The following is a 101717-nucleotide window of genomic DNA, read 5'->3' as shown; positions in this document are numbered from 1 at the left end:
TGTTTAGCCACAGGTGCAAAGATATGGGAGCAAAAATGTGTCTTTCATAGTAGACCCACAGACTATTTACTGTATATATATGCTTTTCCATATAAGCACATTCTTGTGTAAGACTGACGTCATCAGGAGCAGTTAAGTTATTATAAGAACGAAGGCAGTTTGAAAGCATAGAGGGGACAATTTTGGCTGCTTGGTCAGTTTAGAGAAGCAAGATAAACAGATATAGCGTGATCTAAACATCAGCTAGAGATGAGGGGCAAAGTCACAAGTCTTGCCTATGAAGTCCTGAGTCAAGCTCCAAGTTGAGAACAACATTTCCTACATCAAGTCCTAAACTTTGTGTTCAGAGTCCTGAACAAGTCATTATGCACCCAGAGTTACAGATAGTAGGGGAGACTGGGGATGGTTGTAACATGGGTTAGTTGTAACACTTTCAATTTCAATCCAATCAGGAACAAGTTACAAATCACCTGATTCACTCTGCACATGTTCAATTTAGTTCTTGTTCCAAATGTGAGGAAGTAGCATCCTGTGGCAGACACCACCCATTTTAGAAAGAAAAAACTAATTTTGAGGTAAGTAAGTATTTTTTTTACTTCATTTATTTTTGTGATAGCATTTCCTGCTTTGTAGATAAACTCATTAAACTTAAATTATGTTTATTATGTGTCTGTGTAGATATCTTTCATGCAAGTTGTTAGTGCTAATGTTTTATTTGTTAGCTGACCAGAGTCTGGTTTAGTTGTAACAACATGTGATAAAATGTTGCAACCTACCCCAAGCAAAACATTTCACTATATTTATATGTTTACTTTGAATTGCCTAGGTCCTGAAAGAGAAAAACTAACAGGGGGATGCCTCTCAACATTTAGAAAAGAGCATCAAATGACGTAAAAGAGCGGGGAAAGCCAAGATTGGGTTTGGTGTATGACATGTAGTCTGTGGGCCCACAAAGCCTGCACTCCAGGAGTGCCATACATTTGTCACCACTGTGACTCCGACGGTGACTAACGTACTTGACCCGCACAGACATAGTCATACAGAAACACACTAATTGTTCAATTGATGTAGCTGGTGCACATTTTTCAGTTTTATTATAATGTTCAAATGTTAGTGTGACACACAAACACTCACACACACACACACACGTAAACACATCTCAATTATGTTAAAAAGTCATTTAAGTGTTGAATAAAAAGTTGTCAATATCTTAAGTTTTTGTCATAATCCTTATTTCATAACATTACATCTCACCCCAGGGTATGTTACAACTAAACCAGACTATGGGGTCAATTGTAACATTTCACTCCTTGTATTTGAGATTAAACCATGCATTTTCTGTTTGTGTTGCAGAGATAAAAGCTACACCATTTAATAGCAGACACGTGTCACTAGTTTGCATCACATTTTGAATGCAGTGGTTTAAAAGAGCTCCAAGCTACAGACAGAAATGTCAAAAATGTTACAACCATCCCCGGTCTCCCCTATATTACATTTAAAGAAGTGCCCATGCTCTACCAAAATCCTGCAAACAGTTAAAGTAATAGTGGCAATACCTCCAAAAACTCCAGGCTAAAGTCCTGTATTATATATGTTTTATTAGTGGATTGTTACTACTGTTGACATGTAGGCAGAATTTTAATATTTTAGTAATATTGCATTTAAATTTAACATAACAACATATGTGTAGATTTGGGTATGGATGGTAGAGACATGTCCCTCAAATAATCTCTTCATTTTAACTCCTCTTAATGTTATCAATAAAGTCTATGCAGAGGTGCCAGATGTGTTTTCTAAAAAGAAAAGGAGGCTACTTTGATGGGGAGTGAAAGAGTGACATATGGGGGATACTGCAGAATGATGTGGTATTGACGGCTAACTGCAGCGCTACAACACCTGTAAGACGACATCATTGAATTTGAGGAGATGTATCTTTGGAAACAGAATGTGAATACTTGGGCAAACCAATATTTTAGCATTTTTTCACACATCCCCTTTTTGCTCACATGACAGGCCATGTATGGTCATGTGTACAGACATATGGGAGCCGCAATGCAGCTTTTATTGTGGGCCCGCAGACCATGTACGCATTTTGATCTGTGAGAAACTTGTACTTTTCCACATAAGCACACTCTTGTATTAGATCTGTGTCATTGGGAGAAGTGAGGTTGTTTGCAGGGAAAACATGACTGTACAGAAGGCCATCTTCGGCTGCTTGGTCAGTTTGGGTAAAAAAAACAGCACTGGATGAGGGGCGAAGTGGGACAAAGTCATTATATGTTTTACAGGTCACATCTCACATCTTGGCTATGAAGTTCTGTGTCAAGACCGACAAGTCCAACATCCAGACCAAGTCCTAAACTCTGTGTTTCAAGTCCTAAACAAATCATTATCACCCAGAGTAACAGTTCTGAAAATGAATTCTTTTTAGAATTGTGTTTAATGCTCTCAAACTTTATAAGAAAGCAACATATACATATACAATCATTTGTGATCTTTGAGCCAAATGACTATTGGACTTTCAATTGTAGGATGGCCAGAGACATAACTCTAAAAATTGTTACAGTAGGTGTTGATCAATCAGAATAGGATATCAGGATCTCCTTGATGACACCAGCCTCTTCACTACCTTGTATAATACTGGGTAGTTTAAGCTGATCATATGTTTTGTATGTAAAATTTTAAAGCACAAATATTAAGCACCTTCCTATATAACTGATTGCACAGATATTTATGTGTCAAATGTTTTTGTAAAATAAATTATTTTCATTTTAGACCACAACAACATGTGTGACCTTCCTTCTTTTGTCTGAAACTTGAATCAATTCATGCCACAATGAAATGAATGTAGTGGTGTAAAAACTACAATATGTCCCCCTGAAATGTAGTTTTGGAAATGTATTATATATCAGGATAAACCCCTTGAGATGTATCATCTTGTTTTCAAGGGAGTCCCAAACAACACTCACAAGACAAATGGAAAAGGTACAAGACACGGTGATATGTAACACAACAATGACACAACAAACAACATACAACAAACAAACAAACACATTGGATGACAAAGAGAATAATAAAATAAAATTAAAACACACACAAAAAGCAGAAAAAAACCCCACAAAAAACAAAACAAGAAAGAGGAAAAGAGAAGTGTTACAGCCTTATAGAAGCAAAAAAAAAAAAAAAAAAATCAGTCTAAAAATACTGGAAATAAAGGAAATAAAGGATCAGTGATGACATTGCTGAAAACACAGGCAATCTGTTTTAAGATGAGAAAACAAAACACTCTTAAATAAACAAAATGATGACAGAGAGCGGATAGTTGCAGGTAATTTATTTCAATCAGAAGGAGCCTGAAAGAAAAGATTTTTACCAACTTCCTTAGATACAAAGAGGATGTGATCAGAGCATCTTAGTGAATAATTTGACATATAAGGAACAAAAAATTGTCTTACATGTGCAATGGTGTTTAAAAAAAGAACAACCTAGTACAAATCTCAGAGTAGGTGTGTGCCTGAACACAAATACATTATTTGGCAAAGCACAAATAGTGGGTTTTATATGAATATTTGTTTCATACAAATATTTTAAAAATGATTTGTTGGGGGTGTTTCCCAGAGATAAAGCTGAGCTACTGACACAAGCAAAGTGCTCCCAACGGACTCTCCATAACCTGTTGTTCCTCTTCTCCTTTCCACAAAGTTAGGTTGTAAGAAATAGGCAAGAACTGAAAAGTGCAAAGCAAGAATTGCCTTTGAAGTTCCTCCATATGGTGTTCTGTCTCTGTGTTACGGGTGATTAAACGGGTAGAGGTCTGTCTGCAGTGAGGCGATGAATAAAGTTTTAGCTCAGTAATCAGCGCAGTCGTCTATGATCCGGGAGACTCCAGTTCAAGACCAGGTGTGGGAACCTCCTTCGTAAGGTAGTTTATTCATGAACACTTATTGTAACACTTGCAGACAGACCTCTTCCTGTTTAATCACCCATAACACAGAGACAGCACAGCATGTGACGTGTAGAGAAAAACCTCAGAGATGATTATTGCTTTGCACTTTGCACATTTATTGCCTATTTTTTACAACCTAACTTTGTGGAAAGGAGAAGGAGAACAACAGGTTATGGAGAGTCCGTTGGGAGCACTTTGCTTGTGTCAGTAGCTCAGCTTTATCTCTGGGAAACACCCACTATTTGTGCTTTGCCGAATAATGTATTTGTATTCGGGCACACCTCTAGTACCTTGTGGAGTAGAAGTATACGATAGCATCAACATACTCAAGTGGTATACCGTTAAAATTGTATTTACAGTAATTGAGTAAATATCCTTTCTTCCATTGTAGATGTGATCACAATGACAAAAACACAGCATCACTGTTTTTTGTTGAGTCACTGCTTTAAGGTTGTATTGATGATGATTCATTTCCTAGCATGACTTTCATCTTAAATACTGAAACTATGCCTGAGCTGTTTGAAGTCTGTGATGAAGCAGTTGAGTATTTCCTTGGAGAGGGAATAAATCTTATCTCTCTCTCTTTAAACAGAGTGATTTACTGGTAGCATGTGGCTCGAAAGGGGGATTTTCCAGCGATGCACGACAAGATAGTTAGCAGAAGGTGAGCTGGTGTTTTCATAGACTAATATTATGTCATCAGGAACTTGTGAGGGGGGTTTAAAAGAGTTTTCCAAGCCAAGACCAAGAGCCAAGGGCCAAGAAAGCAGCATAAACATTGTTACAAAAATAAACACAAACAATACAAACAGACAAATACAACACACACTACAAGAGAAATGGTAATGTTTATTTATGAATTTTTCAAAACCCCCAAGATTTGAAAGTTTTGTTTTTTTTTGGGGGGGGGGGGGGGGGGGGGGGGGGGGGGGTTAAAACTTTTTTGGAGAAGCTAAGCAAATTTGAACACTGATATTCACTCTCGTTGTAGCTCAGTTTTACACTCCACCAACTCCTGAGAGAAATCTGGCTCTTAAGCTGCAACATTTTCTACTTTCCTCACCAGCTTTGACTGCAGTTTAGTTTAGTTTAGTTTGGTTTCAAGCTCACTGGAAACAGCTGCTTGGAAACAAGGTTGATGAGAGCGGTGAGAGTGAACCAAAACATTAAAGTTGCAGGCCTGAAAACCAAAACAATGACCTGAAAATGCTAAAATGCTCCATAGAGCAGAGGGGAGCTGCAGAGTCATCAACACCTTTTGCAATACACATAGTCATTTAATACACTGTTAAAGGGCTTCATGTTTTTTGTGATTTTCTGTTATTTTTATACTGTTATAATATCGGATGGCTATGTAAAACACGGTCAAAGGTCCAAAACTTATGTAAAAAAATGTTGCCTTCAGTTCAAAAGCCAGGGCTTCAGCCTGCTCTGAACTCTTCATTTTCAAAATTACCTCTACTTCAGCCTTGTGATGGCATCAGAGTTTTCATGGTTGCCCACAAACTGGTGTTACATAAGTACTGCAAAAGGGGGGCCTTTATCTGGGCCATCTGACTAACTGGCAGGGACCGTGACAACTCGGTGATTAATGAGAGAGTGTAGAGATAATGCTGGCATAAATTCCTCTACATGCCAATCTAATTACTGTAGCAACTGGTGTTCTTCGGAGGTTTGAACAACAGAACTGTATGAGACAACGTTATGTCTTAAAAAAAAAATCAATGGAATGAAAAAAATGAAACCATTGTCCTATAATAATGGGAAATATCGCCGCCTTGTGGGGAAAACTGGGAGTTCTTTCTAGCAATTTCGGTTAACTTCCCAGTTTTAACAACACCAGCCTCACAATCTGTGCGTGGAATCTAGCATCCTTTTTTTTCCTTTGGTAGAGTAAATAGCTCAGCTTGATTACTAAGTTTTTTCTGAGAAGTTCATGCCCCAAATTTGACAAAAAAAACTTGATTTATTGCCTCCTTGAAAACTAGGAAACAGAGAACAGTCTCGAGGGACATGAAGTTGTTGTATGACCTTTGTAATGCTACAGGAAACAGCTGTTTGTGGCTTTTTAGATGCATTGTTACCCTATGAAGGAGTTCAACTGAACGGAAGGATACGTCTTCTTTATAAGGCCTGAAATAGATGTGTGTCTTCAGTGTATTTCACAGTTTGTGTTTATTCTTGAATCTGTGAAGTATTGAGATCTTCTGTCTTCTGTGACAGTAAACTGAATATCTCGACTGCTGGCCAGGACGAAAAAAAGATATTTTAGGTTGCATCTTGGGCTTTGTGACGCAGTGATAGACATGTTTCACCATTTTCTGATGTTTTATAGATCAAATGACTGATCAATAAATTGAGAAAATAATCCACAGATTAATTAATTATGAAATTAATGTTAGTTGCAGCCCTAAAAAGTACTCATATTGCAAAATGGCCCCAAAGTTTTCATGTTGTAATGTCTAACAACACTGAATCAAAGGCGATTTGATGTGGCTTTAATGTGATCAGCAGAAAATCATTTTGGCATTAAAGTCAAAGTGAAAACAGATCTCTACAAAGTAATATGAATGAATTACAAATATGTAAAAATATATAAATACATCATATTTTATATGTAAAATCTAGATCTGAAAAGTAACTAGTAAATATAGCTGTGAAATAAATGTAGTGGAGGAGTAAAAAGTAGAATGTTTCCCCCTGAAATGGAATAAACTAGTAGTGTAAAGTAGCATACAATGGAAATACTTAAAGTACAAGTACCTCAAAATTTTATAGTACTTGAGAAAATGTCCTCAGTAATTTTCCAACATTGCCTGCATGTTTGACTGATGAAGGAATGCTGCCCTGTAATAAATGTTTCTCAGTGAGTTTATGTTTTATGGGTGTGTATGTCAAAAATAAAACACAACATGAAACATTTCATAACAATCATAACAAACTTTCTCGTAGGCGTGTGGACCAGGACGACTGTTCGACCATTTTTGAGTGTTACAGTAAACACAACCTCAATGGTTTGTCGCTGCCTCTCTCTTCTCTGCCTCTCTTCCACCAAGTATGGAAACAACATGTTTATATTTTGGTTTTGGTATGCTCTATACTGAAGTGCAGAGCAGATGCGTTTCAGATTTGAGTCATCTGTAATATTTTTAGTTGCACATCCATGGTGACGTCACAGGTGGGGAGCGGGCATCCACAAGGGTGGAAACATCACTTCCCACGTACAGCATCTGACCAACAAGACACAGGTTACAGCTGTGCTCAGCTGGATGTTAGTGCTCAGATAAAGATCAAATAACAAAATATCAAGTGGAATGTGCAAATAAAACTCTTCAGACTGTAAGTGTCCTGAGAGTTATATGACTGAGATTAAATTGTAATAAAAGTGCATGAAAAGAAAAGAAGAAAACCTGAATTGAAGTTATTATAAAAGACATCTACCACTGCAGCTGCAGAGAAATTAGAACATGATAAATATGTCTGCAAGTGACACATCCTAACCAGGTTCCCACGTGATAACACAACATTTACACATAACGCTATGCTAGGCTTTTATCTCACATCTTTCCAAAGGGATGATGATCCAAAACATGACATGAAATACAGTATCTTCATGGAAAATACAACGTAAAGCGGAAATGAAGACTAAACAAAACTGCTCATGTTCAAGCACGCTTATCATCTCCAGACAGGCATTTCCCCACTTAACCAGTACTTTTTTAGCATGAATGACCTCACTATATCCCTCCTGGCATCACACTTCTGGGGGAAAAAAAAATCCAAAAGTTTCCAAAGGTGTCAAAATGTCAGGCTGTTTTACATCTTGGAGGTTGAATATTTCACACCATTTTCGCACCATAAAGTTCCAATGAAGTGTCTGAACAGAAGAGCTATTATAAAACAGTGTGAGAAAGGGAACTTTAAGTCTATTTTAGGATGAATTTAAGGGGAAATGTCTGAACAGTTTTTTTAAATTAAGTAGAAAGCAAACTATAGCTTATGGCAAATATAAATAGTTGTTCACAGAGACAGTGTAGTAAAGTGATAAAGATCATATGTGAAACTGTTGGTTCACAAGTACACACTCTGCATGTTAAAACACAAACCAAAGACAACCCACATTCCTGTTAAGCGAAAACGTCAAGATTTTTTTTTTTACTTGGTAGGTGGTGACTGAGCAGCTGCAGACCGAGGTGACGTTGAACAGCAATGAAATGTGGAGCTGAGTGTAGAGACGTGAGATGTGACTCTTGTGCTTGAGTTGAGTGCTGTTCAAAGAAGAAGAAATTATGGAGAAACTTTTGTTTTGTCTGGTTTTTGTTCTCTGTCTAAGCGGTACACTCCAAAAGAAAGGTAAGAAATGCTTATAAAAGTTTAGTTTAAGAATGTACATCTGTGTTAAATGATTACATTTCTTTTATCTGTTTTTTCATGTTGCTTAACAATGAACCTTTCATAAACTCATCTGGTGATTTTATTAAGTGTAGAATATAATGTAAAAGCTTTTTGCTGATACACTTTTCTGACATCTATCAGTAACAAAAGTCAAGAGTTAATTATAAAACCAGGTTGAGAAAAACAACTTGGACAGTGGAGACCGTCACAGATTCACTATAACACCAAAAAACACATTATTGTAACTGGGACAAGGTGGTTTATAATCAGTATTAGAACTGAAACAATAGGTTGATTAATCGATTAGGCGATTAGTATTTTGTTTCGTTTAATTGTTTAAATCCTTTTTCAGGCAAAAGTTCCAATCTTTTTCCTGTTCCAGCTTCTCAATTGTGAGGATTTCTCTGTAATATGTAATAATGAACTGAAAATCTTTAGGTTTTGAAGCGATTTCAGCGATCAATCAAACAATCAAATTTTATTTGTATAGCAGCTATTGTACAGGTTAATGCAATTCAAAGTGCTTTACAGATGACTGACAGGCCGATAATAAGACAAAACAAGGCACACGAGAAAATATAGAAATAGAAAATGTAATAAAACCAATAAAATAGATTTAAAATAAAACAAAATAAGAACTAGATAAAACAAATAAAAGACGAATGACATAGTTAAGAGGAAATATAACATTTTAAAACCTGAACACAATAAAATAGATTATTAAATAAAATAAATAATTACCATAAAATATTCTAATTAAAAAGCTAGTCTAAAGAGGTAGGTTTTAAAAAGGTGTCGCCTTGGCCTTTAAGAACTTACATGTTTAAAAAAGTACATTGTGAATACTGAAGCCTCGGTGTGCGAGCAGCATTTTACTGTTGTAGCTGCTGGAGTTGGAGTTCATTATAACTGCTTTATAAACAGATTGGTAGTTTAGTCCAGTGTCTCCCAACCTAGGGGTCTGGCCCCTCCAAAGGGTCACCATAAATCCAAGCGACAACTACCACGGCTTGAGGCTGAAGTACCTTAAAGTGCAATTCCACTGACGGCCACTAGATGCTCCAGTTGACTCCCATTCAAAAAGCCTAAACTTCTCTCTAGAAATACGAAGTCAATCATTTTTTTCAATGAATCATTATGGTCTCAATCACTAAATTCAGGACCTCTAATAAGTGTGCTGGTGGTCATTTTGGAAATTGTTGCTCCGTTAATAAAATTGGTAGACTTATAGTAGCTTTGATGGCAGCCGTGTGGGTGTTGATTGACAGCTGTGATTGACAGTTGGCTCACCTGCTGCTCTCCCCCGGCTCCGGGACTCACGCTGAGTCTCATTGTTGTCGCAATATTTCACTAAGTTTAATGTTACTTAATTGAGATACCTGCCGTGTTAGTGCATTTTAGCTAAAGTATAACTAACGTTGGCCTAAGTGAGCTAATATTCACTTCGGTCCAAGGTAGCAGAGCATGTTTCCAGAGCGTAAAGAAAACATCCTTTTACACCATCGAGATGGCGCTGCAATTTGTGAAATGAATGTAGTACAGTACAAAGTACAATATTTCCCTCTGAAGTATCAAGTAGCATAAAATGATAATACTACTAATGATTCTTTGCACCACTGAATATAATCGATGTAATTGTTAGAATTCTTGTTAAGTTTTGTATTTTGTTGTTTTTATTGCAGGGAAACGTAAGAACGACTCTGAGCCTTTACTGCCTGTGCCCAGAACATTTCTCGGAGACATTGAGACTCAGCCCCCTCTTGTCCTAAACGGGACACAAGCTCCCATTTCAACTCTGCTGTTACTAAGCAACAGCACAGCAGGCTACCTCAAAGGCACTCTGAGCACGAGGGTCATCCCCATTATTTATATGTTTGTCGTGGCTTTCGGGGTCCCAGCCAATGTCGCCATTCTGTGCACTTTGGCCACTAAAATTAGGAAGGTGTCCTCGGCCATCCTCTACTGCAGCCTGGCTGTCTCCGACCTCTTCCTCCTCCTCTCCCTCTTCTTCAAGGCTCACTACCATCTCCATGGAAACCACTGGGAGCTCGGAGAGGCTGCCTGTCGAGTGGTCACGGCTTGTTTCTATGGCAACCTCTACTGCTCAGCCCAGACGCTGGCCTGTATCAGCATCAAGCGCTACCTGGCTGTAGTGCACCCGTTCATGTACAAAAGTCTTCCCAAGAGGATGTGCACTGCCTGGGTCAGCTTGGCCATATGGGGGGTGTTTGGTGCCGCTGTCGTCCCTGAGCTCCTCGTCCAGCAGACCTATTTGCTCTCTAAACTGGGCCAAATCACCTGCCATGACGTATTGCCTCTGCACTACAGCTCCCATAACTTCCTGCTCTACTACAACCTCTTACTAACCATCTTAGGCCTCCTGGTGCCGCTGGTGGTCACGGTTGTGTGCTACGCCCGGATCATCTGTGAGCTCAACCAGTCACACCTCGACTGGACGATGTACATCAAGGCCAGCTCACTGGTGTTTGTCATCTTCCTGGTGTGTTTTACCCCTGCTGGACTCCTGCACTTCCTCCATTACATGCAACTGTCATTGAACGGAACAGAGAGTTTGTACGTGTACTTTAATGTGGCAGTGTGTTTGTGCTGCCTCCATGCCTGTCTGGACCCCTTCCTCTTCATCTTCATGTCAAAGTCTGCAGGCTCCACGCTTTACTTCAGGCCCTTTAAGAGCAAGACTGTAAGCATATCGATCTGAGACAGATCTCCATGTTACCAAAACTGGTTCTGATTTTGTCTCTGATGAGGAGGAAATGGTCTCTTTGGCTGGAATCCAAAGAGAAAGTGGAGTATATGTTCTCCACAGGTTGAATAAATATTTTTATGTAGCAATACAGTTCTTCTTATGTGCAAGAGAAGGAATGATGTAAACATATGTGTTAATGTATATAAAAGATGAAAGGAAAGTATATTCATTTTGAAATAGTTTATGATTATTGTTTATATTTTTACAACAGTCTGTGTTGTTATAGTTGTTATATATATTTGAATTATGTGCAGTTTGGAGGAAAAACTAACACAAAAATGACATTATTCTGAGTTTTAAGTCTTCCTTTAGAGGCAAATTGTCCTTGAAATCAGTATAGCTGACAAGGAATGATGTGAAACAAACTGACTTTGGAGAATTAGTCACCCAGGCTTTTTGTGTATTAATAATAGTCATATATGGAGCTATAATATATGTTGATTAAAGCATAAACTTAACCATGTCTAAGCTATTTTATTATTTTGTATTGTAGATGAAGTGGCTTGTTTCTTTAAATCCCTTTTTCCAACAACCAAACTATAAGCACATTTTCAAACATATAGAACAATTTGGGGCTTTGTTTATGTTATCATTTAACCGCTCAGGAAGACTGCACTCTTCTCTCACTGAGTCGGCATTTCCTGCCCTGCCTGTGACAGGATGCATGGTGACACATAACACACCAGTTCACCGGCAAAACTTACACACAGATGCATGCTGTATAACTGGAAAAAAACATATAATAAGTTCCTGGAATGATTTGTACTGTCTGGAAACAAATACAAAGTCTATTTATGGTTGAAATCTGTTGACTTATACTGTATATTAGTGTGGTACGATTTTGTTAACATTGTGCTAAAATTTAGATAGATAAGAAAATATTGTGGATTGTCTTTATCCAAATCAGTTACCTTTTAATGGGACACTCCAGTAATTTCACACATGAAGTTCTGTTTACTCATCAAGAGGAGTTCCCCAAAGTTTCTTCATGGTTTGAAGATCTGGGAAAGATTTCCCAAAAACTAGAGATCTTTCAGAACATGTTAGTCAGGGTTGTTCTGGGCCTGAAACCAAGACCAAATTCTAACAGCTCCAGATGTTACCCTGATGTCAAATAAACTACACTAAAAGCTAAGAATCTCTGTGACCTTTGACCTCAAAACAAACATGAAGACTCACTAGAGAGCAGTCATAAAGTGATTCAGAAGTTAGTGATAAAATGAGTCTCTATAACAGTCTTTGATTAACTCATAAACCCTGACAGACGTTGGGTCCTGCTTTGGTTAGGCTTGTGTAAATAGTGCCATCTGCTGGTGTGAGTGGTTATATTTGGACTGAATAAACTGAACAAAACTCCCACAGCTGTTCAAATGAAACTCTTTATTCAGTATGTGTAGACACCAGAGGAATCCACCTTTACACTGCATTCACTTGAGCCTTTTCTTATTAAAATAAATCATATCAAGGACAGGTAATTGTTTTTTACACACACTTCCACGTATTGTTTGAGAGCAGAGGTTTTCAAATCTGAAAGTCACAACGTTCAGGCAAATTTCATCCCAGTTTCGGAGTGACTTTATGATAATGACTCATCTAAATGGAAACCTTCCCAAAAAGCAGATTTGACCACCCCTGCTGGATACAGTCATCTCACCACTAGCATGCCCTTTCACAATGACCTACAGTAGAAGTCAACTCAGTATAATGAACACCTGTCCACAACAAATCTGACAACACACGAGAATGATACATTCACCTTTGACCCGGAATCACATGTCTGTTTCCCCCCCGCAGAGGAACAGCGAAGACACCAAAACGGAAAAAGCGCACACAACAGAGGGACTTCAGTAACAAACATGCAGGATTTCTTTGTGGAAACAGTGGTGAGCACAAGAGTTTGGAGAAGGGGATGAAAGCAGACAGAGAAGTAAAGCATCAAACATCTGGAAACCAGACTCATAACTTCAGTCGCATTTCAGTCGTAACAAATCATCTTAAAAGGAAATAGCTGCATGTGTAGGAGGTTATGTACTGCATAAATTTATACATGAGCAGCAGAACATCTGATTGACACTAATTGGAAAATAACCAAATGAAACTGTTCTGTACTTTTGCATTAATTGACTTGTATTTGAGCAAACCCAGAAAAGAACACGTTACAGGTTTTTATTTTACAAATTACTTATGGTAATACATTTTAACATCAAAGCACTGACATTGTAGCAGCAAGAGTTCTCGTCATTGGAAGTTTTAAAGGGTCTGTTCACACATAAATCATAAAAAAACATCTCTTATTTTAGGGTTATCTAGCCATGCAGATCGTTTTGCAGAGGTTTTGCAATATCCTTCTCTGAGATTTCGGCATCTGACCAAAAAGGGGGGGGGGGTGAATGGAATTGGAAAATTACGAATGAAAATCTCAAGGGGAATCTGTCTTTCTAGAAACAACGGGCCTCAAGGGGAGAAACATTTGTTTTTTATTCAGAATTTTAATGTTTTAATCTGAATGAATTTGGAGTTTAAATATGATACTGAAATAAGACATATGTTTGGTAAATGTTTCAACTCTGCAACTGTATCACCATATTATTATCATCATCATGGCTGCCAATTTACTGACAGGTTTTTTAGAATTTATGATTTTTATTTTGGCGCAGCAGCTTCTACATTTCAGCAGTTGTTGTGAACAGCTGCTTCAGTGTCTTTCTGCAGCTCTCTGTCCAGTATCATCTTCTGTTGCAGCTGACAGTGTAACATCACCTACTGAAGGCTTATTCTCTCCTCTAATATCTCTGTGACTGTCACATGACCACCTATCATATAAATCATGAAACGCTTTGCTTTAGAAAGACATTTTTTAGCATCTAACTTCATGTAAAAACATTCCCTCTTTGTCACATTAAAGCGCTGCTCTGATGACACTACTGACACTCCAACATTTGTTATGTTGCGGTGTGTTTTTAGTCATTGGGAACATTTTTATGAATGAAACTAGCCCACAAACGGGTCAGAACATGTAGCCTCATATGGTAATTTTAGGGGCATTAATTATGCTAATGATAAAATCTCACAAACATTCACCTCCTCATGAACAGGTGACGTTCATAAAGCTGAATTACTCGTACAAAGAAACCTCACATTTTTGAGCAGCACAATCAAATCTTCATTGACCTCCATTATATTGAGGTGGAAGGGAGAGGGAGGGGTATCTCAAAACCCGCACACATGGGTAAAACTATCAGACCTTGGGAATTACTGACCTTGGGAACACATACTGCGATAAAAAGATATTTAAATTGAAGCTTTTGACTGTATCCCACAGCCTTTGTTAACGAGATGTCATCACGTGACTGAAGTACAGGACGTCAGTCACCTGAAAACAGTTGGTATTTTCACAGAAAAACAATCTACATGGTTAGATACCTCTAGAGGTAAGTAAGGAAATATGTTTTTTTGTGATTTGGCTGCACTGACCCTTTAAACATGGCTTTTAATTTCACTTTATCATGTGGTTCAAATCCTCCAAAAACCTCAGTTCTGTTGTATAAAAAGACATTAAAACAAAAAAACATGGTAATTTTATCTCATAAGGGTTTTTTTTCTGGACACACACACTCACACATACATGCATACACACTGCAGTATCAAGAGATGAGAGACCAAAAAACGCAGGACAGAGCAGCAAAGCTTCCAGCAAGGTTTGGAAGGAGAGACAGGCTCAATGGAGAGAGAGGCACGACATTTGAGAAAGGCCTTTGAGTTTTGGAGGGAGCAGCAGCAAGGCAAGAGGAGATAAACGAGCGAGAGGACAAGACACTGGTGAGACAGATAGAGGAAACAAACAAACAAAGGAAAAAAAAACAAAACAAGGAGAAGAGCGTATTTTTTTATAACAGCACAGGTTTCCTCTATTATAAATTCTTCTTGACAGATTGGATTGCAACGGAGAGCAAAGCCCTTCATGGTGAGCTCAGCGCCACGAGACGAACACAACACAGACACGAGAGAGGGAGAGAGGAAGCATTCAGACAAAAGGTTTCCAATCTCAAAAGTCTCTGACTGTAAAAAGCAGAAAATGTAAACTTCTTTTCACTTTAGAAATGTAGCTGCTGAAGTTTTAACTAAACTACTATATTGTTATTGATTTTTTATTTATTTATTTATTTATTTATTTATTTTTTACTATGGACTTCTCATTCTTGCAAATCGCAGCAAAAAGCTTGAACGTCATCAACCATTCCTGGAGTATTGATCGCAGGTTTAGAAACAGAGATTCTTACATGAGACACAATTTCTGGCCTTGAAACAGAAAAACACACCGGTGAAGCCATAAATAATGCATCTAAACAACTAAATAAATCAATACAAATACAAATAAATAAATATAATCGTAAATACTCAACTGTTACAAAATGATTACAGCAGGATTCAGAAGGGGAAGGTTACTGAAAGTTCAAGCCTTTTGCAGCCTTGACACATGCGTTTGTGGTTTGCATGTATGAATCAGCCCATGTTAGATAACGAGCTGTTGATACACAGAGTTTTATCTATGTTCGAGCTTTTTTCTTAAGAGTAGCCTGTTCAGCTTGAATTCCTGTAAGATTGTGCAGGGCTTTGGCAAGTAGCCATTGATACTGTGAAGATTTGTAACCGCTGATATTTCAAATTTATATCCTTCAATCTCTGTACATCCACAGCTCTCTGTGAAGTTAAAAATCATTTCGTAATCCTGCTGTACCAGGTATGTACTCAGAAATAACAGAATAACAATTACTTGTATATTTGAGTTTTTCAACTTACAGTATTTATCAAATAATCATGACTGCAATGTTCGTTTCAGTGGTATTTACTGTAATTAAATCATAGTCCGTTGAATGTGTCATTATGCAGTAAACTGAGTAAATACCTGGTAATCAATATATGGTTCTGTGTTGAGGTTTACATGAGGACATTGGCACGCGTGTCTGGCAGTCGGAGCCCCACCAGCCCGCCGCCAACCAACACGGCCGATGCCAGCAGGATGGGGATAGCCTTGGTGATGCCAACCAACGAGCCAAAGATCAGGTTGCCCAGCACCGCTGCCAGCTTACACATGGCATTACAGAAGCCGAAGCCTGTGCCCCTGAAGACAAGGAGACAAGGAAGAAAGAGCAGAGAGAGTCAGATATGTCTGATGTTTTACTGCATACCTTGATATAGTTACTGCATTGCAATATTTTCTTTGAAAAAGGCGATAAGTTGCTGACTGAAGTGTTGAAATTGAAAGTTCATTCTTGACTTTAGAAGTTACTTAGCAAAGCAATCTCACTGCAACGTCTCAGTAGCTTAATTAATATTTTTAGCCAAGTCAAGCGGAAGTACAACTTTAGCAAAGGGAAAGTTATGTTTCTTTAATTGTGCTGGATTAAGAGAGTGAACATTGTATGCACACATGGTCAGGGATAGAGCACAGATGCACTCTTGTTATCTCCTATAAAGGAAATGTAATACAGATCTTCTATCTACCTTTAAATGCTTCATATATATACTTTATACAGAAGCATACACTAAAGGTAATGGTCTAAGTGATATACAGTGAGTTCAGTACTCACCTCCTGTCTGTTGGGTACAGCTCAGTGGTGACCACATCCAGGGAGTTCCAGGCAGAGATACTGAGGCCGTTGTACAGGCAGAGCATGAAGATCATCATCGACTCACTGGTGCCGAACCACAGGAAGAAGCAGCTGATGCCTGACAGCACCATGGAGCCTCCTGCAGGACACGACACGACACATCTTTTACATCTCAGACACAAAATAGCCTCATTTACGTCACCAGAGGTCACGCAGATACAAAGGCCAACATCAGAGGACATCAAGACATTTTGCGAGAGGAAAGGCTGCTATTTATAGCCAAAACAAAAAGTCAGAGCAAAGACCAGAGTATGTCATAACATACCTAACATGCTAAGGCGGCCTATTTTATCCATTAGGAGGGCAGAGACGATGTTTCCAGGCAGCACAGCCAATGTTCCCAAGAAGTTGACGAAATAGACCCAGTAGGCGCTGTAGTCATCATCAAATGTCATCTGACAACCTGTCTTGTTGTGGTGGAAGGAGCTGTTGATCACCATCGAATTTGTTAGCTTAGCGTCATCAATATCTGTGAATGTGAGAGACAAGAGAGGAAGTTTTTATGTTGTGTTTAAATAATGAATGAGGATGAGCTTTTATCACCTTCTACAGTTGTAAAACTGGTCTCTTTCTGTGAATTTAAATCACTGCTGCAAAAACTTTAATGCTCTGTCTTCTGCTGATGTTTTGGGGTTTATTAAAATCGGGTTGTGTTTATCTCATTAATTTATTTTTTGGCGGTTTAATTTGGTTTATTAATTTTATTAATTTTTTAAATTATTTTTTTTATTTTTATTAATGGTTTTAGACTCCTCTTAGGTTGTCTTACCAACCAGGCAAAGCAGGCAGCTGCCACAGGGCCTGCAAACGTCATACATTCACTGCATGTAATTATTAGGTGATCTGGAGGTCCTGTCTTTTATCCTGTCTTTTTGTCCATCCATCCATCCATCCATCTATCCATCTATCCATCCATCCATCCATCCATCCATCCATCTATTCATCCATACATCCATCTATTCAACATCCATCCATCCATCCATCCATCCATCCATCCATCCATCCATCTATCCATCCATCCATCCATCCATCCATCCATCTATTCATCCATACATCCATCCATCCATCTATTCATCCATCCATCCATCCATCCATCCATCCATCCATCCATCCATCTATTCATCCATCCATCTATTCATCCATCCATCCATCCATCCATCCATCCATCCATCCATCCATCCACCCATCCACCCATCCATCCATCCATCCATCTATCCATCCAACCATCCACCCATCCATCCATCCATCTATCCATCCATCCATCCATCCATCCATCCATCCATCCATCCATCCATCTATTCAACATCCATCCATCCATCCATCCATCCATCCATCTATTCATCCATCTATTCATCCATCCATCCATCCATCCATCCATCCTCCGCCACCTATCCGGGACAGTGGCATCAGACTGAGTAAGGAAACCCAGACATCCTTCACCTCAGCAACACCCTCCAGCTCCTCCTGGGGGACCCCAAGGCGTTCCCAGGCCAGGAGAGATAAGAAGTCCCTCCAGCGCGTTCCGGGTCTGCCTCGGGGTCTCCTACCAGTTGGACGTGCCTGGAACATCTCCAGAAGGAGGTGTCTAGGAGGCATCCTGACCAAGTGCCCAAACCACCTCAGCTGGCTCCTGTCAAAGCGAAGGAGCGGCAGCTCTACTCTGAGCTCCCCCCTGATGCTAAGTCTTTTATTGTGCTCAAATAAAATTGTGTTTAATCAAATTACCACAAACTAATTTGCACACAAAAAATCTGGGACCAAGTAGTATCACTCCAGTAGTACTGTATGGTCTCTGAGCATATAGTGAAGTTGTCATTCATATACTGTATAATCTGCTATGTGAACTGTACTTAATGGGAATTAATGTGAGGCGACATGGTTACACACACAATGCATGAGGTGTCAGTGGAGGCCCAACAACAAATTTTAGTGCTCTGGTCCCCTAACAGGTTAATGCAGCCAAGTTGAGGTGCCATGTTAGGTTGTTTTGAGGATGTGAGCTTGTTTATGACTCTTATTTTATTTAATCTGTGACATATTTTAAGTTATATGTTTTATGTTGTTAATCTGTGAGTCTGAGTTACTGCTGCCTGTCAGGAATATCTTAAAAGATTAGTTTGACATTTTGGGAAATTTGAATATCCACTTTCTTGCAGAGAGTTAGATGAGATGATTGATACCACTATCACGTTTGTACACTAATTATGGAGCTGGAGCCAGTAGACTGTTAGCTTAGCTTAGCATAAAGACTGGAAGTAGGGGGAAACAGCTAGCTTGGCTCTGTCCTAGCCAAGAAATTGTCCAGCACATAGTTACACGTAAAACCACAGCTTTTCATTTTTTTACACTTCAGCTTTTGTACAGATTAAAACATTGAGATATGGCATGCTAATTAGTGAGCTTTAGAAGTGTTGGTAGGCTGATATTGTTACCTTTGGATAGAGCCAGGCCAGCTGTTATCCCTGTTTCCAGTCTCTATGCTAAGCTAAGCTAACCAGCTGCTGGCTGTAGCTTTATATCTAATGGACAAATATAAGCATGGTATCAATCTTCTCGTACAACTCTGGGCAACAAAGTGGATAATCATATTTCCCAAAATGTTGAACTTGATTCCTTTAATCTTAAAGACACTTTGGGACAAATAAAGGCTAAATAAAAAGCCTTGCACTTGCATATTTTCATTTTTAAAGATAACCCTTCTCAACTATGTGTACGGGATATTCATATCTAGACACTGCAAGTGTTCTGTGTAGTTTAAACATCTTTGTGCTCTCTCTCTAAATAGAAACTGAGTAATAATAAACTTCAGCAGATGCAGGAATAAGAAAACATTCCCTGCTCTCACTCCTCCCTCCCTTTCTAATTCTGTCTCTCCTTGTTTCTCTTTATGCTCTGCTCCCTAGAGACACATTGCTGGGGGCAAAGAGACTTCATTTCCCATGGGGCATTACAAGCAACCTGACATGCCCTTACTGTTTCCATGTTCAGCGATTTCCAGAGAGCTGGAGGGAACTATTTTTCAACCCTGTGCTCCCACAAGGTCTGAATCAGCGCCAGTTCCCTCAGAACATTTAAAATGCCTCTCTGCCTTTCTTTTGCTTCCTGCTTGTGTTTTTGTCAGCCCTGGAATGATTGTCTTGCACTTTTATACTACAGTCTGGATTTATTAAGATGTTTTGGATGCTTGTGCAGCTGTCTCGGTCCCACGGTCTTGAGTTTATATCGTTCTCTGCCCAGAGAATCATGTCTATCACCTACAACAAAAGCATCACTTCAGGAGTCTTTGTATGGTTAAAAATGGCCATTTTCTGTTCTCTTCAACCCAGTCTGGTTCGGTTTCTTTGTTAACTACAGTCACCTGAGTTCAGAGAGGCAATCTGTGCAGGGGGCAGAGAGGTTAAGCAGTAATTTAGTTGCATAAAGCAAAGCCATAAATGCTCAAACCCATTCTTTCTTCTCTAAGCCTGGACATTAGATCCAAAATGAACTGTCAGAGGGAGACAGAGAGACTGAGAGAGACTTATGTGTAAGGCACCTACAGTATAATAGGATTTTCTGGGGTGGAAGGAAATACCTCAGTGCAGGGAACTCACAGGAGAGGAACGCTGTGAACAACGAGTGAATCTTGCAGGTGTAAACTCACCCGTGTTGTAAAAGAAGGCGTCTACAAAGGTACAGTTTTTGAAGAAGGATCCTACTGAGGAGATATCCTCGAAATAGCAGTTGATGAAAGAGGAATCGATGAATGTGACCGCCTTGAACCTCATACTGATAAACCTGGGAAGAGGAAGGAGAAGAGAAATGGATTAAAGTTAATAAAGAATCAACCAGTAAAGTGGGAGTAACAGGGATTGGTGAAATATTTCTGACAACAAAGGTGTCGAATTGAACTGGATTGTTTTCCTTTGAAAAGATTTAAGTGCTGAATTAATCACTATTTTCACTGAATGAAAAGGATAGTAAAAGCTTTCACACTATACAAAATACATTTATATCTCCTTTTCTGGAGAGATTCTGATAGGTTGTAGCAATAATTTACTTTACAAGTACTGTACTTAAGTACCAATTTGAGATACCTGAGTATTTCCATTGTAAGTTATTTAATATTTATACTTCACTACATTTCAGAGGAACATATTTTACATTTTAATCAACAACATTTATCTGACAGCCATATTTACTAGTTATTTAACAGATAAAGATTTTACATACAAAACATATTGTCTTCTTACAAAATATGATGCATCATTATAGATTAGCGAACAGCAAATAGTGAACATTATATAAAGAAAAAATCAGAAAGTGAATTAATTAGTTCCGACTCGACCAGCTGGGACTTTAAAATTCATGTTTTATACATTTTAAATGCATAAAACACGCATCTTCTGGTAATACATATACAAAAGCATGTGGAAAAAGAAAATAAGACAAAAAAAGCCCAAAAGATTAACAGAAAATAACACGTTACATATCTACAATTTATCCCGATAAAGGGCTTTTTTCTCCTCTCCCAGGCTTTCTCCAGGTAACCGGTTAATTTATATATTTCATATGTGAACAGCCAACTCAGTAAACTTGTATATCACCCATGCATCCATAAGTATTCCACAGTTCCCAGTAAAAAGGACAGTAAAATAACAAAATGGAACAGCACATTCTTCTAGATTAACACATTGTCTAGTTTCAACAGTGAATAGTAAAACAGCAGATCTCATAGAGATTTTTGCTTTTTAGACATAATTCTCAGTACCATATTAATTTTTTATCCTCCTAAATATACACAGTTTTGGTTTCGTCCATTTATAGTCAGCACGCTGCCCCTTTGCTCTGAGCAAACAAATGTTGAGCTTTTTGTTTTAAAAAAAAAAAAAAGCCTCACCAAACCCGGAGTTGCAGAACAACGTGCACACGTCTTTAGACCGAGTTGTTTATCCCAAATAAATATCTCTCTCGTCAGCCCGTTTTCTTCCAAATCAAGTAACCGATTCCATAACTGAGCTACACATATAGTATCTTCCAGTGAGCCTCACATGGTTCCCATCCCATGATTATAGCCAACTTTAGTGCATATTTGTACACAGTTAAAGATATTCACAGCAAAACTTTTAATACTTTTACTTTTACAGGAGTATTTTGACAGAATAGTATTGCTACTTTTACCTAAGTAAAAGATATGAGTACTTCTTCCACTACTGCTTCAGGAAAGACCAGCATGTCCTTTCTTCAGCATATCTAATATGACATAGCTTACCAGTCTGTTATTGATCTGTTGCATGCTGCTGAACACAGAGGCAGGGTATTTGGTCTTGATTCAATCTCTTAATAAACTTACATGCTGGTCTGCAGCGGGGGTGGAAAAAAAAACAACAAAAACAGCATATCGATGCGTCTTTTCTCTGGCCTTTGTGTAAGTGAGAATCATAATCAGCAGGAGAAGGAAAAGATGTGAGTGTGTGTGAGAGAGAGAGAGAGAGAGAGAGAGAGAGAAAGAGGAGAAGAGAGAGTGATAAGCCTTTTAATTTCCTGGTGGCAGTGGAGATAAAGGAGGCAGGATTAATATTACCAGCAGCAGTGTGTTGTTAGCGGGAATGACGAATAGTGCTGCTATCCCACAACGGGACAAGCAGCTTTGACCACAAACACTCTGCCTGGGGAGGCTCACACAGGTCTGAATCTCAGTGTGTTACATCACAGCTGGTTTTTAAATCATCTCTCACGTCTGCACACATTTCTTATTCATTAATCCCTGAGAAAAACTGGAGGCTGGATAGAAAACACGCTGAGTTTGTGCACACATCCAGTTTTACCTGTCATTTATAAATACTCCATTTCTGTGGATCTGGTTCTCCAGGGTGAAGTTGAAGGTGAAGTCTTCGATGCGTTCGTTGTTGTGAATCTTCACTCTGGAGGCGTACTCATCGGCCTGAAGGTGCTTGATGACGTCAGGAAACCACACAGAAAGCCCGTAGTACCTGCACACAGCATCAGCTTCTGTAGTAAAGTGTGTTAAACATTATCACAGACCACACAGACCGGCACCGGTCACTTTGAATTCATGCAGATGATAGTAGACAGAAGACTGAGATGGATTTTTCTATTTCATGTGAAGTTTTATATTTGTTGTTATACTGTTTGTTTTGTTATTGCATTTGTTTGCTTTTTAATAACTATAATGACATGATTTCATCTCAGTACTCTAACAAATGAAGCTATCAGATGCAAAAAGTTAATATGCTCAATATGTGCATGAATACAGGCAATGGCATGAAGGATCAGCAGCTACTCTGGACTGCAGGTGAAGGTGTTTCAAGCTTGACGGTCGTCTTCATCCTATTTGTGCACATATTAAGCATATTAAATTAACAGTTTCCTTCCTTTTTTCTAAGTTTTTTTTTTTGCTTTTTTTCCACTGTTTTCTCATGGAAACTGGTAGCTCACCCTATAACTGAACTTTTAATGTATGATCCTGAGGTTTATTTTGTTTAAATTGTTTACATAGATGAATATATTAATAACATAAATAACATGCAGCCAAAACAATCACGTACATGTAAAAGCATTAGAGCATAGGCCATACATGTGGTGACTCAATCAGCAAAGGGTTTGTGTAACCCTTTAGGTATGGTCACCAAACAGATGCAGAATAAATATTTATCAGAGCGGTCGCAAACTGTAAACAGTGTGTGAGAGCGATGCTAGAGTTTATAGTCTGATACTGTGAGAACATACTAAACATGTTGATAAAACATGCTAGAAAAATAACTAACGTCTTCATTCCCAAACACAGTATATCAGTGTTTCTGTTGGCAAACCGAACACATCTGTTGCACCTGTGAGTCTGTTGGGACTGAGCGGAGATCACAGTGAAACAGGAAGGAAACAGGGCTTCAATAGAAGTGAATAGACGTGAATATTCATAGGTCAGAAGTGTAAGGTGACCGAACCTTAATTTAAGGTGTAAAATGTAAATGTCTCAGGTGTGAAAGTGTTTCCTGACAGGGTTGTCCCCTGTGCTCTTTGCTCTGTTTTCCACACACACTCTCCAAAAAGCTGCATATTCCCAAAAATGCATCCAAATTAGCAAAATGTAAAGTCTTCTGTGTTTGCTGTTGTTTCTCTCTTATGTGTCTTATATTAGTGTCTTATATGCCTGAGGTGGATCTGAGCATCATAAAATAGTTATCATTCTCTGAGCTTTAAAAAGATGCCACTGCATTTCACATCATCTTAATTAACTCTAGTAATGAAGCAGCTACGTGTGTGTGTGTGTGTGTGTGTGTGTGTGTGTGTGTGTGTGTGTGTGTGTGTGTGTGTGTGTGTGTGTGTATTTGTGCCTGTAAATGTCTAAAAAAAGGAACAGAGGGTCAGAGAAACGACACATCTTCTCATGCTGTAATTGGCTGTGCTGTACGTCTCCGGAGGGGAACAGGGTAAGGTGGTGTCAGAGGTGCAGCTGGTTTATTCTTATTGCTGAGCCGAGAAGCCAAATTAAAAAGAAAAAGCAAACAATCCTGGACTTGTTTCAGGATGGGGGAAAAAGAAGATGTGACACGCAGACAAGACAAAAAAAAAGTGACCTGACAAGCTCATAAAACAAGAGACAAGATAAAAAAAAAAACAGGAGCCAAAAAACTGAGATAAAACAAAAAGATTGAGACAAAAAGATTTGACACAAAATGAAACCAGAATAGAATAAATTATTTTCCCTCGTAGTACACCGCAGCCTACTTTTGTCTCTTGTAATTTTAAATGACTGTCCTTAGGGCTCAAAATTCCCGACATGTACGTACTGTAATTCATTAAAGCAGCCAGCAGAAAAAGTGACACCCTTTTTCAAATAGGCTCTCTCTTTCCAATCTAACCTGTCAGCATTCATCAAGAGGGTATAAATGAGAGTACATCTGCCTCAGTGCTAAGTATTTCATTAAAACTCTGTTATTAAGCTGGAAAGTAGTGGTGACTCAGCTAAGTATCACCGTGGGGCGATATATAGCGTCATTTAACACGACGGAAGCATATAATAATATCATAGAGAAGTGTAGAAGAAGAGCTGGAGGGGACGTCAGACACTGTGTGCAGAAAATCACCCAAAATCTTACCCAAAAGACAAAGTAAACCAGACTGCAGCCAGCTTCACAGTGTTGTCTTTCACTGGGTAGTTGAAGCATCGCATAAAAGTCAACCAGATCTGTTGGAAAAAAAAAAAGGGGGGAAAAGATTTTAACAACCACGAAAAAAAAATCAGAGTAAAACAATACCAAAAAAAAAAAAAAAAAGCATCGTACCCCTCTGAGCTCAGCCTTGATCTTGAAGAGGACCTTGAGCACGGGGTTGGCTGACTCATTCTGCATCTCCACCAGCTCGTCCAGCTGTTTGGGGATCTTTATCCTGTTCACCTGCAGGGGGAGACACTGATCTGTCACCTGCTTGGTGGCACTGCAGCAACAAGAAGGATGCAAAGTGTAGAGGCAGTGCGTACTCACAGTGAACACTCTCTCAGGCTCTCCACGGGCGCGCATGTTGGTGTCATGGATGTGTTTGAGCACCATCCAGGCTTCGTCATGTTTACCCATCTAGGGGGCAGTTAAGTGAAACGTAATATGTACGCGTGAGTATGAGCTTCTTTTTATACCTCCATTATGTCATTACACAGGTTCAGATTCTATATTTCTGACCATATTTGACTTTCCACAAAGGTTTTAGTATTCCCTGATATCATTAAGAGACATGATAGTGCCACCAGTAAGATGGTAATTTACAGTCTCTCTTCACTCTTACCTCCAGGAAGAAACGGGGGCTCTCAGGCATAAAAGTGAGAGCTACCACTGCAGAGACACACGGCAGCGCACACACCACCACAAACACTCTCCAGCTGTGGAACTGGTAGGCTGAACCCATGCTGAAACTCCAGCCTGCATAAAGGAGGAGGCACAGAAGGACACGCATACTGTACAGTCAGAAATAATGTGGTGCGGCATCAGGCCAGAGTTCAAGACGCACAAAACCAACACAGAAGAACTGAAAGCTCCTGTGGTTTTAATCTGTTTTCATTCATTTCTTTTCTTTCCCTCAAGGTTTTATCTTTCAGTCTCTTACACTTGTGTCACAAGTAAATGAAATTAAATAACCGACAGGTCAACAACTCCCAGAGTGTCACTGTACACTCTTTGGCATCTGTTGATACATAATGTAATCATTTCTGTCTTCTATTGTGTCTTTCTCTCACCTGAATAATTTATTGATTGTAATAGAAATTAGAAAAGGCTGCATTTTCTTAAGTAAGAGGTGTGCTTCCTCCTGGAGAAAAACATGCTTGGACGGCAGCGCTGTTTGGTTGCTGGGGTGTTGCTGCTGTAGGTGGAGGCTACGTGGCTGCTAGGTTATTGGTAGATACTTTCTCTGTGTTCAGGTAGATGTCACCAGGTTGCTTCTAAGTGGTTGCTAGATGTGGTAGACGGTTGCTAAGGTGTTTGGCATGATTGTTAGGGCATCTTCAACTGGTTGCTAGGGTGTTCTGCGGGGTGTAGTGTTCTGAATGGGGTAAAGCAGTTTGAAAGAGGACTGAAAGGTTCTATTTCATGTCAAAGGCTCCTCAAAAAGCAGCCACGAAATGCAGTTTTTCTTTGCAAGAATTTAAAGGATGCAACTCCCTCACAATCCCACAATCCATTGTGCTAACTTGTTTAATTCAGTGTTGACTATAGTGTTTATGCGGTCTTTTGTTGCTGGTAAATTTCACTTGAAATACAGCAATGAAAAACCTTTGCAGGATGTAAATAATAAAAGCCAGACATTAAAGTTGTGTGGAAATATTAAACATAACCCATGTACACTACAGGTCAGTCCATCATGTGCAGACGTTAAACATCAAACCTGAAGGACATGACCCACATTTGCTTTTTTATGAATTTGGATAAAAATGTATTTGTGCTCTCTGATAAGCACATACAGTAGATGAAGCACAATGTGGCAAAGAAGCAATAGAAAACTCAGTGAGTGGTAGTAGCAGTGCTCACTGCCATTGATAGAAGCAGAGAACTGTCTATTAAAAAGTGCTCAGTCAAGTAGCTTGTAGTTATGAATGTAGAGATGACATTGGAAGCATTCAAATAACTCAAAAAGACCCATTTTCACACTCTGAATGGTAGCAGACATGTACTACTTACTTTCTGCCATTTTATTTAAATTTCCAAATTCTCAGTGTAGAATGTACATACTATATTGTACAATAGTGCTCACACAAGTTCCCATGAATGAGTGAAATGAAATGAAATTTAGACTTTTTCAGTCTACTCTAGATATTGAATGTGTGATGTCTCTGAAAGTACAAAATGTATTAAAAAGCACAATTAAGTTTTAAGTTTTGGCAACAATATTCTTCATTCTGACTCCACTGCATCCGGTTATAAAGAGCATTAAAAAGCATAAAACTTGAGAAGTGATTTCTCAGAAAGTTGTACAAGTGGCTTTTAGCAAATCTCATAAACCTTCCTATTATTCTGCTCTTTATCGTAAAGTCTGCGGACATGATGAAGTGGATTGTTGGCAGAAATCACTGCACAGCCATCGTCAGCGAGTCTTGAATAACAACACTTTGAAAGTGTTTGTGAAAGTGTTTGAATTTCATTCATACAGCCGAGTCTGTGTCAGAGAATCAGCATCAAGGAAGTATGTTAGTGTGAACACACACAAAAATCGTGTGTGTGTGTGTGTGTGCGTGTGTGTGTGTGTGTGTGTGTGTGTGTGTGTGTGTGTGTGTGTGTGTGTGTGTGTCATTAGGGGGATTATAGCTATAATGGACTGGAGGGGATGGCTGACTGATTCAGATACTCAACAAGATTTATGTCCCTACTCTACAGTAAGTGAGCACAGCTAAGACACACGCATACACACACACTCTCTCACACACACACACACACACACACACACAAACACACACAGTCCTTGGCCATCGCTCAGTGCTGTGACACAAATTTTAAAGCACTGGTGTGTGCACTCACTCACAGACAGGCATAAAGACAAAACCACCTCACATTTACACTGCGACATACACACACCACACGTAAAGCTGCTCAAAAACAGGTTGTGTGATTGTAATTTACCAATTCTCTTACTGTTATCACACTCTTAAGACCTTGAAATAGACAAAATGACACACACACACACACACACACAGACACACACACACACACACAGACACACACACACACACACACACACACACACACACACACAGACACACACACACACAGTTGTCTGGCCTTTGTTCACCAGTCAATGCAAAGAGCACTGCGGCGGAACCTATTACCCACACACCACTGCATCTTGGAGAAAAAATGTGTTAAAATACTGGCATCTAATCAATTGACCTCAATTATGAGCCTCAGCCGGCGCTCTCACTCTCACTCTCACAAACGAAGTTTCTGAGGACAGACAGAGATCTTTAAGATAGAAACTTGGTACTACTGTACAGAGCCAGTTATTGCACATGAGACACAGATACTGCACACAAACATATTCTCTTTCCTCATGAAATAATACATCTTTATTTTGGTGTTTATCTACTATTTATTGAAGGCAAATAACCCAGTTTGGTGTCACAGTTTCTGTAAAGAGTAGAGATCATTTTCACTGGAAATACTTTCTACCAAAGAAATAGTCCCTAAGAAATCTGTTGAGGTCTTTGGATTATCCAAGAAGACAAAGATCCTGCAGTTGAACATATTTTAAATGTAATTTTGTGTCAATACTGTGAGCACAAAGTTCCATATACTTCCATTGTTTTGGGAGTTTTCGTGATACATGTACTGTATGTTTTTAGTGTGTTTTAATTGCTGTACGGTTTGAAATGTGCTCTATGTCTTGGTCGTACTTTAAAGTTATAATCCTTAGGATTTCCATGAAATAAAACTATAGTTTATAGTAATGTCTGGCTTTTGTTCAGCAGCAGTCATTCAATGTATTTAAATTCTGTAATTACCTCTCTATAATGTAGTTTTCATTGTTGGTGGCGGAGTCCGCCCTTCCCGTGCGGATTGAATCACAGGAGATGATGCAGCATGTTTGTAGTTTAATTTCATCAGCTTCACTGTTTACTATTCACTCTCCAAATTGTATCAGAGCTGTAAGTTAAGTTACTGCCAATACAAATCCAACATTTACAACTGCTGCTGCTTCACATTAAAAGCATCCAGCTGGTGAAACACGAGCTGGCTTTTGTTGTGAAGCAGCAACAGGAAACGTAGTTTATTCATCACAGAAGTTGACAGCAACTGTTCATCAGAAATGTGCCTTTAAGACAAGTCATTTTCTTCATTTTTTTAAACAGTGGATCCAATTAACCCAACTCTTTTTACTTTGTAAAAGCTGCTGTTTTGTGGTGCGAAGCATGAAATCAGGTTGCAGTTGCTGCTGGCATGACAACAAAGGCAAATGGTTGACTGACTTCTTCATTTTAAAAAAACACATGAGTTTGTTTGGCTGCACTGTAAACAAATCCACCAGCTGCTTCTGTGTTGCATTTCCCACAGGTGTCACGAAATCCACCAGGACTGAAATCATAAGGTTTATAACTTTAAATGATGGACTAAATGGAACGTGAACATCATCAAACTTTCTTATTTTTCAGGTTTTTATGTATTTGTTCTTAAAACCTTCAGAGGAGTCCACTGCACCAGAGTCTGTCTTTGTCCAGATGATTTTTTTCTGCACAGTATGTGTGTCGGAAGATTGACAGTTCGATTCCCGGCTCCTCCAGTCCACATGTCGATGTGTCCTTGGGCAAGATACTTAACCCCAAATTGCTCCTGACGGCTCTGCCATCACTGTGTCAATGTGTGTGAATGATTAGATTTCCTTGGTTGGGAGGGTTGGGACCTTGCATGGTAGCCCCTGTTCCCATTCAGCGTATGAATGTGTGTGAATGGGTGAATGTGATTCATAGTGTAAAAAGCGCTTTGAAAGGTGCTATGCGAGTACAGTCCATTTACCATATGTGATGTCTTCTTTATGAACTTTGACTCAGACCGAAAATGTGAGTAAATGTAAATCAGTAACAACAGTAGCTGGGTTTCCATCCAAATGGATCACAGAATTTAACCAAATTTTCAGAAAATCAGCGAAAGAAAGTGCAAATTTATGCGCGTTTTCATCCACTACTGTTATGCTGGTTCATCATGATAAGCAGCAGGTGGCGCTAATTCTCCAGTCAGGTGCCATTATACACTGCAGAAGAAGAGGGCTCAACAAGATCACATCAGACAGTGAATAATAACGTAGTAAATATGATGGAAATATGATATTTCTGTTTGTTTCAGGTAGTAATTTGGGGAGTGTTAGTCTCCTCATCACTTCTCACTGATCTACTGTTTTCATCTGCCGTTATTTTTCATCTCAGTTTCTTTTTTAATCTTTATTTCAAACTGTCACCACACAGGATCAAGAGAAAACATCAGAATCACGCTCATACAGACGAAACATCAGTCATGTGAGCTGAATGTTTGCTACATCAGAGAGGTGTTTCAAATTTTGCTGTTTCCATCAAACCTTTTCTAATGCGATACTTCAAAATACACATAAAAATATGTTGATAGAAACAGTTGATGAGTCTGTTTAGCTTGTACACATTTTCTTTATAGTCTGTTCAGTATAAAAAAAGTTTACACTTGTTTTGTTCCCCATCTAGTTTTCTTTACATGTTGTAGTGATGTTTGTATTGGTCTTTTGACTTTGTCCTAGATAAGTACGCCACTTGGTCGAAGTACTTCATCAAACTGGTGTTCACACATTATAGAGTCACACACTCAGAGCATTGTCCCCGGCAGAGATTAGTGTCCTGATGGCCAGCATCCAAGAGTAAACTTCATTATATCTGATCAACATGTCCCTGAAAAATGGCAAACAAAGAAACCCTTCCTCTTCACTCATCCTTCCTCTCTTCCTTTCCTTTAACACTGTTTCTCTCCGTCCCTTTCTCTTTGTTTTCTCTCTCCACCTCCCTTTAGCCCTCCGCTGTATTCCTTCACCTTTCGATTATCCCTGACACAGGCCACATAAATCAAGTGCACTCTCCACCTCTGCGTCCCTCTTGTCCTCCTAATCTCTTTCTCTGCTCCTCTTTCTTTGTCCACACCCCTCCGAACCCAGATTGATTTCATTTCTCCCATTTTGTTCTTATCCTCTGACATCCCCTCTTTGTTATCCTCCAGCTCACGCTCACTACACGTTATGCGATATCAGCCAACCTTTTACTTTTTTTCATCATCTATTTTTTCATCGCTTCCAACACCGTTGGTCCACAAAATGAGAACAAATATTGATTATGCAGAAGATGGCCTGTAGACACAAATTATAAAAGATTACAGTAGATTGGTCCTGTAAGAGTTTTGGAGTCAAAAAAGCTAAACATTAAAAACAACATCGTTCTAGATGGACTCTTTCATCCTGCTTTACTGTGTCTTGCCTGCCACACCCCCTGTGTATCTCAGTGTACACATTTTGTGAGTTTTTTAAATATGTATTTTACTGAAAGAGAGTTAAATACATAAAGAGCAAGCACACAAACAATTGCCTCTTTTGTCTAATTGTCTTCCTTTAAAATAATTTTCTTCCCATCTAGAATGCTTTCATATAAAACATAAAACCAACACATATTCACATTTAACCTCCCTAATATTCACCTCCCTTATAGAGAGAGGGGAAAAAAACAAAGCAAAGATCACTGTAATAACATCAGTGGCCTCTTATTGTTGCCTTTTAGTTACATCCCTGAAACTCCTCCCGGAGAAAATCCACAGAAAGACAACAGAGACAGAACTTGTAACTTTACAGCTGAGACAATTAGTCGACCTGTCAATAAGTCAATCGATAGAAGATCAATCAGCTACTAGTCTGCTGATCAATCAGTCGCTCAAGTCCTTCCTCTGGAAAAAATGTCAGATATCCCCTCCAGTCTAAGGATGCGTCACCCGTCGCTGTACTGTAGGTTGAAGACGTCACACCGAGCTCCAGCAAACTGCGACGAGCACCTCCCACCATGAAGCTAAAATCCAGCTGAAATGTACTCTTGATTAATCTTGAAAATATCATATCTCTCATAATTACCAGATTAAGATCGTGTAATTATGAGAATACTATCTTGTATTATGAGAAAAGGTTAAGGTGGTTATAAATCATCACTATTTGAGAAGGCAGAGGCATGATGGTGCTACATGATTTAACTCATATTTATTTCCTCCTTGGTTTGAAACAGTAATATATATTAATGTTTCTGAGTAATGTGAATGAAAGTATTATTATGTTAACATTGCACAGGCATCTATAATCCTTGGGATTTTTCAGATGGAAAGTCCTGACCTGCTCGAAAAGTTGCTTTTCCTTCTGGAGCAGCTAAAGCAGAACAGTTTAGCAGCATGTAGTCACAATTATGTGATAAGGTCTCCAGTTGTTGTTTTGTTTTTTTGGTGAGTGGAATTTGCTCTCATGGTACAGTAAGGTTTATAAATTGTTAAAGGTTGCCATTTAGAAAAAAACCCCTTTACATTTCTCTCCAATAATAAAAATGTATCAGGCCACTGAGTGATGAGTGCTGTGCTGTGAGTCATATAAAAACCATCTAGTCTCTTTACTTTGTAGTGAAATACAACTGATTTTGTGGAACACTAAAAATTGCATTTAGTGGATACAGCTTTAGAAAAATCCTGAGTATGTTAGACAAACCTGTGGACGAGATAATGAGGCAGAACAAGTTGTGACATCTGCCACATTTATCATCAATATATGAGTACAGAGATGTTGTCTTTATGTGATCTTGAACTGAAAAGATTTAAACGAGCACAGGAAGTTGTACAGCCAAGTTTTTTAATTGCCTCTTTCCACCACTCTGTGGACAGTTCAACACCTAATTCTTACTTCTAAATATCAAAATATTTATTGCAGAAGACATTTTTGTGAGACATCATAACATTGAGGAGGAGATTCAACAGGAAAATTATGAAATAAGGCAGCTGATAATTTGAAGATACCAATGAAATTAGCTTTAGAAATACACTGTCATATCGAGTCAAATTCATTAAAAAGTAGTGGTAAAATGAATAAAGACAAGCTTATGCTCATATTCACTCATATTCTCTGTGTAGGCTGACATATGTTGTGTTTTTCTGTTGTTGCTATTGTCAGAGCCTCCACCTACGCTGCCACCTGCTCTGTGTTGTCTGCACCCCAGAGGGTCCTGATTTCTAAATTAAGCCCCATGAGGCGGGGGGGTGGGGAGGGTGGGGATTATTTGCAATGCTCCCTGCACGTTATCTATCATGTTACTTTGTATTTGCATCACTACAGCAGGGAGCACCATCAAGAGCAGAACCATACTGCCGAGTCAACCTTTATCACCATTTCTGTTTGCGGTAATGTTTGAGCTGGTGATGCAGGTGATTTCGGACAGAAGTTCAGTCACAGTGGGAAACTTACCGAGTTTGGAATTTCGCTTTGCCTTTACTTTCCACTATGCAAGTTAAGCTTCTGTTTACTGTCTGTGTCTGTTTCTGTGTTCATTTAAAAGAAGTACTGTATATCTCCTGCATAATTTCTTGTGTCTCGACCATATTTCTGCATACTGATGGTTGGAAAAGTATGTCCCAATAAAGTCTGGTACTACTAACATGTCTTCTATTATCTCTTGCCTTGCTTTTATCACTGGTGCTGAATGTCCCACATGTCCAAATCAGTGATCCTCATAAGGAGCAGATCACTATAATGCTGATCAGGAAAAAGTCACAAATGACTGAAAAGCGCTGTGTGGCACTAACATCGGTGTGGCATTGTTTTGACTTCATCAGGTCAGAACTGTCACTCACCATAATGTGGGATGATGGCCCAAGCCATGGCTGAGGCGTAAATTCCTCCGATCATCCAGAACATGCAGAGCCAGCTCAGATGCTCTCCTCTCTTCTCACGAGCCAACACCTCCGCAAACCACGAGAATACTATTGGTACCGCTCCACCGATCCTGCAATTATAGTTTGCTGTAATTAGCTATGTATGCCTCAGAAGCCAACCTTCATTTGTCTTACATTAATGTGCACAATGACAAATATTAATGAACGTGCATTTATGCAGAAAATCATTTGGGAAAAAGTAAAGGAGTTTGTGGTTGCATATTTCTATTTGTCACTGTTAAAGAGATATTATGCATACATATTATGCAGGTTTCCAGGTCTCTATTTTTATTCTGGGGCTCCACTGGAATATCTTTGCATGATTTACAGTTCAAAAAAACTCTTTATTTATCTTATTTTGGCCTTTTATGCAGCCCCTCAGTTCAGCCTCTGTCTGAAACAGGCCATTTTAACTGATGAGTCCACTCTGTTCTGATTGGTCAGTTTCCAGAAGCTTCCGCCAGCTCCCAATGCTACATAATAAAAACAATAGTAGTCAGATTTCGCTTCTTTTTCTTGTTCTTTACTTGGAATAAACTTCTCATTTACATCAGTTTGAGCCCGAATCCGATCTGAAATATGAGAGTGGATAACATGAACAGCCTGTGAAACAAACTTAGCAACAAAGACTACAGATAACAACAGATATCCAATTGCGCAAACAATCTGATGGCATCACGAAGTAGAGGTAACTTTGCAAACGAAGGGTTCAGAGCAGGCTGAAGCCCTGGCTTTTGACTTGAAGCGAGCATTTTTACGTATATTCACCAAGTTGTGGAACATCCAACATCATTACAGGATATAAACGACAGAAAATCATAAAAAGCATGTTGTGTCCCCTTTAAATTATATTAAATTAGCATATGAATTGTGAATGTGAATCAACTTCAAACAACTCATCATCCCATGTAACAAAATACTGTACATACTTCCAACAGACATCTTATAATTATCCAGTTAGCCATTGGGGATGTTAGATTTCAGCTAATTTTGACAATCAAGAAGAAAAAAAATATGATGTGACCAGTGTGTCCTGTTCCCTAATGCTTGGAAATTAATTTAATTTCTTTTGCTTACTGAATGTTTTGTCTTGGAAAATGAATTTGTGTAAAATCACATAATCTGAAGATATTCAATCATGTCACAAGAAAGATTCCTACATGAAACAACATTGTTTCGTCCTATTTTTAAACAGATATCTTCAGGGAGCAGCAACACCCTCCGCCGCCATGCAACTTAAAATTTGTTTGAGGTAAACATGTTGTCGTCTACTGACCTCAGAAAATGAAAAAGCACCATACTGTAGCATACAGGATATTGCAAGTGCGTAATTTAATCTTTGATGTATCTTCACTGCTCCCTTCCCTTAAAGGTCCTTGTTACATTATTGCACAGAATCAAAGGTATCCTTTAGGCTTTTGAATAAATGTTTTCATTATAGCGAAATGTCTACAATTGACCCATACTAATACAATTACATAATGTCATGTCATTCTGTTTATCTGATGTGTAGCTGCACGGAACTGGACCACGAGTGAGGTGTCAAGCGGAGTCAGCGGGATCCCATCTGTGTTTGCAGTGACACTCTCGCTGGTTTGTTTCACAACTCTAAATAAATTATAGGAGAAAAACCAAATGGCAAACTATTAGACAAGTAAGTGAAACACAGCACAGACTGTCATAAAGTGCTGATGTTATTGAATTCACTTTGGAAATATGGAATGAGTCACATAGCTTGAGTTTAGTCATCATGACCATTCCTCTCATATCAGCAAAAAAGATCAGCATTGTGTTGGACCACAGAGGCTAATAAAAGAAGTGTGAGCAGACCGAGACTCTCTAACTTACATCTGCTCTGTGTTAAAGGATTTATGTTCTTATGTCATTTTACATTTATTTCTATTTAGCTAATGGGGCTCTGGAGCCCATTTTCAGCATGCATTACCATACAAAACAATATATCATAATGAAATGAAACGTTGAGTTGGGTTTTTGATTGAGTATTCGGCTTTAGTGAAAAACACAGCTTCTTTATTTCTTGAGTCAACATTATTTTTGTGAGGGATTGCCTCTAGGCATATTTTTCTGTCTGAAAAACAGTGTGTTTAACATAAAATAAAATTAGTTTCTGCTTGCTGTGTGGTTTCAGCTGCTTTTTTTCTTGTATCACAGATCATGTAGGACATAATGTGACATTGTGTAGGACTCGTTTGACAGTATTTGAATATGCTAATGACAAAAACACGAAATGTTTTTCCTTAAAGAAATAGTTCAGCATGTTGAGAAATATGTTTATTTGTTTATTTTTATGTTTATTTGCTTTTTTGTGGAGAATTAGATGAGAGGATTGATACCCACACTCATATCTGTCCATTAAATATGAAGCTGGTGGCCAGTTAGCTTAGCTTAGCATAAAGACTGGAAACAGCTAGCCTGGCTCTGTCCAGAGGGAACAAAATACAACTACCAGCACATTACATCAATCTCATGGTGAATCCAGGAGGTGACTGAACCCCCTATAAAACCATAACTTGTTATTTTTAGACTTCAGTTTGGTTTTTTTTTGTACTTTCTTTGGATGTAGCCGAGCTAGCCCTTTTCCCCTATTTTCAGTATTTATGCTAAGCTAACCTCGTTTGGCAAGGGCTTGGATGTAACAGACGTTCATTTATATGTAAAAGTCCCGCATTGCAGGTTTAAGTTGGTAACTTACACCCAAAATATCCATAAGTCAACATAATGTTACATCTCAGCGGACTCACTTGAGCGGCCAACTGTGATATTTAAATTTCTAATTGCATCTTCACACTAAGAGCTAATTCAAATTACACAACACCAAAAACTAATTCAATGCATGAGGCACAAGGAGAGAGTGAGATCACATTCTTTCTATTTTTAATAGAAATAAAAAATATTCATCAATATACTTGAATATAGTAGGCCTAAACTAATCAATGCTCAACCATGGATTTGAATATGGGATTTTCCTTGTTAGAATATCTGCTTGCACCATATTTCAGAATTGTTTGACTTTAGGAAAGAAGAATAGTTCAGGTAAAATATATAAATATATGCTCAGAATTCATATTTTTTAGCATATATTTACAATGACTTGTCCAGTTTTTTGATTAACATCTTTTTAGCACATACCAAAAAATAAAAAAGTATAACATGTACTTTTAATTTAGACACTTAATCTGTGTGATATAACTATCACTCTGAATCTCCTTTTTCTTGTTTCCTATTTGTTGCTCATGGTGGCAAAGTTAATGAGGTGAGAACAATCTTAATGAAACAAGCAGAATCTAGTCAAAGTGGCAGGATCATATCTCTCCCAGACTAAGTTTGTAAAAAAAATGGAAACCCCAACATTCCCTTAGATATCTGTTACACTGTTATATACACCACCACAGCTACAGACTTTATAGATTTGTTTGTTCAGGAAGTTTTCCACAATGCTACATTTTCTAGACGGAGTATGTGCAATCATAAATCTCTTTTACTCCCAACATAAATTTGCATCTGCATAATTGTATGACAATTAAGTGATGAAATAAAAGCTAAACCTACTTATTATAATTTTAAAACAAATGTCTTACAGTAGAGGCAGTTTTTTTTTTCATTTTTTTAACTCAGATACAATGAGAAGCTTACTGGTTGCTTACTCGACGGTAATTAAAAACAAGTGAGCTGAATGCAAATCAAGTAACATTACAGCCAGAACAGGGTGATTACACTGAGTTTAATAGCTGGACCACTACTATAATGGTTGTGACTCAGGAGATACTGTATGTGCACACATACACATACGTTTTATGATTCTCCAGTACAGCAGCCTGAAAATAACATTTTCTTGCTTTTCCTCTTGGTTTTGACATCTCTCGCCAGTTGAAGCAACGTTTTTTTTGGACCATTCACATTAATGACCCCATCTGTCTTGACCTTTTGGTCATATTACTGTAATCTGAGGCTCATCATAGACCTGCGTCATCTTTAATCATCACCACTGGTCCAATTAAAAATGTCAGGAATAAACCCATAATTAATCATAATAATAAACTTTATTCATAGAGCTCCTAATTTCTTGTCAGGCAAGAAATCATTTCCACATCAGACTGGTAAAAGAATAAAAGAATAAGAGAATAAAAAAACAACTTCAGAACAAAATAAAGACACAATTAAATATTACAATAGAACAAAAACAAAAGTTTAACAGGATGTGGTAAAAGAACAGAGGGAGGCCAGTCTGTTAAATGTGTTTTAAGAAGTGTTTTAAAAGATGAGACAGAATTAGCCAACTGGATCTCTTCAGGAAAGCTGTTCCAAAGTCCAGGGGCTCAGACTGCAAAGGCTCTGTCTCCCTTCGTTTTTCAGTGTGGAACAGCCAGAAGAGCTGCATTTGTGGACCTCAGGGAACGGGCCAGCACATATGTTAAAAGTTAAAAAGTTTGAGATGTAGCTGGGGGCCGGCCCCATCTGGGCTTTAAAAGTAAATTTTAAAATCAGTCTTAAAACTAACTGACAACCAACAAAGATGCTAAAATGGCTGTGGTGTGCTCCTGTGTTAAAATCCTATCGGCGGCTGTATTTTGAAGTATAAAAAGTTGTTTTTGCTACAAACAGAGAAAAGCGAGTTACAATAATCAAAGCACGCTGAGATGAAGGTATGAATAACAGTTTCCAGAGACTAATGACACTGAGGTTGCACTGAGATTTCTACACTGCTGAGTGATATGGTGGGAGTAAGAAGGAAGTTTGTCTGGAATTTTTAGGGTTAGCAACATCAGCACCATTTAAAAGGATCTCAGTTTATTGAGGGTTTAATTGTAAAAATTAACAGCCATACATTTTTGGCTGTCCTCAAGGAAGTTTAAAAGGGAGACAGTCTCATTACAATTGTTGGCATCGCAGCTAAAATAAATTTGGGTATCGTCAGCATAAAGGTGGAAACTGATGTTGTGCACTCTTAAAAGATGTCCTTTAAAAGAGAAGAGGGCCAAGCACAGAACCCTGAGGAACGCCACAATGCAGCTTTGAACTAGAGGACCAGTACTCACCATAATCAACATATAATAATAATAATAATAAAGTTAATTTATTTAGCACTTATCAAAACCAGAGATTACAAAGTGCTATTCAAGGACAATTTAAAAAAAATAAATGGAAAACAGCATAACATAAAACCATAAAAAGCCTTTGAGGTAGGACGTAAATTATGCGTGTTCCATATAATTTACTATATATTTGCCTCAGAAGCTTGACATTTGAACTCAGTGTGCCCTTTGTATGAGCAGGGATGTCAGATCACTGAGATGGGAGGGCATGTCATTTCCCAAGGATGTGGGCAGTCAAGCAGACCACACCAGCACTAAAATGCACAGATGTTCATTTACTGTGCTCAGCTCATTTCTGCAAACGTTTCTGTTTTCCTTTGTCCCCCCCATCCCCACCCCCAACTCAGGGGATGAGGATGGGCTGGTGCCAGGCAGTTAGAATAACCTCTTGTCATGTCTTTGACTTTGGAGGAGGGGAGATGGCAGAGGAACCGGTGGGAGGACAGATCAGGCCGGAGAGGGAAAAGTCCTCAGAGGGGCTTCAGTCTCTCAACAACATGGAAGAGGACAGGATATAAAGTAGGAGAATATTCAACAGAAGAGGACAAGAAGGGGAAGATTTAAGTAAACTCACCCAAAGCCAGACACCATGCGGCAGAGGAGGAACATGCTGTAGCCTTGGACAAATGAGGAGAGGAAGGCGAAGAAGCCGTTGACAGACATGGATATCAGCAGGCACTGTTTACGGCCCACCTTGTCTGACAGGCCGCCCCAAAAAAACGCTCCGAACATCATCCCCAGATACACGATGCTACCTGGAGAAAAGAGAGGCAGGCATGGTGATAAAGGGAGGCAGTAAAAGATGTAAATGATCACGACCATCTGGACTCAAATGTTTATACATGAAACTGCTGAGTAAATAAAAAACATGTATTATTCTTTTAAAAGAGAGACAGTTTAATGTGCACCAACAGTTATTCACAGGTGTATACCCCCATAAACACAGCGTTCAAATTCCAGCAAAAATCAAGAGATCCAGACAGCTGGACTGCACCAAACCTGACTCACTTACATTTACACGTACATTTAAAGGCCAGGTTTTTGAGCCAATACTGATATCAATTTATGAGAGTTTGAAACAATCAGACGGCATATTGGCTGAAAATGATTTTGTAATATACACGCATTCATAACCTTTTTTTTTTTTACAAATATCCCTTAAGTTTGGTTGTTATATTAAAAGAAATGTGATTTTACAGTTGAAGAATAAATGCTCTCTCATGGACAAAGTTTCGAAATTACCACAAACAAATCTATTGTGTTTCTATACTGCAATTTATTGTTATTTATTAGATCACCTAAACAATATGCTGATACTGATGTACTGTATCTGTGATAAACTTATTTTGGGCTCTGCTTAGATTCAAGAGTTTATGTGTTGAAGTTTTCCCATTTTGACAAGGATGAACCACTGAAACATGTCTGCACAAATGCCTGTTTAAAACAACCCTTAGTTCAAAAAACAGATATACAATAGACGGATAAAATACTGGTTTATTTAGACACGTAAGGAGCAATTCTTAACTTTTATATTTACATTCTTAACATTTGTAAGTCCACATATCTTGGATGAAGTAAAAGCATTGCTGTACCTGGTCTTTTGTACTTGAGTCGACACCCACTGCTGCACAATATCGCCAACTATTTTCGATGGAAAGTAGCTAACGCCTGCTGGAAATGTCGCTGGATGTTGGTAGATGACGTCAGAAGCTAATTTGCATCTGTGTGATGTTTTACTGTACGAAAATGAAGTCAAACTAAACTTGATTGGCTTTAATTAGCTTCATGATTAGCTATTATTATTATAGCTGCTATCATCTCATCAATATGTAGCAATCTACTGTGAATCTACATAGTTTCAAAAACTTTTTATGAAAGCTGTCATATAGACTGGAACATTTTGAATAGACACTAATAAACTCTAGTAAGAAATTCCTTATTGTGTGAAAAACAATGTTCTACTGTCAAGTTAAATTGACTATCGGAGATTAGAAACTGATCGTTAACGCTGCTAAACATATTCACAGCTCATTTTTGTTTCTGTCTGGCTGATGATTGGTCATCTCAACTTGCTGCTGCTCTCGCCCACTCACTCAACACAGTCAATCCAGATAATAAGCGAGGATGAGAGCACACTAACTAGGGAATATTATCAACTGCCTTCAAAGAGGACGAGCTAAGGTCAGTGCAAAAAGTTAGATGAAAAATAAATGACTAAAGGGGTCTTAAACGTTGCTAAATTGGCAACGCTGTAGTTCACCATTAGCTGGCAGCACAAGCAAGAGTATTTGCCCGGGTGCAGTTACTCTTTAAATCTTAAAAACTGTATTGTCCTATTAGATTTAAAAGTTGTGTTGGAGATTTCAAAGTGAATTTAAAAGTGGTGGTATCCTCCAAACGTCTACATTTCTACACAATTAAGCTGGTGCAGCATATAGTAGCAAAGACATTGCTACATGCTGAGTCAATGTTACTGTAGAGAGGCATCAACTATATTAATGAAATACATTACACCATATTATCTGTTACACTGTTAGACTGGTGATAGCTGTGGCATTGCAGGTGTCAGTGGTGTAGTATTGCATTGGTCTTGGACACATACACGTATAGATTTGTGCACACAGCTGCTAAACATCATCTAAAGCATTAAGTGCATCAGTGGAGTAACAGAACTCAGACTGAAACTGGTTGTGTTATTTCCCAGCTATCAACAGAACACTGAGAGGTCACATAAAATGTGGGTCTATATAAATAGCAGAGCTGCGGCCAGCTGCATAAAAATAGACCATTTTGAGTCTTTGACTTAAATATAACATTAAATTAGACTTGCTATAGACACTTAAATGTACCTGTTGCATAAAGCTTTTCTATGAGTGACTAATTGTAAGACTGACTTAAATAGCCTGTTGTGCAAAAATGGCGGATGCAACAACAACACTTTGCAGCGGAAGATCGATACACCTGCTGAAAAGCTGTGTCTGCTGGAGGAATACAATGCTGAAAAAAAGTGTTATTTTGTAGTTTTAATAAACTTAATGGACACCGGGTATGGGAGAAAATAACTGAAAAGGTAAACAGCATAAATCCAATGGTCATTAGAAAGATGTTCAGAAACGTTTTAAGAATATGGTACAAGAATCCAAAGAAGAAATCTGGAAACAAAAAAAAAGTGAATGGAGGGGGAACCCCCCTCACCCCCCCTCCTCTTTTTTTTACTGCAAAAACAATCAATATACATGAGTCTTTGTGTCCTCTGACTGATGTTCTCACAGATTGTTGTTGCCATAGCAAAGCTCTCGCCTCGAGGTGGTTAACTTTCCTACCTCAAGTTAAGTCAGTCTTAATATTTATGCAACAGACAGGCTTAATTAGCCAAGTCTAACCTGACAATCGAAAGCCAAAATTAGTCTTAAAGTAAGTTAAGCTTGGCTTGAAGCACTACAACACTCAAGACGGCGAGGCCACAACACTGTAGATCAACTCGATTGAGTATAGATTTCAATTTCCCGACTCTAATTATGATAGTAAATATGTCTGGGTTTAAATGAGCTCCGCAGTTCACACGGCAGGCTGATAACAAACATTTTGGTGCCACGTTACATGATAAAACTTTATATATAGAAGGATTAACAGCTGCTGTTAGATTACTCACTGTGTTCAAGCTATAATGTGCTTCAATTTTACATAAAAGATGTGTTTGTATTTAATTTATCTTTTATGTCTATGAACCAAATATCTCTTGCAGAATACGAATGATCTGACTTCAGTTTATTTCTGTCTTACTGAAATGAGTCTGTCTGGTGACAGATATTTCTGGAAGTGACTTTGGGGAAACAGAGCAGTATTTGACCTCGGAGCCCTGCTTTTACAGTCCAGGCATTTGTCTCATACTGCGGTTTGTCCGCAGGAAGTCGGGGTCATTTCTCTTCCTGTCCCCACCAACATGCAGCATAAAGAAAAGATGGTGGTGGTGGTGGAGATGGGTGGGGTAGGGGGTTGTCAGGCCAGTAAATAATCCACTTTACACTCTATGTGCTAATGAAAATGCTAATGTGCTTAGAGGGGGAGTTGCGAATGTTTGACGAGTCAGCGGCAAAAAGAACGCCGACAGAGGAAAGGAAGCTTTCTCTTTTTTTTCTTTCTCTTTCTTTTTTTTCCCTCTCCCTCGCTGTGTTTGAGGTGACGGGACAGATACGCTGAAAGTAGAGGGTCTTATCAAGCTGCGCAGACATGATGCTGAGAGCTAGTGATTCATTACAGGTGACAGCCACTGGATCTATCTATGCACTGCTGCTGCGGAGAAGGCTCTCCTATAGGCAGCAGGATATAGAGAGCAAGCTACACTACGACTGGCTCACCAATATCAAACTGAATATCAAAAACGTAGCATTCTGCACAAACTGGTGACATCTTTTGATCAGTGTAGCTACTCATAAACAATGCATCTGAATGCATAAACCCGCGAAGATGCTATATCTAGTAACACCAGCTCATTTGTTTTATGGCTCCCCTTCACACTGGGTTTGTATGTGTAATAAAGGGGAGGGTGGTTGTGGTGATAGGGCATCCGAGACGCACTATGATTCTCTCTAAGATTGGGTTCGTGATTTCCTGCAGGGTTCAAACTCAGGTCAGACCTTAAAACCTCCACTTACCTCGAGATTGCAGCACTTTTATGTAAATTAGAGGGGGTCAGTTAAAAGCAGTGGAACACAGGGACAATAGATGTGTTTAAGTATTTGGCCTCATACAGGGAACCACACTATCAACTGAATATCTAATGTCCACCACTAAAATTTAAAAGAATACTTTGACACACAGGTTTTAAACCTGCTATCAACCTCAAACTGATTAGTCATTTAATAGCTTGAGTAATATCAGACAATGACTAAATCTAAGTTAAATGTTGTAAGATGTACGTCGTATGATTCTAATAAAACATAAAAAGTATAAAAGTAAAGATTTTCTTCTTCTCTACAAGGCTTTGGACTTTGCACACAAGTCTTTTAACAGTGCCGTACAGTATGAGGATATGATTCATCTGAAAAAACAAAACGTTTGTCTCTTTCAGCTCTAACTGATGGACATCCGTGACATCGTGTTCACTCAGGCTGTGTAATGAAAGCAGCACGTCAGCAGCAGCTTCGGTCCTCCATCAGTGTCTACACGGGTTGCATTTTGCCACAGTACAGCTTTGTGGTCACGCACATTAAGGAAGCCCTTAGAGCCCCAAAATAATTACTGCATGCTGTTAAACAGCGGACGAGAGGACTTTGACCGTAAAAAGACACTTTGTGTCAGGTTACATGCGTAAAGCAGCTTTGTTGATTGATAAAATAGAAGTGTATCTGTTGAGTCAGATGTGTATGAAGCAACTGAAAAGTTATGAAAAACATACATAGCCCTATCGGTATCTAATCATACAGAACACTTTTGTTTTATTTGGTTGGGTATTTAGATATACTGTACATCTCTGCTGCCAACTATTCAGATGAAAGAAAGCAAAGAAAGAAAACTTTTGACAATGAAGTTTGGATTATCAGGACACTGTTTCTAAAACAGCCACTAAATCCTACAGACTGCACCTTCAAATGTCTCAACAACTTATTTGCATTATCATCAAGAGCATGTTAGCATGTTAGCAAAGCTGCTAGCAAGGCTGTAGAGTCTTAGGGCATTTGCAAACCTATAGTTTGTTTGCTCTGGTCCGAATCAGTGGATGAGTTGGTAAACTTGGTTCGGTTTCTTCTCATACAGGGAAAAATCCAAGCAAACCAAAGTGCTTCACTACAAGCCACGTGAGAAGGTTTCTCTGCTCATTGGTCATGTTTCTGGGACTAGAGCACAAATATTAACACACGAAGAAGGTCCTGAAGAAGACTCGATCTGCCAGATATCAACAATGCAACACACTTTGCTGCACTAGTCCAGTACGGACCTGGTAGGATCATGATTCATCCCACCATGCAAAGCAAACCTGGCTATGGGAGCCGTTTGTGCTCAGACTTGCCCAAACAAACTGCACCGAGAGGGAAAAGATCATACCTGTGGATTAACAAGCACAGGTATGAAAACACCCTTAGACTTGTTTAAATGCTGTGAGCACCAAAAATGAAATTCCTCTCACTGCCATTATACTGCTGTGGCTGCAGAAATGGCTACTTCAAAATCAGGGAAAATGAAATTGTGGCTAAATCCCACTAGAGGTAAGAAAATGTGTTATTCACAATTCAAAAGACATAAGCCTTAAAACACACCAAAATCTGTCCAGCAGAAACAATGTGGTTATAAACTATGACATAGCCAATGTCAGTAAAGTTGCACTGGGCACACCAGACTTAAACTGCTAATCTTTTTCTTAAGCAACAGCTCCCAGTGGACAGTGTCTATGCTCTTTTTTATGGTACACTGTGCAGCTTTTCTTTGCATCCAGAGGGATTATTTCAGCCAACTCTTAAATTGTCTACAGCAGTCTCCACGCATGCTGCTTTATATATATATATTTATATATATAGTAATTAGCTCTTACATGTAAGTGTAATTCTCTCTTGACACCTTTCTGCTCTGTTTTCTCTCCTCGCAGCGGCGCAGTGTCTTGGCATGGATGAGAGGAGAGCGCGGGCAGACAGACAGACAGCAGTCAGTCGAATGAAGCGCTAATTTCCTCGGTGGGAACATTCAGGACATTATGTGAGAGCTTGAGGATTTCAACAGATGAGGGGATTCCCAGAGGAGCGAGTGTGATTGACGGGTGGGTTACAGCAGGGAATGAGACGGTGGCGGCAGGGGAAGGGAGGGGAGTGTAGACCCCTGGGAGCAAAACACATTCCTCTGGTATTAATTACATAAACACCAAACAAATCAGCAGGTGTTCACTCAAAATACTCAGCACTTCTATCTCATCTAAGTTCATCTGATGTACATGTCTTCAGTATACTGTTAGAACAAGTTATTACAGCTAACATAACATCTTCAGATCAAGCAAGAGTCACCTGATCTGTGCACACAGCCTGAAAATTTGCACCATGTAGAGCTCCATCTAGGTTAAAGGGGACATATTGTGCTTTTTGTCATTTTCTGTCATTTATATACTGTTATGTATTATTATATACTGTTTAACATGGTCAAAGGTGCAAAACTTGAGGTGAACATATGTAAAAATGCTCCCTGCAAGTCAAAAGCCAGGGTTTTAACGCTCCCTTTGCATCTCCTACTCATAGTTACAACCCAATCAGCTGATTTCCAGAAAAGTTTTGATTCACCACCATCATCCTGCTCCTTTTGTTCACGTCGCTCAGTCTAATCATGAACAAGGAGCAGGATTCATCTTCCTCCTTGAAACACACAACAGCTGAATCATCCAGGTTTTAGTGTGAATCCACACTGTTTGCCTGGACAGTGAATGTGTGATTGGATGCTGTGGTGGTGCTTTGTTGTGAGGGAGAAAGAGAAGAGAAGAAGGAATTAAGAGGTGGTAGCAAATATTGGATTCTTTAATTAGTTAATTATCACTGCTTAGTCGTGCTGTCGATGGTGTTTTGATCACTAACGTAACCACAAACAACAAAGCAAGTTTGACCTTAAACAGATTGGCATCAGTTACACAAAGCTCCACCTTGAGGTCTTCACTACACCTGCAGCACGGCTTCACCTGAGCAAGCGCACGTTTTACTGAACATCCTCAAAATGCTAACTGCGGTGCAGGAAAACACCCGCAGACAAACGAACGCCATATGTGGTGGGAGAGAGAGAGAGAGAGAGAGAGAGAGAGAGAGAGAGAAGGGAGGGGAGGGCATTGACAGGAGGCGTATGGAAGCAGCGCTCTCCCTCTCTTTCTCTTTCTCTGGGGAGGTACGTGAGCCAGTCTACCATGGCTAAACTGCAGTGAAGCACAATGCTGCAGAGATTAACTCCAGCCCATATCTTCAGATCGCCTGCATGGCTATGAGACACAGAGAGAGTGTCAGAGAGGGATTACAGCAGGAGGGTAACGGAGAGGACAGACAAGAGCAGGGAGGAAAAAAAAAAAAACTGGAACATCCCAAATCTGGATGGCATCTCACCTTTTATTTCATACTAAAGAGAAGCTGTTTGGGGGGGAAAGACCTGGGATTTGGAGTAGATTAGGGAGAGAAATGCTAATAATGCATGAAAATGAATGAATGAATAAGTTCTTTTGGAGGAAATTGAGACGTATCATACGATAGAAATGTAATACCTATTCTGTATAGGTAACACTTTGTATTACAGCAATGCTTAATTAACCAGTGAATTATGTTTTGGTTGCTATTAAGTTTGCTAATATGCTGATTAATAAAGCATCTTTTACTTCTACTGTACATCCTGTTAATGCTGAAAGATGTGCAACACCTCATCATCGAAAAACCTGGAAAACTTGAAAGTTCAGTATATTTAAAAGTCTGAACCCATATGAATCATAACCATAGACTGTATATAAAAATGGACAACGTGTCACCACTTCCTGACGAAATGCAAAATATCGCGGTTAGGGAAGCTGCCATCTTGCGTTTGTGATGTCATTTGCAACCAGAGTCTGCCCAGTAGAGTCACTTGACTGACAGCTGCTCGCCGCCGAGAGAGCTGAGTGATGGAGCCACGATGGAAACATAAACCTGCCGAAACGAGTCGGTAACTAGCTAGCTACAGCCTTAAACACTTACACACTAAAGTAACAACAGACATTCTGTGACACATTTGCTACTACAAAGGAAAATATAGGTTAGCATCTTACTTCAGCAGCTGCGGTGACTCTGCTCTTTCGCCGTATCTGACGAACACTCGTCTAAAATACTCTCAATTTCCTCCAAATACTCTGCTGATTCAGCAGCACATGGCCGGACAACACCTGTGCACAATCAATATCTATTTTTGAGCATGTTGTTGATGTAATGATCCAGCTAAAATAAATCTTATCTACCACTCTTCTACTATATATTCTGGTAATAAAGATGTGTTTTAAAGTTTCCTTATTACCTTCTTATTTAATTCAGCTGATTGTGTTCCTGTGCACATATACTGTACCTAAATGATTAGCAATACAATTTGCAGAGGGAAACACCTAATGTGAATGAATTATGTATTCATTATATTTGTACTAATTGGCCTCTTAATGCTCTAAACATTCATGCAGGGTAATTTAAGCTGAAGATTGTGCTGTAACCACTGGATGATATCTGGATTCTATTATTTCTCTCTGTTTTTAGTCTCCTGTCAGATGTCTACTTACTGACCACTTTAAAAGTCACTGACCTTCATAGAGAAACTACGATGAAAACGCCAATCAGTATCATCGTGTAGGGCTTACTCCTCTGCACAAGGGAGCATGTACACACATCCTTTATTCACACGGTGTGCGTGAGTGAGTTGGTAAAATGACTCATTCTTTCTATTCTCTCCCTCCTGTCTCCCACTGAGAGATGAGTCAGAGTACGGGTGAAATCTGGGTGAATAATAAACCACCCTGCTCCCAACAAACAATGTTAGCGTGCTCTTTTTGCTTTTAAAACCACACAATCATATTGTAAAAAGACAAAAAAAAGCAGGTTGTTTTCTTTTAATCTTTGTATAGGAATGATAAGTGACTAATGCTCTCATTTAACACTGAACATAGACAGTATATTGAAAAAAAAACAGCCAAGGCTGTGCAACTATTTTTTGCAGTTATTAGTGAGAGAAATAATGAAGTCACACACAACACACACTCAAACATACAAATGCATCAGGGTCACACAAACACAGTTTTTCCCTGGTGTGGGAGAGATCCATCTAGCTTAACACACCTCCTACACATGTATCCAAATACCTGGTGCCATGACAACGCACTGGCAGCTCCTAAAGCAATGAGATTACTGTTGAAAATGTCACCCACCACTACTCCATGCACCACCCTGCATGTCATAAACAACACAAATCATTAGCAGGTGGTGAGCAGGAAAATCATACCAGTCTGTAGACTTCATGTGTTTTACTTCCATCTAACTACATCAATCAGAAGTCCTTTCTGCGCCTGCAAGGTTGACTTTCAGTTGAATTCATGGCTTTTGTGACTAGCTCCAGATGAATTGCAAATGGCACGCTGTACCTTTCCAGAATCGGGAGTTCTCACTGTGCGAGTGACACTGACTGTGTGACAGATACACTATTTATGGAAGTGAATCCATATCACAGCCAATTCACATACAGATTCAGAACATGTCTGATGAAGTGAAGTGCTTTAAGCTCTCTCGCAGTAGATCAATATATACGCTGACTCCAACCTGCAGGTCAGAGTTCATCTTTGTTCAAACAAAACACTGCTGCACTGTGTTTAGAAATGCAGAAGTCACCATTTTTAGTACATTATCACACTACCAGACTACAAGCTGTAGCATCATAAATGTGACATCGCGCCGTTTTTCAGAGCTGAGTGCAGGGAAATCTGTCTTGTTAATTCAAATGTTGATAAGCTCTTGATTGGCGCAAGGAAATACGACATCATGTCTCTTCAAATGAGCCTTGCCCACTCTAAACTAGTGAGAAAATCAAGGACAAAAAAATGTGAAATGGACCCCATTGGTCATAGCAAGAAACCATTGAAGAGTAGTTTACCACCAGGCTCAAAAGCAATGTTTTTACTGCCATGGTTGAGAGTTTCAAGTCTGTTTCACGTCTGAATACACCAAGCATCACTGATGGGTGTGTTTGGGTGTGGTGTTGCACCTGTAACCACACCCAACAGTGATGTCATGGTGTACTAACACAGGAGTGCACTTCTGCATCACTGCAGCAAGGTAAGAAGTTACTGAACCACTGGAGGTGAGCAAAGACAAGATTATTAAGGGGTGTTCAGTTACTCTTTAGGCTTCTGTGTTTTATCCCTCCTCCACGAATGTGATTCCCTGTCTGGTGGTAGAGGGGTTTCAGTATGAATAGGGGAGATATATTAATGATATTGATGAGTCTGACAATGACAAAACAAATTGAATGTGCTTATTTTCTTATCTTAACATCGTGAAATTGATTTGATTGATTGATTTTCCACTGGTCCTTACCAAGCCATCCAGCACCAGAATTGGGGACACACATGTCTGTCTCAGCACTGGGCAGGACGAAGCCCACTACGAACACCTCAACGCCGTCCGACATGAGCGCCAGCCCAAGAACAAAGAACAGCTGCCACTGGAATCTCCCGTGGCCGCACTCCTGCATAATCAGCTCATACTGTTGGGCCAGCTCCTCCTCATCTGCCTGTCTCTCATTTTCCAGCTCCTTGCGGCTCTTTAGGCTGTCAGAGACCGGCTGGCCCAGAGCCACTTTTCCGTCCCCCAGCTTCCCGTCATTATATGCGGGCACGCCTTGGTACTCCCCCTCATAGATCTCATCTTCGTCATCGTGGCCCTCTGTGGCATCACTGGAGGCCCCGTCGTCATCATTGGCTGCGTTGTCAGCATAACGACAGTCTTGCTGAGTGTAAGAATTGTAGTTGTCCTCCTCTTCATCCTCGTTCTGGAAGCGATTGTAGCTGCGATGCGATGAGTATTCATCTGAGGCACGATCAACAGCTTTGCTGAAATTTTTGGCAGCTTGCCTCTTGGCTTCTTTAGCGATGTCCTTGGCACCTTTTGCCAAGGAAGTCCTGTTGTTATGAGTTTCATCCATCGTGGCAAATAGATAACTGGCACTAAATGTCTTTTACCTCAACTCTATAAAGCTTATTTCACCAGATCAAACAGATGTAAGCTACCTTTTTTATTCTTTCTATTCCCAGTCAAAGCAAGACTTAAGGCAGTTTTAGTTCAAACAGCCAAGTGCAGAAAGGTCAGTCAGCTGCCAGGACACTAATGATTAAGTAATGATGTCTAATTCCATTGGATGGGAGCAGCCAGACAGTGCTGAAATGGAGACAGTTGATCTCAAATTGGAAAGCTCCTCAGCCCTGTCAGAGCTCAGTAGAAGAGACCGTCAGCCTGTGGGGACAGAGAGAGAGAGAAAAGCAAGTTTAGCTTGATTAAAAGCTGTCTGTCACAAAGACTTGACTGCAGTATTTCTTGGCTCAGTGGAAGGAACTGCAAAAGAACATTTTGACACAGAGACACGAAAATTTCCATTGAATTTGATGCATTATTTTACTGGAGTCACAGATCTTGTAGCCATTCTTTACTGAGAGAGGAATAACAAAAGAAAATGATTCATTGAGAACAAACTGTGCAATGTCATTGGGTATTTTTAGAGTGAAAACTACTTGATGATGTCAGTCCTTGAATATGTAATATGAAAAAAAACCCTCTATATCCACAAATGTGACAGTGAGTAGCAATACTACAAATATAACAGGTGTGGACAAATTTAAGACACCTATGAATATAATACAATGTAATTTATAAGCAGCACAAACTACAGCCTCCAAAAAGAGTTGAATAAGTGTCTGATAAACTGAATGTGACAAGCTTCACAAAGGTAAGATCTATTGCAAGGCTCTTTTATCTGGATGTACTGTATATAGCAAAGTGTACTCCTTTACTTCTTAGCAGTAAATAAGGATTTTCTGAAACTTTAATGAAAACTACCTGCACTTAGTCTTGTTTTGAATTATGTGGAAAAGAAAGAGCTACTTTAAACGAGCCCATTGATTAAGCAATTAAAATAAAAACAAGGAATTCCAAACAGATGCGATTGATTGCAAGAAAGCTATAATGGTGCTAAGTCTATTAGCTGTCAGCCAAGCTTGCAAACTAACAACTGCAACCCAACAACAGAGTTCCTTTTAATTACAACTCGTGCCCTTGAAGTATTTCTGGAGCATTTCCAGGACTGTCGCGCTCAGAATATTACACACAAACTGTGAATTGGGCCCCTCCAGTGATTTGTACTAAGCCCACTGATGTGCTTTATTCACCAATTATAAGCGTGCTGATGACTTCACAGCAGTGGGTCTAATCATGGACTATGATGAGCCAGCCCTCAGGGAAGAGATGAAACACCTTGAATAATGGTCTGTAGACAGCAGTGGGTACTTCATTCAGTAAGACAAAGTTCTTCACATGTACTGTTTGATAGGACCACACTGGAGAATCAGCAGCTGCACATCACTGACGACCTCCTGTTTTCTGTAGTGTCTCTGCATTGAGCAGGAAAAGAAAAGCAGCAATCTGAAAAAAAAAAAGTCACGGTGACCCCCCTTCAACCTCCACAACGCTGCTTTGCACTTTATGATCTCCGACTGCAGTGCCGTGACAAAGGTGATAAAATGCGTCAGTGCATCAGTGACATCTCACTCTCACCCGTAGAGAACATTTACTGTAAAACAAGTTGTCCAAGCAGAAAGCTCGTAACATCATAAGTGACCCTCGGCGTCAGACAGAGGCTCTCTGGTCCAAGTCAAGAACAATTTTACAATCAGACCACCTTCTGCAAACTCACCACCACCACAACAGGATTATTACAAGAGTAATATTAGTATTGGAATAACCTTTTTAAAAAACATTGTATATGTTATGCTCAGTCACCATTAGTTCTACATTTTGGGAAATACACTTATTAGTGATACCACCTCTGATGTCTGTTCATTAAAGAGGGCATATCATGCACATTTCCAGGTCTATATTTATATTCTGGGGCTCTACTAGAATATCTTTGCATGATTTACAGTTTTAAAAAACTCCTTATTTATCTTATACTGACTCTTTACGCAGCCCCTCAGTTCAGCCTCTGTCTGAAACAGGCCGTTTTGGTTCCTGTCTCTTTAAGGCCTGCCTCTCGACGAGCCCGCTCTGTTCTGATTGGTCAGCTTCCAGAAGCTTCCCCTCAGCAGGCTTCCTACATCAAGAAACAGTAGTAGTAGGATTTCACTTCTTTTTCTCGTTCTTCACTCAAAATATAGACTTCTCAAATACATCGATGTATGTTTGTGCCCGAATCTGATCTGAAACATGCGAGTGGCATGTAACTTAACACATAATGTAATGCGAACAGCATGAAGAAAAACCTTGAAGAGAAAAAAAGTGTGAAGACAACAGAACGGACAGCCATTTGTGGGTATGTGCGAACAATCTGACGTCAGTTGGATGGGGAAGTACATTGTAAATGGAGGGTTCAGAGCAGGTGGAAGCCCTGACTTTTGACTTGAGGGCAGCGTTTTTACATACGTTCACCTCAAGCTTTGGAACTTTGACCATGTTTAACATAGACATCCAACATTTTAACAGTATATCAATGACAGAAAATCACAAAAAGCACAATATGTCCCCTTTAAATATGTAGCTGGAGCCAGGAGGCAGTTAGCTTAGCTAGGCACAAAGACTGAATCAGCCTCTAAAGCTACTTTCTTTAATACAAAAAAACACAGGTTGTGGCTGGGTGGTTTCCTCTTTCATGACTTTCTGCTGGTTGCTTTGCAGCTGTGGGAGACTCTCGACAAACTGCTACGACCTTCAAGATGAGAGTCACATGACTGATAACCAAGCAGGCACTACTGCTTGGCTTGCTAATCAGCTGACCATTGTTGCCAATTACAATATTATCTGCATCCTCTTTTAATCGCAAATCTATTTCAACCCCATTCTTGTTATTATTCCTATCATTATTTGTTACTGCTGAAACAGTACCTTGTATTGCAGCAGTAGGTTGTGTTATTACACTGTTCTGTTTTACATTGTTCTGATGTCAGGCTTGCATCATGCGTGGCATGACACAAAGGCTTTTTTTAGATTCAGAGCACAAAACAGAATTAAACTGACTTAAATAAATATTATTCATACCCAACATCATTTATTCATTAATATTATGGATTCAGAAATATCACATTCTTGGAAATCTGGCTTTTGTGGCTGTATTTTCTGTCAGAGCTTTTCTGCTTCATGTTTCGAGGCTCAGACTACATGTCAGCCTGTACGACTGACTACCCTTAGGGCTCTCTTTACTGTGACACTGGCATGGCCTCTCAGAAGACCTGTCAACACATCAGGTCCAAGCCGTCTGTCTGCCACACTGCAGCCGGCAGTCACCAGACCCAAAGCCTGCTGCAGAGAAACACCAGCAATCTTTGGGCCCTCCTATGACACCCCAAAGCCCTTAAGCAACAGTGTTATTGACGGGTCTATTACAGAGTACAAATCATACAAATAAAAATATACTACACATGCTAAACACATGTGAAGTAGCATTTTCATTGCCAGACATACGACAGGAAGACATTGATCTCTGTAGAGTTGCAAGGATTAGTTGATTAGTCGATCGACAGATATTTAATCTGCAACTATTTAACTTCTAAAATGTGATGATTTAACGCTTTTCTTTGTCATAAATGATGGTAAACAGAATATCTTTGGGTTTTGAACTGTTGGTCAAACAAAACAAGACATCTGAAGACGTCACCTTTGACTCTGGTCATTTTTCAGCATTTTTCTGACATTTATAGACAAAACAATTAATCAATTAATCAAGAAATTATTTCACAGATTTTTTGAAAATGAAAATAATCGTTAGTTGCAGCCCAAGATCTCTGTATCTTCCTCCATCCTCCATAATTCAATACATAGTTTATCAGTTTTAAAAGTTGAAATTAAATAACAAAATGACATTGTCTGTTGTTTCATGCATCTTGTTAATTTAGCTGTTGACCTCAAGAAGAGCAGCAGTCAGTGGCGTCTGCTGGTCAAAAACACTAACAGCACTGAGACCTGAAACATCATCTACTGTAATCTGTGATATGATTCATGTACAGAAGAAGAAAACATGCTCAGCATAATTAAGTATTCTCATAGAATTCAGTTTCATAGTGTCTCAATGTCAATAATGGTAAGATAAAACCATACAGCCATTCAGTCATGTGACATACTTGTGTCAATCAGCAAATAAAAAGAAGAAAGTCCATCTTTTCTACATTAGGCTTAACATGCTACTCTATGTCTACAGTGCCTGGAATAGAAAACATACATTGAGGTGCAGAGACTGGGTTAAGGGCTCAAATAGACGGAGGCAGGTTGATGTATGGTGTTTCTGCTCAACTTTGCTCTGCTGGATTAGATAAAACATCAGTTGGGATCTGTCATTTGAACATAAGCGCCGGGGCTCCACAGAAACGCAAAGCAGCCCGAAAGACTTTGGTGCAATGCAGCAATGAAAGGAAGTTGGAAGTGTGTTGTAACTAACTTTGTGCATGGCCAGATGATGAGACACTAGCTGCCCCTGGCCATGAATGCAAAGTCTCTCCATCCTATGGCTTCTGGACAGTATCTGTCACTATAAAAATTTACACCGCATCAACATGTCCTACAGTAAAGAGACGTACAAGTGAGTGGTTTTATGAGTTGCTAAAGTCAGTATTTTAGTACAATAAAGTTCTGCTGGAGGGTTTGATGTGTACAGTATATCTTACTTGTATATCAACTACTACTAACAGTATATCTAACTTAAAATTCAAATAATTATACTGAATCAATATGTGAGACTGTCCTCACCAGAAACAGCATTTATCAAAATGACTCATCGTTACATTTTCTTGACTAGTGACCTCTTGTGGCTGTGCGAATAATGACTCTTATCTCTCAGAGTCAAAGGCTGAGATAGCATGGTGGGTTAGGTTTAGCGCTGGTTGGGCATACAAAGAATGTGACCTTAACACTAGAGACCAACATTGTTTTTTTGTTTTTTAGGCATAGTTCACAATTTGGGAAATATGCTTGTTTGTCAATTGTTGAAAGTTAGACGAGAGGATCAATGTCACTCTCATGTCTGTGCTTCCAGTATGGAGCTTTAGCTGAGAGGAGATTTGTCTAGCTTAGCATAAAGACTGGAGGCAGGGGGATGAACAGCCAGCCTGGATGTCTCCAAAGGTTTCCAATGAAATTAGGTACTGTACAAGTTTATTGATCCACTCAGCTCCCAGCTGTTGTTCCCAAAACCAAACAAATGAGTTGGAAGAAGTGCTTCCAGTCTTTATACTAAGCTAAGCTAAGCTAAGCTATTTGCCTCCTGGTTCTAGCTCCATAGTTAACACACAGATATGAGAACGGTATCGTTCGACCATCTCATCTAACTCTTAGCACGAAAGCAAATACGTTAATTTCCCAAGATGTTGAAATGCTCTTTTAACCATAACCACAATCTTTCCTTAACATTCACCACATATTTTAGTTGCTTAGATGTCAACATAACCATAAAGGTTGTAGATCAGCAAACACTTTTATCAATCATTTCTGTAAGGATCTTATACAGTAGGTCATTTGGGAAGGTGCTGACAAAATACATATTTAGTTGTTTAGGTACTGCATGAAGACTTGTTGTGAAATCCAGTATAAAAAAGAAGATCACATAGAGGAGTTCATCTTCTGTTGGTCACCTATTTACAGCTTTAGATGCTGTAGTTTATGAACTGCTGAGAATAGCCTCAAAAGGCATATTACAGGAATAGACATGTACTCTGAGTGTCTACAAAAACTCCTTTTTGCAAAACTTTCCAAAAGTCATTTCCAGCGACGCAGCTCCTCCAACTGAGAGCTTGACGTCTGAGACTAAAGGTCAAACTCTGTGATAAACCTCATGATATGCTCTGAGAGTTTCTGCACCAAATGGCCAAGAAGAAAATAGCCAATCAACTCACTGCACTGCATCGCTGAGAGAACTTTTTATAATAGAGGGAAAATGAATAACGGTGCATAACAGGCAGCCAGGTCTGTGTATAATCCCTGGTCTCAATTCACCTTCTCTCTCTCTCTGTAACTGTCAGTCTCTCTTCACTTTTTCTTTCTTTCGTTCTTCCTGCTCTCTCTCCATCCTCCCAGCTCTCTCATCCCAGTGCGCAGAGAATTTCAATGCAGTGCAGAACATGAAAGATATCCCTCTTCTGTTGACATTTCATTATTCATGATAGGCTAACCGCTCTTCTCCTTATGCAAATTGTCATTAATGCTGACATTTAGTTTTTCCATGCTGTTTAAGCTACAGAGATAATTCTTAAAAGTCAATGTCCAGTCCTTTGTTGAAGTAACCTATACAGCGTTTACATAAAACACATACTGCTGATGTAAGCAACACCTATGGTGATACAAGAAGTCAACACACCTTAACTATAGCCGTGGGAACATGTTTTAAGTGGGGATTGCTGTGGGAATGACGCAATATGTGTGAGTTGGGGGTGGGAGGTACCACCCTCAACACTCATATGAAAAAGGCCAGCACCCCCATATCCATTATCCATGTCCCTTACTAACACATACTTAGGCTAAATGTCTTCTCTGAATATTAATGTTGATTATTATTCTGTTATATCATTACAAAAAGGCCTACAGGGGTTTAAATGTAGTGAAAACCTGGCTAGTAAGAGCAGAGTGGGCTAATTGAAGTTCCACTTTTGAATAGGCTGCGATCATGCATAAATGATCTAACAAAGAGCGAGGAGAGCCGACTGTACAGACCGCTGACCTATAGACGAGGCTTCTTGCTATGCTAAAAAAAAAGCGAGGTGGACGCAGCCGCAACCTCTTGGCCGAATCCCCCTCTCTCTATCTATAAAGCACTGTTTCATGTGGTTTTCCAACGCACCCCGCATACAAGTAGGATAGTTTTCTATTTTGATGCACATTAAAAGAATTGAAGCACACCCTTTGACAGAGGAGCGCACACCATTACATAGAAAACAATGAAAAGCTGCACACAAGCGATTCGGAAAAAAAGCCTCGTCTTTAGCAGGGAAAGCCTCGTCGAAAAGCTTCAGATGATGGTGGTAAAAGCAAGTCTAATGATAAAATTGTGAAAATGTACATTTGAATGTAGGAATAAACTGACATTGAAAAACAGACACACATATACAGCACACCTTAGCACACCTCAACACCCCCCTTTCAAAAATATTGCTTCCAGTACCTCCCATTAAAACCACTAATGTTGTGTAGGTCACCTTCGTGCTGCCAAAACAGCTGTGATAAACGCTTGATAAATGTTAGCTACCTGCTCTCTTACTTGAGTTCGCCAAGGTACTTGGGCTATCGTCATGTGTGCTGCAGGTGCTCAGTTTTGCTCTTTTTGACTATGGACTTGGATTAATAAAGAAATCCAAAATTTGCTTTTGCATCGCAATTTTCTTGTGCTGTTGCGCACCTGTTTGCAACAAGTGTGTGGTCATGTGAGACTTAAACGTAATTTCCAACGGACTGACAATTTGGAACCACTTACTGAAATTTTTTTTAATTTATCGTTGTGAATGTGCAGGTCCTCTACCATCCACTAGGGGGTGCTGCAGCACCCTCCACACCCTTTCTTCCCACTGCCTTAGTTGCTTGTTTTTCTAATGACAAGATAAGATAAAAATGTAGTCATCAAATAAAAATTTACAAGTTCAACTATATACAAGGTCAATGTAGAGTAGGATAAAGAAATATGATACAAAGTGGATAACAACCTTCAGGCTTAGGACCTGGTTTTGCAATGAATAGGAGGTAGATGGAGCTGTGTGGGTGCAGTTTTCTTTTTTCTCTGTTCCTTGACCTTCAGATCAGAGGTCAGGCGATTTGGGCTTGTTTTGTCTTCCACTCCTGGCCTTGTAACCAGCCACTCCTCTACCAGCATTACCTTTTCTCAGTAAAGCCTCTCTTTCTTCAGTTGGTCTTCTTTGACATCCTCTAGGGCCTTTTGTTCGTCTGTCCTCCTCTCCTCCTTCCTCTGTTTAGCCTTCCGCCTCATCCTCTCCACCTCATGTTTTTCTCTCCGTCTCCTCTGATTCTCTGTTGCTTCCTTCCTCTCCTCTTTCTCACTCTTGCACCTCTCTGCTATCTCCAGAGCAACTCTTTCTCTGCATCCTATCTCCACAGCTCTCAGCTCAATGTACTTTCCTCTTCTGACCTCTTTCTGTCTCTCCTCCGGGGTCAGTTTCATCAGGCTTTTCAGAATCTCCATTTTATTCAGAAAGGAACCTTGTGTTTTTCAGTCATCTTTTCTTTTGTCTTGTTACGCTCTTTCTCTACTCGTATCGGTAAGTTTTCTCGCCGACAGGTTTGTAGAAACTGATGCATCCAGACAAGAAAGTTCTGTATGACATGAACAAAACATAGCAACCATGCAATCCTTAGCGTCCATTTTGTGCTCATGTCTTTTTACAGTCACAGCTCATCTGTATGATCTAAAGCGTCATCCAACCAACCTGCAAAAGGCTTGAGATCAAGCTCTTATCTACCTGTCTGCTATAAAATGTTCTGTGTGTGTCTGCAATAATTAAGTGCAATATAAACTTGAATGTCGTTTTATTTGATGGCATGTATGAATGATCATCTAGAAGAATAATGTGTTATAATAGTAATAATAATAATAATAATTTGCCTATTGGTCATTTATCTCATCAAACCAGTTCTCCTCCATTAAAGCTGCATGAACATGCTCTGCAAGTAGCTGCTTTAATCTGAATATATTTTATGATTCAGCTATCAGTGTAGTCCAATATTGTATAAAAATAAGTTGCACAAAAGTTACTAAACTTGAAATCTTTTCATTTCACTGTTATAGCTGCTAATGAGAGATTACAAGTGTTACTTTGCTGTTATAATAAAGCTGGATTACAAACTGGGCATAGTGGTCAACTGTTTGGGCCAACACATCCTCATAATTAGATGACCACATAGGTCGACTGTCCATGCACTTCCATGTTTGGCAAAGCTGTTCTCCAGCAGTAGGCAAATAGTGGCCCTGCAGCAAACATATTTGGCCCCCTGATGAAAGCTTTCACCTTCATGGTTGACATCAAAACATATTTTTTCACAAATAACAAAATAATCACAAGGCTCCTATAAATCCCAATTATTGCCATATAACCTTGTCACATCTAATAATGTCCCCCACATGAGGATAGGCGTTAAAACTATGTCAATGTCTAATAAACCTACCATAAATTAAACTTTAAAGTGTGAATTCCACAACTTCAGCCTGTACGACCAGAACAGATTTGCTCTTTACAAACACAAATGGTTGGCAGTCGAACAGAAATGGTGTGTTGATGACATTTTCCCCCTCAGACATAGTCCTTAACAGCATTATAAATCTATTTTATCGTTAAATGAGTTCAAATAAAAAACAAAACATATAGGCCTGCCTTTCCACTGCACCAGTTAATGGCCACAATGAAAAATCCTGAAAAACTGGCCCATGGTTGAACCTAATTGCTGACCCCTGCTGTACTTCTGTTGTAGTAGTCCTCCACCACCTGAGGGCACACCAGGACAAAACATGTCAGGGAGAGAATCAGAACTGAGAAGTTGAAAAAGATAAAATACAAGATTCCCAATATATTGTTATTTTTATATCTTTTTAATACAGCCGTAAAAGACAGTTTTGAGAGCATATCTCTCGCACTGCAATCAAAAATCTAGTTTGTAAGTAAAAACAAATGAACTGACAATAAAAGTATCTGGATTGCAAACAAATTATCCGTTACAGTTTTGTTGGTTTTGGTCACAGTCTTGAGAATTTTGCTTACGTAGGCCTCTTTTTTGCGTCACAAAAAGTTTTGACTGAGAATCCTCAGTAGTTTTTTGCTTGTAAGTTGAACTGGACCACGGACGTATAAAGAGAACTGAATACAGCGTCGGAGGCGGGGACCCATTCATTCCTGTGAAAGTTGTTCAGTGGCGCATGAAGCCGAAAAAGCCACTTCCTGAAAACATACTGCACACGCTCTATGGGCCCAATGTGACCATGGAGCACGCTCACTAGAGACCTCTGCTGGCCAAGACAGCTAACTTCCAGTTTAGCCCTCCGACTGCTTTGATTGGGGATAAAACGATTCAATCATGTGGCTCTTCTAGACTTTTGAGATGTGATCAGACTGAATTAATCTAATTCTAAGTAATTTCTCAGGGTTGTGATACTCAAAAAAATGTATCCACTGATTTACAAACCTTTCTAGTCTTTTTGGGCCCAATAGCACCATGTGGCATTGTAATTACATGGTTTGGCCACTATGTCAAATTGGCTTCAAAGCTTGGCGCTCTTCCTGGAGGCTTGAACTGGATGTAATGGGAGGGATCTCTACTGATGGATAAGACAAGAGTTTCTATTGGTGGGTTTGACTTGGATCCACGGCATGACTACATACACAATGCCCTCACTCCCAGTAAACACTAAACTGGAGTTACACACTCCAGTACAGTAGGTGGCAGCAAGAGGAAGAGCACTCGACTGGAGAGGATTGCTGCAGTTGACGATATGTTGCTGCAGTTGACGATATGTTGCTGCAGTTGACAATATGTTGCTCTTTTCAATTGAAATGCTTTTAAATGTAGCACAGCAAGATTTCCCGTATGTAATGATTTCTATTACTTATATTTCTCCATGTCATGGAGTCTATCTCTTTGTTAAAGGATGACATGGATGGCTAGTTATCAGATTTATTCTGGTTTAAACTTTCTTTTCAAGACTCACAACCTGAGGATGGCATGGTAGGGTGACTTTGACTGTACCCTCAGTCATGCGATGGATGACTGGTCAAGCTCACAGACATCTGCTTTTGGCAGATTGGCAAACATTCAAAATCACAATGAAATTTGACCATTGCTGTCTGAACACCATGCCTAACCACACTGCATGTTACCCGGTGCTTGCACAGACACAATCATAGTCCCAAAAGCCCACATCAGAGACTATGAATCCTTCAAAACACTCCTGCAAACTGCCATTAAGTTCGGTGCAGGATTTGAATGTGTTAAACTGTAGGTGAGAAAAGTCTTATGATCTGCAGCACTTATGCTTATTCTTGATGTATTTTTTGTTCTTTTGTGGGAAAAAAACAGACAAAAAATAGTTCATAATCATTGAATCCCTGGGGTCATTAGTGTAGCCTTGTTATGATTTCAACGTGCAAAATAAAATACACACAAGTATATATTTAGTGTGCTTTATTTGTGACTAGTTGAAAGTGCAGACTGATTTTAGAATTAGCAATTCAGATGTACATCAAGTATTAATGGGGCCCAAAAAATGAGGCCAATTGAAGGACATGCATATAGATGTCCCACCCAGGAGAAGAGGACTCCGCGGTGGGGTTTACTTGCTGCACTGCAGCAAGAACCTCAGCTGACGAGGGGCACGGCACCTCTGCTACAGTGACTCCATGTTCTGGATCAGCACTGACAGGTTCCTGATCATGCAGGTGTTCTGTTTACTGGATCTGTGATAGAAACAAGACATCAGACACTAATTACTATTATAACAATTGTCTTGTCTTTTCACATGCTGTAGAAAATCTAATATAAATTAATATGTATTCTATCAGATTATAATAATTAAGCAACTCAGTGTATACCATTCTTTAAAATCCATTTATTTTTTTCTTTGTTTCTTGCCTGTGACAGATCTGACTCTGGAGCATCCTGCTAGTGGCAAGTCTTCAGTTACACAGTGCTGCTGATGCAAAAAAGGTTTATTATAAATGCACATAGAACATCACAAGTGACACAATTTTGTTAATAATCAACTATCATGGTAAATGGTACATGCTATTCTATTAATATTGCATGGAGAAAATTAATGACTAAGTGTCAAATAGTTTCCTACTCACATCATGCAACTAGCTACGGTGCATATGTATAGCTTCCCGTAGCTAATGTAAGTAAATCTTTCTATTCAGCGCTGTGCGTGTGTATGATGCTGCTGCATCAACGGGAATGTCTTGACGTCTTTTGCCAGATAATAAAGACTGTTATATATGCCTTTATTTTTTCATCATGCCTAAATACTCCCACCACATGTTATTAAAGCTGCCAATATTCTCTCTCTCTCTCTCACACACACACACACACACAGGGAAAACACATACCATTAGCCTACAGCATAGCCAGTTAGTAGCAAAAAACATAGCTAGCCAAGTTTGCTGCTGCTGTTGGTGTCTTGCGTAAACTGTCTGTGTTATTGATTTATAAAGGCGACGGCGACAGACTCCATGACACTGACAAGCTGACGTAAAGTGAAAATCATGCTGTGCTACATTTAAAAGCATTTCAATCAAAAAGAGGGAAATTAATGTCAACTTACCTCCCTGTAGCTCAACTCTCATCTCCAGACAGTGGAGTATTTACAGTGGGAGCGAGGAAATTGTGGGTGTAGCTATGCTGTCAGTCCAAGTCAAACACACTGATGGTAGATCCCGACCATTACGTCCAGTTCAGCATGAAAGCAAAACTTTTTGATTCGCAAGTAAAAAAATTTGTGACGCAAAAAAGAGGCCGGTTTTGTAAGCAAAATTCTCAAATCTGTGACCAAAACTAACGAAACTGTGATAATTTGTTTGCAATCCAGATTATTTTATTGTCAGTTCAGGTTTTAACTTACAAACTTGATTTTTGATTGCAGCGAGAGAAATACGCTCTCAAAACTGTTTTTTTTATGATTGCATTAAACATCATACTATACAGCAGGTGATACATACTCCCCTCATGTGTATCTAACATGATGAATCATGGAGCAACATGTCGGCCATCTGTGTACATCTCACTACCAGTTTGATAAAAAAAATAAATCAGCATCATATTTCTATGAGAGCAGCGTGAGAACGGTTTCATAGAGGCTGATCAAATGAGAGTTAACATTCATTATTTGATGATCCATTAAATGTGAACTAATCACATAAACTCATAGTGACTCGGCCTTTTTTAGAGCGAGCAGCAGGAAATTTGTGACACATAGTGAATGAATTCATGCATGAAAGCATAATGATCAATGAAGAATTATCTAAATATTTTTACACTATTCTTGCTAAATATATTGACTTCTTTTGGAAGTTTTGGTTTTCAGGTGAAGGTTTGTGGAATCCCACTTTCACCTTTTAGTTTTTAATTTTATATTAGAAGAAATAAATATATCCTCTATTCTTGACATCTCTGTTATATTTAGATGTGAAGTTTTAAAAGCCCTTCAACACACTCTGGATGCACAATTCTGTTTCAAAAGAATTCTTCGACTGGTGAAGGATGGATAATTTACGAGCCTCTGGTTTATTCATTGAAGCCCGTCCACACAGGTGTTTTTTTTTTACTTTTTGCCTAGTTAGGCCTCCTGTCAGGACAGTGTCCGTGTTTACAGACCAAGCTTGGTTAATTCTGTTAAGACGGTACAACTTACTGTACATCTTCAGGACTTTTTTTTAAAAATGTGTGGAGTCTTGTGACATCACCTCACCAAAGGATATTTAGTTTAATCCGGAGCTTTTGAGGACATTTTGTTCCACACGTCACACCATAGTGCAGTTAATGATACAGCAACAGCCCCCAATCGTTCACTTGTTGCCAGACTGGGCCTGGTCTCAGGACTGTGCAGGTGTGTACTGGCTGTTGATTCCTGACTGCGGGCATCTTCCTGACACTTCTGTTTTGTTAATTCTGTCAACGTGGGACAATCTTCATCTATGCAGTTCTTTTCTGATGATGAGCTATTATCAAGTGACCTTATTATCAAGTGTGACCCTATTTGGCAAAGCTGTAGTCCACCACCTGAGGGCACAGTAGGACAAAACATATCAGGAGAGAATCAGAATTTATTATTACTGTTTTACCTACTGATACACCAGCATCTCAGATTAAGGTGTTAAAACATCATTAAGTCAACATATAAACTGAACATGTTGTATTACCTTTCATCCCATCGACCTTTACATGTCTCAGTTTATCAGTGTATCCCAAGAGCTACATTCAAAGTCCAGAAAAAACAATAATTCCTTTGTCTTTTTCAGTGTTGCTTGGAGGACATAACTATATATTAAAGAATTAAATACACTTGTTTTCTGTGTGACCCAGAGTGATATGAGAAGAGTAATATCAAAAATATAAGTAGTTATTGAGGAATGAATCAGGAGCAACCTGATAACGGATTAATTGCTTAATACTTATTAGTAAGTAAGAACTACTTATTAAAGATTCATCAGTTATCAAGTCAATCCTGATCCATTTCTCGCTTGAATAATTTGATGTCCTGTGTGACAGAAAACTGAATAATAGGTTATGAGTGTAGTGTAATTTAACGTCACTGTGACACTGTGGTATAATAAATCCTGATCTTAGACTAGTTGAACTCTTGAACTTGTTCTGAGGGTTGTTTGCTGACCTCTGCAGTTAGCTGGAGATATCTTTGCATTAGGTGTATTGTTTTAGACATTGTGTGGATCATGAAGCACCAAGACGAGCTAAATTTGAAGGATGTCCTTATTTGAAGTTATTGACTGACCATCAGGTCTCTGTGGGATCATTATATGACCATACTTGTTTGTAAGAAGGGGTAGCGGTTTGTGGAAGTGGATATTTAGGGACCTGACTGTTTTTTAAGCTGTCTGGTTTGTGTTCACAATCTTTGGAGAAAGAACCAGCTGAACAACATGCTTTCTCTCCAAAAATGCACGATAATCGCATTTTTGTTTTGTGTTTTTGTATTTGGACATTTGTATAATGGCTACTGATTGTGTAATGGATTGTACAGTGTATACAACTGCTTCAACAAGTAACAATGATTAATGTTTTCTTTATGTCTCTGTGTGGTTCTTGGGCAACGATGCAAAAATTTCCAGGACACTTGTTACCCACATTATGCTCTAACAGGCTGTTGACTGAGCCGGTTGAGCTGCTGTGCTCCGTCGGCCTACTTGTCTGCTGTAAAGTTCGGTCTCTTTATATCAAGTGCTCCTTACGGTTGCGGCTATATCTGCAGCCTTTATAGGCTATATGCTGCATTTTGATATACTGCATTGCACGTTAAGATTCCTTTATCAGGTTGCAGAGGCTATTTATTTTCACTTGTCAACAGTATATCTATACATCTAAACTCCTCTCTTCCTTTCTCTCTCAAAGTCAACTTTGTTTTACTGGTGTTTAAGGAGGCTACAGCTGACAGAATGAGATATACGTCCATTAATTGAGGTTGGTTGGTGGAAATACTCAATCAGTTACCTTTGTAGCCTAAAACAAGCTATACAACAATGTAAAAATACTTCAAGTAGAAGTTGTGCAGTCAAAATTGTTTAGTACAAGTACAAGTACTCATTATGCTGCAGGAGGGCGTCTTCTCTTTATTAGATCTTTATTGCTGATGCAACGTCCTGTAAGCAGACTTTTAATGTTGCGGCTGATGGAGCTCATTTTAAGTTCTTTATATACCATCTGACAATTTAATCTGTTACATCATATTCATTTTTCATCATATTTTATAAAATAATGGGCACCGACTACGGCTACTGAACTGGTGCAATAATTTACTGGCTATTAACTCTGAACTGGATTCTGTGCCAGTAGCCCACAGGCTGTTGGTCTGGACTGGTTTTTCTAGTAGTTTGTTCTATAAGTACGGTTTCCAGAATTTATTGCCGGACCTCTTGTCGACCACTAACTTGACATTTTTTACCGTCACGTCAGCATTTTAGTGCCGTTAAACTGGACATTTTTACTGCATTTTACTGTTTTAACCCAAACCACGATCTTTTCCTAACCCTAACCAAGTGCCTAAACCTAAACATTTAACCCAAACCATGGGAAGTGATTGGCGGATGACCTGCAAGCAAAAACGTTCCTCCATTTTGAAACAATTTGAATTTAATCACATGATCTTGCACAATCAATACCAATGAGTAATAATTCCGTACTAACAATAAACGGACTATTGACACAGAGGAATCCGTACCAATAGCCACTTCCAAAATAATCGTCTTTTTTTATTTAAAATCTTAATTTGCAAATCTGTCAGGTAAATGTGATGGAAGAAAAATATAGTGCACAATATAACTTCTTGCATTGCATTTAAATACAGGACTCGAGTAAATATATTTAGTTAGCTACTTCCCACCACTGCCTTCATTATAATTTTAATTGTCTTGTCCATTTTAATAGATATTTCCAACCCCACGTACTGATCAACCTCATTGTAAAGCACTTTACTCCTCTCATCCAGGGATGGTCTTCAACCCACAACCTTGGCCTTTCCCCTCATAAACAGGCAAGCTAATATCGTTTACGGCCGCCTTTATTTCTTTTTTGATGGCGACTCCCCTCGCCCTCTGCTGTGATGCTGTGATTGGGGTTATTATAACAGCACCCTTATGATGTGATTTTAGCAATCAGCAAAATTCCTGCAAGCTCTGAATCAGCAGTTCACGGAGAGAGAAGAAATGATTCCCCTCGCAGTCGTGCTGTCATGGCCCGCTGACGCCATCCAGCTACGTTCATTAATCACTCACGCGAACGCACACACGGTCACACACATACAATAAATGCATCCACACGCACACACGCATACACTCTGCAGGTGCACACTCTGGGACCCTGGTAGACATATTCATGCTGTGCATTGTGAAATGGAGAAAATGTTTCCTACGGGACATTGCTGTATTCCAAAAAAAAAAGAGAAAAAACTTTCTCTGAACAGAAAGTGTTTTTGAAGTGGGGAATAGCAATATTAACATGCAGATAAGACAGATTCTGTATCTGCATGCAACATACTGGTTGATAATATGCAAGTGGTGTGTGCAGAGCCCTGCAGGCTTTCTGCGGCGCCCACAGATGGCTGCAGTGAGCATTTGCTAATGCACATCGTGTGAATGAAACTACACGCCAAGCTTTGCAGATGCTACACAATCGAGATTTGGCTTTTGACAGAAGTAACACAGGACTCCCATTAAAATCATGCAGCTTAATGTGCAATATGAGTTCTATCTGTAAGACTGTTTGAAGCTGTTGAATTGACATCTTTAAAGGATTGTAAGAACAACATCTTCTCATTTACTTTCTTAGATTTTTTTTGTTATTTTCCCTTGATTTAACATCTTCAAAAAGGTGCAACCAACGTTAAGCATTAAAGAGGACATAACATGCACATTTCCAGGTCTATATTTATATTTATATACTGGAAAATCTTTGCATGATTTACAGTTCAAAAAACTCTGTATGTATACTGGCCCTTTATGCAGCCCCTCAGTTCAGCCTCTGTCTGAAACAGCTTGTTTTAGTTCCTGTCTCTTTAAGGCCCGCCTCCAAATGAGCCCACTCTGTTCTGATTGGCTACAGAGGCTACATAAACACACGATAATATTCAGATTTCGCTACTCCTTCTGTTTCGTACTCGCACTATAAACTTCTCAAATACTTCCATACATGTTGGAGCCGAGATCTGAAATATGTGAATGGTAAAGCCAGAGCGGTAGACGTAATACACAGCATGTACGGCGAAAAAAAGAAAAAAGCTTAGTCGTGTTTGTAGCTACATTACTGGAAAACTTCACGCAATCTGTGGAAAAATTGGATTGAAACATTAAGCTTTGCTCCTGGTAAACATTTTGTCATCCCAGGTTGATTTCACACATCCGTGACATCAAGAGCATGATGCAAAGCCACTGCTGGAAAACAGGTGAAAAACTCAAGTTTAGACTTTTTTTCCTGAGGCTGGCACCGATGACGTAATGTCAGTACCCAGTAGATACTAAGTGCTGAGGTCACAGATATGGACGTAAGTGATTTTTACAATTGACTGCAGGTCTGAAGACTTCCTGCACTAACTTGAATTTACTCCCAAACATCTAGAATGAAACTTTTTTAGGCACTTGAAGCATAGGCTCTGCTTTCACAAAAGGGGAACCAGGCTGATGAACAAGCAGTTTAAACACACGTCCTCGGGAGGCTGTTGAAGTAGCATGACTGCCGGGGGAGCAGCGGAGTGGAGGTTCAGATTAAAGTAATGAACACACAGTACATTATACAGCAGAATCATGCCTCACAGCTCCGAGATCCACTGAACGCAAGTGAACAGCAGAAATACATAAATTCATATATTAACAAAGGCCGCAAAGGGAACTACCAAACAACACAGCATTTAATTTGGGTTCTCCTCCTGATGTGCACACACACACACACACACACACACACACACACACACAGCGCTGCCTGATTGCTTGTATATAATGATGGCTGTGAGGGTTTACCGACTGCTGGAGCTTGGCCAGCTGCTGTGGGGGTCCCTGGGTGGATGCCCTACTGATGGAAACTGTGTGTATGTGTGAGTGTGTGTCTGTCTGTCTTTTCAGTATTTTTACATTTTGCCGATAGTGTTTTTTGTTTACAGAAAAGTGTGATTTTTTTTTTTTTCCTTTTTCTATTTATTGTACTGGAAAAGTTCCCATTTTTTTGTTTGTGCATAATTTAAGGAATAAATAGTTCAATATTTTGGGAAATACACAGATTGATACCAGTCACATCTCACAACGGTAAATATGAAGCTCCCACCAGTAGCCAGTTAGCTTAGCTTAGCATAAAGACTGGAAACAGCGGAAAACAGCTAGCCAGGATTGTCTGAAAGGTTATAAAACCCACTTACTAGCAAGTGTGTTCAGACAGAACATGAAGCCAATTTTTGCCTCCCTTAATTCGCATGTATTTGACCACTGGACTATTTGCAGTTATTTGCCCCAAACAGCCAAAAATACCAACAAAGGTAGTTAGCGATGGATGCACCAACCGTGTCTGTGTATTTGTGCTCAGTTAAGCCTCTGACTTAACTCAGAATTTACCAAAACTCTGGTTCTTTCTGTTATTTCTGTCCATCTGTTTATGAAATAGATAGCATATTTGTGTCAATTCACACCACTCTTGGCAAATTTGCTTCTACTTGTGTCTTTTCATTGACTTTATATGCAAAATTTGCTTCACACTCTGCAAGACATTGTACTGTACTGTATGTCCTTTGTGTAAAGACAACAAAGGTCGTGTGCAGAACTGCTTCTTGGCCTGAAACACCAGAAATCTTCTCATCTAACGATCAACAACTGTGGGTCAAACTATTGTTACCCTCACCTTTGCTGGCATGTACCATAGAAAACTGAATCCTATTTAGCGTACAGTTGAGGAGTCGCAGAGAGCAACACACAGACTACTATACAGCCATTCATTCATTCAACACTGGTGGGAATTGTGGGGGGGGGGGATTCTTGACTGCATTGCCATTAAAACTCCATGTGCTCAGTCCTGCGCAACCATCTTTTTTCGGTACGTTTGCACATTTGACTGGCTTGATGATGTTACCCTCTCTCCTCTTTCCAGGCTAGTGATTGGCAGACAGATTGCATCCTGACTCTCTGCCCTGGCCCTCACGGTGACATGTGGCGCAGACCCGTGCAAACCAGCCACAAACCCTCTTTTGTGTCCAGTTACCAAATATAAATGAAGCTGAGATAACACACAAAAGAAAATGCTTAAACATACTGAATAGGTGCCTGGACTGTCATCTGCTGCAGCTGAAGCAAACCGTAAGGTATACAGGGCTAAAGCAAACATTAATTTACTGACTTGGGTGTTTGACAAATATCTATTCAAACAAAACCATTATCCAGTCAGAGAGTTGCCTTGAAGCAAACACCTGGACAGAATCTCTACATATTTGATCCAATTAAACTTCCCAGGGAGAGCTTAATGCAAAACTCATGTCACTTTCCTCCTCTTTGTTCTTCTTGCACCGTTTACTACTGCTGATGCGGGCTGCACAGTGGCTCCACAGGCTGAGCACAGCCCACAGACCACGTACATGAAGGGACATCAATCACCACGCAGCCTTTTGACGCAAGTCGCGTCCCATAATTAGATTTCGGGCTGTCCTGCTGCCTGGGAATCAATCCTCCCTTGCGAGGCGGCGGCACAGTGGAGCTGTATACAGTTAGATGACTATCCCCACACTGCATCGAGCATTGACTCCTCCTGAGTAATGGATGGAGCTGTTCTCTCTCTCTCTCTCTCTCTCTCTCTCTCTCTCTCTCTCTCTCTCTGCGCAGCTCACTGCAGATTCACTCTGCCTTCATGTGCGCGCTCGGCGGACGGGAAAGCTCGGGGTTGCCTCCTCCGTGCGTGTGTGTGTGTGTGTGTGTGTGTAACATTACCTACTCATCTTTCCACGACCACACTGATCACGTCAGTAAAGCAGCACCCCCACCTCCACCTCCACCTCCATCAACCCCCCCTCCACCCACCACCACCACATCCGAAAAGTCACCGTACAATGCTGGTAAATTTATACTGTAGACGCACACAATCCTTTATTTTCTGCATTTCATTAAAAAAAAAACTTTGCCAAAAGAATAAATGGGAATAAATCATCTTCATGTCTTAGAATATGCTCTGATTTGACATCATTAAGAAATATTCTGATCTAGTTCATGTGGTGCCAATTTGTTATTCCAAGCACGCTTCAAGATGGACAACTCAGAAAGTTCCCCAACTTTTCTGTCAATCATGCGCACAGGCTGCTTATTGATCATTTTATTGTCAAAAAAAAAAAAAAAAACAGCACTGCATTTTAAAGCACCATCTCATCATTATGTCCTATTTCCATTTTGCATATGAAATGATCCAGAAATGCGTGTAAATGATTCCATCTATGTTACACTAAAAGGTGAAGGAAGGATGAAGTTATAGTTTGGCACATTTACAAAAGAAAAAGATTAAAAATTCTCACCATGTAGACAGGAGCAGATGCATCGTAGCGAAAGCTCGATGAGTCTGAGGTGTCCGTTTCTTCTCTACACAGCAGCAGCAGAGACTGTAGGAAGCATCGCGCCGTTGATTTCTTGTTCCTTGTCTTCTTCGATGCAGCGGTTCCTCTGCTGCAGTCCAAGAAAGACGAGAGAGGCTGAGAGAGGTGGGAAGCGTGAGTGTGATGGGAGGAGGAGGAGGGAGGGAGGGAGGGAGGAAGAGAGAGAGAGAAGGGAGGAGGAGGAGGGGGTAGAGTAATAGGCAGACTGAAATCAATAGTAGGCTCGTATCCTACGGAGAATAGTGAGTATTTCCGTATGAACAACAGTGTTTTGCGTAGGTTCGATGATGTAGGATGGATGCCTGAATCACAGACTTGTTGTTGATGATGAGGAGGAGGAAGAGCAGGTGTGAAGGCTGAAATGTGGCTCCTGGGAAGAAGTTTACTGGATCTGCACTGTCAACTTGGAACCTAATAGTCTTAAAAATCCAAAAGCCCAGTTTAATGAAACCAAATCACCCGCAGTAGTCTGTGTTATCAATGTATCAATTACACCTTAAAATCCATATCTACTGTATCACCTTAATTGATTCTAAGCAGGATATGATTTCAAATGACCTCATCATCTTACAAAGCAATTATGATAATAACTGTCTGAGCCTATAAAATTTGATGTGTGGCTACATCATCAATCTCCAAACTCCAAAAAAAAACATTTTTGCTTCTTCTGGCACAAGATAAAGATGCAAAGATGATTCCAATGATGAAAATTAGAACAATAAGGTGATTTGAACATGTCTACATCCCTGTTAGAAATGACAGATAGTGTTGGGAAGTTTCAGTATTATGTCTGGATCTCTAAACATATCAAGCTGTCTAGTTTTAGAAGCAGATAAATATATGTGGTGCAAATATTAGATTTTTGGCCTGACACTGAAAAGATAAATGGATTCAGCTCAACACATGTCCACATGTTCACTCAAAGAGTCACATTAAAGAATGTGTAACATTTCAAATGAGAAATAACAAAAATATGAACTTATTAACAATAAAATGCACCATTTCTCAGTTGTTTTCCTGCTGCAGTCTTACCTACCGTTAGCTTATGGTGGCTAATATTTGCAAACTTGAGATAGATACAGATGTGTAACTGACATTATTGTGTCAGTTCGGGAGTCTTTCACCAAACTATTGAATAGTATTGCAGCCAAATCACAAATTTTAAAGCTATGGAGAGTGTTTTATTAGGTTGAAGTGTCTTAATTAATGAATTTAATGAATAAAAAGCTTGTATGTCAGCTGGTAAAATATCAGTTTTGCCCACTTGCCTTTCCTTCATATTTTTTTTATCATTAACCCATATTTGTGCGTGAGAAGTGCACAATTGTATGTGTATGCATGTTTCCTTGCATATCTGCACTCTTTATATTTGCACTTTTTGAAGGGTGTCAGTCAGCACCAAATTACTCCCAAAATAAAGTTTCAGGCTCAAGTTCAATGCGGACGTCTGGGCAGAGACAGTAAGCAATCCCCAAAAAACCCATCCTATTCTGCATGGCTAGAGAGGGGCCATTATGAACTCCAGTGAATGAGCACTCTTCTCCTCCGCTCTCAGAAATAACCATTACCAGAGAATTCTCAAGGAGCGAGGAAGGAAGCCTGGAAGGACGTCCCTCTCACTCAGTCAAATAAAAATGCAGACACATTTGCATTTCTATCCAGCAGCTGTTGTTTAATTTGAGGGTTGAAATGAATGAAAACCAAACACACACACATAGCGGGTCATGCCTGCACACACACACGTAGACATACACTCTATATGCACAACGCAAAAGTACTCAACTGGCAATAATTTACTCCTGCATTAACAAAACATGAGCTCTGTTCTTGGTGTCAGAAATCAAGACCTGGGCATGCAAACTCATAAATCTTCATATAGTTATTGTCTCTGTTTTCTTTCCTTTTCATGAACATTTACCCACAATATTCAGATCAATCACAAATATGCTCAAACGCAGAATTCAGGTAGGTGAGTGGGCGACCGTAGAGAATAATACTGGAGAGAAACAGCAAGAGAGGAAAGATAAAGAGACATTTTTAAATTCTGTGTGCTTGTGTCTAACAAAACAAAGCCCTATTGTTAAGGTTCAACATGAAGAGGAGAGAACTCTGGTAATGTAGTCTGTGCAGACTCTCACTAGTAAAATAAATGGGCAATGTAGCAATTGGTGAATTAACAAAAAAATGATGGCACATGTGACAATATAAGGACGATAACAATAAGATAAGTAAAATGATAGTAAATAGGCTGCAAAACTTGGAAAAACACTCTGCTTGTCCCCCACTTGGTTCACACTGCAGCCTCATGCCATCTGTTGCTAGAGGCTGGTGCCACTCTTGCAATACAATATCCACTCATAGAAACTAACATGAGAAAATGATAGTAGAACTATTTTATAATTGTATTCAGACACCCACAGCGTTTGGCTAAAGTTAGGGAAAAGGTCTGTGACAGGACACAAACTCCAGTCTTCTGCATGAAAGTCAGACGTGTTTCACAATCATTAATCTACAATATTCATTCACAGTGGTGGAAGAAGAATTGAGATCTTTTACTTAAGTAAAAGTCCTGCATTCAAAATGTACGTACACACAAAAGTACAGAAGTATTAGTGGCAAAATGTCCTTAAAGTTGTTCATGGGAAAGTGCAAAGTGGCACCATTCAGAGTCATATTACTGTGTATATCACTGATGCATTAGCATGGAAGCAGCATAATCATGATGTGGAGCTAATTTGAACAACTTTACAGTATATACACTGTTGGAAGTGTGTCCAAACGTTTGACTGGTACTATAAATCGTGAGATGAATCCATTACAGACATTATTCCAATGGACTGCTGAAAGATGCCACCATGTTGCATTATGGAAATTATAGGATCCACATCTTTGGTTTTTGCCCATCGCTCATTCACTCCTAACATGCACACCACACCTGCACACATATTTTTACACGGTATCAACTTCAGTTCACACCTACAACCTTCCCTCCGTCTGTCTGTGTTATGTAACGCTTGTTTAATTGTATAAAACTGTATAAAATCACCTGCTTCACCAATGAAAAACAAATGAAAAATAGAACTTAATGTATGTCTGCATGTATGGCATTCAAACAAACACATTTTGAATATAACTAATACTTATGGATGAACTTGACATTTTTGTCATCTCCAAACCTCTCAATATTATGGCCTTTGGGGGTGTTCACTTAGATAATATACTGCAAAACTGTTTCGAGCAATTTAGTTGGATGTGTGATATGGAGTTTAATTGATTTCTAATTATACGCCCTGGTGGGCGCATAATTTCATGCGTAAAAAACAAAGGGGGGATTGTTAGCAAGGTCTGCTTTGGAATGAATCAGGATGCACTGCTTTGTTTTCCCTGTAATTACATTCTGCACTCATCTTCTGGTTCATACTTTGCACACACACACCTTTGAAAAATGTATTTTAAGTAGTAGTTAATTACTTGTTTTTACTATAACTTCCAAACTACTGAGTAAATATGTTTAAAGAGTGATGACTCATACAAACTAATGGACAAAAACTCTATTCTAGGTAGCTAATAACATTAAGAAATCTTTAGTTAGACAGGTTTTGATATGATAATATCAGCAGTGAATGAACTTTTACATGAAAAGCATTCAACGTCTGTCATTTTAACCCCTTCGGTAAGATAGAAAAGATGCTGAATATAACTGTTCATTCAGCCCGACACATCACAAGTGGATTGGCTTCTGTTTCCACCCTCTCATAAAGCTACATAAAAAAGCTTGTGAGAGTTGAGATACTGTTGAGTGGTGTTAAGTAACAAGACAAATAGCCTCTGGAATAGCCTGGCAGGTTAAAGCAAGGTTAATTACATTTCTTAACACACAGGGGTGAAGGGTTGCAGATGAGGAGACTGCAGAGGGATGAGAGGAGGGGAAATCAGTTAAAAGACAGAGGCAGAGTTAAAGGGGACATATCATGCACATTTCCAGGTCTATATTTTTATTCTTGGGCTCTATCGGAATATCTTTGCATGATATACAGCTTTAAAAAAACTCCTTATTTATATTATACTGGCTGTTTATGCAGCAGCTCAGTTCAGCCTCTGTCTGGAACAGGCCGTTTTAGCTCCTGTCTCTTTAAGGCCCCGCCTCCTGATGAGCCCACTCTGTTCTGATTGGTCAGTTTTTGAAGGCCTCTGCTGACTCCAGAGATTAAATAACAAACAATAGTTGGATTTTGCTTCTTTTTCTTGTTCCTTAATTGAAATGGAAACTTCTCAAATACATCTGTACATGTTGGAACCCGAATCCAATCCGAAATATGCGAATTGACGCAAACAACCTTAGCAACAACCTTAGCAACAAGGACTACAGAACGGACAGTCATTGTTGACATGCACAAACAATCTGACATCATGACGAGGAGGAAGTGGAGGTAACATTACAAATGAAGCTTTTAGAGCAGGCTGAAGACCTGACTTTTGACTTGCAGGGCACATTTTTCCATACGTTCACCTCACGTTTTGGAACTTTGATCATGTTTAACATCCGATACTATAACAGTATAGAAATAACAGAAAATCACAAAGCATGACAGGTTCCCTTTAGGAAGCAAAAGCCAATACCAGCAGGATTTATTCTATGTGTGAAAAGTGCCTCTTGCTGATAAAAGCAGGCCACAGTGGTTCTACTAGAACAGTGATCATGTTCATCTCGGTGTTTCAGTCATGTCACTGTGATCCTTTCAGTATAATAGTGTCCTCAGTGTGGCACCATATAATACTTTAATACACCACTGTTGATTTCTGTGTCAAGGGACGCCTGAGTGAATGCTTTCGATCTGCAGCAGCCACACGTGAGCTGCACCATAATGGAGGATAGTATAAATACAGCCAGTGACCCTGTGGAAATGCTATTTTTGATATTCATTTTCGCAAACATGCAAAGTTCAATGAAAACAGCCCGATATGCCTTTGCCCTATGATCTTTTATGTGTCACGTCTCCGAAACCCCAAGGAGAGCGGATACTTTTGTCTACAAACCTTCTGCAAATGCCGAAATGTCAAGTCATTTTGCTCCTTAGAGGAAAAAATGACGCAAGTACTAATTTAGAAGCCTGAGAGTTTGAGGTTTTGTTCTTTTGCTTTTTCTGATTTAAAACCAACAAATTAGTATTTTATCACTTTGATCTGTTTATTACGTGATGCTTTTTTTTGCAGAGCTTTTAAACTAACATCATCATATTTATGTATTATGACACATCCCCGTTAAAATGACTTTATATTGTGATTTGATTGTGTAAAAGAATTTAAAATCTGCAAGCACAAAGCAATCAGACGATGAAACATTATTTAGAATTTCCTTTTATTGCACTGCTTACCATCATCTCACTATAATATCTTACCATTATCGTTCTTGTTTCCCCTCTATGCAGGTACAGCTATTTTCCGAGCATTAAAAGGATCAACTACAAAGTATGACATGAACCTGATGATGCTGGAAAAAGCTCCAGGGCTTTCACCCCCCCATCTCTCTTTTTTCATTTTCTTTTCCCATCACAGGAGCAAACGGAAGATTATATAAAAATAAAAAAAAAGAGGAAAAATACCCTCTCTGGGGCTCTCTTCTCCAAACAAACTGCTTTTGTATTAATTACAAGCAACACAAATGACGTGTGTGTGTGTGTTAGTGTGTGTGGGTGTATAGATGCAGTCAAGTGCGTGTGTGAATAAGTGTTGTCATGTCAAACTTAATGCAATGAGGCAAGTGTGGGCGGCAGAATAGCCAGGACCCATCAGTCAAAGCAACATGTAATCACTCTCAGGTTATTGAGTTGACCTACAGACTAGAAGGAGGTTGCGTGAGAATAGAGAAGAGCTGAATGACATACCATACAAACAGTAATTCATAAAACTTGGGGGAGAGGATCCTCTGGAGTGAAGTCCACACTCAATGTGGAGCCAAAGAGATGCTTAATGTTAAGTACAAGGAAAGAGATGGAGAGAAAAACCAGGAGGGATGAAGGGGATGGAGGCCTGGAGGTTGATGATCTCTAGATGAGAAACAACATTTGCGGTCTGCACCAAGAACCACAGTTTGCCTAAGGTAAAGTTGAGGTGGAGCTTTCTATTAGGACAGGAATGAACATTGACTCGGTTTATCCCTCAGGTGCAGAAACATCCAGTCGTAGATGTATGTGGAGATATAAAACTCAATGGTGATGAACAGAAGAGGTGGAGGGATATAAGCTACCTGGAAGATGTTAAGCAAAACTGCCCGTTCTTTAGGAAAAGAAACCTTTAAAGGTAAATAGTTCGACATTTTGAGAAATTATCTTATTCGCTGTCTGGCCAAGAGTGAAATGAAAAGATCGACACCACTCTCATAACTATCTGTTCAATACAGCCAGGAGTTATCTCAGCTTAGCATAAAGACTGGAAGCAGGGGAGAACAGCTAGTCAATTTAAAAAGAATTAACCTACCAATTCATTTTAAAACTGACAAATTAACACGTTGTATCTAATTTTGTTTAATGCATACACAGGTTGAAATGTGAAAATGACAAGTTGTGGTTTTCCAAGGAGTTACATGCTGGAACTAGTGGTCGTATTTTTGTACAAAATTCATATCGTTCTTTTCATTTCCCTATCTGCAAGAAAGCGAATAAGCATATTTCCCAAAATTTTGAAAAATTCAGAGACCTGAACATGGAGACTGCAGCATTTGTCAGATGAGTACTATGAGGTGGAGAAATGTGTACCTGGTCACCCAGGAAGAATGATATCTGAAAGATTGGAAGTGACCAATTTTTCCACCAGGTTGGTTTGGATAAGTGGACATAAAATGCCCAAAAGTATGAGGATATTCAGCTGAAAGAGAATGAGAATCTGTCTCTCTGAAGAGTCATGATTTGCAGTCAGAAAAGCTTTTCTTTCATCCAATTTACAAAAAAAAATCATTTGCATTTTTGCTCAGTTACTTATATACAGATTATTTATTTGCCAAAGTTTTTAGATATGTGTGTCTGAGATTTCTGCCTCCACCCAAATACAATGGAGGGGCATTTGTGGTGCTCACAAGCATTTTTAAGAATTACATTTTTTTTTAAAGAATTAAGAATTCTTGATTATCCAAGATAATCTACAGTAATTTGGGTGAACCAACCAGTGAAATATCTTGTATTAAAGAAGACATATTCTGTGCATTTGCAGGTCAAGTGAATTTTCTGCATGGGCTCATGTGTGAATGGGAGCAGGGATCAATATTCAGGGAAATCTGTACCATCAATTTACCACCTCAAGACCTAGTAACATTTCAGGGGAAATTCTCCCACAAACTATATAATATTAAAAAACATTACAAGAACATTGGCACTGGACAAGAACAGCTTCTTGCCTGCCATGTTCCTGAAAATAATAGGAGACGTCTTCCGCCACATAGACGTACATCTGGCCTCGCCACATCTTCCTCTTCTGTTGAGTTTTATGGTGGTTGGCATCCATAAGTGTTGCATGGCCACCATCTGCTGGACTGTCCCTCGCCCCATCTGCTGCATGTGTAAATAGTGAAAATTACTGGCGGTGATTACTATCCCAGTAATTTATCGGACCCTATGAGTGAAAGAGGCTTTATACTGGCCCTTTATGCAGCCCCTCACTTCAGCTTCTGTCTGAAACAGGATGTTTTAAATCCTGTCTCTTTAAGGCCTTACTCCCGATGAATCCACTCTCTTCTGGATTTCAGAAGCTGCCCCTCAGCGGTCATCTGCCAACTCCAGAAGCTACGTAAACAGCAGTCAGATTCCCCAATTTTTCCCATTCTTTACTCAAAATATAAACTATCCATACATGTTTGAACCCGAATCTGATCCGAAATATGCAAGTGGACAACGCAAACAACCCCTGGAACAACCTTAGCAACAAACTGAGCAACAAACAAATTTGTGGGCATGTGTGAAGGATCTGACGTCAGTTCAATGGGGAAGAAGAGGTAACTTTGCAAATGGAGCTGAAGCCTGGATGTTTGACTTGAAGGTAGCATTTTTACATGTTTTGGAACTTTGACAATGTTTAACCCTCCAGTTGTCCTCCCGGGTCAAAATTGACCCGAGGACAACAGGTGTCATTATGTGCTGTCATCAAAAAAATTGAAATGGTTTCAAAACAGAATCCTGACTAAGAAATTATGAATTATTTTAACTATAGTTGAGATCAGAGGAACATATGTTGATGGATTATGGCAGACTGGTATATGTAAAAGTCAGGATACTGTTTTAAAACCATTTCAATTTTTTTGATAACAGCACATAATGACACCTGTTGTCCTCAATTTTGACCTTAACATATACATCTGACATTATAACAGCATATGAAGACCTCACAGAAGCATCATTCCAGCCGTCATTTATGACATTTATTCCCTGCCAAGCTCATGTTCAAGCTAATTGTAAGTTAGTTGTTACAGGTTACATATAATGTCATGTGACAACCAAAGGGAAAGCTAATGTCTGTCTCAATCCCTTAGGATTCCCCTCTGATACTACAAGCCTAGTTTCTGAAGTACAGAACCACTTTAAGGGCGAACGGAGGAACCTACTTTACCCCATTCACTCTGTCTCTCTGTCTTTCACCCACCTGCACACATACACAGGAGGGTGTAGGAGGTGGACCATGGCATCCCATATTGTACTCCATAATTTGTCATCTTCCATTAGGATGGAGGATAATAGATGGATAGTGACAGGGATGTTAATTGCTTTCCCCCCTCTTGTCAACCAGAGGTTGGGTGAGGAGACAGGAGGAGAGGTAGACAGAAAGAAAGAAAGACTATTCTTAGTACCACTCATTTGTATGTTCAATTTTTCTTTTTCTCTTCTTCCACTTCTTGTTTTTTTGTATTTCAGCCTCCTCTTCTTTCTCGTGCGTGTCCATCCATTCAGCACCCGGCCAGTCAAATCCGTCCATCCATATATGTGTGTTGTGCTTTTGTCTTTAATCACATTGTCTCATCACTGATACTGTGCATGACTCCTCTGCATTTCCTGTCCCTGAGAACATATTGTACTCATCTGCCATTTCCAGACACATCTGATTACACTTTCATATCAACTGTATACCAGTAAACCCAAGATAAAAGTCACCTCACCTCAGGGAACAGAACTATTATTAATCTATCAATCTATATGGAGTTACATTTAAAAAATATATATACATTTGTTGATTTTTTTGGCTACTTGGCGATGCCACTATTAGGGGTAGAATACACTCCTGCATTGGCACTGAACACTTTCGTTGGACATAAATTGTGAAGTACAGATTTGTCCAATATGAATTCCTAGGATACTTGGCTATATTTTCTCCATATAAAATTGATATGGTGAACATGTTAGCAAACAGATGTCCATTTACACATCCAGAAGACATGGAGCAATATCAGAATTTACTTGGAGTCTTATTCTTGGCCACCTGATGAATATAAGTCCAATATTCACTCTACTTTTAGCTGTGGTTTTGGTCTAGGCTAATTCCTGGCTCTTCAGTGGCTAAATGCTCAGTGCTGGGCAGGTAGCATACAGGTGGTTTTTAGAGTTTTTTCATTGAAAGTGACTGTCTGCATCAGAAATTAAGCTGATTAGAGTGGTGAGAGTGGATCCAAACAGTGAAGTCGTGGCACGAGCTGACGGGAACTGCATTTGATCCACTGTTAATATAAAAATACAGATTAGAGCAGAAAAGACATTGTGATAATTCTGCCACAGAATGCCACATTGTGTGAAATATTTTATGTCCATCAACATTCATCTATAGGGGCACAGCAGTAGTAGAAACTGACAGCTGACACTAAGTTTTTATCATATGAGCAGGTGAAGGTAGGTTCTTTATCTTTTTGCTTTTAATAGCCTCCAAACAATTAAGCTGCGGTTTGAAAAAAAATGACTGATAACATATCAACTAAAGACAATTATTTTCAATGAGTATTTTCATTCATTAAAACAAGAGGAAAGTCTATTATATTTAACAGACAAAGAAAATGGTTTCAGGAAAACTCTGGAAGTTGAGAAACTACTAATCTAGCACTGAGATACTTTTGTTTGCCACTTGTGGTTTTGCACCTAGCAGCAGATAGTGAAACTGCAAAGAACCTGTCTCTTTTCTTTTATGAGATGTATTTTTCTGGAACTGCCACAGCGCTGCAGCCTTTTTGAAACTGCTATAAAGGTTGTAATGATTGCGGCAGCTTGTGAACAGCTCCGTCTGTCTTCCTGACAGAGGAGTTTGAAGTGAAATCAAGGAGTGTGTCTTCTCCATGATGCTATCCAGGTGCTATGAGATTTATCACCACAGACATAACATGCAAATACAGATATGTTTTCTCACTATTTAAAGGTGAACTGAGATTGAAATTCATGTTTGTAAAAAAAACATCTTTTTTCCACCACATTAACATACATGAGGCTGGCAAAATTAGGAACACTTTTCAATATAATACACTCTAGTACACCACCACCCACTACAACCATAATAAAAAAAAACATGAAGTAGAATTATCACCTTTCTGACAATGTCAACAGAAACTGAAAATGGATAAGCTTTATGGCAGAACTGTTGTATTGGATCGCATTAGATTGCACATTAGAGAGCTTGGCGAGTGTATATCCTTGGTGTTTGTTTTGACTTGTGTATTTATTTGGTCCAAGATGTAGTACTATCAACTGAGTGCAAGTGATGATGTTGGATCTGCAATTTCATCGGTTCAAAATCTGTGGGGAGTGGGCACAAAAAACGAATTTGTTAGATCACTTCAATTCCACTTTCCACTCAGGTAGGTAACCAGCTGAAGCCGTTGCTCTCCACCAACTCCAGAGAGAAATATCAGGCTTTTGTAGCTTCTAAATGCTCCACTATAGCTGGTCGCTAACTTTGGCTGTCTGTCATTTGGTGTTCAGTGGGTTTTTAGAGCTTTTTTGCTGAAAACAGCTGCCTGCTGTGTCTGAAAACGAGGTTGATGAGAGTGGTTGGATCAAAACAATGAAGTTGCAGTTTGTAAATCCAAAACAAAGAACTGAAAGATGCTAAAATGCACTATAGCGCTGAGGGAAACTGCAGAGTTTTGTGAATCTCTGGGTTTGGTGGCTACGAGCGTATGCTTTCACATTTAACATTAGTTAAGCGAATCAAGTATTTTGTAAACTAACAATGCTGCATGCATTTCAACAGCTAGATATGTTAGCATAAAGAAGTTACCAACATGTATATTCTGGTTAATCATCAACATGTCATTATTGATATAAAATAACAAGAATACACATGAAGGTAACTTACGTTATGCTAACATACTTAGCTGTTAAAATGTGTGCAACATTGTTAGGTTAGTGGCACCTGAATCCAGCTGATCTTGCACAATTTCAAATATAAATGTCGACAGATAAAATGTTTCATCATGTGTGGGTTGAGATGTGAAATGGTTAAGTGGATAATGGGCTCACAAAGCTGCTGAACTGTTTATTTTATTGTGGGATCCAACTGTGCTCATTTTGACACCTATGTTTCAGAGGTTGTGGCAGTTATTTCTGGCACCTCGTGGATAACTGTAAGGATCAAAAACTCATAGTCACATAATAGGTGCTGAACAGGACTCCACTGTTAATGTCTTTTCTCAGGAGTAATGCATGTGTTTTCTTATCTGAGTAAGTAGGAAATATGAGGTTTGGATGATTGTGTCGGGCCTATAATGGCTGCAGTGGGCCTGTAAGCACATTATCTGTACACTAACTACAGCAAAAGGAGCCCTGATGGATATGACAAACCAGTGTGCAAGCTAATAGGACAAAGCAGTGTCCTCTCCTCAGCTTGTACAAACTAATGGCTGCTTGTTATGGAGGTAATTAAGAGAAGGATTCATTTATTGCTTTAACCTGTCAGCTCAATCCAGATGAAAGTGCTGTGCCAAGGATATACTGTAGCGGCCAGATTCACCACCGAGGAATTCCCAGATGTGAGTCATGTGATGGTGAATTGTTATGGGACATGCGGGAGTGGGAGGGAAAAACCACCTCGCAGGAATCACTGATTCCCTTCACTGCTCATCCGCCTCATCTTTTGAAAGAGGGATCCTTAGTGTTATGCAAATCAGCCCTGATCAACGTCAGTGAAGAGATGATGACACGTTGATGCTAAGATAGTTCCTTGCATCTCTCCCGTCTTCCTCATGTGGCTGTGCATTTTTTTCTTGCACAAGCCCTTTCTAACTACATGCCCTGATTTATTTTTCTTTTTCATCTCTTTCTTCTTTTCGCTTTTCCTTGTTTGCAAGTACCGGCACACCTTGCTCTCCCTGCAATTTCTTGGCAGCACTTTGAAAGCATCTTTGAAAGGTTCATGCTGACATTGGTGATGAATAAGTGAACAGCCGACATTTCCAAATACTTTGTTTCACATTTCACATTGATTGATTTGGCAATAGAGTAACATTACATAGCAGATTTCAAAATGCATGTCCTTTTAATTAACACAGTCTCAATATAATGCCTACCATGTATCTTATGACCGTAACTGTGACATAGCTGAGTGTAAATTGTGCCTTGAGATTGTATTTGCAATCAATCTTCCAGTTCAGTAAACACAACCTCCTTTCCTCCTCTCAAAAACAGAAAAGTTATACGGGATCCAATTATTTATATGACAATATTTTAGTTCAAAGATAACTTTTAAAAAGTCAAAGCTTGGGGTGATGTTATCTCAACTGTTGAAGGACAATGTAAAATGTGTACCATGTAGAAATGCACTTCTGATCTGAATACCCCTGCTGCTACTTGTGCACTTGGATTACGTATCCATTTAATTTCTGGCCTGAACACACCCTTCAGCGTTTTCATTGCCTTCAGGAAACCGGAGGGAACTTTCCAACTACCTCAGTGACCTCTGCCAACGCAACTAGCTTTCTTTCAAAGTAATAGCATCATGAGAACAGATAAAATGCTAAAGGAGCCATAGCTTCCAGCAGAGAACACAGCACAATGAGAATGCGTCTATGAGCTAAGCCTTTTTTTATCATGATTTGAGAATCACTGCAGAGATATGGCCCACGTCCCGTAGGTGTCTTCACTGCCAGCTTGGTCGCTGCCATATGGTCTGCAATAAATGAAAGGAGCTGATAGACCTGCAGGAATGTTAAAACTCGAAAGCGTATTATAGTCTGCAGAGTGTAGGATTGTTATTGTTGGATGTTCAAAGCCAGGAGAGATGTTAAGTATCATAATTCTGCTGAGAGGTTATAATAAAGGTATGCCAAAGATGCCTAAAAATCAGAACATGGTAGGAAAAGAAGTGTTCAAACCGGCAGCTCAATTAACCAATCAACACATTCTCATAATTAAACAACAGTATAGGTCTAAAATTCATCTGGCAAAATCTATAGTTACATTTATGCCATCTAGCAGACGTAGTAATGCGCTCTAGGACGACCCTTTGGACCACAATATGCCGCTTTCCAAAACTGTTACAAATCACTGTTAAAAAATAATTATATTTATGGTGTGACAACGCTGTGGTTAATGTCTGGTTAGGTTCAGGCGCAAAAACCACTTTGTTAGGGTTAGGGAAAGATCATGGTTTGGGTTAAAATGATCACTGGCAACATGATTTATACTTCCTCAAAGTTATGCAACCTTTGTTGTCATGGCAACATCAAACACCACAACATTATGGTTTTTAATGTTGAGATGAGGTGAAAAATGCCTTTTTAACCCTTTTAGATCACATCCCCGGTCATATTGTGCACCTAATTAACAATATATGCCAAAAAATACAACTGATATTCTTATATCAAAATCCAATCATGTTTTCTTCCTGTAAATCAAAATATGACATGTGCTTACGTAGGCTTGAACCAACCAATTTCAACCAATAATGTCATGCTATCCACCCTTTAATCAATAAACAGTTTTTAGCAGCACAGAGCTAAAATTCATTATCAAATCAAATCAAATTCCTCCCAACGTTATTTCCTGCCTGTCTATATTGTTTCACTGGGAAATATGTCACAATACAGAAATTAGATTCTCTCCAAATGCTGTTTCATCTGGACTTTAAAAAAATATCGTGACTCAGTTGGAAACATGACACTTGGAGTTGGAGGCAGATCTCACTATCTAGCCATCCACCCAACCAACCAACCATTTTATCCTAACAAGGCAAAATCATCTTATCCCCTTATACTGACGTCATCTGGTCCCTGGGTCATAATTACTACGGCCGCTAGATGTCGTGAACGTAACTATAGGTCATTTTTGCCGGCTTGAATTTTAGAGCTACACTGTTGTTTTTCTTGTGAGGACGGGCTGAACTGATATGCTACATTATGGTGAAAAATCCATAAATTGGGGAATATCATTGATCTGTGATCTACGGTGATTAACTGTGAGTCCTGGATTCTTGAAATGCTTCAGGTATGCTTTTCTGTCACTGTAAAGTTAAACAGGAAGTATCAGTTTTTGGGCACACACTCAGTACCTGATGAAAATATGGAAGTCTGCCTAATTTCAAATGTTTGTCATTACTTATACCAAAGCAGCGCATGATGACTAGGCCTAAGTAAACCGGTCCTGGATGCTATCAGAGTTTAGGATAATGTTAGCATCTGTCCTGCTCTTGATTAGAGAAGTTTACACTCCATCAACCCCAGCCAATGTTACCCAAGATAGCATTACATTTAGCAAACACATCAGTTGGTCCTCATCCTAAAAGCCTTTTCTCTTTTAACGTTAAAAGTGAAAACTGTTTCAAAATTCAAACAACTACTGAATGTAAGCCAAGCACCCAAACAGTGTTATGCTGGGACAAAATAACAGTCATAATATTACAACTAACTATAGCTCTACAATGCAATATGAGAATAATGCTGTTTTTATTTATACAATTTTATTTCCGTGTCAGCTTTAGCCTCTGTCTTTTAGCACAATATCATGTACAATACCAGTCAAAAGTTTGGACTCACCTTTTTCATTCCTGTGAATGAGAAAGTGTGTCCAAACTTTTGACTGGTAGCCTACTGTATGTATGTAACCATTAACAGCATATGTACAGTAAGATCCTTTACAGGGTTCTCGTCTTCAAGTCAGCTGGAAACATTAAAAAAGTCAACTGGAGACAGAGTGTTCAACCAACTCATGCAGTTAACGTTAGCTTAATTAGCTAGATAGCTTGCTACAACTGATGAAACCTGCAAATGTTGTCATTTCTGCTGGCAAAATCTAGCTAGAAATGAAAAGCCTGCTTTTGTTTACCTCTATCTAAAATTAAGGACCCATTGCTTAAAGAATTTCAAGTGAGTCTGCCATTGTTTTTGTTGTAAACTGCATTATGAGACATACGAGAATAGAAAGCTGTGTAGCAGGAATAACTAAGGGGAACGAGGCTTAGCAAACAGCTAATTTTACCTTTGATCCATTTATTCTGTCATGAATCGTCTCTTAGATCACTTTTACAATGCCTCTTTTTCTCCAGTGACAATGAGGATTATTGTATGATAATGATTCTAGAGATCATATTGGCTGAATACCTCCACTGACTTTTTAAATCTACCTCTTGCTGAGTCACAGTGACAGCAGAAAGTAAAACGTCTCTGACACTCTCCAGGAAATTGGTCAGTGACTACAGATTGCTTTTCGCCTCTTGTTCCTCTAAGCTGGTACCATATGACATTGTCAGACAGTGAGGTTTTTAGAGTAGGGCTTCGATGACATCGTAGTAGGATTAGCCTTGTCATATACACTTATTTCTAGAGGAGCTCTGCACTGCAATACTGGCTCCTGTGCATTGATTCAATGACATACATGCATAAAAACTCACAAAACATACACACACGAGGACAAACATGTGCTTGCAACCAAATATTAGTCAATTTAATAATATTCACACACCACGACTGCTTTAAAAGGGGAGTGACTGACAGGAAAATGTAATTAATGGATTGGCAACTGCCTTCCTTCTCCACTTGCTTCCATGCCTAATGTTATATATTGCTCTGTTTTCTGCCCCCTTTTTGTTTACCTCCCTAGGATTGATCAATATAGTAGTCTCTTCTTTAACCCTCACCCTAGGTGCTCTTGTATCACCTTTTGTCTCCCCTGGACAATAAATCAAATGTGAATCCCTGTGAGGCGTGGTCAATACTTCAGAGTGCCACCGCCACTCTGTGCTCCATATTTCACCCTGAGGTGTGCAACGTTTTTGACCAAGCTTTGAATAATATCTTGCCATAAAACTGATTCTGTTTCATTTGTTGAACAGGCCATTATTCAGTTATCATTGATATTCAGTAGTCATATTAACTGAAGCTCTTGTGTTTGTGAAGTGAGTACAGATCAATATACAGATTAAAGTGTAAATGTGAGGCGAGGGAACTGGAAATTTGAACTGAAATGTGAATTCTCCTCATGTTTTGCAGCATGATGATACTGCAGCTATTGTGTGTACTTTTCAAAGGAGGATAAAACCATTTTCAGACTTGTGGAAAAAGTGTCTATGCATCAAGCCTCCAGGGGATTTTAAGAGGTAAAAAAATCCCTTGAAATGGACAGAAATCCATGAAAACCACCCCTGAATTTTCCTCATTTCTTTTTCCCTTATTTAGAAAATGAGGGCATTTTAAGGTATAGAGGTGTTTTTTAATGGATTTTGCACTATTTGAAGTGGTTTTTATCCCTTAAAAGCCCCTTAAACCATACAAATAATCCATTAAAATCCCTTAATTTATTTCAATCCATTAATTATCCATTTAAAATCCTACTGATAAATACCTTAATTTTATCATTAAAATGGGTAAATTAATGGACTTTTACAGTACAAAATAATAATAAAGGGATTCAGTTTCATAGTGTCTTGGTGAGCGTTTCCACTGTCAACAGCTCAGTGACATCAGAAGGCCGTCGTTGCTAACATCTGTTGTGTACTAAGGCAACCCAGTATCATACCAAAGCATGTAATACCCGTGCCGATCCACTAGAGGACACCGTGTCAGTGTCACATTTTGCCTTGCCTAGGCGTGAAAAGTAAACTTCTGCATCCGTCACATGATGCACACTGACTCAAAAAGACTTTTTCCCATAGACTTTGTGAAAGAGACGTCTGTAAATCAGCGGATACGTTTTTTGGAGCATCACAACCCCCGTGAACTGACTTGTTTCACTATCAGAATGTGATCTATTAGGTCCGATAACATTTGGAAAGTCTAGAGGAGCCGCACAATTAAATTATTTTAATCCCATTCAAGTTAGCGGAGGGTAGATCGGAAGTTGGCCGGCTTAGCAGGCGGAAGTCTCTGGTGCGCCTGCTCTATGGGCCACACAATCCTGGAAGATTTTGGTAAATTTATACCAAACTTAAGACAAACTTTTTTTGCTTCATGTGCCACCATGTATGTATTAAAAGAGTTGGATATCAGACCGAAAATGGCGTCTATTCAGTCCAATAAGAATTGCTCACCTGGCGCATACAGCAAAAAAGTTTCTAGCTTCCAGGTTTACTTCCGGGGGTATCCACCCATTTAACATGCACAGTACTGTTTCTACCACTGGCCTCGTCTGCGAGTTCCCACTCAGCCCATAGACTGTGGTGACATCACAGATTTTAAATAATTTTTCACTTCCAACCACAAGTGTCACGTTTCCAAGCCAAACCATGATCTTTCTACAAACCAGAAACCTAACCAGACCTTAACTGCAGCGTTGTTACACCATAAAACATAATTATTTTTTAACAGTGATTTGTAATGGTTTTGGAAAGCACCTTATGTTGTCCTGCCGATTACTGGCGACAGAGGCGCCATATTAGAAAATGCTCCTTACGTACACGTGTGTACTTTTCACGCCTAGGCGAGGCAACGTGACACTAACTTGGTGGACCAGCGGATGTATTACACACTTTGGCGTGATACCAGGTTGATTTATGACCATCCTGGTAACAGTCCAGCACAATGTCGTGAAAGTGTCAGATTTTGCCCCTCAGGCTGTTTGTCTTGCTCCTCTATGTAATTTAATTAAGATTAGAACTGAGAAGGTCTATCTGCAGGCTGAAGAAAAGCCTGTACAGCATACCTTAATGTTTCTTAGGCTGTACTGAGCGTGCTGAAACATGGACATACTGTATGCATTTATACACACATACTGTACATAAATCTGCATCTTTGCTACTGTACATGTGGGTTTACATTAGCAGAATCTATGCTTATTTCCTCATGAACTATGAATCTGTAAATGCAGACTGTCAGCGGTCCTCTGAAGGTTAAGAGGCGTCTCCAGTTCACTGACTGATGGGAGTGATGAGATGAGTTAAAACTATGATCATTGTTAAGAGCAATTTTAGACATCTCTCTTGTTCAGTTAGTCAGTATTTCCCTCAAGTTTCCTCCAGACCGGTGTGCTTTTGAGACTTGTACACAGACATACGGCACGGCTCATTTTGTGACTGTCATCCTGTGAGACAGCGAGAATGGTCTTCTATCAGAATATACAATGAGCCAGGGACAGCTCTTGTTTAAAACAGCGCTCCATCTTATGTAAGCAGTACTCCTCCTCTGAGGTACATGAAACCAGGCTCATAAATCATTCCTGGCTCACTCACATGGTCCACATGCACGTGACTGATAAAGTTTGGCTGCACCGTTGCTTTCCGACTTCAAGAATAGTTCACATTTTGGGATTTTGGGATTTTGAGATGCTTTCTTGCCAACAATTAGATGAGAAAAAACACCCTCATGTTTGTCTGTTAAATATGAAACTAAAGCCAGGAGACTGTTAACTTAATGAAAAGACTTATTGGGGAAATAGAAGGAAACGATAACCTCTACCCAAAGGTTAAAAAAAAAAGCCATTAACATTATTAGTAGCACATTTGCTTTTCCTGCTACTACAAGTTGAAATGTCTGCTGTGAAAAAGGTGTGCTGTATACTTTTGGTAATATTAAATGACATTTAAGTCATTAAATGTAAAAGTGTCTGGATGTATTTCTTTTGGTTTGTTCATATTTGGTTTGTTTGATGTTCTCTCAGTATTGATGGTGACCCAGAAATAGTGAACACACAGCCTGAACTGAGTATTAGCAATAAATATAGGAAACCTTTTAATGCATGTGATGTAAATTCATTTTAAGATCAATAGCAGTGATTGTTGTGTCTGTGAACCATGTAAAATCTTAAAACTGGTTATAGTGTCGTTGTCGGGGGCAAAAAATGAGCAAAGCATTGAAATGAACAGAGCGAGACAGAGGAACATCCTATCTGAGGACAGTGCAGCAGTGTAGCCTACTGGTAGTTTATACATACTCCTGTATCATCATGTCTGTGTAAAACACACTGAGTTCATGTATTTTGCACTGCTGTCATTTGTTATTTATGCAACCCTGGGCTCTCTGTCAGCCTATACTGATACTTTGCACATTTTACATTTTACATTTAAAAGAATAAACAGTTGTGTCAATGTCGACAGTTTTTATAGGGAGCAGTTGGTGAGAATAAAGTATTTCCATAATGTTTTAAAAAATGTTCCATCAACACATTGTGGAGGAAGAAGTCTCAGAGACAGATATCTAAAAATTTGGCAAATAAAACCAAACCTTAGCAGTAGAGATGCCAAAAATAGGACCACTGAGAGTGAGCCAACTGTTTAAAAAAGGATTTATTTGTGATTAAAGTTAGCTCTGCCAAATTACAAGTTAGAGGCAAAAATGTTAAGATCTCAAAGACAAACACCACAGTGTAGAGTTTGCACATCCAGAAAACATCAAAATCAAAAAAACAATACACCCATGAAAACATTACACCGTTAAATTAAATGTATTGTAATTATTGTCTGACTTCTGCTTTCAAATGTTAACTAACTAAAAGCAGATATAATCATTTCTATTAAAAAAGTAAGTCGATGCTAACTATTAATGCATGTTTAATAAGCTGCTACTTACCACTCTGTCCTGACTACAGTATATTTAACATTGACCAATTGTTCTTCCTTTTTATGCTAATCTAAAATGGGATCATCTATCATCTATAAAAGTGTTTTTTGTGTATTCATTTGTTTTGGGTAAGGGTTAATGAAGCGTAGTGGGGGAAGCCTCTGCTGCAGTCAGTGGCTCTGCATCACAGGAAGCAGGGCTGAGCTGGGACACCTGTGTGTTGACAGGCTGAATCGGTCTGAACCACACATAGAACCGTCCATGTGTTAACGTCACTTCTAGCATCACAAATAGTAATCTGTGGATTTACACAAACCACAATGTTCACTGTCATGAATACCTACAATATGCTGCATAAGTTTCAAGCCTCTGTGCTTTGAATCTCATATCGCTTCCCTCACTGTAGACGTCCATTATAAGTCAGACGTGGTACTGTAGCGATATGCTTTGAGTTTCACATAGCTGGCATTTACTGCAAGGAAAAGTTTCGTCCTTTGACCTTTGACCTGGTAGCAGGGAAAAAGAAATGGTCTGTTGAGTCACCTTTTCAGTGTCTGGTGGACCTGGAGGCCCTCTCATTAGGAGTCACTGACCCTGATGATTTCTCTTGCATGGTCATGAAACAGGCAGAATATGCAGTCATTTTACAGGCACCTTATGACAGAAACACCTTTGCTTCATCATATTCTTATATTTCAAAATGATAATGCTTCCATGCACACTGTCAAAAGGCAGGACAGATCTCCATTTCTTCTCCAGTTAACATCATGAAGCCATTATTGGTATGTTCTGGATTTCAAAAAATATTTCCTTTTCATCTTAAAATAGCATTTAGCTTTTGTAAAATGGTCCAGTGTGTCTGCTGCTCACAGTTCAAGACCGGAAGCTGTTCTGAAGACCAAAAAGTGGCCCTATTCACCTTATTAAACCATTCTGAACACCTCCCGTACTTAAGCCTGCTCTACGTTTATTTTCTGGCAGTATCCATGGAAAGTATTATTCATCACAGACCTCCTGCTTTGTCTCAGCTTGTCACTGTTACACCGGCATCAGCTCCTCTTCCCGCCGTGCGCTGCGTCTCTCTGTCGTGTACAAGGGGAGCCATTCTCACTCAAGTGGATGACGACCGTAATTCTGCTAGAGAGAGAAAAACCGCTGAGTCGGCAAAGCCTGCCTGTCTCGGGAAGGTCACAGCATTACCGTGTCACTGACAAATGAGCTGTATTTCAGGCTGCCGTTCTGCTCTGTTGTCTTTAAAACGAGGGCGGAGGGAGGAGGGAACACACACGCATACAGTACTGATTCAAGATCCCTTTATTCTTACATCCCATTTTACAAGTGTAAGAGAGTAAAATTCTTCCATGTGCACAGGCATATTGTGAAAAAAATATCCTTTTTACTATGTTTTTCACCCAGATATAGAGTATACTGAGTATACAGCGTGAACAGACCTGAAAAATATTCTTGAAAATTAAGATTTAATATGCATTGTCTGTGATTTGTTTCTATAAAAAAGAGACAGGATTCACAGTAACCTACACTTATAAAACTTAACATAATTTTCAGCACAACAGTACTTGATGCAGATTGTTGAACATCAGTGTTGATGTAAATTGATTGTGTCGACTTTACATTTGCTCTGTAAGACTGAATAATCAGTGTAACATCCAGTATTTCCTCTGTGTTACACACTATTACAATGACTTTTTATCTTTTATATTATTATTATTATTATTAAGCTTTATTTATTTAGGAAATCTCTGTGAGATCAAGATTTCTTTTGCAAGAGAGACCTGAGAACAGGTCACATTTACACCAGATCACAATAAGATGGTTCATTCACATCACAATCAATCATCATACACATTCAGACACACTGCGTAAAACAATCACAGACAATAGCAGTGTGAAGAATAGCAACTAGTAAAACTTCAAAGTCTTTCAGAAGAACAAGTGTCTCTAATTTCAAGCTGTTTTGCAGTTTATTTCAGTAGTGAGATGCATAATACTGGAAACCAGTTTTTGTGAAGACCTTTTAAAGCCATCCTGCTCTGTGATCTGGTGTCCTGGTTATTAGCTTTGAGCTTAACTAAAGATGTTAAATAACTTGGCAACCTGGATAGAAAGGCTTTATAAATAAAGACACAGCTGTCTCCTGTACTTTATATCTGGACACTAATATATTGATAAACTATCATATAAGTCAATAGATGCTTTGTTTTCAGGGTATCAACATATATGATTACATTCAGTAAATGGGTTTAGTCCTTTATATGGTCTTTTTTTTGCCTTTTGGATTTATCGCTTCAGCGCGCTCCTTTAGCTTTGATTCCACTTAACTGTAAATGACTCTAAAACAGCAGGCAGTATGTGGTAAATGACTGAGAGTCCCGATCTCTCATTGAGTCATCATGGCTCCTGTGATGCAGTTTGAAGACTGGGACGCTGCCAAGCTTATTATGGCAGCTATGAAAGGGTTTCTCCATTATGAAGCTTCACACAGTTCAGTGGCTCATCCCCGTCCAGGAGACAAGTTTGATTCTGTAAATCAATTATGGAAATAGCTTAACAAGTGTAGCATGACAAAGTACTTTACTGTGGGACTGCAGGTGTGAAGAAGTGTGTGTGTGTGTCATGCTCTGTAGTGATGCACAGTGCAGTCATCACCGCTAATAACAGCTGATACTAAACTACACACACATGCAGGCATATAATGTAATCCTATATATTAATAAGCAAAATCTACAGATTTATTCTTAACATGGAACTTAAACTAAAACAACTTTCATTTCCTTTTGTTGTCATTTTCTGTTGAGCCAAACAGCAGATACGGTGTTCTTCAGTGATTATTTATTATAAAATTACAATATCAGGGTCAGGTTGACAGCTGCAGTCAACTCTCAGGATATTCTTTTCACAGAATTGAGACAAAATGAAGGGACTAGTTAGTTAAGCGTTTGGTTTCTGCATGAATATTAAATCCTTGTATTTCAAGTGACTACACAGCATTTTATGTTCAATACAATTTTATAAAAACATGCTCTTTGTATTTGGCAAAATCTACTGCTATCAGTGGGTGGCTAACTAAAGCTAAGACTAAAAACTTAAGAAAATCCTAAATATAAGAAAAAATAATTGTTTTAAGTGGAAGTTATGATATAAATTTGAGCATCTGTGTCAAAAAAATAACTTTAACACACATCAACATACTTTTTCTCAGAACAGAGAGCTTCAAACTCAGATCTTCATTATGTCAAACTGGTGAAAAGGACAAAAAAGAAATAAGGGACCATTTACCAAAACACCACACTGCCTTCTACTGGTTACCATGGATACAGAGCGACTCTGTGGTTTGTCTCTCTGTGTATTATTCTAGCAGAGGATGACTTTACTCAAGGAGCCACGCAGTTGTTCTGCAACGTTATAGCATGCCAATCAAACAAACCACTCTCTTTAACTTACTATCTATATTTCTATTCCTGTAGACACAAAAGCATTATTTCTACTGAGGTTGCTGGTTCATAAACATGTAATTTGCAGGTTGACCCAACGTTAGCGTCCTACCTGCTGGAGTTCACATGTTTCATTTTCCATTTTTAAACAGTTTAGACACTGAAAAAGAAAGCAAGAAGAAACTCCAGTCTGTGATAGAGAAACGTATTTGTTCACAGTTCATCTGACATTTTTTTCATCTCATAGTGTCACAAGCATGAAAACTAATCAGCTGGGATGTCTGGATTTGTCTAATAAATATGCTGTCTGCAGACTTCTTCCCCTCTGAGTAGTTCACGTAGGATGAAGTGATGTCTAAAGGAAAAAAACTAGTTATCTGTCTGAAACGGCTCATTCAGACAAGTATCATCCACCTGATTTGTAATAAGGCTTTGTGTCATTTCATAGAATCTTTTGTACGCTTGAAGGACTGTCTGTTCAGTTAATCTCTGAGAAGCCTAAACAATGACACCCAGATTATACCAGGGGGAGAAAATGACCCCAAGTGTCTCCGGGGAGGACTGAAATACTGTAGGTTACACAGATAACGCCTGTTGCAAGAAACAGAGAATGCATGGTGTTTTATTCACATAAGAAATAAGTACAAAACATCAAATGAAAGAAAATAGCGATCACGCTGATAAAATTACTGTAGTTTAATAACGTTAATTATTAATAATATTGGCAGTCCTAAACAAATGATCCTTTTTAAACCTTATATCTACACACTGATGAATCATTCATCCACTGACATTAATATTAGCAACATTTTAGTTTATTATCCTTTCAGAAATTCCTTCATATATAATATAATACTAATATAATACTCCACCAAAACATCACCAACAATCAAAATCAAGAACTACAGCAAAAATGCAAGAGGCACAACTCTTATATAACAATGATTTTTTTAAGAAAGCTATACTAGAAGATATAAAGGAGGTGCCCTGTACCTTCATCCTGAGGATAACAGCTCATATTCACCATACAGGGTGTGATACATCACTAAGGATTGCCTAAGATAATATAATTGTATATTAACATAGTAATGAGATTGATTCAGTTATGTTTACAGGCAGTCCAGTTCAGTGCCTTGTCACATGTGCACTCTGGAGGCACAAGAGATCTTTCCATAGTATCACATCTAAAGTAGCGACGATAAAACCTTGAAGATCTGTTCATTTGTAGATGCGGATTGATGGAATATAATGATTATAAGTTAAAGAAATTACAGTATGTCAATTAATAGCTCATGAAAAATCTCAGCATCAAAGCCAACGTCGATGTCTCTTAATGAGTTTTATTAATCTGTGTGTGAAATTCTGTACTGAGTGACGGTTTCCTCAGTTGGTTTTCTGCAGATCTTTTACTTTGTCATATTTTACTTTGTTTGATTTACAGTATCTGTCAATGGGAAGGTGTGTCCAAACTTTTGATTGATCTGTAAAACAACTAGGATTTTAAAAATGATGTATTTGATATTATAATGGACTGGATGGATACCCTGGATAAATAAACACCATATCAGACAGAGTTGCAAGAATTTAAGCTTTAAGATTAGACCTTTAAAACACAATAACTACAGTATCGTTAGATTAAGTCATTTGTAAAGTTGAAAACAAAGTATTTCTCTAAAAAAAAGAGTTAGTGAATTATAGTTTTACTTAAAATTCTTCAGAGAAGTGTGACATGAGAAGATGTGTCTGCAATAATTCGATTCATATTCAGCAGTGATCTCATTCTGTTGCTGAGGAGGAATTTAGAGCCTCTCTAGGCAAATATTTCTCATCTGTCTAGACAAGAGAGCAGCGAGGACAAAAACTGACTAGCCAACATCCATAATGCATGAGTCCAAACTGAATTATCTGACTGGACACACTTAGAAAATATTCTTGTCGCTTCTCAGTCAAAGCCATTTGAAACTGACTGTTGCTTTACACAGTTTATCTTTCCATTCCTATACTCCCTGTGCTCCACAGACATGAAAGATAGACTATAGAAATGTGTCTCGGATGTATATACAGCATGTGTGTGAGTATGGTGGAGGATAAAAATATCACTATCTCTTCAAAAAATGATACTCAGTCCATATTGAAACATTTGTGATTGACACAAAGATGTGCCAAGGAGCCAATGGATGGATATCAAAGCAACAGCGATCAGCACAGGCCCTAAAAGCAGAAGAATTCCTGGTCAGGAAGAATGACAGAAAAGATGCCTTATGTAGACAAATATACCAAATACTTGTATAAAGTAGCTGAAAGTTTTCTTGAGACTTACAAATGTTGGGATTTTATTTATTATTGCAGCAGGATTAAAGTTCCCCTCCACTCCAAAACGTGTTTTTCCTCTTGTTCCTTCTCTTGGATGTTTGATATTCACCGTGTTGAATGATGTAATCTGCAGAGTTTGACACTAGAGGGCTGTTTTTACATTCATCTGCTGAAAGTGGAAAGTTTCTCTGAGTTTAAGGTGTGTACCTACGAGCATGACTTTGTGAAATAAAAACTAGTTTGGAGCCAATTATGGTTCAATATGCACCTTACAGTGTGAAACTTGAAGTCTCTAGTGAGGTAGAAGACGTCTTGTACCCAGCAGTTAAACTCTGAAATGAAACATCACATATTCATAAAATTCTGGATTCTTAAATGACATAGAAGGAGTAGATGTCATTTTAAGGATTTTTTTTAAAAGTTACAGCCCTGGTGCCGTGGATTGGTTGTTTTTGTGTTGCTGTCCTCTCTCCTGTGCCTCAGGTACCGCCCCTCCCTCAGTGGAGCAGGTTAATCACGCTCAGCTGACTAAACTCACTCATCAACAGGCACACAAAGGTGGAGAGAAGGAGTCCAGCTGAGGCCAGCGTACCATGTGGCAGCTTCTGTGTTGTGTGTTTCTGCACCGGGATCGGTAGGTTTACTCCTTTTTGAAGGGAGGGTGATGATTAGTTTTTAACTTTGGTCCATCTTGGGTTTGTTTTTTAACTGTTGTCTAATTTATTATTCCAAGCAGACGTCCCTAAACATGTCAGGAGTGGAAATTATACTGTATGTACTGGTCTCGGCCAGCAGAGGGCACTATCTCCTAAAAATAAACTAAAGAGAAGCTGCAGACACAATGGACATACTATCCTGTATGTGTGTTTAGCTTTCTGTAACCAGACCAGACGCCACCTCTGTAAGCTTGGTGTGAAAGAACTAAAATGAAGTGTGTTTTATTTTTATCTTTGTAGTGAAATTCAAAACCATATTCACAACATGTCACAAAACATCTAGGCTAATGAAATGAAATAACACAGTGAAATTAAAGATTTGACCTCCTCTCCCCCTATTCTGACCAGGTATTCCTTTATAATTAGTCCCTATACCAAAATTTGAACCACAAATGTAATGTGCATCCATAAATATCTCATCAGTCATTAATAAATGGCTGATTGATCCTTCATTCATGTTTCAGAGTGTTTTCTTTAGGTTTGACACAATCACATTATATTATCAACTCATGTTATCTAAAACAAGAGAACACAACACCCATCATTATTTCTATAGGATGCAACAACATTTGAATGGTAGGTTTCATTACAACCATTAAAACACCCTCTATGTGCAAAAATATAAACCAGCTGCACAAATTTAAATAAGTTTGAAATATTTCCATTTTTTGTATATTCTGGGTCACTTTAGGAAAAGTCATAAAGTCATTTAGGATGTTTTTATTGGTTTTCAAATGTATAATTGGGTCAAACAGTATGTAAGGGTTAAATTAATCCACACTCGTACACATGACATACGCAGCCTGTAGACAGTTTAATGCTTCCTCCTGGGGACTGTTTCCATGTCGTCAAGTAAGGGATGTAAAGGTGTCAGGATCTGTGTCACAACTGTTGCACCTTGATGAGATAAAAGCACACACACACACACACACACACACACACACACACACACACACACACAGTTTTATTAATGTGTATGTGTCTCTCAGCACCAGCAGAGGGCACAGTGAGATTATGAGGCGAATCACACTCTGGTCCAATGTTTACTGAGGTTTCTGTGCTCGACTCTCTCTGCTATCCTCCCTGAGACTACTGCTTGCCAGTCACGTCCACCACACATACAGCTGGTGTAAATTAGCACATTACTAATAAATGTATTTTGAAAAACTCACCCCTCTGAGACTTAAACTAACTGCTGCAATCAGGGGGAAAAAACCCTATAATCAGCTCTGCCAAACAATATGACAGAGTGACTGAACATGTTTTCACTCCTGAATAATCCCGTATATAAATGAGTGTCTGACATCAATATGAAGTAAAATAATCCGTCCTGGCCGGCCAGCTGCTTCCTTCCCTTTTGCCCACTTGGAACTGCTGACCCGTGAGGAATATGCTGCCCAAAAGAGGATGTCATTTAATCACATTACTGCCCGATCAGCCCTGCCTGAGTCATGGTCCTTGACTCCTGGCCTCTAAATGAATCACAGATCCACTAAGTCAGGAACAATTTGCATGTCACCGTGATTAAATCAACTGCTTAAATCCCGTCCAGTGAAACAACAGGTTATCTTCAAGCCTTTTCCCAGGCACTTCTGGATTTTCAAGGACTTAATATGAAATGAAGGGATTGGCTGCTAAACTAGAGCTGAAAGAGGAGGGAAATGTCTTGTTTTACTCACCTTTTCTAGCAATTATCATACTTTATCTTTCCTCTCTTGCACTGTATCACAGCTAGTATACAGAATACGGTTAATTGTCACATTTGAAGGCCTGAAAATAAATGATTTTAACAAGGAAATGGATCATATTTCCCCCAAAACCCACCAATGAAAACGATTGTGTACATTTTCTATCAAATATAGGTTGAAATAGTGAGTTTGCTGTATAGCGGTGGTGGCTACAGCTGTCAGAAACCTGTTTGCTGAGCTATGTCTGAAATCTCAGCTTCCCGCTACTCAGACTTTTCCTTTTAATGGAGGAGAAGAGTCGGATTGTGCAGCTAATAGAAGTCTTGTGGTTTCCTTCGTTTCTAGGTCTCATGATTTCATGGAACTGCATCAGACTCACAAAACCCATGACATGGCTAAAAGCTCTCCTCTCTCCTCTTCCCTCTCTTCCTTTCCTCTCCTGTAACTAGTAATCACTGAAGAAACAGTGGTGTTTGAGTTGCATGGCGACTAGGTGTGTGTGTGTGTGTGTGTGTGTGTGTGTGTGTGTGTGTGTGTGCGTGCCAGCCAAAGGATTATCACATGACTCAGGGTTACCATAAGAACAGGCTTATGTCAAGGAAGGAATGGTTGACGGAGAGAGAGGGAACATACTTCATGAAGGAATATGTTATGTCATAAAGTATTAGGATGTTAAATACTTTAAAGCGTTTAACTTGAATTAGAGTACAGTACGATATTGTAATACCATCATTTGACTATTATGCATGTTTGTTTGTTTATCGGGCTTTTTTGTTTATTTCTCCTAATCGGGGGAAACCTAAAACAATTTTTTAATATTTTTAAGCTGTGACTGAACTAGAGCTGCAACTAAAGATTATTCTCATCATCGATTAATCTGCCGATTATGTTTGTTGATTAATCGTTTTTAAAAAATTGTCACAAATTGTCAGAGTGATGTCTTCAATTTGCTTGTTTTGCCCGACCAACAGTTCAAAACCTACAGACGTGTAATTTCTGTCACGTATGACAAAAGAAAAGCAGCAAATCTTCACTTTTAAGAAGCTGAAACCAGAGAATATTTGGCCCTTTTGCTTGAAAAATGACAAATGATCAATCAAAATAGCTGCTGATTTATTTTCCTTTTGATCAACTGATCGATTAATAGCTCCATTGACATCATAAACAGTGAGAAAAACCTAAAACAGACAAAACTTGTACTGTAAACATTAAATCAACATGGCAATTTATTCTGATTTATGATGGAATCTCAAATTTCTGATGGTTTTCTTCCCAATTAAGATTTTTCTTCCCTTCAGAAATAATCATAGATAATTAGATTTTTCAGTGGATCATGTCTCTGCCTTTGCTCTGCCATTTCAACCCTCTTCATAATTTGACTTCACAGATATGTGCAGGCCTCTGCACCAAGTCTTTGCTGGTTGTGAAAGAGAGCAGGGGGTGCCGCTGGGGCTCGAGCGGCCCTCATTATGAAGAAGAGGTGTTGAATTTCACCAGGATTTAATCACAAAAAGTACTCCCCAAAGTGTAAAGGAAACAGTTACAGCAATTTAAACAACTCTCTCTCGGCACAAAATCTTATCAAACTTGCTAAACATAAAACTTTCTGTATATTTTTCCAAAGTTTAACTGTGATTATTGCTTATTTAATCATGCATGATCAGTGTGTTTGAGAAATATGCAAGAGTTTAAATCACATTTGCAGGAGCTTTAAGGCTCACATAAATCATGACGTTAAGGAAATGCGTCAGTGACAATACTCGTGGGTGGGGGGAGGCGTGGAATGCAAAAACGTGAGAGAATGTGCACTTATTGAGCATATTAAATTCTCTCACTTTATTGCATTTCATGGCTCCACTCCTTTTTTTCCTGAGTTTTTTCACTGAACCGTTTGGGAGGCTGTTTTCCACTGTTTTTCATGGAAAAGGAAATGTGTGTCATGAAGGGTGGGATACTATACCCGGGCAAAGCAACAACTACACGGGGCCTCAGACCCTTAGAGGCCCTGATTATATTCATTAGGTTTTAGTTATTTGATTAATTGCAAATTTGCATCTTCAACTCAAATGACACAAGCTATGCATTATTATTTACCTCCTTCCAACTGCTGCTCCAGTACTTCACCAGAAGTCCTGTAAATAACTGTTGTATATAATGTAATATCTCTCTTTAACTTTAATCATTTAAATATAATCTAAATTTAATTGTACATTTTTTTCTCTTCTTAACCTGACTGAATGAACCGCACAAGA

At 39.1% G+C, this 101717-nt stretch overlaps 2 protein-coding genes across 2 annotated transcripts; one reads left to right on the top strand and one right to left on the bottom strand.

Annotated features, from left to right (window-relative positions):
* The first annotated feature begins 4538 nt into the window (after positions 1-4538).
* LOC121885967 (proteinase-activated receptor 3-like) lies at positions 4539-11566 on the top strand. Its single transcript, XM_042395826.1, has 3 exons — positions 4539-4610; positions 8113-8299; positions 10024-11566. The coding sequence occupies exons 2-3, from the start codon at positions 8236-8238 to the stop codon at positions 11058-11060; spliced, it is 1101 nt and encodes a 366-aa protein (XP_042251760.1). The 5' UTR covers positions 4539-4610; positions 8113-8235; the 3' UTR covers positions 11061-11566.
* Positions 11567-11655: 89 nt separating this feature from the next.
* LOC121885966 (synaptic vesicle glycoprotein 2C-like) lies at positions 11656-71453 on the bottom strand. Its single transcript, XM_042395825.1, has 13 exons — positions 71277-71453; positions 49880-50794; positions 39403-39583; positions 33634-33785; positions 25559-25692; positions 25264-25353; positions 25066-25176; positions 24880-24968; positions 22588-22752; positions 20424-20557; positions 17046-17249; positions 16700-16859; positions 11656-16230 (listed from the first exon to the last, which is right to left on the bottom strand). The coding sequence occupies exons 2-13, from the start codon at positions 50484-50486 to the stop codon at positions 16047-16049; spliced, it is 2211 nt and encodes a 736-aa protein (XP_042251759.1). The 5' UTR covers positions 50487-50794; positions 71277-71453; the 3' UTR covers positions 11656-16046.
* Between the last annotated feature and the right edge of the window lie 30264 nt (positions 71454-101717).

This window comes from Thunnus maccoyii, chromosome 19 (assembly GCF_910596095.1).
Source record: "Thunnus maccoyii chromosome 19, fThuMac1.1, whole genome shotgun sequence".
NCBI lineage: Eukaryota > Metazoa > Chordata > Actinopteri > Scombriformes > Scombridae > Thunnus > Thunnus maccoyii.
This window is presented reverse-complemented; position numbering and strand designations above follow the sequence as displayed.

Bases quoted from the DNA above. Each gene is read 5' to 3' on its own strand.
- LOC121885966 (XM_042395825.1), bottom strand. From the start codon at position 50,486: ATGGATGAAACTCATAACAACAGGACTTCCTTGGCAAAAGGTGCCAAG. The intron at 25,354-25,558 runs GTAAGAGTGAAG...ACTGCCCCCTAG, and splicing joins GCCCCCGTTTCTTCCTGGAG to ATGGGTAAACATGACGAAGC. The intron at 25,177-25,263 runs GTGAGTACGCAC...CTCCCCCTGCAG, and splicing joins AGCCTGAGAGAGTGTTCACT to GTGAACAGGATAAAGATCCC.
- LOC121885967 (XM_042395826.1), top strand. From the start codon at position 8,236: ATGGAGAAACTTTTGTTTTGTCTGGTTTTTGTTCTCTGTCTAAGCGGT. The intron at 8,300-10,023 runs GTAAGAAATGCT...TTTTTATTGCAG, and splicing joins CGGTACACTCCAAAAGAAAG to GGAAACGTAAGAACGACTCT.